The following is a 144,179-nucleotide window of genomic DNA, read 5'->3' as shown; positions in this document are numbered from 1 at the left end:
ACCCTGAGTACTGAGCACCCAGCACCCTGAGCACTGAGCACCCAGCACCCTGAGTACTGAGCACCCAGCACCCTTAGCACTGAGCACCCAGCACGCTGAGTACTGAGCACACAGCACCCCGAGCACTGAGCACCCAGCACCCCGAGAATGAGCACCCAGCACCCCGAGTACTGAGCACCGAGCACCCTGAGCACTGAGTACCCAGCACGCTGAGCACTGAGCACCCAGCACCCTGAGTACTGAGCACCCAGCACCCTGAGTACTGAGCCCCCAGCACCCTGAGCACTGAGCACCCAGCACCCCGAGTACTGAGCACCCAGCACCCTGAGCACTGAGCCCCCAGCACCTTGAGTACTGAGCACCCAGCACCCTGAGTACTGAACACCCAGCACACTGAGCACTGAGCACTGAGCACCCTGAGCCCTGAGTACTGAGCACCGAGCACCCCGAGAACTCAGCACCCAGCACCCGGCGTACTGAGCACCCAGCACCCTGAGTACTGAGCACCCAGCACCCCGAGCACTGAGCACCCAGCACCCTGAGCACTGAGCACCCAGCACCCTGAGTACTGAGCACTGAGCACCCAGCACCCCGAGCACTGGGCACCCAGCACCCTGAGTACTAAGCACCCAGCACCCTGAGCACTGAACACACAGCACCCTGAGCACTGAACACAGAGCACCCTGAGTACTGAGCACATCGAGCACTGAGCACCCAGCACCCAGCGTACTGAGCACCGAGCACCCCGAGCACTGAGCACCCAGCACCCTGAGTACTGAGCACCCAGCACCCCGAGCACTGAGCACGCAGCACCCTGAGTACTGAGCACCCAGCGTACTGAGCACCGAGCACCAAGCACCCTGAGTACTGAGCACCCAGCAATCTGAGAACTGAGCACCCAGCACCCTGAGCACTGAGCACCCAGCACCCCGAGCACTGAGCACCCAGCACCCCGAGCACTGAGCCTGAGCACCCTGAGTACTGAGCACTGAGCACCCTGAGTACTGAGCACCGAGCACCCTGAGTACTGAGCACCCAGCACCCCGAGCACTGAGCACCGAGCACCCTGAGTAGTGAGCACCCAGCACCCTGAGCACTGAGCACCCAGCACAACGAGTACTGAGCACCCAGCACCCGGATTACTGAGCACCAAGCACCCTGAGCACTGAGCACCCAGCACCCCGAGCCCTGAGCACCCAGCACCCTGAGTACTACGCACCCAGCACCCTGAGTACTGAGCACCCTGCACCCTGAGTACTGAGCACCCAGCACACTGAGTACTGATCACCCAGCGTACTGAGCACCGAGCACCCCGAGCACTGAGCACCCAGCACCCTGAGTACTGAGCACCCTGCACCCTGAGTACTGAGCACCCAGCACACTGAGTACTGAGCACCCAGCGTACTGAGCACCGAGCACCCTGAGCACTGAGCACCCAGCACCCTGAGTACTGAGCACCCAGCACCCTGAGCAATGAGCACCCTGAGTACTGAGCACCCAGCACCTTGAGCACTGAGCACCGAGCACCCCGAGCACTGAGCACCCAGCACCCGGAGTACTGAGCACCCAGCACCCTGCGTACTAAGCACCGAGCACCCTGAGTACTGAGCACCCAGCACTCTGAGCACTGAACACACAGCACCCTGAGTACTGAGCACCTCGAGCACTGAACACCCAGCACCCTGAGTACTGAGCACCGAGCACCCCGAGCACTGAGCACCCAGCACCCCGAGCACTGAGCACCCAGCACCCCGAGCACTGAGCACCCAGCACCCTGAGTTCTGAGCACCCAGCACCCTGAGTACTGAGCACCCTGCACCCTGAGCACTGAGTACCCAGCACACTGAGCACTGAGAACCCAGCACCCTGAGCACTGAGCACACAGCACCCTGAGCACTGAGCACCCAGCACCCTGAGTACTGAGCACTGAGCACCCAGCACCCTGAGTACTGAGAACCCAGCACCCCGAGTACTGAGCACCCAGCACCCTGAGTACTGAGCACCCAGCACCCTGAGCACTGAGCACCCAGCACCCCGAGCACTGAGCAACCAGCACCCTGAGTACTGAGCACCCAGCACCCTGAGCACTGAGCACCCAGCACCCTGAGCACTGAGCACCCAGCACCCTGAGCACTGAGCACCCAGCACCCTGAGTAGTGAGCAACCAACGTACTGAGCACCGAGCACCCCGAGCACTGAGCACCCAGCACCCTGAGTACTGAGCACCGATCACCCCGAGCACTGAGCACCCAGCACCCTGAGTACTGAGCTCCGAGCACCCCGAGCACTGAGCACCCAGCGCCCTGAGCACTGAGCACCCAGCACCCTGAGCACTGAGCACCCAGCACCCTGAGTACTGAGCACCCAGCACCCTGAGTACTGAACACCCAGCACCCTGAGCACTGAGCACTGAGCACCCTGAGCACTGAGTACTGAGCAACCTGAGCACTGAGCACCCAGCACCCCGAGTACTGAGCACCCAGCACCCCGAGCACTGAGCACCCAGCGCCCTGAACACTGAGCACCCAGCACCCTGAGCACTGAGCACTGAGCACCCTGAGCACTGAGCACCCAGCACACCGAGTACTGAGCACTGAGCACCCTGAGTACTGAGCACCAAGCACCCTAAGTACTGAGCACTGAGCACCCTGAGTACTGAGCACCCAGCACCCTGAGCACTGAGTACCCAGCACCCTGAGTACTCAGCACTGAGAACCCTGAGTACTGAGCACCGAGCACCCTGAGTACTGAGCACCCAGCAAGCTGATCACTGAGCACCCAGCACCCTGAGCACTGAGCACTGAGCACACAGCACCCTGAGCACTCAGCACCCAGCACCCCGAGCACTGAACACTCAGCACCCCGAGCACAGAGCACCCAGCACCCTGAGCACTGAGCACCCTGTGGACTGAACACCCAGCACCCTGAGCACTGAGCACCCAGCACCCTGAGTACTGAGCACCGATCACCCTGAGCACTGAGCACCCAGCACCCCGAGCACTGAGCACCCAGCACCCTGAGTACTGAGCTCCCAGCACCCCGAGCACTAAGCACCCAGTACCCTGAGTACTGAGCACCCTGAGTATTGAGCACCGATCACCCTGAGGACTGAGCTCCCAGCACCCTGAGTACTGAGCACCCAGCACCCTGAGCACTGAGCACCCAGCACCCTGAGTACTGATCACCCAGCACCCTGAGCACTGAGCACACAGCACCCTGAGTACTGAGCACCCAGCACCCTGAGCACTTAGCACCCAGCACCCTGAGTACTGAGCACCCAGCACCCTGAGCACTGAGCACCCAGCACCCCGAGAATGAGCACCCAGCACCCCGAGTACTGAGCACCGAGCACCCTGAGCACTGAGTACCCAGCACCCTGAGCACTGAACACCCAGCAGCCTGAGTACTGAGCACCCAGCACCCTGAGTACTGAGCACCCAGCACCCTGAGCACTGAGCACCGATCACCCCGAGTACTGAGCACCCAGCCCCCTGAGTACTGAGCAGCCAGCACCCCGAGTACTGAGCACCGAGCACCCTGAGCACTGAGTACCCAGCACCCTGAGCACTGAACACCCAGCACCCTGAACACTGAACATACAGCACCCTGAGTACTGAGCACCTCGAGCACTGAGCACCCAGCACCCTGAGTACTGAGCACCGAGCACCCCGAGCACTGAGCACCCAGCACCCCGAGCACTGAGCACCCAGCACCCTGAGCACTGAGCACCCAGCACCCTTAGTACTGAGCACCCAGTACCCTGAGCACTGAGCACCCAGCACCCTGAGCACTGAGTACTGAGCACCGATCACATCGAGCACTGAGCACCCAGCACCCAGAGTACTGAGCACCCAGCACCCTGAGTACTAAGCACCGAGCACCCTGAGTACTGAGCACCCAGCACCCTGAACACTGAACATACAGCACCCTGAGTACTGAGCACCTCGAGCACTGAGCACCCAGCACCCTGAGTACTGAGCACCGAGCACCCCGAGCACTGAGCACCCAGCACCCCGAGCACTGAGCACCCAGCACCCCGAGCACTGAGCACCCACCACCCTGAGCACTGAGCACCCAGCACCCTGAGCACTGAGCACCCAGCACCCTGAGCACTGAGCACCCAGCACCCTGAGCACTGAGCACCCAGCACCCTGAGTACTGAGCACTGAGCACCTAGCACCCCGAGTATTGAGCACCCAGCACCCTGAGTACTGAGCACTGAGAACCCAGCACCCCGAGCACTGAGCACCCAGCACCCTGAGCACTGAGCAGCCAGCACCCGAGTACTAAGCAACCAGCACCCTGAGTACTGAGGACCCAACACCCTGAGTACTGAGCACTGAGCACCCAGCACCCAGCACCCCGAGCACTGAGCACCCAGCACCCTGAGCACTGAGCACCCAGCACCCTGAGTACTGAGCACCCAGCACCCTGAGCACTGAGCACCCAGCACCCTGAGCACTGAGCACCCAGCACCCTGAGCACTGAGCACACAGCACCCTGAGTACTGAGCACCCAGGACCCTGAGTACTGAGCACTGAGCACCCAGCACACCGAGCACTGAGCACCCAGCACCCTGAGTACTGAGCACTGAGCACCCAGCACCCTGAGTACTGAGCAATGAGCACCCAGCACCCCGAGCACTGAGCACCCAGCACCCTGAGCACTGAGCACCCAGCACCCGAGTACTGAGCACCCAGCACAATGAGTACTGAGCACCCAGCACCCTGAATACTGAGCACCCAGCACCCCGAGTACTGAGCACCCAGCACCCTGAGTACTGAGCACCCAGCACCCTGAGCACTGAGCACCCAGCACCCCGAGCACTGAGCACCCAGCACCCTGAGTACTGAGCACCCAGCACCCTGAGCACTGAGCACCCAGCACCCTGAGCACTGAGCACCCAGCACCCTGAGCACTGAGCACCCAGCACCCTGAATAGTGAGCACCCAACGTACTGAGCACCGAGCACCCTGAGCACTGAGCACCCAGCACCCTGAGCACTGAGCACCCAGCACCCTGAGCACTGAGCACCCAGCACCCAAGTACTGAGCACCCAGCACCATGAGTACTGAGCACCCAGCACCCTGAGTACTGAGCACCGAGCACCCTGAGCACTGTGCACACAGCACCCTGAGCACTGAGCACCCAGGACCCTGAGCACTGAGGACCCAGCAGCCTGAGTAGTGAGCACCCAACGTACTGAGCACCGAGCACCCTGAGCACTGAGCACCCAGCACCCCGAGTACTGAGCACCCAGCACCCCGAGCACTGAGCACCCAGCGCCCTGAACACTGAGCACCCAGCACCCTGAGCACTGAGCACTGAGCACCCTGAGCACTGAGCACCCAGCACACCGAGTACTGAGCACTGAGCACCCTGAGTACTGAGCACCAAGCACCCTGAGCACTGAGTACCCAGCACCCTGAGTACTGAGCACTGAGAACCCTGAGTACTGAGCACCGAGCACCCTGAGTACTGAGCACCCAGCACGCTGATCACTGAGCACCCAGCACCCTGAGCACTGAGCACTGAGCACACAGCACCCAGAGCACTGAGCACCCAGCACCCCGAGCACTGAACACCCAGCACCCCGAGCACTGAGCACCCAGCACCCTGAGCACTGAGCACCCTGTGGACTGAACACCCAGCACCCTGAGCACTGAGCACCCAGCACCCTGAGTACTGAGCACCGATCACCCTGAGCACTGAGCACCCAGCACCCCGAGCACTGAGCACCCAGCACCCTGAGTACTGAGCTCCCAGCACCCCGAGCACTAAGCACCCAGTACCCTGAGTACTGAGCACCCTGAGTATTGAGCACCGATCACCCTGAGCACTGAGCTCCCAGCACCCTGAGTACTGAGCACCCAGCACCCTGAGCACTGAGCACCCAGCACCCTGAGTACTGATCACCCAGCACCCTGAGCACTGAGCACACAGCACCCTGAGTACTGAGCACCCAGCACCCTGAGCACTGAGCACCCAGCACCCTGAGTACTGAGCACCCAGCACCCTGAGCACTGAGCACCCAGCACCCCGAGAATGAGCACCCAGCACCCCGAGTACTGAGCACCGAGCACCCTGAGCACTGAGTACCCAGCACCCTGAGCACTGAACACCCAGCAGCCTGAGTACTGAGCACCCAGCACCCTGAGTACTGAGCACCCAGCACCCTGAGCACTGAGCACCGATCACCCCGAGTACTGAGCACCCAGCCCCCTGAGTACTGAGCAGCCAGCACCCCGAGTACTGAGCACCGAGCACCCTGAGCACTGAGTACCCAGCACCCTGAGCACTGAACACCCAGCACCCTGAACACTGAACATACAGCACCCTGAGTACTGAGCACCTCGAGCACTGAGCACCCAGCACCCTGAGTACTGAGCACCGAGCACCCCGAGCACTGAGCACCCAGCACCCCGAGCACTGAGCACCCAGCACCCTGACCACTGAGCACCCAGCACCCTTAGTACTGAGCACCCAGTACCCTGAGCACTGAGCACCCAGCACCCAGAGTACTGAGCACCCAGCACCCTGAGTACTAAGCACCGAGCACCCTGAGTACTGAGCACCCAGCACCCTGAACACTGAACATACAGCACCCTGAGTACTGAGCACCTCGAGCACTGAGCACCCAGCACCCTGAGTACTGAGCACCGAGCACCCCGAGCACTGAGCACCCAGCACCCCGAGCACTGAGCACCCAGCACCCCGAGCACTGAGCACCCACCACCCTGAGCACTGAGCACCCAGCACCCTGAGCACTGAGCACCCAGCACCCTGAGCACTGAGCACCCAGCACCCTGAGTACTGAGCACTGAGCACCTAGCACCCCGAGTATTGAGCACCCAGCACCCTGAGTACTGAGCACTGAGCACCCAGCACCCCGAGCACTGAGCACCCAGCACCCTGAGCACTGAGCAGCCAGCACCCGAGTACTAAGCAACCAGCACCCTGAGTACTGAGGACCCAACACCCTGAGTACTGAGCACTGAGCACCCAGCACCCAGCACCCCGAGCACTGAGCACCAAGCACCCTGAGCACTGAGCACCCAGCACCCTGAGCACTGAGCACCCAGCACCCTGAGCACTGAGCACACAGCACCCTGAGTACTGAGCACCCAGGACCCTGAGTACTGAGCACTGAGCACCCAGCACCCCGAGCACTGAGCACCCAGCACCCTGAGTACTGAGCACTGAGCACCCAGCACCCTGAGTACTGAGCACTGAGCACCCAGCACCCCGAGCACTGAGCACCCAGCACCCTGAGCACTGAGCACACAGCACCCGAGTACTGAGCACCCAGCACAATGAGTACTGAGCACCCAGCACCCTGAATACTGAGCACCCAGCACCCCGAGTACTGAGCACCCAGCACACTGAGTACTGAGCACCCAGCATCCTGAGCACTGAGCACCCAGCACCCCGAGCACTGAGCACCCAGCACCCTGAGTACTGAGCACCCAGCACCCTGAGCACTGAGCACCCAGCACCCTGAGCACTGAGCACCCAGCACCCTGAGCACTGAGCACCCAGCACCCTGAATAGTGAGCACCCAACGTACTGAGCACCGAGCACCCTGAGCACTGAGCACCCAGCACCCTGAGCACTGAGCACCCAGCACCCTGAGCACTGAGCACCCAGCACCCAAGTACTGAGCACCCAGCACCCTGAGTACTGAGCACCCAGCACCCTGAGTACTGAGCACCGAGCACCCTGAGCACTGAGCACACAGCACCCTGAGCACTGAGCACCCAGGACCCTGAGCACTGAGGACCCAGCAGCCTGAGTAGTGAGCACCCAACGTACTGAGCACCGAGCACCCTGAGCACTGAGCACCCAGCACCCCGAGTACTGAGCACCCAGCACCCCGAGCACTGAGCACCCAGCGCCCTGAACACTGAGCACCCAGCACCCTGAGCACTGAGCACCCTGAGCACTGAGCACCCAGCACACCGAGTACTGAGCACTGAGCACCCTGAGTACTGAGCACCAAGCACCCTAAGTACTGAGCACTGAGCACCCTGAGTACTGAGCACCCAGCACCCTGAGCACTGAGTACCCAGCACCCTGAGTACTGAGCACTGAGAACCCTGAGTACTGAGCACCGAGCACCCTGAGTACTGAGCACCAAGCACCCCGAGTACTGAGCACCGAGCACCCTGAGCACTGAGTACCCAGCACCCTGAGCACTGAACACCCAGCAGCCTGAGTACTGAGCACCCAGCACCCTGAGTACTGAGCACCCAGCACCCTGAGCACTGAGCACCGATCACCCCGAGTACTGAGCACCCAGCCCCCTGAGTACTGAGCAGCCAGCACCCCGAGTACTGAGCACCGAGCACCCTGAGCACTGAGTACCCAGCACCCTGAGCACTGAACACCCAGCACCCTGAACACTGAACATACAGCACCCTGAGTACTGAGCACCTCGAGCACTGAGCACCCAGCACCCTGAGTACTGAGCACCGAGCACCCCGAGCACTGAGCACCCAGCACCCCGAGCACTGAGCACCCAGCACCCTGAGCACTGAGCACCCAGCACCCTTAGTACTGAGCACCCAGTACCCTGAGCACTGAGCACCCAGCACCCTGAGCACTGAGTACTGAGCACCGATCACATCGAGCACTGAGCACCCAGCACCCAGAGTACTGAGCACCCAGCACCCTGAGTACTAAGCACCGAGCACCCTGAGTACTGAGCACCCAGCACCCTGAACACTGAACATACAGCACCCTGAGTACTGAGCACCTCGAGCACTGAGCACCCAGCACCCTGAGTACTGAGCACCGAGCACCCCGAGCACTGAGCACCCAGCACCCCGAGCACTGAGCACCCAGCACCCCGAGCACTGAGCACCCACCACCCTGAGCACTGAGCACCCAGCACCCTGAGCACTGAGCACCCAGCACCCTGAGCACTGAGCACCCAGCACCCTGAGCACTGAGCACCCAGCACCCTGAGTACTGAGCACTGAGCACCTAGCACCCCGAGTATTGAGCACCCAGCACCCTGAGTACTGAGCACTGAGCACCCAGCACCCCGAGCACTGAGCACCCAGCACCCTGAGCACTGAGCAGCCAGCACCCGAGTACTAAGCAACCAGCACCCTGAGTACTGAGGACCCAACACCCTGAGTACTGAGCACTGAGCACCCAGCACCCAGCACCCCGAGCACTGAGCACCCAGCACCCTGAGCACTGAGCACCCAGCACCCTGAGTACTGAGCACCCAGCACCCTGAGCACTGAGCACCCAGCACCCTGAGCACTGAGCACCCAGCACCCTGAGCACTGAGCACACAGCACCCTGAGTACTGAGCACCCAGGACCCTGAGTACTGAGCACTGAGCACCCAGCACCCCGAGCACTGAGCACCCAGCACCCTGAGTACTGAGCACTGAGCACCCAGCACCCTGAGTACTGAGCACTGAGCACCCAGCACCCCGAGCACTGAGCACCCAGCACCCTGAGCACTGAGCACCCAGCACCCGAGTACTGAGCACCCAGCACAATGAGTACTGAGCACCCAGCACCCTGAATACTGAGCACCCAGCACCCCGAGTACTGAGCACCCAGCACCCTGAGTACTGAGCACCCAGCACCCTGAGCACTGAGCACCCAGCACCCCGAGCACTGAGCACCCAGCACCCTGAGTACTGAGCACCCAGCACCCTGAGCACTGAGCACCCAGCACCCTGAGCACTGAGCACCCAGCACCCTGAGCACTGAGCACCCAGCACCCTGAATAGTGAGCACCCAACGTACTGAGCACCGAGCACCCTGAGCACTGAGCACCCAGCACCCTGAGCACTGAGCACCCAGCACCCTGAGCACTGAGCACCCAGCACCCAAGTACTGAGCACCCAGCACCATGAGTACTGAGCACCCAGCACCCTGAGTACTGAGCACCGAGCACCCTGAGCACTGAGCACACAGCACCCTGAGCACTGAGCACCCAGGACCCTGAGCACTGAGGACCCAGCAGCCTGAGTAGTGAGCACCCAACGTACTGAGCACCGAGCACCCTGAGCACTGAGCACCCAGCACCCCGAGTACTGAGCACCCAGCACCCCGAGCACTGAGCACCCAGCGCCCTGAACACTGAGCACCCAGCACCCTGAGCACTGAGCACTGAGCACCCTGTGCACTGAGCACCCAGCACACCGAGTACTGAGCACTGAGCACCCTGAGTACTGAGCACCAAGCACCCTAAGTACTGAGCACTGAGCACCCTGAGTACTGAGCACCCAGCACCCTGAGCACTGAGTACCCAGCACCCTGAGTACTGAGCACTGAGAACCCTGAGTACTGAGCACCGAGCACCCTGAGTACTGAGCACCCAGCACGCTGATCACTGAGCACCCAGCACCCTGAGCACTGAGCACTGAGCGCACAGCACCCAGAGCACTGAGCACCCAGCACCCCGAGCACTGAACACCCAGCACCCCGAGCACTGAGCACCCAGCACCCTGAGCACTGAGCACCCTGTGGACTGAACACCCAGCACCCTGAGCACTGAGCACCCAGCACCCTGAGTACTGAGCACCGATCACCCTGAGCACTGAGCACCCAGCACCCCGAGCACTGAGCACCCAGCACCCTGAGTACTGAGCTCCCAGCACCCCGAGCACTAAGCACCCAGTACCCTGAGTACTGAGCACCCTGAGTATTGAGCACCGATCACCCTGAGCACTGAGCTCCCAGCACCCTGAGTACTGAGCACCCAGCACCCTGAGCACTGAGCACCCAGCACCCTGAGTACTGATCACCCAGCACCCTGAGCACTGAGCACACAGCACCCTGAGTACTGAGCACCCAGCACCCTGAGCACTGAGCACCCAGCACCCTGAGGACTGAGCACCCAGCACCCTGAGCACTGAGCACCCAGCACCCCGAGAATGAGCACCCAGCACCCCGAGTACTGAGCACCGAGCACCCTGAGCACTGAGTACCCAGCACCCTGAGCACTGAACACCCAGCAGCCTGAGTACTGAGCACCCAGCACCCTGAGTACTGAGCACCCAGCACCCTGAGCACTGAGCACCGATCACCCCGAGTACTGAGCACCCAGCCCCCTGAGTACTGAGCAGCCAGCACCCCGAGTACTGAGCACCGAGCACCCTGAGCACTGAGTACCCAGCACCCTGAGCACTGAACACCCAGCACCCTGAACACTGAACATACAGCACCCTGAGTACTGAGCACCTCGAGCACTGAGCACCCAGCACCCTGAGTACTGAGCACCGAGCACCCCGAGCACTGAGCACCCAGCACCCCGAGCACTGAGCACCCAGCACCCTGACCACTGAGCACCCAGCACCCTTAGTACTGAGCACCCAGTACCCTGAGCACTGAGCACCCAGCACCCAGAGTACTGAGCACCCAGCACCCTGAGTACTAAGCACCGAGCACCCTGAGTACTGAGCACCCAGCACCCTGAACACTGAACATACAGCACCCTGAGTACTGAGCACCTCGAGCACTGAGCACCCAGCACCCTGAGTACTGAGCACCGAGCACCCCGAGCACTGAGCACCCAGCACCCCGAGCACTGAGCACCCAGCACCCCGAGCACTGAGCACCCACCACCCTGAGCACTGAGCACCCAGCACCCTGAGCACTGAGCACCCAGCACCCTGAGCACTGAGCACCCAGCACCCTGAGTACTGAGCACTGAGCACCTAGCACCCCGAGTATTGAGCACCCAGCACCCTGAGTACTGAGCACTGAGCACCCAGCACCCCGAGCACTGAGCACCCAGCACCCTGAGCACTGAGCAGCCAGCACCCGAGTACTAAGCAACCAGCACCCTGAGTACTGAGCACCCAGGACCCTGAGTACTGAGCACTGAGCACCCAGCACCCCGAGCACTGAGCACCCAGCACCCTGAGTACTGAGCACTGAGCACCCAGCACCCTGAGTACTGAGCACTGAGCACCCAGCACCCCGAGCACTGAGCACCCAGCACCCTGAGCACTGAGCACCCAGCACCCGAGTACTGAGCACCCAGCACAATGAGTACTGAGCACCCAGCACCCTGAATACTGAGCACCCAGCACCCCGAGTACTGAGCACCCAGCACCCTGAGTACTGAGCACCCAGCACCCTGAGCACTGAGCACCCAGCACCCCGAGCACTGAGCACCCAGCACCCTGAGTACTGAGCACCCAGCACCCTGAGCACTGAGCACCCAGCACCCTGAGCACTGAACACCCAGCACCCTGAGCACTGAGCACCCAGCACCCTGAATAGTGAGCACCCAACGTACTGAGCACCAAGCACCCTGAGCACTGAGCACCCAGCACCCTGAGCACTGAGCACCCAGCACCCTGAGCACTGAGCACCCAGCACCCAAGTACTGAGCACCCAGCACCCTGAGTACTGAGCACCCAGCACCCTGAGTACTGAGCACCGAGCACCCTGAGCACTGAGCACACAGCACCCTGAGCACTGAGCACCCAGGACCCTGAGCACTGAGGACCCAGCAGCCTGAGTAGTGAGCACCCAACGTACTGAGCACCGAGCACCCTGAGCACTGAGCACCCAGCACCCCGAGTACTGAGCACCCAGCACCCCGAGCACTGAGCACCCAGCGCCCTGAACACTGAGCACCCAGCACCCTGAGCACTGAGCACCCTGAGCACTGAGCACCCAGCACACCGAGTACTGAGCACTGAGCACCCTGAGTACTGAGCACCAAGCACCCTAAGTACTGAGCACTGAGCACCCTGAGTACTGAGCACCCAGCACCCTGAGCACTGAGTACCCAGCACCCTGAGTACTGAGCACTGAGAACCCTGAGTACTGAGCACCGAGCACCCTGAGTACTGAGCACCCAGCACGCTGATCACTGAGCACCCAGCACCCTGAGCACTGAGCACTGAGCACACAGCACCCTGAGCACTGAGCACGCAGCACCCCGAGCACTGAACACCCAGCACCCCGAGCACTGAGCACCCAGCACCCTGAGCACTGAGCACCCTGTGGACTGATCACCCAGCACCCTGAGCACTGAGCACCCAGCACCCTGAGTACTGAGCACCGATCACCCTGAGCACTGAGCACCCAGCACCCCGAGCACTGAGCACCCAGCACCCTGAGTACTGAGCTCCCAGCACCCCGAGCACTAAGCACCCAGTACCCTGAGTACTGAGCACCCTGAGTATTGAGCACCGATCACCCTGAGGACTGAGCTCCCAGCACCCTGAGTACTGAGCACCCAGCACCCTGAGCACTGAGCACCCAGCACCCTGAGTACTGATCACCCAGCACCCTGAGCACTGAGCACACAGCACCCTGAGTACTGAGCACCCAGCACCCTGAGCACTGAGCACCCAGCACCCTGAGTACTGAGCACCCAGCACCCTGAGCACTGAGCACCCAGCACCCCGAGAATGAGCACCCAGCACCCCGAGTACTGAGCACCGAGCACCCTGAGCACTGAGTACCCAGCACCCTGAGCACTGAACACCCAGCAGCCTGAGTACTGAGCACCCAGCACCCTGAGTACTGAGCACCCAGCACCCTGAGCACTGAGCACCGATCAGCCCGAGTACTGAGCACCCAGCCCCCTGAGTACTGAGCAGCCAGCACCCCGAGTACTGAGCACCGAGCACCCTGAGCACTGAGTACCCAGCACCCTGAGCACTGAACACCCAGCACCCTGAACACTGAACATAGAGCACCCTGAGTACTGAGCACCTCGAGCACTGAGCACCCAGCACCCTGAGTACTGAGCACCGAGCACCCCGAGCACTGAGCACCCAGCACCCCGAGCACTGAGCACCCAGCACCCTGAGCACTGAGCACCCAGCACCCTTTGTACTGAGCACCCAGTACCCTGAGCACTGAGCACCCAGCACCCTGAGCACTGAGTACTGAGCACCGATCACATCGAGCACTGAGCACCCAGCACCCAGAGTACTGAGAACCCAGCACCCTGAGTAGTAAGCACAGAGCACCCTGAGTACTGAGCACCCAGCACCCTGAACACTGAACATACAGCACCCTGAGTACTGAGCACCTCGAGCACTGAGCACCCAGCACCCTGAGTACTGAGCACCGAGCACCCCGAGCACTGAGCACCCAGCACCCCGAGCACTGAGCACCCAGCACCCCGAGCACTGAGCACCCACCACCCTGAGCACTGAGCGCCCAGCACCCTGAGCACTGAGCACCCAGCACCCTGAGCACTGAGCACCCAGCACCCTGAGCACTGAGCACCCAGCACCCTGAGTACTGAGCACTGAGCACCCAGCACCCCGAGCACTGAGCACCCAGCACCCTGAGCACTGAGCAGCCAGCACCCGAGTACTAAGCAACCAGCACCCTGAGTACTGAGGACCCAACACCCTGAGTACTGAGCACTGAGCACCCAGCACCCAGAACCCCGAGCACTGAGCACCCAGCACCCTGAGCACTGAGCACCCAGCACCCTGAGTACTGAGCACCCAGCACCCTGAGCACTGAGCACCCAGCACCCTGAGCACTGAGCACCCAGCACCCTGAGCACTGAGCACACAGCACCCTGAGTACTGAGCACCCAGGACCCTGAGTACTGAGCACTGAGCACCCAGCACCCCGAGCACTGAGCACCCAGCACCCTGAGTACTGAGCACTGAGCACCCAGCACCCTGAGTACTGAGCACTGAGCACCCAGCACCCCGAGCACTGAGCACCCAGCACCCTGAGCACTGAGCACCCAGCACCCGAGTACTGAGCACCCAGCACAATGAGTACTGAGCACCCAGCACCCTGAATACTGAGCACCCAGCACCCCGAGTACTGAGCACCCAGCACCCTGAGTACTGAGCACCCAGCACCCTGAGCACTGAGCACCCAGCACCCCGAGCACTGAGCACCCAGCACCCTGAGTACTGAGCACCCAGCACCCTGAGCACTGAGCACCCAGCACCCTGAGCACTGAGCACCCAGCACCCTGAGCACTGAGCATCCAGCACCCTGAATAGTGAGCACCCAACGTACTGAGCAACGAGCACCCTGAGCACTGAGCACCCAGCACCCTGAGCACTGAGCACCCAGCACCCAAGTACTGAGCACCCAGCACCCTGAGTACTGAGCACCCAGCACCCTGAGTACTGAGCACCGAGCACCCTGAGCACTGAGCACACAGCACCCTGAGCACTGAGCACCCAGGACCCTGAGCACTGAGGACCCAGCAGCCTGAGTAGTGAGCACCCAACGTACTGAGCACCGAGCACCCCGAGCACTGAGCACCCAGCGCCCCGAGCACTGAGCACCCAGCACCCTGAGCACTGAGCACCCAGCACCCTGAGTACTGAGCACCCAGCACCCTGAGTACTGAGCTCCCAGCACCCCGAGCACTGAGCATCCAGTACCCTGAGTACTGAGCAACCTGAGTACTGAGCACCGATCACCCTGAGCACTGAGCTCCCAGCACCCTGTGTACTGAGCACCCAGCACCCTGAGCACTGTGCGCCCAGCACCCTGAGTACTGATCACCCAGCACCCTGAGCACTGAGCACCCAGCAAACTGAGTACTGAGCACCCAGCACCCTGAGCACTGAGCACCCAGCACCCCGAGTACTGAGCACCGAGCACCCTGAGCACTGAGTACCCAGCACCCTGAGCACTGAGCACCCAGCACCCTGAGTACTGAGCACCCAGCACACTGAGTACTGAGCACCCTGCACCCTGAGCAATGAGCACCGAGCACCCCGAGTACTGAGCACCCAGCACCCTGAGTACTGAGCACCCAGCACCCTGAGTACTGAACACCCAGCACCCTGAGCACTGAGCACCCAGCACTCTGAGTACTGAGCACCCAGCACCCTGAGTACTGAACACCCAGCACCCTGAGCACTGAGCACTGAGCACCCTGAGCACTGAGTACTGAGCACTGAGCAACCTGAGCACTGAGCACCAAGCACCCCGAGTACTGAGCACCCAGCACCCCGAGCACTGAGCACCCAGCGCCCTGACCACTGAGCACCCAGCAGCCCGAGCACTGAGCACTGAGCACCCTGAGCACTGAGCACCCAGCACACCGAGTACTGAGCACTGAGCACCCTGAGTACTGAGCACCAAGCACCCTAAGTACTGAGCACTGAGCACCCTGAGTACTGAGCACCCAGCACCCTGAGGACTGAGTACCCAGCACCCTGAGTACTGAGCACCGAGAACCCTGAGTACTGAGCACCGAGCACCCTGAGTACTGAGCACCCAGCACCCTGATCACTGAGCACCCAGCACCCTGAGCACTGAGCACCCAGCACCTTGAGTACTGAGCACCGAGCACCCCGAGCACTGAGCACCCAGCACCCTGAGCACTGAGCACCCGGCAACCTGAGCACTGAGCACCCAGCACCCTGAGCACTGAGCACCCAGCACCCCGAGCACTGATCACCCAGCACCCTGAGTACTGAGCACCCAGCACCCTGAGCACTGAGCACCCAGCACCCTGAGTACTGAGCACCCAGCACCCTGAGTACTGAGCAACCAGCACCCTGAGCACTGAGCACACAGCACCCTGAGCACTGAGCACCCAGCACCCCGAGCACTGAACACCCAGCACCCCGAGCACTGAGCACCCAGCACCCTGAGCACTGAGCACCCTGTGGACTGAACACCCAGCACCCTGAGCACTGAGCACCCAGCACCCTGAGCACTGAGCACCCAGCACCCTGAGCACTGAGCACCCAGCACCCCGAGCACTGAGCACCCAGCACCCTGAGAACTGAGCTCCCAGCACCCCGAGCACTGAGCACCCAGTAACCTGAGTACTGAGCACCCTGAGTATTGAGCACCGATCACCCTGAGCACTGAGCTCCCAGCACCCTGAGTACTGAGCACCCAGCACCTTGAGCACTGAGCACCCAGCACCCTGAGTACTGAGCACCCAGCACCCTGAGCACTGAGCACCCAGCACCCTGAGTACTGAGCACCCAGCACCACGAGCACTGAGCACCCAGCACCCTGAGTACTGCGCAAGCAGCACCCCGAGCACTGAGCACCCAACACCCAAAGAATGAGCACCCAGCACGCCGAGTACTGAGCACCGAGCACCCTGAGCACTGAGTACCCAGCACCATGAGCACTGAGCACCCAGCACCCTGAGTACTGAGCACCCAGCACACTGAGTACTGAGCACCCAGCACCCTGAGCAATGAGCACCGAGCACCCCGAGTACTGAGGACCCAGCACCCTGAGTACTGAGCACCCAGCACACTGAGTACTGAACACCCAGCACCCTGAGCACTGAGCACCCAGCACTCTGAGTACTGAGCACCCAGCACCCTGAGTACTGAACGCCCAGCACCCTGAGCACTGAGCACTGATCACCCTGAGCACTGAGTACTGAGCACTGAGCAACCTGAGCACTGAGCACCCAGCACCCCGAGTACTGAGCACCCAGCACCCCGAGCACTGAGCACCCAGCGCCCTGACCACTGAGCACCCATCAGCCCGAGCACTGAGCACTGAGCACCCTGAGCACTGAGCACCCAGCACACCGAGTACTGAGCACTGAGCACCCTGAGTACTGAGCACCAAGCACCCTAAGTACTGAGCACTGAGCACCCTGAGTACTGAGCACCCAGCACCCTGAGCACTGAGCACCCAGCACCCTGAGCACTGAGCACACAGCACCCTGAGCACTGAGCACCCAGCACCCCGAGCACTGAGCACCCAGCACCCCGAGCACTGAGCAACCAGCGCCCTGACCACTGAGCACCCAGCAGCCCGAGCACTGAGCACTGAGCACCCTGAGCACTGAGCACCCAGCACACCGAGTACTGAGCACTGAGCACCCTGAGTACTGAGCACCAAGCACCCTAAGTACTGAGCACTGAGCACCCTGAGTACTGAGCACCCAGCACCCTGAGCACTGAGTACCCAGCACCCTGAGTACTGAGCACTGAGAACCCTGAGTACTGAGCACCAAGTACCCTGAGTACTGAGCACCAAGCACCCTGATCACTGAGCACCCAGCACCCTGAGCACTGAGTACCCAGCACCTTGAGTACTGAGCACCGAGCACCCCGAGCACTGAGCACCCAGCACCCTGAGTACTGAGCACCCAGCAACCTGAGCACTGAGCACCCAGCACCCTGAGCACTGAGCACCCAGCACCAGGAGCACTGATCACCCAGCACCCTGAGTACTGAGCACCCAGCACCCTGAGCACTGAGCACCCAGCACCCTGAGTACTGAGCACCCAGCACCCTGAGTACTGAGCAACCAGCACCCTGAGCACTGAGCACTGAGCACACAGCACCCTGAGCACTGAGCACCCAGCACCCCGAGCACTGAACACCCAGCACCCCGAGCACTGAGCACCCAGCACCCTGAGCACTGAGCACCCTGTGGACTGAACACCCAGCACCCTGAGCACTGAGCACCCAGCACCCTGAGTACTGAGCACCGATCACCCTGAGCACTGAGCACCCAGCACCCCGAGCACTGAGCACCCAGCACCCTGAGAACTGTGCTCCCAGCACCCCGAGCACTGAGCACCCAGTACCCTGAGTACTGAGCACCCTGAGTATTGAGCACCGATCACCCTGAGCACTGAGCTCCCAGCACCCTGAGTACTGAGCACCCAGCACCCTGAGCACTGAGCACCCAGCACCCTGAATACTGAGCACCCAGCACCCTGAGCACTGAGCACCCAGCACCCTTAGTACTGAGCACCCAGCACCCTGAGCACTGAGCACCCAGCACCCAGAGTACTGAGCACCCGGCACCCTGAGCACTGAGCACCCAGCACCCCGAGAATGAGCACCCAGCACCCCGAGTACTGAGCACCGAGCACCCTGAGCACTGAGTACCCAGCACACTGAGCACTGAACACCCAGCACCCTGAGTACTGAGCACCCAGCACCCTGCGTACTGAGCACCCAGCACCCTGAGCACTGAGCACCGATCACCCCGAGTACTGAGCACCCAGCATCCTGAGTACTGAGCACCCAGCACCCTGAGTACTGAACACCCAGCACCCTGAGCACTGAGCACTGAGCACCCTGAGCACTGAGTACTGAGCACCGAGCACCCCGAGCACTAAGCACCCAGCACCCAGAGTACTGAGCACCCAGCACCCTGAGTACTAAGCACCGAGCACCCTGAGTACTGAGCACCCAGCACCCTGAACACTGAACATACAGCACCCTGAGTACTGAGCACCTCGAGCACTGAGCACCCAGCACCCTGAGTACTGAGCACCGAGCACCCCGAGCAATGAGCACCCAGCACCCCGAGCACTGAGCACCCAGCACCCCGAGCACTGAGCACCCAGCACCCTGAGCACTGAGCACCCAGCACCCTGAGTACTGAGCACCCAGTACCCTGAGCACTGAGTACCCAGCACCCTGAGCACTGAGCACCCAGCACCCTGAGCAATGAGCACCCAGCACCCTGAGCACTGAGCACCCAGCACCCTGAGTACTGAGCACTGAGCACCTAGCACCCCGAGTACTGAGCACCCAGCACCCTGAGTACTGAGCACTGAGCAACCAGCACCCCGAGCACTGAGCACCCAGCACCCTGAGCACTGAGCACCCAGCACCCGAGTACTAAGCAACCAGCACCCTGAGTACTGAGCACCCAGCACCCTGAGTACTGAGCACCAAGCACCCCGAGTACTGAGGACATAACACCCTGAGTTCTGAGCACCCAGCACCCTGAGCCCTGAGCACCCAGCACCCCGAGCACTGAGCACCCAGCACCCTGAGTACTGAGCACCCAGCACCCTGAGCACTGAGCACCCAGCACCCTGAGCACTGAGCACCCAGCACCCTGAGCACTGAGCACACAGCACCCTGAGTACTGAGCACCCAGGACCCTGAGTACTGAGCACTGAGCACGCAGCACCCCGAGCACTGAGCACCCAGCACCCTGAGTACTGAGCACTGAGCACCCAGCACCCCGAGCACTGAGCACCCAGGACCCTGAGCACTGAGCACCCAGCACCCGAGTACTGAGCACCCAGCACAATGAGTACTGAGCACCCAGCACCCTGAATACTGAGCACGCAGCACCCCGAGTACTGAGCACCCAGCACCCTGAGTACTGAGCACCCAGCACCCTGAGCACTGAGCACCCAGCACCCCGAGCACTGAGCACCCAGCACCCTGCGTACTGAGCACCCAGCACCCAGAGCACTGAGCACCCAGCACCCTGAGCACTGAGCACCCAGCTCCCTGAGCACTGAGCACCCAGCACCCTGAGTAGTGAGCACCCAACGTACTGAGCACCGAGCACCCCGAGCACTGAGCACCCAGCACCCTGAGCACTGAGCACCCAGCACCCTGAGCACTGAGCACCGATCACCCCGAGCACTGAGCACCCAGCACCCTGAGTACTGAGCTCCGAGCACCCCGAGCACTGAGCACCCAGCGCCCCGAGCACTGAGCACCCAGCACCGTGAGCACTGAGCACCCAGCACCCTGAGTACTGAGCACCCAGCACCCTGAGTACTGAACACCCTGCACCCTGAGCACTGAGCACTGAGCACCCTGAGCACTGAGTACTGAGCACTGAGCAACCTGAGCACTGAGCACCCAGCACCCCGAGTACTGAGCACACAGCACCCCGAGCACTGAGCACACAGCGCCCTGAGCACTGAGCACCCAGCACCCCGAGCACTGAGCACTGAGCACCCTGAGCACTGAGCACCCTGAGTACTGAGCACCAAGCACCCTAAGTACTGAGCACTGAGCACCCTGAGTACTGAGCACCCAGCACCCTGAGCACTGAGCACCCAGCACCCTGAGCACTGAGCACACAGCACCCTGAGCACTGTGCACCCAGCACCCCGAGCACTGAGCACCCAGCACCCCGAGCACTGAGCAACCAGCGCCCTGACCACTGAGCACCCAGCAGCCCGAGCACTGAGCACCCTGAGCACTGAGCACCCAGCACACCGAGTACTGAGCACTGAGCACCCTGAGTACTGAGCACCAAGCACCCTAAGTACTGAGCACTGAGCACCCTGAGTACTGAGCACCCAGCACCCCGAGCACTGAGCACCCAGCACCCTGAGCACTGAGCACCCTGTGGACTGAACACCCAGCACCCTGAGCACTGAGCACCCAGCACCCTGAGTACTGAGCACCGATCACCCTGAGCACTGAGCACCCAGCACCCCGAGCACTGAGCACCCAGCACCCTGAGAACTGTGCTCCCAGCACCCCGAGCACTGAGCACCCAGTACCCTGAGTACTGAGCACCCTGAGTATTGAGCACCGATCACCCTGAGCACTGAGCTCCCAGCACCCTGAGTACTGAGCACCCAGCATCCTGAGCACTGAGCACCCAGCACCCTGAATACTGAGCACCCAGCACCCTGAGCACTGAGCACCCAGCACCCTTAGTACTGAGCACCCAGCACCCTGAGCACTGAGCACCCAGCACCCTGAGTACTGAGCACCCTGCACCCTGAGCACTGAGTACCCAGCACACTGAGCACTGAACACCCAGCACCCTGAGTACTGAGCACCCAGCACCCTGAGTACTGAGCACCCAGCACCCTGAGTACTAAGCACCGAGCACCCTGAGTACTGAGCACCCAGCACCCTGAACACTGAACATACAGCACCCTGAGTACTGAGCACCTCGAGCACTGAGCACCCAGCACCCTGAGTACTGAGCACCGAGCACCCCGAGCAATGAGCACCCAGCACCCCGAGCAATGAGCACCCAGCACCCCGAGCACTGAGCACCCAGCACCCTGAGCACTGAGCACCCAGCACCCTGAGTACTGAGCACCCAGTACCCTGAGCACTGAGTACCCAGCACCCTGAGCACTGAGCACCCAGCACCCTGAGCAATGAGCACCCAGCACCCTGAGCACTGAGCACCCAGCACCCTGAGTACTGAGCACTGAGCACCTAGCACCCCGAGTACTGAGCACCCAGCACCCTGAGTACTGAGCACTGAGCAACCAGCACCCCGAGCACTGAGCACCCAGCACCCTGAGCACTGAGCACCCAGCACCCGAGTACTAAGCAACCAGCACCCTGAGTACTGAGCACCCAGCACCCTGAGTACTGAGCACCCAGCACCCCGAGTACTGAGGACATAACACCCTGAGTTCTGAGCACCCAGCACCCTGAGCACTGAGCACCCAGCACCCCGAGCACTGAGCACCCAGCACCCTGAGTACTGAGCACCCAGCACCCTGAGCACTGAGCACCCAGCACCCTGAGCACTGAGCACCCAGCACCCTGAGCACTGAGCACACAGCACCCTGAGTACTGAGCACCCAGGACCCTGAGTACTGAGCACTGAGCACGCAGCACCCCGAGCACTGAGCACCCAGCACCCTGAGTACTGAGCACTGAGCACCCAGCACCCCAAGCACTGAGCACCCAGGACCCTGAGCACTGAGCACCCAGCACCCGAGTACTGAGCACCCAGCACAATGAGTACTGAGCACCCAGCACCCTGAATACTGAGCACGCAGCACCCCGAGTACTGAGCACCCAGCACCCCGAGCACTGAGCACCCAGCACCCTGAGTACTGAGCACCCAGCACCCAGAGCACTGAGCACCCAGCACCCCGAGCACTGAGCACCCAGCACCCTGAGTACTGAGCACCCAGCACCCAGAGCACTGAGCACCCAGCACCCTGAGCACTGAGCACCCAGCTCCCTGAGCACTGAGCACCCAGCACCCTGAGTAGTGAGCACCCAACGTACTGAGCACCGAGCACCCCGAGCACTGAGCACCCAGCACCCTGAGCACTGAGCACCCAGCACCCTGAGCACTGAGCACCGATCACCCTGAGCACTGAGCACCCAGCACCCTGAGTACTGAGCTCCGAGCACCCCGAGCACTGAGCACCCAGCGCCCCGAGCACTGAGCACCCAGCACCCTGAGCACTGAGCACCCAGCACCCTGAGTACTGAGCACCCAGCACCCTGAGTACTGAACACCCAGCACCCTGAGCACTGAGCACTGAGCACCCTGAGCACTGAGTACTGAGCACTGAGCAACCTGAGCACTGAGCACCCAGCACCCCGAGTACTGAGCACACAGCACCCCGAGCACTGAGCACACAGCGCCCTGAGCACTGAGCACCCAGCACCCCGAGCACTGAGCACTGAGCACCCTGAGCACTGAGCAACCTGAGTACTGAGCACCAAGCACCCTAAGTACTGAGCACTGAGCACCCTGAGTACTGAGCACCCAGCACCCTGAGCACTGAGTACCCAGCACCCTGAGTACTGAGCACCGAGAACCCTGAGTACTGAGTACCGAGCACCCTGAGTACTGAGCACCCAGCACCCTGATCACTGAGCACCCAGCACCCTGAGCACTGAGCATCCAGCACCGTGAGTACTGAGCACCGAGCAACCCGAGCACTGAGCACCCAGCACCCTGAGTACTGAGCACCCAGCACCCTGATCACTGAGCACCCAGCACCCTGAGCACTGAGCACCCAGCACCCCGAGCACTGATCACCCAGCACCCTGAGTACTGAGCACCCAGCACCCTGAGCACTGAGCACCCAGAACCCTGAGTACTGAGCACCCAGCACCCTGAGTACTGAGCAACCAGCACCCTGAGCACTGAGCACTGAGCACCCAGCACCCTGAGCACTGAGCACTGAACACCCAGCACCCCGAGAACTGAGCACCCAGCACCCCGAGCACTGAGCACCCAGCACCCTGAGCACTGAGCACCCTGTGGACTGAACACCCAGCACCCTGAGCACTGAGCACCCAGCACCCTCAGTATTGAGCACCGATCACCCTGAGCACTGAGCACCCAGCACTCCGAGCACTGAGCACCCAGCACCCTGAGTACTGAGCTCCCACCACCCCGAGCAATGAGCACCGAGTACCCTGAGTACTGAGCACACTGAGTACTGAGCACCAATCACCCTGAGCACTGAGCTCCCAGCACCCTGTGTACTGAGCACCCAGCACCCTGAGCACTGTGCGCCCAGCACCCTGAGTACTGAGCACCCAGCACCCTGAGCACTGAGCACCCAGCACCCTGAGTACTGAGCACCCAGCACCCTGAGCACTGAGCACCCAGCAGCCTGAGCAATGAGCACCGAGCACCCCGAGTACTGAGCACCCAGCACCCTGAGTACTGAGCACCGAGCACCCTGAGCACTGAGTACCCAGCACCCTGAGCACTGAGCACCCAGCACCCTGAGTACTGAGCACCGAGCACCCCGAGTACTGAGCACCCAGCACCCTGAGTACTGAGCACCCAGCACCCTGAGTACTGAACACCCAGAACCCTGAGCACTGAGCACTGAGCACCCTGAGCACTGAGTACTGAGCACCGAGCACCCCGAGCACTGAGCACCCAGCACCCGGAGTACTGAGCACCCAGCACCCTGAGTACTAAGCACCGAGCACCCTGAGTACTGAGCACCCAGCAACCTGAATACTGAACATACAGCACCCTGAGTACTGAGCACCTCGAGCACTGAGCACCCAGCACCCTGAGTACTGAGCACCGAGCACCCCGAGCACTGAGCACCCAGCACCCCGAGCACTGAGCACCCAGCACCCCGAGCACTGAGCACCCAGCACCGTGAGCACTGAGCACCCAGCACCCTGAGTACTGAGCACCCAGCACCCTGAGCACTGAGTACACAGCACCCTGAGCACTGAGCACCCAGCACCCTGAGCACTGAGCACCCAGCACCCTGAGCACTGAGCACCCAGCACCCTGAGTACTGAGCACTGAGCATCCAGCACCCCGAGTACTAAGCACCCAGCACCCTGAGTACTGAGCACTGAGCACCCAGCACCCCGAGCACTGAGCACCCAGCACCCTGAGCACTGAGCACCCAGCACCCGAGTACTGAGCACCCAGCACCCTGAGTACTGAGCACCCAGCACCCTGAGTACTGAGCAAAAAGCACCCTGAGTACTGGGCAACCAACACCCTGAGTACTGAGCACCCAGCACCCTGAGCACTGAGCACCCAGCACCCCGAGCACTGAGCACCCAGCACCCTGAGTACTGAGCACCCAGCACCCTGAGCACTGAGCACCCAGCACCCTGAGCACTGAGCACCCAGCACCCTGAGCACTGAGCACTCAGCACCCTGAGTAGTGAGCACCCAACATACTGAGCATCGAGCACCCTGAGCACTGAGCACCCAGCACCCTGAGTACTGAGAACCGAGCACCCCGAGCACTGAGCACCCAGCACCCTGAGTACTGAGCACCCAGCACCCTGAGCACTGAGCACCCAGCACCTTGAGCACTGAGCACCCAGCACCCTGAGCACTGAGCACGCACCACCCTGAGTAGTGAGCACCCAACATACTGAGCATCGAGCACCCTGAGCACTGAGCACCCAGCACCCTGAGTACTGAGAACCGAGCACCCCGAGCACTGAGCACCCAGCACCCCGAGCACTGAGCACCCAGCACCCTGTGCACTGAGCACCCAGCACCCTGAGTACTGAGCACCCAGTACCCTGAGCACTGAGCACCCAGCACCCTGAGTACTGAGCACTGAGCACCCAGCACCCCGAGCACTGAGCACCCAGCACCCTGAGCACTGAGCACCCAGCACCCGAGTACTAAGCAACCAGCACCCTGAGTACTGAGCACCCAGCACCCCGAGTACTGAGGACACAACACCCTGAGTACTGAGCACCCAGTACCCTGAGCACTGAGCACCCAGCACCCCGAGCACTGAGCACCCAGCACCCTGAGTACTGAGCACCCAGCACCCTGAGCACTGAGCACCCAGCACCCTGAGCACTGAGCACCCAGCACCCTGAGCACTGAGCACACAGCACCCTGAGTACTGAGCACCCAGGACCCTGAGTACTGAGCACTGAGCACGCAGCACCCCGAGCACTGAGCACCCAGCACCCTGAGTACTGAGCACTGAGCACCCAGCACCCCGAGCACTGAGCACCCAGCACCCTGAGCACTGAGCACCCAGCACCCGAGTACTGAGCACCCAGCACAATGAGTACTGAGCACCCAGCACCCTGAATACTGAGCACCCAGCACCCCGAGTACTGAGCACCCAGCACCCTGAGTACTGAGCACCCAGCACCCTGAGCACTGAGCACCCAGCACCCGAGTACTAAGCAACCAGCACCCTGAGTACTGAGCACCCAGCACCCTGAGTACTGAGCACCCAGCACCCCGAGTACTGAGGACACAACACCCTGAGTACTGAGCACCCAGCACCCTGAGCACTGAGCACCCAGCAGCCCGACCACTGAGCACCCAGCACCCTGAGTACTGAGCACCCAGCACCCTGAGCACTGAGCACCCAGCACCCTGAGCACTGAGCACCCAGCACCCTGAGCACTGAGCACACAGCACCCTGAGTACTGAGCACCCAGCACAATGAGTACTGAGCACCCAGCACCCTGAATACTGAGCACGCAGCACCCCGAGTACTGAGAACCCAGCACCCTGAGTACTGAGGACTGAGCACGCAGCACCCCGAGCACTGAGAACCCAGCACCCTGAGTACTGAGCACTGAGCACCCAGCACCCCGAGCACTGAGCACCCAGCACCCTGAGCACTGAGCACCCAGCACCCGAGTACTGAGCACCCAGCACAATGAGTACTGAGCACCCAGCACCCTGAATACTGAGCACGCAGCACCCCGAGTACTGAGCACCCAGCACCCTGAGTACTGAGCACCCAGCACCCTGAGCACTGGGCACCCAGCACCCCGAGCACTGAGCACCCAGCACCCTGAGTACTGAGCACCTAGCACCCAGAGCACTGAGCACCCAGCACCCTGAGCACTGAGCACCCAGCACCCTGAGCACTGAGCACCCAGCACCCTGAGTAGTGAGCACCCAACGTACTGAGCACCGAGCACCCCGAGCACTGAGCACCCAGCACCCTGAGCACTGAGCACCCAGCACCCTGAGCACTGAGCACCCAGCACCCGAGTACTGAGCACCCAGCACCCTGAATACTGAGCACCCAGCACCCTGAGTACTGAGCACCCAGCACCCTGAGCACTGAGCACCCAGCACCCTGAGCACTGAGCACCCAGCACCCTGAGCACTGAGCACCCAGCACCCTGAGTAGTGAGCACCCAACGTACTGAGCACCGAGCACCCCGAGCACTGAGCACCCAGCACCCTGAGTACTGAGCACCGAGCACCCCGAGCACTGAGCACTCAGCGCCCCGAGCACTGAGCACCCAGCACCCTGAGCACTGAGCACCCAGCACCCTGAGTACTGAGCACCTAGCACCCTGAGTACTGAACACCCAGCACCCTGAGCACTGAGCACTGAGCACCCTGAGCACTGAGTACGGAGCACTGAGCAACCTGAGCACTGAGCACCCAGCACCCCGAGTACTGAGCACACAGCACCCCGAGCACTGAGCACCCAGCGCCCTGAGCACTGAGCACCCAGCACCCCGAGCACTGAGCACTGAGCACCCTGAGCACTGAGCACCCAGCACACCGAGTACTGAGCACTGAGCACCCTGAGTACTGAGCACCAAGCACCCTAAGTACTTAGCACTGAGCACCCTGAATACTGAGCACCCAGCACCCTGAGCACTGAGTACCCAGCACCCTGAGTACTGAGCACCGAGAACCCTGAGTACTGAGCACCGAGCACCCTGAGTACTGAGCACCCAGCACCCTGATCACTGAGCACCCAGCACCCTGAGCACTGAGCACCCAGCACCTTGAGTACTGAGCACCGAGCAACCCGAGCACTGAGCACCCAGCACCCTGAGTACTGAGCACCCAGCACCCTGAGCACTGAGCACCCAGCACCCTGAGCACTGAGCACAAAGCACCCCGAGCACTGATCACCAAGCACCCTGAGTACTGAGCACCCAGCACCCTGAGCACTGAGCACCCAGAACCCTGAGTACTGAGCACCCAGCACCCTGAGTACTGAGCACCCAGCACCCTGAGTACTGAGCACCCAGCAACCTGAGCACTGAGCACCCAGCACCCTGAGCACTGAGCACCCCGCACCCCGAGCACTGATCACCCAGCACCCTGAGTACTGAGCACCCAGCACCCTGAGCACTGAGCACCCAGCACCCTGAGTACTGAGCACCCAGCACCCTGAGTACTGAGCAACCAGCACCCTGAGCACTGAGCACTGAGCACACAGCACCCTGAGCACTGAGCACCCAGCACCCCGAGCACTGAACACCCAGCACCCCGAGCACTGAGCACCCAGCACCCTGAGCACTGAGCACCCAGCACCCGAGTACTAAGCAACCAGCACCCTGAGTACTGAGCACCCAGCACCCTGAGTACTGAGCACCCAGCACCCCGAGTACTGAGGACACAACACCCTGAGTACTGAGCACCCAGCACCCTGAGCACTGAGCACCCAGCACCCCGACCACTGAGCACCCAGCACCCTGAGTACTGAGCACCCAGCACCCTGAGCACTGAGCACCCAGCACCCTGAGCACTGAGCACCCAGCACCCTGAGCACTGAGCACACAGCACCCTGAGTACTGAGCACCCAGCACAATGAGTACTGAGCACCCAGCACCCTGAATACTGAGCACGCAGCACCCCGAGTACTGAGAACCCAGCACCCTGAGTACTGAGGACTGAGCACGCAGCACCCCGAGCACTGAGAACCCAGCACCCTGAGTACTGAGCACTGAGCACCCAGCACCCCGAGCACTGAGCACCCAGCACCCTGAGCACTGAGCACCCAGCACCCGAGTACTGAGCACCCAGCACAATGAGTACTGAGCACCCAGCACCCTGAATACTGAGCACGCAGCACCCCGAGTACTGATCACCCAGCACCCTGAGTACTGAGCACCCAGCACCCTGAGCACTGGGCACCCAGCACCCCGAGCACTGAGCACCCAGCACCCTGAGTACTGAGCACCTAGCACCCAGAGCACTGAGCACCCAGCACCCTGAGCACTGAGCACCCAGCACCCTGAGCACTGAGCACCCAGCACCCTGAGTAGTGAGCACCCAACGTACTGAGCACCGAGCACCCCGAGCACTGAGCACCCAGCACCCTGAGCACTGAGCACCCAGCACCCTGAGCACTGAGCACCCAGCACCCGAGTACTGAGCACCCAGCACCCTGAATACTGAGCACCCAGCACCCTGAGTACTGAGCACCCAGCACCCTGAGCACTGAGCACCCAGCACCCTGAGCACTGAGCACCCAGCACCCTGAGCACTGAGCACCCAGCACCCTGAGTAGTGAGCACCCAACGTACTGAGCACCGAGCACCCCGAGCACTGAGCACCCAGCACCCTGAGTACTGAGCACCGAGCACCCCGAGCACTGAGCACTCAGCGCCCCGAGCACTGAGCACCCAGCACCCTGAGCACTGAGCACCCAGCACCCTGAGTACTGAGCACCTAGCACCCTGAGTACTGAACACCCAGCACCCTGAGCACTGAGCACTGAGCACCCTGAGCACTGAGTACGGAGCACTGAGCAACCTGAGCACTGAGCACCCAGCACCCCGAGTACTGAGCACACAGCACCCCGAGCACTGAGCACCCAGCGCCCTGAGCACTGAGCACCCAGCACCCCGAGCACTGAGCACTGAGCACCCTGAGCACTGAGCACCCAGCACACCGAGTACTGAGCACTGAGCACCCTGAGTACTGAGCACCAAGCACCCTAAGTACTTAGCACTGAGCACCCTGAATACTGAGCACCCAGCACCCTGAGCACTGAGTACCCAGCACCCTGAGTACTGAGCACCGAGAACCCTGAGTACTGAGCACCGAGCACCCTGAGTACTGAGCACCCAGCACCCTGATCACTGAGCACCCAGCACCCTGAGCACTGAGCACCCAGCACCTTGAGTACTGAGCACCGAGCAACCCGAGCACTGAGCACCCAGCACCCTGAGTACTGAGCACCCAGCACCCTGAGCACTGAGCACCCAGCACCCTGAGCACTGAGCACAAAGCACCCCGAGCACTGATCACCCAGCACCCTGAGTACTGAGCACCCAGCACCCTGAGCACTGAGCACCCAGAACCCTGAGTACTGAGCACCCAGCACCCTGAGTACTGAGCACCCAGCACCCTGAGTACTGAGCACCCAGCAACCTGAGCACTGAGCACCCAGCACCCTGAGCACTGAGCACCCCGCACCCCGAGCACTGATCACCCAGCACCCTGAGTACTGAGCACCCAGCACCCTGAGCACTGAGCACCCAGCACCCTGAGTACTGAGCACCCAGCACCCTGAGTACTGAGCAACCAGCACCCTGAGCACTGAGCACTGAGCACACAGCACCCTGAGCACTGAGCACCCAGCACCCCGAGCACTGAACACCCAGCACCCCGAGCACTGAGCACCCAGCACCCTGAGCACTGAGCACCCTGTGGACTGAACACCCAGCACACTGAGCACTGAGCACCCAGCACCCTGAGTACTGAGCACTGATCACCCTGAGCACTGAGCACCCAGCACCCCGAGCACTGAGCACCCAGCACCCTGAGAACTGAGCTCCCAGCACCCCGAGCACTGAGCACCCAGTAACCTGAGTACTGAGCACCCTGAGTATTGAGCACCGATCACCCTGAGCACTGAGCTCCCAGCACCCTGAGTACTGAGCACCCAGCACCCTGAGCACTGAGCACCCAGCACCCTGAGTACTGAGCACCCAGCACCCTGAGCACTGAGCACCCAGCACCCTGAGTACTGAGCACCCAGCACCACGAGCACTGAGCACCCAGCACCCTGAGTACTGCGCAAGCAGCACCCCGAGCACTGAGCACCCAACACCCCAAGAATGAGCACCCAGCACACCGAGTACTGAGCACCGAGCACCCTGAGCACTGAGTACCCAGCACCCTGAGCACTGAGCACCCAGCACCCTGAGTACTGAGCACCCAGCACACTGAGTACTGAGCACCCAGCACCCTGAGCAATGAGCACCGAGCACCCCGAGTACTGAGCACCCAGCACCCTGAGTACTGAGCACCCAGCACACTGAGTACTGAACACCCAGCACCCTGAGCACTGAGCACCCAGCACTCTGAGTACTGAGCACCCAGCACCCTGAGTACTGAACGCCCAGCACCCTGAGCACTGAGCACTGAGCACCCTGAGCACTGAGTACTGAGCACTGAGCAACCTGAGCACTGAGCACCCAGCACCCCGAGTACTGAGCACCTAGCACCCCGAGCACTGAGCACCCAGCGCCCTGACCACTGAGCACCCAGCAGCCCGAGCACTGAGCACTGAGCACCCTGAGCACTGAGCACCCAGCACACCGAGTACTGAGCACTGAGCACCCTGAGTACTGAGCACCAAGCACCATAAGTACTGAGCACTGAGCACCCTGAGTACTGAGCACCCAGCACCCTGAGCACTGAGCACCCAGCACCCTGAGCACTGAGCACACAGCACCCTGAGCACTGAGCACCCAGCACCCCGAGCACTGAGCACCCAGCACCCCGAGCACTGAGCAACCAGCGCCCTGACCACTGAGCACCCAGCAGCCCGAGCACTGAACACTGAGCACCCTGAGCACTGAGCACCCAGCACACCGAGTACTGAGCACTGAGCACCCTGAGTACTGAGCACCAAGCACCCTAAGTACTGAGCACTGAGCACCCTGAGTACTGAGCACCCAGCACCCTGAGCACTGAGTACCCAGCACCCTGAGTACTGAGCACTGAGAACCCTGAGTACTGAGCACCGAGCACCCTGAGTACTGAGCACCAAGCACCCTGATCACTGAGCACCCAGCACCCTGAGCACTGAGCACCCAGCACCTTGAGTACTGAGCACCGAGCACCCCGAGCACTGAGCACCCAGCACCCTGAGTACTGAGCACCCAGCAACCTGAGCACTGAGCACCCAGCACCCTGAGCACTGAGCACCCAGCACCCCGAGCACTGATCACGCAGCACCCTGAGTACTGAGCACCCAGCACCCTGAGCACTGAGCACCCAGCACCCTGAGTACTGAGCACCCAGCACCCTGAGTACTGAGCAACCAGCACCCTGAGCACTGAGCACTGAGCACACAGCACCCTGAGCACTGAGCACCCAGCACCCCGAGCACTGAACACCCAGCACCCCGAGCACTGAGCACCCAGCACCCTGAGCACTGAGCACCCTGTGGACTGAACACCCAGCACCCTGAGCACTGAGCACCCAGCACCCTGAGTACTGAGCACCGATCACCCTGAGCACTGAGCACCCAGCACCCCGAGCACTGAGCACCCAGCACCCTGAGAACTGTGCTCCCAGCACCCCGAGCACTGAGCACCCAGTACCCTGAGTACTGAGCACCCTGAGTATTGAGCACCGATCACCCTGAGCACTGAGCTCCCAGCACCCTGAATACTGAGCACCCAGCACCCTGAGCACTGAGCACCCAGCACCCTTAGTACTGAGCACCCAGCACCCTGAGCACTGAGCACCCAGCACCCTGAGTACTGAGCACCCTGCACCCTGAGCACTGAGCACCCAGCACCCCGAGAATGAGCACCCAGCACCCCGAGTACTGAGCACCGAGCACCCTGAGCACTGAGTACCCAGCACACTGAGCACTGAACACCCAGCACCCTGAGTACTGAGCACCCAGCACCCTGAGTACTGAGCACCCAGCACCCTGAGTCCTAAGCACCGAGCACCCTGAGTACTGAGCACCCAGCACCCTGAACACTGAACATACAGCACCCTGAGTACTGAGCACCTCGAGCACTGAGCACCCAGCACCCTGAGTACTGAGCACCGAGCACCCCGAGCAATGAGCACCCAGCACCCCGAGCACTGAGCACCCAGCACCCCGAGCACTGAGCACCCAGCACCCTGAGCACTGAGCACCCAGCACCCTGAGTACTGAGCACCCAGTACCCTGAGCACTGAGTACCCAGCACCCTGAGCACTGAGCACCCAGCACCCTGAGCACTGAGCACCCAGCACCCTGAGTACTGAGCACTGAGCACCTAGCACCCCGAGTACTGAGCACCCAGCACCCTGAGTACTGAGCACTGAGCAACCAGCACCCCGAGCACTGAGCACCCAGCACCCTGAGCACTGAGCACCCAGCACCCGAGTACTAAGCAACCAGCACCCTGAGTACTGAGCACCCAGCACCCTGAGTACTGAGCACCCAGCACCCCGAGTACTGAGGACATAACACCCTGAGTTCTGAGCACCCAGCACCCTGAGCACTGAGCACCCAGCACCCCGAGCACTGAGTACCCAGCACCCTGAGTACTGAGCACCCAGCACCCTGAGCACTGAGCACCCAGCACCCTGAGCACTGAGCACCCAGCACCCTGAGCACTGAGCACACAGCACCCTGAGTACTGAGCACCCAGGACCCTGAGTACTGAGCACTGAGCACGCAGCACCCCGAGCACTGAGCACCCAGCACCCTGAGTACTGAGCACTGAGCACCCAGCACCCCAAGCACTGAGCACCCAGGACCCTGAGCACTGAGCACCCAGCACCCGAGTACTGAGCACCCAGCACAATGAGTACTGAGCACCCAGCACCCTGAATACTGAGCACGCAGCACCCCGAGTACTGAGCACACAGCACCCTGAGTACTGAGCACCCAGCACCCTGAGCACTGAGCACGCAGCACCCCGAGCACTGAGCACCCAGCACCCTGAGTACTGAGCACCCAGCACCCAGAGCACTGAGCACCCAGCACCCTGAGTACTGAGCACCGAGAACCCTGAGTACTGAGTACTGAGCACCCTGAGTACTGAGCACCCAGCACCCTCAGTATTGAGCACCGATCACCCTGAGCACTGAGCACCCAGCACCCCGAGCACTGAGCACCCAGCACCCTGAGTACTGAGCTCCCACCACCCCGAGCAATGAGCACCCAGTACCCTGAGTACTGAGCACACTGAGTACTGAGCACCAATCACCCTGAGCACTGAGCTCCCAGCACCCTGTGTACTGAGCACCCAGCACCCTGAGCACTGTGCGCCCAGCACCCTGAGTACTGAGCACCCAGCACCCTGAGCACTGAGCACCCAGCACCCTGAGTACTGAGCACCCAGCACCCTGAGCACTGAGCACCCAGCACCCTGAGTACTGAGCACCCAGCAGCCTGAGCAATGAGCACCGAGCACCCCGAGTACTGAGCACCCAGCACCCTGAGTACTGAGCACTGAGCACCCTGAGCACTGAGTACCCAGCACCCTGAGCACTGAGCACCCAGCACCCTGAGTACTGAGCACCGAGCACCCCGAGTACTGAGCACCCAGCACCCTGAGTACTGAGCACCCAGCACCCTGAGTACTGAACACCCAGCACCCTGAGCACTGAGCACTGAGCACCCTGAGCACTGAGTACTGAGCACCGAGCACCCCGAGCACTGAGCACCCAGCACCCGGAGTACTGAGCACCCAGCACCCTGAGTACTAAGCACCGAGCACCCTGAGTACTGAGCACCCAGCAACCTGAACACTGAACATACAGCACCCTGAGTACTGAGCACCTCGAGCACTGAGCACCCAGCACCCTGAGTACTGAGCACCGAGCACCCCGAGCACTGAGCACCCAGCACCCCGAGCACTGAGCACCCAGCACCCCGAGCACTGAGCACCCAGCACCGTGAGCACTGAGCACCCAGCACCCTGAGTACTGAGCACCCAGCACCCTGAGCACTGAGTACACAGCACCCTGAGCACTGAGCACCCAGCACCCTGAGCACTGAGCACCCAGCACCCTGAGCACTAAGCACCCAGCACCCTGAGTACTGAGCACTGAGCATCCAGCACCCCGAGTACTAAGCACCCAGCACCCTGAGTACTGAGCACTGAGCACCCAGCACCCCGAGCACTGAGCACCCAGCACCCTGAGCACTGAGCACCCAGCACCCGAGTACTGAGCACCCAGCACCCTGAGTACTGAGCACCCAGCACCCTGAGTACTGAGCAAAAAGCACCCTGAGTACTGGGCAACCAACACCCTGAGTACTGAGCACCCAGCACCGTGAGCACTGAGCACCCAGCACCCCGAGCACTGAGCACCCAGCACCCTGAGTACTGAGCACCCAGCACCCTGAGCACTGAGCACCCAGCACCCTGAGCACTGAGCACCCAGCACCCTGAGCACTGAGCACTCAGCACCCTGAGTAGTGAGCACCCAACATACTGAGCATCGAGCACCCTGAGCACTGAGCACCCAGCACCCTGAGTACTGAGAACCGAGCACCCCGAGCACTGAGCACCCAGCACCCTGAGTACTGAGCACCCAGCACCCTGAGCACTGAGCACCCAGCACCTTGAGCACTGAGCACCCAGCACCCTGAGCACTGAGCACGCACCACCCTGAGTAGTGAGCACCCAACATACTGAGCATCGAGCACCCTGAGCACTGAGCACCCAGCACCCTGAGTACTGAGAACCGAGCACCCCGAGCACTGAGCACCCAGCACCCCGAGCACTGAGCACCCAGCACCCTGAGCACTGAGCACCCAGCACCCTGAGTACTGAGCACCCAGTACCCTGAGCACTGAGTACCCAGCACCCTGAGCACTGAGCACCCAGCACCCTGAGCACTGAGCACCCAGCACCCTGAGCACTGAGCACCCAGCACCCTGAGTACTGATCACTGAGCACCTAGCACCCCGAGTACTGAGCACCCAGCACCCTGAGTACTGAGCACTGAGCACCCAGCACCCCGAGCACTGAGCACCCAGCACCCTGAGCACTGAGCACCCAGCACCCGAGTACTAAGCAACCAGCACCCTGAGTACTGAGCACCCAGCACCCCGAGTACTGAGGACACAACACCCTGAGTACTGAGCACCCAGCACCCTGAGCACTGAGCACCCAGCACCCCGAGCACTGAGCACCCAGCACCCTGAGTACTGAGCACCCAGCACCCTGAGCACTGAGCACCCAGCACCCTGAGCACTGAGCACCCAGCACCCTGAGCACTGAGCACACAGCACCCTGAGTACTGAGCACCCAGGACCCTGAGTACTGAGCACTGAGCACGCAGCACCCTGAGCACTGAGCACCCAGCACCCTGAGTACTGAGCACTGAGCACCCAGCACCCCGAGCACTGAGCACCCAGCACCCTGAGCACTGAGCACCCAGCACCCGAGTACTGAGCACCCAGCACAATGAGTACTGAGCACCCAGCACACTGAATACTGAGCACCCAGCACCCCGAGTACTGAGCACCCAGCACCCTGAGTACTGAGCACCCAGCACCCTGAGCACTGAGCACCCAGCACCCGAGTACTAAGCAACCAGCACCCTGAGTACTGAGCACCCAGCACCCTGAGTACTGAGCACCCAGCACCCCGAGTACTGAGGACACAACACCCTGAGTACTGAGCACCCAGCACCCTGAGCACTGAGCACCCAGCACCCCGACCACTGAGCACCCAGCACCCTGAGTACTGAGCACCCAACACCCTGAGCACTGAGCACCCAGCACCCTGAGCACTGAGCACCCAGCACCCTGAGCACTGAGCACACAGCACCCTGAGTACTGAGCACCCAGCACAATGAGTACTGAGCACCCAGCACCCTGAATACTGAGCACGCAGCACCCCGAGTACTGAGAACCCAGCACCCTGAGTACTGAGGACTGAGCACGCAGCACCCCGAGCACTGAGAACCCAGCACCCTGAGTACTGAGCACTGAGCACCCAGCACCCCGAGCACTGAGCACCCAGCACCCTGAGCACTGAGCACCCAGCACCCGAGTACTGAGCACCCAGCACAATGAGTACTGAGCACCCAGCACCCTGAATACTGAGCACGCAGCACCCCGAGTACTGAGCACCCAGCACCCTGAGTACTGAGCACCCAGCACCCTGAGCACTGGGCACCCAGCACCCCGAGCACTGAGCACCCAGCACCCTGAGTACTGAGCACCTAGCACCCAGAGCACTGAGCACCCAGCACCCTGAGCACTGAGCACCCAGCACCCTGAGCACTGAGCACCCAGCACCCTGAGTAGTGAGCACCCAACGTACTGAGCACCGAGCACCCCGAGCACTGAGCACCCAGCACCCTGAGCACTGAGCACCCAGCACCCTGAGCACTGAGCACCCAGCACCCGAGTACTGAGCACCCAGCACCCTGAATACTGAGCACCCAGCACCCTGAGTACTGAGCACCCAGCACCCTGAGCACTGAGCACCCAGCACCCTGAGCACTGAGCACCCAGCACCCTGAGCACTGAGCACCCAGCACCCTGAGTAGTGAGCACCCAACGTACTGAGCACCGAGCACCCCGAGCACTGAGCACCCAGCACCCTGAGTACTGAGCACCGAGCACCCCGAGCACTGAGCACTCAGCGCCCCGAGCACTGAGCACCCAGCACCCTGAGCACTGAGAACCCAGCACCCTGAGTACTGAGCACCTAGCACCCTGAGTAATGAACACCCAGCACCCTGAGCACTGAGCACTGAGCACCCTGAGCACTGAGTACGGAGCACTGAGCAACCTGAGCACTGAGCACCCAGCACCCCGAGTACTGAGCACACAGCACCCCGAGCACTGAGCACCCAGCGCCCTGAGCACTGAGCACCCAGCACCCCGAGCACTGAGCACTGAGCACCCTGAGCACTGAGCACCCAGCACACCGAGTACTGAGCACTGAGCACCCTGAGTACTGAGCACCAAGCACCCTAAGTACTGAGCACTGAGCACCCTGAATACTGAGCACCCAGCACCCTGAGCACTGAGTACCCAGCACCCTGAGTACTGAGCACCGAGAACCCTGAGTACTGAGCACCGAGCACCCTGAGTACTGAGCACCCAGCACCCTGATCACTGAGCACCCAGCACCCTGAGCACTGAGCACCCAGCACCTTGAGTACTGAGCACCGAGCAACCCGAGCACTGAGCACCCAGCACCCTGAGTACTGAGCACCCAGCACCCTGAGTACTGAGCAACCAGCACCCTGAGCACTGAGCACTGAGCACACAGCACCCTGAGCACTGAGCACCCAGCACCCCGAGCACTGAACACCCAGCACCCCGAGCACTGAGCACCCAGCACCCTGAGCACTGAGCACCCTGTGGACTGAACACCCAGCACCCTGAGCACTGAGCACCCAGCACCCTGAGTACTGAGCACCGATCACCCTGAGCACTGAGCACCCAGCACCCCGAGCACTGAGCACCCAGCACCCTGAGAACTGTGCTCCCAGCACCCCGAGCACTGAGCACCCAGTACCCTGAGTACTGAGCACCCTGAGTATTGAGCACCGATCACCCTGAGCACTGAGCTCCCAGCACCCTGAGTACTGAGCACCCAGCATCCTGAGCACTGAGCACCCAGCACCCTGAATACTGAGCACCCAGCACCCTGAGCACTGAGCACCCAGCACCCTTAGTACTGAGCACCCAGCACCCTGAGCACTGAGCACCCAGCACCCTGAGTACTGAGCACCCTGCACCCTGAGCACTGAGCACCCAGCACCCCGAGAATGAGCACCCAGCACCCCGAGTACTGAGCACCGAGCACCCTGAGCACTGAGTACCCAGCACACTGAGCACTGAACACCCAGCACCCTGAGTACTGAGCACCCAGCACCCTGAGTACTGAGCACCCAGCACCCTGAGTACTAAGCACCGAGCACCCTTTGTACTGAGCACCCAGCACCCTGAACACTGAACATACAGCACCCTGAGTACTGAGCACCTCGAGCACTGAGCACCCAGCACCCTGAGTACTGAGCACCGAGCACCCCGAGCAATGAGCACCCAGCACCCCGAGCACTGAGCACCCAGCACCCCGAGCACTGAGCACCCAGCACCCTGAGCACTGAGCACCCAGTACCCTGAGCACTGAGTACCCAGCACCCTGAGCACTGAGCACCCAGCACCCTGAGCAATGAGCACCCAGCACCCTGAGCACTGAGCACCCAGCACCCTGAGTACTGAGCACTGAGCACCTAGCACCCCGAGTACTGAGCACCCAGCACCCTGAGTACTGAGCACTGAGCAACCAGCACCCCGAGCACTGAGCACCCAGCACCCTGAGCACTGAGCACCCAGCACCCGAGTACTAAGCAACCAGCACCCTGAGTACTGAGCACCCAGCACCCTGAGTACTGAGCACCCAGCACCCCGAGTACTGAGGACATAACACCCTGAGTTCTGAGCACCCAGCACCCTGAGCACTGAGCACCCAGCACCCCGAGCACTGAGCACCCAGCACCCTGAGTACTGAGCACCCAGCACCCTGAGCACTGAGCACCCAGCACCCTGAGCACTGAGCACCCAGCACCCTGAGCACTGAGCACACAGCACCCTGAGTACTGAGCACCCAGGACCCTGAGTACTGAGCACTGAGCACGCAGCACCCCGAGCACTGAGCACCCAGCACCCTGAGTACTGAGCACTGAGCACCCAGCACCCCAAGCACTGAGCACCCAGGACCCTGAGCACTGAGCACCCAGCACCCGAGTACTGAGCACCCAGCACAATGAGTACTGAGCACCCAGCACCCTGAATACTGAGCACGCAGCACCCCGAGTACTGAGCACACAGCACCCTGAGTACTGAGCACCCAGCACCCTGAGCACTGAGCACCCAGCACCCCGAGCACTGAGCAGCCAGCACCCTGAGTACTGAGCACCCAGCACCCAGAGCACTGAGCACCCAGCACCCTGAGCACTGAGCACCCAGCTCCCTGAGCACTGAGCACCCAGCACCCTGAGTAGTGAGCACCCAACGTACTGAGCACCGAGCACCCCGAGCACTGAGCACCCAGCACCCTGAGCACTGAGCACCCAGCACCCTGAGCACTGAGCACCGATCACCCCGAGCACTGAGCACCCAGCACCCTGAGTACTGAGCTCCGAGCACCCCGAGCACTGAGCACCCAGCGCCCCGAGCACTGAGCACCCAGCACCCTGAGCACTGAGCACCCAGCACCCTGAGTACTGAGCACCCAGCACCCTGAGTACTGAACACCCAGCACCCTGAGCACTGAGCACTGAGCACCCTGAGCACTGAGTACTGAGCACTGAGCAACCTGAGCACTGAGCACCCAGCACCCCGAGTACTGAGCACACAGCACCCCGAGCACTGAGCACACAGCGCCCTGAGCACTGAGCACCCAGCACCCCGAGCACTGAGCACTGAGCACCCTGAGCACTGAGCAACCTGAGTACTGAGCACCAAGCACCCTAAGTACTGAGCACTGAGCACCCTGAGTACTGAGCACCCAGCACCCTGAGCACTGAGTACCCAGCACCCTGAGTACTGAGCACCGAGAACCCTGAGTACTGAGTACCGAGCACCCTGAGTACTGAGCACCCAGCACCCTGATCACTGAGCACCCAGCACCCTGAGCACTGAGCATCCAGCACCGTGAGTACTGAGCACCGAGCAACCCGAGCACTGAGCACCCAGCACCCTGAGTACTGAGCACCCAGCACCCTGAGCACTGAGCACCCAGCACCCTGAGCACTGAGCACCCAGCACCCCGAGCACTGATCACCCAGCACCCTGAGTACTGAGCACCCAGCACCCTGAGCACTGAGCACCCAGAACCCTGAGTACTGAGCACCCAGCACCCTGAGTACTGAGCAACCAGCACCCTGAGCACTGAGCACTGAGCACCCAGCACCCTGAGCACTGAACACTGAACACCCAGCACCCCGAGAACTGAGCACCCAGCACCCCGAGCACTGAGCACCCAGCACCCTGAGCACTGAGCACCCTGTGGACTGAACACCCAGCACCCTGAGCACTGAGCACCCAGCACCCTCAGTATTGAGCACCGATCACCCTGAGCACTGAGCACCCAGCACCCCGAGCACTGAGCACCCAGCACCCTGAGTACTGAGCTCCCACCACCCCGAGCAATGAGCACCCAGTACCCTGAGTACTGAGCACACTGAGTACTGAGCACCAATCACCCTGAGCACTGAGCTCCCAGCACCCTGTGTACTGAGAACCCAGCACCCTGAGCACTGAGCACCCAGCACCCTGAGCACTGAGCACCCAGCACCCGAGTACTGAGCACCCAGCACCCTGAATACTGAGCACCCAGCACCCTGAGTACTGAGCACCCAGCACCCTGAGCACTGAGCACCCAGCACCCTGAGCACTGAGCACCCAGCACCCTGAGCACTGAGCACCCAGCACCCTGAGTAGTGAGCACCCAACGTACTGAGCACCGAGCACCCCGAGCACTGAGCACCCAGCACCCTGAGTACTGAGCACCGAGCACCCCGAGCACTGAGCACTCAGCGCCCCGAGCACTGAGCACCCAGCACCCTGAGCACTGAGAACCCAGCACCCTGAGTACTGAGCACCTAGCACCCTGAGTACTGAACACCCAGCACCCTGAGCACTGAGCACTGAGCACCCTGAGCACTGAGTACGGAGCACTGAGCAACCTGAGCACTGAGCACCCAGCACCCCGAGTACTGAGCACACAGCACCCCGAGCACTGAGCACCCAGCGCCCTGAGCACTGAGCACCCAGCACCCCGAGCACTGAGCACTGAGCACCCTGAGCACTGAGCACCCAGCACACCGAGTACTGAGCACTGAGCACCCTGAGTACTGAGCACCAAGCACCCTGAGTACTGAGCACCCATCACCCTGATCACTGAGCACCCAGCACCCTGAGCACTGAGCACCCAGCACCTTGAGTACTGAGCACCGAGCAACCCGAGCACTGAGCACCCAGCACCCTGAGTACTGAGCACCCAGCACCCTGAGTACTGAGCAACCAGCACCCTGAGCACTGAGCACTGAGCACCAGCACCCTGAGCACTGAGCACCCAGCACCCCGAGCACTGAACACCCAGCACCCCGAGCACTGAGCACCCAGCACCCTGAGCACTGAGCACCCTGTGGACTGAACACCCAGCACCCTGAGCACTGAGCACCCAGCACCCTGAGTACTGAGCACCGATCACCCTGAGCACTGAGCACCCAGCACCCCGAGCACTGAGCACCCAGCACCCTGAGAACTGTGCTCCCAGCACCCCGAGCACTGAGCACCCAGTACCCTGAGTACTGAGCACCCTGAGTATTGAGCACCGATCACCCTGAGCACTGAGCTCCCAGCACCCTGAGTACTGAGCACCCAGCATCCTGAGCACTGAGCACCCAGCACCCTGAATACTGAGCACCCAGCACCCTGAGCACTGAGCACCCAGCACCCTTAGTACTGAGCACCCAGCACCCTGAGCACTGAGCACCCAGCACCCTGAGTACTGAGCACCCTGCACCCTGAGCACTGAGCACCCAGCACCCCGAGAATGAGCACCCAGCACCCCGAGTACTGAGCACCGAGCACCCTGAGCACTGAGTACCCAGCACACTGAGCACTGAACACCCAGCACCCTGAGTACTGAGCACCCAGCACCCTGAGTACTGAGCACCCAGCACCCTGAGTACTAAGCACCGAGCACCCTGAGTACTGAGCACCCAGCACCCTGAACACTGAACATACAGCACCCTGAGTACTGAGCACCTCGAGCACTGAGCACCCAGCACCCTGAGTACTGAGCACCGAGCACCCCGAGCAATGAGCACCCAGCACCCCGAGCACTGAGCACCCAGCACACCGAGCACTGAGCACCCAGCACCCTGAGCACTGAGCACCCAGTACCCTGAGCACTGAGTACCCAGCACCCTGAGCACTGAGCACCCAGCACCCTGAGCAATGAGCACCCAGCACCCTGAGCACTGAGCACCCAGCACCCTGAGTACTGAGCACTGAGCACCTAGCACCCCGAGTACTGAGCACCCAGCACCCTGAGTACTGAGCACTGAGCAACCAGCACCCCGAGCACTGAGCACCCAGCACCCTGAGCACTGAGCACCCAGCACCCGAGTACTAAGCAACCAGCACCCTGAGTACTGAGCACCCAGCACCCTGAGTACTGAGCACCCAGCACCCCGAGTACTGAGGACATAACACCCTGAGTTCTGAGCACCCAGCACCCTGAGCACTGAGCACCCAGCACCCCGAGCACTGAGCACCCAGCACCCTGAGTACTGAGCACCCAGCACCCTGAGCACTGAGCACCCAGCACCCTGAGCACTGAGCACCCAGCACCCTGAGCACTGAGCACACAGCACCCTGAGTACTGAGCACCCAGGACCCTGAGTACTGAGCACTGAGCACGCAGCACCCCGAGCACTGAGCACCCAGCACCCTGAGTACTGAGCACTGAGCACCCAGCACCCCAAGCACTGAGCACCCAGGACCCTGAGCACTGAGCACCCAGCACCCGAGTACTGAGCACCCAGCACAATGAGTACTGAGCACCCAGCACCCTGAATACTGAGCACGCAGCACCCCGAGTACTGAGCACCCAGCACCCTGAGTACTGAGCACCCAGCACCCTGAGCACTGAGAACCCAGCACCCCGAGCACTGAGCACCCAGCACCCTGAGTACTGAGCACCCAGCACCCAGAGCACTGAGCACCCAGCACCCTGAGCACTGAGCACCCAGCTCCCTGAGCACTGAGCACCCAGCACCCTGAGTAGTGAGCACCCAACGTACTGAGCACCGAGCACCCCGAGCACTGAGCACCCAGCACCCTGAGCACTGAGCACCCAGCACCCTGAGCACTGAGCACCGATCACCCCGAGCACTGAGCACCCAGCACCCTGAGTACTGAGCTCCGAGCACCCCGAGCACTGAGCACCCAGCGCCCCGAGCACTGAGCACCCAGCACCCTGAGCACTGAGCACCCAGCACCCTGAGTACTGAGCACCCAGCACCCTGAGTACTGAACACCCAGCACCCTGAGCACTGAGCACTGAGCACCCTGAGCACTGAGTACTGAGCACTGAGCAACCTGAGCACTGAGCACCCAGCACCCCGAGTACTGAGCACACAGCACCCCGAGCACTGAGCACACAGCGCCCTGAGCACTGAGCACCCAGCACCCCGAGCACTGAGCACTGAGCACCCTGAGCACTGAGCAACCTGAGTACTGAGCACCAAGCACCCTAAGTACTGAGCACTGAGCACCCTGAGTACTGAGCACCCAGCACCCTGAGCACTGAGTACCCAGCACCCTGAGTACTGAGCACCGAGAACCCTGAGTACTGAGTACCGAGCACCCTGAGTACTGAGCACCCAGCACCCTGATCACTGAGCACCCAGCACCCTGAGCACTGAGCATCCAGCACCGTGAGTACTGAGCACCGAGCAACCCGAGCACTGAGCACCCAGCACCCTGAGTACTGAGCACCCAGCACCCTGAGCACTGAGCACCCAGCACCCTGAGCACTGAGCACCCAGCACCCCGAGCACTGATCACCCAGCACCCTGAGTACTGAGCACCCAGCACCCTGAGCACTGAGCACCCAGAACCCTGAGTACTGAGCACCCAGCACCCTGAGTACTGAGCAACCAGCACCCTGAGCACTGAGCACTGAGCACCCAGCACCCTGAGCACTGAGCACTGAACACCCAGCACCCCGAGAACTGAGCACCCAGCACCCCGAGCACTGAGCACCCAGCACCCTGAGCACTGGGCACCCTGTGGACTGAACACCCAGCACCCTGAGCACTGAGCACCCAGCACCCTCAGTATTGAGCACCGATCACCCTGAGCACTGAGCACCCAGCACCCCGAGCACTGAGCACCCAGCACCCTGAGTACTGAGCTCCCACCACCCCGAGCAATGAGCACCCAGTACCCTGAGTACTGAGCACACTGAGTACTGAGCACCAATCACCCTGAGCACTGAGCTCCCAGCACCCTGTGTACTGAGCACCCAGCACCCTGAGCACTGTGCGCCCAGCACCCTGAGTACTGAGCACCCAGCACCCTGAGCACTGAGCACCCAGCACCCTGAGTACTGAGCACCTCGAGCACTGAGCACCCAGCACCCTGAGTACTGAGCACCGAGCACCCCGAACACTGAGCACCCAGCACCCCGAGCACTGAGCACCCAGCACCCCGAGCACTGAGCACCCAGCACCGTGAGCACTGAGCACCCAGCACCCTGAGTACTGAGCACCCAGCACCCTGAGCACTGAGTACACAGCACCCTGAGCACTGAGCACCCAGCACCCTGAGCACTGAGCACCCAGCACCCTGAGCACTGAGCACCCAGCACCCTGAGTACTGAGCACTGAGCATCCAGCACCCCGAGTACTAAGCACCCAGCACCCTGAGTACTGAGCACTGAGCACCCAGCACCCCGAGCACTGAGCACCCAGCACCCTGAGCACTGAGCACCCAGCATCCGAGTACTGAGCACCCAGCACCCTGAGTACTGAGCACCCAGCACCCTGAGTACTGAGCAAAAAGCACCCTGAGTACTGGGCAACCAACACCCTGAGTACTGAGCACCCAGCACCCTGAGCACTGAGCACCCAGCACCCCGAGCACTGAGCACCCAGCACCCTGAGTACTGAGCACCCAGCACCCTGAGCACTGAGCACCCAGCACCCTGAGCACTGAGCACCCAGCACCCTGAGCACTGAGCACTCAGCACCCTGAGTAGTGAGCACCCAACATACTGAGCATCGAGCACCCTGAGCACTGAGCACCCAGCACCCTGAGTACTGAGAACCGAGCACCCCGAGCACTGAGCACCCAGCACCCTGAGTACTGAGCACCCAGCACCCTGAGCACTGAGCACCCAGCACCCGAGTACTAAGCAACCAGCACCCTGAGTACTGAGCACCCAGCACCCTGAGTACTGAGCACCCAGCACCCCGAGTACTGAGGACATAACACCCTGAGTTCTGAGCACCCAGCACCCTGAGCACTGAGCACCCAGCACCCCGAGCACTGAGCACCCAGCACCCTGAGTACTGAGCACCCAGCACCCTGAGCACTGAGCACCCAGCACCCTGAGCACTGAGCACCCAGCACCCTGAGCACTGAGCACACAGCACCCTGAGTACTGAGCACCCAGGACCCTGAGTACTGAGCACTGAGCACGCAGCACCCCGAGCACTGAGCACCCAGCACCCTGAGTACTGAGCACTGAGCACCCAGCACCCCAAGCACTGAGCACCCAGGACCCTGAGCACTGAGCACCCAGCACCCGAGTACTGAGCACCCAGCACAATGAGTACTGAGCACCCAGCACCCTGAATACTGAGCACGCAGCACCCCGAGTACTGAGCACACAGCACCCTGAGTACTGAGCACCCAGCACCCTGAGCACTGAGCACCCAGCACCCCGAGCACTGAGCACCCAGCACCCTGAGTACTGAGCACCCAGCACCCAGAGCACTGAGCACCCAGCACCCTGAGCACTGAGCACCCAGCTCCCTGAGCACTGAGCACCCAGCACCCTGAGTAGTGAGCACCCAACGTACTGAGCACCGAGCACCCCGAGCACTGAGCACCCAGCACCCTGAGCACTGAGCACCCAGCACCCTGAGCACTGAGCACCGATCACCCCGAGCACTGAGCACCCAGCACCCTGAGTACTGAGCTCCGAGCACCCCGAGCACTGAGCACCCAGCGCCCCGAGCACTGAGCACCCAGCACCCTGAGCACTGAGCACCCAGCACCCTGAGTACTGAGCACCCAGCACCCTGAGTACTGAACACCCAGCACCCTGAGCACTGAGCACTGAGCACCCTGAGCACTGAGTACTGAGCACTGAGCAACCTGAGCACTGAGCACCCAGCACCCCGAGTACTGAGCACACAGCACCCCGAGCACTGAGCACACAGCGCCCTGAGCACTGAGCACCCAGCACCCCGAGCACTGAGCACTGAGCACCCTGAGCACTGAGCAACCTGAGTACTGAGCACCAAGCACCCTAAGTACTGAGCACTGAGCACCCTGAGTACTGAGCACCCAGCACCCTGAGCACTGAGTACCCAGCACCCTGAGTACTGAGCACCGAGAACCCTGAGTACTGAGTACCGAGCACCCTGAGTACTGAGCACCCAGCACCCTGATCACTGAGCACCCAGCACCCTGAGCACTGAGCATCCAGCACCGTGAGTACTGAGCACCGAGCAACCCGAGCACTGAGCACCCAGCACCCTGAGTACTGAGCACCCAGCACCCTGAGCACTGAGCACCCAGCACCCTGAGCACTGAGCACCCAGCACCCCGAGCACTGATCACCCAGCACCCTGAGTACTGAGCACCCAGCACCCTGAGCACTGAGCACCCAGAACCCTGAGTACTGAGCACCCAGCACCCTGAGTACTGAGCAACCAGCACCCTGAGCACTGAGCACTGAGCACCCAGCACCCTGAGCACTGAGCACTGAACACCCAGCACCCCGAGAACTGAGCACCCAGCACCCCGAGCACTGAGCACCCAGCACCCTGAGCACTGAGCACCCTGTGGACTGAACACCCAGCACCCTGAGCACTGAGCACCCAGCACCCTCAGTATTGAGCACCGATCACCCTGAGCACTGAGCACCCAGCACCCCGAGCACTGAGCACCCAGCACCCTGAGTACTGAGCTCCCACCACCCCGAGCAATGAGCACCCAGTACCCTGAGTACTGAGCACACTGAGTACTGAGCACCAATCACCCTGAGCACTGAGCTCCCAGCACCCTGTGTACTGAGCACCCAGCACCCTGAGCACTGTGCGCCCAGCACCCTGAGTACTGAGCACCCAGCACCCTGAGCACTGAGCACCCAGCACCCTGAGTACTGAGCACCTCGAGCACTGAGCACCCAGCACCCTGAGTACTGAGCACCGAGCACCCCGAGCACTGAGCACCCAGCACCCCGAGCACTGAGCACCCAGCACCCCGAGCACTGAGCACCCAGCACCGTGAGCACTGAGCACCCAGCACCCTGAGTACTGAGCACCCAGCACCCTGAGCACTGAGTACACAGCACCCTGAGCACTGAGCACCCAGCACCCTGAGCACTGAGCACCCAGCACCCTGAGCACTGAGCACCCAGCACCCTGAGTACTGAGCACTGAGCATCCAGCACCCCGAGTACTAAGCACCCAGCACCCTGAGTACTGAGCACTGAGCACCCAGCACCCCGAGCACTGAGCACCCAGCACCCTGAGCACTGAGCACCCAGCACCCGAGTACTGAGCACCCAGCACCCTGAGTACTGAGCACCCAGCACCCTGAGTACTGAGCAAAAAGCACCCTGAGTACTGGGCAACCAACACCCTGAGTACTGAGCACCCAGCACCCTGAGCACTGAGCACCCAGCACCCCGAGCACTGAGCACCCAGCACCCTGAGTACTGAGCACCCAGCACCCTGAGCACTGAGCACCCAGCACCCTGAGCACTGAGCACCCAGCACGCTGAGCACTGAGCACTCAGCACCCTGAGTAGTGAGCACCCAACATACTGAGCATCGAGCACCCTGAGCACTGAGCACCCAGCACCCTGAGTACTGAGAACCGAGCACCCCGAGCACTGAGCACCCAGCACCCTGAGTACTGAGCACCCAGCACCCTGAGCACTGAGCACCCAGCACCTTGAGCACTGAGCACCCAGCACCCTGAGCACTGAGCACGCACCACCCTGAGTAGTGAGCACCCAACATACTGAGCATCGAGCACCCTGAGCACTGAGCACCCAGCACCCTGAGTACTGAGAACCGAGCACCCCGAGCACTGAGCACCCAGCACCCCGAGCACTGAGCACCCAGCACCCTGAGCACTGAGCACCCAGCACCCTGAGTACTGAGCACCCAGTACCCTGAGCACTGAGTACCCAGCACCCTGAGCACTGAGCACCCAGCACCCTGAGCACTGAGCACCCAGCACCCTGAGCACTGAGCACCCAGCACCCTGAGTACTGATCACTGAGCACCTAGCACCCCGAGTACTGAGCACCCAGCACCCTGAGTACTGAGCACTGAGCACCCAGCACCCCGAGCACTGAGCACCCAGCACCCTGAGCACTGAGCACCCAGCACCGGAGTACTAAGCAACCAGCACCCTGAGTACTGAGCACCCAGCACCCCGAGTACTGAGGACACAACACCCTGAGTACTGAGCACCCAGCACCCTGAGCACTGAGCACCCAGCACCCCGAGCACTGAGCACCCAGCACCCTGAGTACTGAGCACCCAGCACCCTGAGCACTGAGCACCCAGCACCCTGAGCACTGAGCACCCAGCACCCTGAGCACTGAGCACACAGCACCCTGAGTACTGAGCACCCAGGACCCTGAGTACTGAGCACTGAGCACGCAGCACCCCGAGCACTGAGCACCCAGCACCCTGAGTACTGAGCACTGAGCACCCAGCACCCCGAGCACTGAGCACCCAGCACCCTGAGCACTGAGCACCCAGCACCCGAGTACTGAGCACCCAGCACAATGAGTACTGAGCACCCAGCACCCTGAATACTGAGCACCCAGCACCCCGAGTACTGAGCACCCAGCACCCTGAGTACTGAGCACCCAGCACCCTGAGCACTGAGCACCCAGCACCCGAGTACTAAGCAACCAGCACCCTGAGTACTGAGCACCCAGCACCCTGAGTACTGAGCACCCAGCACCCCGAGTACTGAGGACACAACACCCTGAGTACTGAGCACCCAGCACCCTGAGCACTGAGCACCCAGCACCCCGACCACTGAGCACCCAGCACCCTGAGTACTGAGCACCCAGCACCCTGAGCACTGAGCACCCAGCACCCTGAGCACTGAGCACCCAGCACCCTGAGCACTGAGCACACAGCACCCTGAGTACTGAGCACCCAGCACAATGAGTACTGAGCACCCAGCACCCTGAATACTGAGCACGCAGCACCCCGAGTACTGAGAACCCAGCACCCTGAGTACTGAGGACTGAGCACGCAGCACCCCGAGCACTGAGAACCCAGCACCCTGAGTACTGAGCACTGAGCACCCAGCACCCCGAGCACTGAGCACCCAGCACCCTGAGAACTGAGCACCCAGCACCCGAGTACTGAGCACCCAGCACAATGAGTACTGAGCACCCAGCACCCTAAATACTGAGCACGCAGCACCCCGAGTACTGAGCACCCAGCACCCTGAGTACTGAGCACCCAGCACCCTGAGCACTGGGCACCCAGCACCCCGAGCACTGAGCACCCAGCACCCTGAGTACTGAGCACCTAGCACCCAGAGCACCGAGCACCCAGCACCCTGAGCACTGAGCACCCAGCACCCTGAGCACTGAGCACCCAGCACCCTGAGTAGTGAGCACCCAACGTACTGAGCACCGAGCACCCCGAGCACTGAGCACCCAGCACCCTGAGCACTGAGCACCCAGCACCCTGAGCACTGAGCACCCAGCACCCGAGTACTGAGCACCCAGCACCCTGAATACTGAGCACCCAGCACCCTGAGTACTGAGCACCCAGCACCCTGAGCACTGAGCACCCAGCACCCTGAGCACTGAGCACCCAGCACCCTGAGCACTGAGCACCCAGCACCCTGAGTAGTGAGCACCCAACGTACTGAGCACCGAGCACCCTGAGCACTGAGCACTGAGCACCCTGAGCACTGAGTACGGAGCACTGAGCAACCTGAGCACTGAGCACCCAGCACCCCGAGTACTGAGCACACAGCACCCCGAGCACTGAGCACCCAGCGCCCTGAGCACTGAGCACCCAGCACCCCGAGCACTGAGCACTGAGCACCCTGAGCACTGAGCACCCAGCACACCGAGTACTGAGCACTGAGCACCCTGAGTACTGAGCACCAAGCACCCTAAGTACTGAGCACTGAGCACCCTGAATACTGAGCACCCAGCACCCTGAGCACTGAGTACCCAGCACCCTGAGTACTGAGCACCGAGAACCCTGAGTACTGAGCAGCCGAGCACCCTGAGTACTGAGCACCCAGCACCCTGATCACTGAGCACCCAGCCCCCCGAGCACTGAGCACCCAGCACCTTGAGTACTGAGCACCGAGCAACCCGAGCACTGAGCACCCAGCACCCTGAGTACTGAGCACCCAGCACCCTGAGCACTGAGCACCCAGCACCCTGAGCACTGAGCACAAAGCACCCCGAGCACTGATCACCCAGCACCCTGAGTACTGAGCACCCAGCACCCTGAGCACTGAGCACCCAGAACCCTGAGTACTGAGCACCCAGCACCCTGAGTACTGAGCAACCAGCACCCTGAGCACTGAGCACTGAGCACCCAGCACCCTGAGCACTGAGCACTGAACACCCAGCACCCCGAGCACTGAGCACCCAGCACCCCGAGCACTGAGCACCCAGCACCCTGAGCACTGAGCAAACTGTGGACTGAACACCCAGAACCCTGAGCACTGAGCACCCAGCACCCTCAGTACTGAGCACCGATCACCCTGAGCACTGAGCACCCAGCACCCCGAGCACTGAGCACCCAGCACCCTGAGTACTGAGCTCCCAGCACCCCGAGCAATGAGCACCCAGTACCCTGAGTACTGAGCACCCTGAGTACTGAGCACCAATCACCCTGAGCACTGAGCTCCCAGCACCCTGAGTACTGAGCACCCAGCACCCTGAGCACTGAGCACCCAGCACCCTGAGTACTGCGCAAGCAGCACCCCGAGCACTGAGCACCCAGCACCCCAAGAATGAGCACCCAGCACCCCGAGTACTGAGCACCGAGCACCCTGAGCACTGAGTACCCAGCACCCTGAGCACTGAGCACCCAGCACCCTGAGTACTGTGCACCCAGCACCCTGAGTACTGAGCACCCAGCAGCCTGAGCAATGAGCACCGAGCACCCCGAGTACTGAGCACCCAGCACCCTGAGTACTGAGCACCCAGCACCCTGAGTACTGAACACCCAGCACCCTGAGCACTGAGCACTGAGCACCATGACCACTGAGTACTGAGCACCGAGCACCCCGAGCACTGAGCACCCAGCACCCGGAGTACTGAGCACCCAGCACCCTGAGTACTAAGCACCGAGCACCCTGAGTACTGAGCACCCAGCACCCTGAACACTGAACATACAGCACCCTGAGTACTGAGCACCTCGAGCACTGAGCACACAGCACCCTGAGTACTGAGCACAGAGCACCCCGAGCACTGAGCACCCAGCACCCCGAGCACAGAGCACCCAGCACCCCGAGCACTGAGCACCCAGCACCGTGAGCACTGAGCACCCAGCACCCTGAGTACTGAGCACCCAGCACCCTGAGCACTGAGTACCCAGCACCCTGAGCACTGAGCACCCAGCACCCTGAGCACTGAGCACCCAGCACCCTGAGCACTGAGCACCCAGCACCCTGAGTACTGAGCACTGAGCATCCAGCACCCCGAGTACTAAGCACCCAGCACCCTGAGTACTGAGCACTGAGCACCCAGCACCCCGAGCACTGAGCACCCAGCACCCTGAGCACTGAGCTCCCAGCACCCGAGTACTGAGCACCCAGCACCCTGAGTACTGAGCACCCAGCACCCTGAGTACTGAGAACCGAGCACACCAAGTACTGAGCACCCAGCACCCTGAGCACTGAGCACCCAGCACCCTGAGTACTGAGAACCGAGCACCCCGAGCACTGAGCACCCAGCACCCCGAGCACTGAGCACCCAGCACCCCGAGCACTGAGCACCCAGCACCCTGAGCACTGAGCACCAAGCACCCTGAGTACTGAGCACTGAGCACTTAGCACCCCGAGTACTGAGCACCCAGCACCCTGAGTACTGAGCACTGAGCACCCAGCACCCCGAGCACTGAGCACCCAGCACCCTGAGAACTGAGCACCCAGCACCCGAGTACTAAGCAACCAGCACCCTGAGTACTGAGCACCCAGCACCGCGAGTACTGAGGACACAACACCCTGAGTACTGAGCACCCAGCACCCTGAGCACTGAGCACCCAGCACCCGGAGCACTGAGCACCCAGCACCCTGAGTACTGAGCACCCAGCACCCTGAGCACTGAGCACCCAGCACCCTGAGCACTGAGCACCCAGCACCCTGAGCACTGAGCACACAGCACCCTGAGTATTGAGCACCCAGGACCCTGAGTACTGAGCACTGAGCACGCAGCACCCCGAGCACTGAGCACCCAGCACCCTGAGTACTGAGCACTGAGCACCCAGCACCCCGAGCACTGAGCACCCAGCAACCTGAGCACTGAACACCCAGCACCCGAGTACTGAGCACCCAGCACCCTGAGTACTGAGCACCCAGCACCCTGAGCACTGAGCACCCAGCACCCCGAGCACTGAGCACCCAGCACCCTGAGTACTGAGCACCCAGCACCCTGAGCACTGAGCACCCAGCACCCTGAGTAGTGAGCACCCAACGTACTGAGCACCGAGCACCCTGAGCACTGAGCACCCAGGACCCTGAGCACTGAGCACCCAGCACCCTGAGCACTGAGCACCCAGCACCCTGAGCACTGAGCACCCAGCACCCTGAGCACTGAGTACCCAGCACGCTGAGTAGTGAGCACCCAACGTACTGAGCACCGAGCACCCCGAGCACTGAGCACCCAGCACCCTGAGTACTGAGCACCGATCACCCCGAGCACTGAGCACCCAGCACCCTGAGTACTGAGCTCCGAGCACCCCGAGCACTGAGCACCCAGCGCCCCGAGCACTGAGCACCCAGCACCCTGAGCACTGAGCACCCAGCACCCTGAGTACTGAGCACCCAGCACCCTGAGTACTGAACACCCAGCACCCTGAGCACTGAGCACCCAGCACCCTGAGCACTGAGTACCCAGCACCCTGAGTAGTGAGCACCCAACGTACTGAGCACCCAGCACCCTGAGTACTGAGCACCCAGCACCCTGAGTACTGAACACCCAGCACCCTGAGCACTGAGCACCCAGCACCCTGAGCACTGAGTACCCAGCACCCTGAGTAGTGAGCACCCAACGTACTGAGCACCCAGCACCCTGAGTACTGAGCACCCAGCACCCTGAGTACTGAGCACCCAGCACCCTGAGCACTGAGCACCCAGCACCCTGAGCACTGAGCACCCAGCACCCTGAGCACTGAGTACCCAGCACCCTGAGTAGTGAGCACCCAACGTACTGAGCACCGAGCACCCCGAGCACTGAGCACCCAGCACCCTGAGTACTGAGCACCGATCACCCCGAGCACTGAGCACCCAGCACCCTGAGTACTGAGCTCCGAGCACCCCGAGCACTGAGCACCCAGCGCCCCGAGCACTGAGCACCCAGCACCCTGAGCACTGAGCACCCAGCACCCTGAGTACTGAGCACCCAGCACCCTGAGCACTGAGCACTGAGCACCCTGAGGACTGAGTACTGAGCACTGAGCAACCTGAGCACTGAGCACCCAGCACCCCGAGTACTGAGCACACAGCACCCCGAGCACTGAGCACCCAGCGCCCTGAGCACTGAGCGCCCAGCACTCCGAGCACTGAGCACTGAGCAGGCTGAGCACTGAGCACCCAGCACACCGAGTACTGAGCACTGAGCACCCTGAGTACTGAGCACCCAGCACCCTGAGCACTGAGTACCCAGCACCCTGAGTACTGAGCACTGAGAACCCTGAGTACTGAGCACCGAGCACCCTGAGTACTGAGCACCCAGCACCCTGATCACTGAGCACCCAGCACCCTGAGCACTGAGCACCCAGCACCTTGAGTACTGAGCACCGAGCAACCCGAGCACTGAGCACCCAGCACCCTGAGTACTGAGCACCCAGCACCCTGAGCACTGAGCACCCAGCACACTGAGCACTGAGCACCCAGCACCCCGAGCACTGATCACCCAGCACCCTGAGTACTGAGCACCCAGCAACCTGAGCACTGAGCACCCAGCACCCTGAGTACTGAGCATCCAGCACCCTGAGTACTGAGCAACCAGCACCCTGAGCACTGAGCACCCTGTGGACTGAACACCCAGCACCCTGAGTACTGAGCACTGAGAACCCTGAGTACTGAGCACCGAGCACCCTGAGTACTGAGCACCCAGCACCCTGAGTACTGAGCACCCAGCAACCTGAGCACTGAGCATCCAGCACCCCGAGCACTGAGCACCAAGCACCCCGAGCACTGAGCACCCAGCACCCTGAGCACTGAGCACCCTGTGGACTGAACACCCAGCACCCTGAGCACTGAGCACCCATCACCCTCAGTACTGAGCACCGATCACCCTGAGCACTGAGCACCCAGCACCCCGAGCACTGAGCACCCAGCACCCTGAGTACTGAGCTCCCAGCACCCCGAGCACTGAGCACCTAGTACCCTGAGTACTGAGCACACTGAGTACTGAGCACCGATCACCCTGAGCACTGAGCTCCCAGCACCCTGTGTACTGAGCACCCAGCACCCTGAGCACTGTGCGCCCAGCACCCTGAGTACTGAGCACCCAGCACCCTGAGCACTGAGCACCCAGCACCCTGAGTACTGAGCACCCAGCACCCTGAGCACTGAGCACCCAGCACCCTGAGTACTGCGCAAGCAGCACCGCGAGCACTGAGCACCCAGCACCCCAAGAATGAGCACCCAGCACCCCGAGTACTGAGCACCGAGCACACTGAGCACTGAGTACCCAGCACCCTGAGCAATGAGCACCCAGCACCCTGAGTACTGAGCACCCAGCACCCTGAGTACTGAGCACCCAGCACCCTGAGCAATGAGCACCGAGCACCCCGAGTACTGAGCACCCAGCACCCTGAGTACTGAGCACCCAGCACCCTGAGTACTGAACACCCAGCACCCTGAGCACTGAGCACTGAGCACCCTGAGCACTGAGTACTGAGCACCGAGCACCCCGAGCACTGAGCACCCAGCACCCGGAGTACTGAGCACCCAGCACCCTGAGTACTAAGCACCGAGCACCCTGAGTACTGAGCACCCAGCACCCTGAACACTGAACATACAGCACCCTGAGTACTGAGCACCTCGAGCACTGAGCACCCAGCACCCGGAGTACTGAGCACCGAGCACCCCGAGCACTGAGCACCCAGCACCCCGAGCACTGAGCACCCAGCACCCCGAGCACTGAGCACCCAGCACCGTGAGCACTGAGCACCCAGCACCCTGAGTACTGAGCACCCAGCACCCTGAGCACTGAGTACCCAGCACCCTGAGAACTGAGCACCCAGCACCCTGAGCACTGAGCACCCAGCACCCTGAGCACTGAGCACCCAGCACCCTGAGTACTGAGCACTGAGCATCCAGCACCCCGAGTACTAAGCACCCAGCACCCTGAGTACTGAGCACTGAGCACCCAGCACCCCGAGCACTGAGCACCCAGCACCCTGAGCACTGAGCACCCAGCACCCTGAGCACTGAGCACCCAGCACCCTGAGTACTGAGCACCCAGCACCCTGAGTACTGAGCACAAAGCACCCCGAGTACTGGGCAACCAACACCCTGAGTACTGAGCACCCAGCACCCTGAGCACTGAGCACCCAGCACCCCGAGCACTGAGCACCCAGCACCCTGAGTACTGAGCACCCAGCACCCTGAGCACTGAGCACCCAGCACCCTGAGCATTGAGCACCCAGCACCCGAGTACTGAGCACCCAGCACCCTGAATACTGAGCACCCAGCACCCTGAGTACTGAGCACCGAGAACCCTGAGTACTGAGCACCGAGCACCCTGAGTACTGAGCACCCAGCACCCTGAACACTGAGCACCCAGCACCCTGAGCACTGAGCACCCAGCACCTTGAGTACTGAGCACCGAGCAACCCGAGCACTGAGCACCCAGCACCCTGAGTACTGAGCACCCAGCACCCTGAGCACTGAGCACCCAGCACCCTGAGCACTGAGCACCCAGCACCCCTAGCACTGATCACCCAGAACCCTGAGTACTGAGCACCCAGCACCCTGAACACTGAGCACCCAGCACCCTGAGTACTGAGCACCCAGCACCCTGAGTACTGAGCAACCAGCACCCTGAGCACTGAGCACTGAGCACCCAGCACCCCGAGCACTGAGCACTGAACACCCAGCACCCCGAGCACTGAGCACCCAGCACCCCGAGCACTGAGCACCCAGCACCCCGAGCACTGAGCACCCAGCACCCTGAGCACTGAGCACCCAGCACCCTCAGTACTGAGCACCGATCACCCTGAGCACTGAGCACCCAGCACCCCGAGCACTGAGCACCCAGCACCCTGAGTACTGAGCTCCCAGCACCCCGAGCACTGAGCACCCAGTACCCTGAGTACTGAGCACCCTGAGTACTGAGCACCGATCACCCTGAGCACTGAGCTCCCAGCACCCTGTGTACTGAGCACCCAGCACCCTGAGCACTGTGCGCCCAGCACCCTGAGTACTGAGCACCCAGCACCCTTAGCACTGAGCACACAGCACCCTGAGTACTGAGCACCCAGCACCCTGAGCACTGAGCACCCAGCACCCTGAGTACTGCGCAAGCAGCACCCCGAGCACTGAGCACCCAGCACCCCAAGAATGAGCACCCAGCACCCCGAGTACTGAGCACCGAGCACCCTGAGCACTGAGCACCCAGCACCCTCAGTACTGAGCACCCAGCACCCTGAGTACTGAGCACCCAGCACCCTGAGTACTGAGCACCCAGCACCCTGAGTACTGAACACCCAGCACCCTGAGCACTGAGCACTGAGCACCCTGAGCACTGAGTACTGAGCACCGAGCACCCCGAGCACTGAGCACCCAGCACCCGGAGTACTGCGCACCCAGCACCCTGAGTACTAACCACCGAGCACCCTGAGTACTGAGCACTCAGCACACTGAACAATGAACATACAGCACCCTGAGTACTGAGCACCTCGAGCACTGAGCACCCAGCACCCCGAGCACTGAGCACCCAGCGCCCTGAGCACTGAGCGCCCAGCACCCCAAGCACTGAGCACTGAGCAGGCTGAGCACTGAGCACCCAGCACACCGAGTACTGAGCACTGAGCACCCTGAGTACTGAGCACCCAGCACCCTGAGCACTGAGCACCCAGCATCCTGAGTACTGAGCATCCAGCACCCTGAGTACTGAGCAACCAGCACCCTGAGCACTGAGCACTGAACACCCAGCACCCCGAGCACTGAGCACCAAGCACCCCGAGCACTGAGCACCCAGCACCCTGAGCACTGAGCACCCTGTGGACTGAACACCCAGCACACTGAGCACTGAGCACCCAGCACCCTCAGTACTGAGCACCGATCACCCTGAGCACTGAGCACCCAGCACCCCGAGCACTGAGCACCCAGCACCCTGAGTACTGAGCTCCCAGCACCCCGAGCACCGAGCACCCAGTACCCTGAGTACTGAGCACACTGAGTACTGAGCACCGATCACCGTGAGCACTGAGCTCCCAGCACCCTGTGTACTGAGCACCCAGCACCCTGAGCACTGTGCGCCCAGCACCCTGAGTACTGAGCACCCAGCACCCTGAGCACTGAGCACCCAGCACCCTGAGTACTGAGCACCCAGCACCCTGAGCACTGAGCACCCAGCACCCTGAGTACTGCGCAAGCAGCACCCCGAGCACTGAGCACCCAGCACCCCAAGAATGAGCACCCAGCACCCCGAGTACTGAGCACCGAGCACCCTGAGCACTGAGCACCCAGCACCCTGAGTACTGAGCACTGAGCATCCAGCACCCCGAGTACTAAGCACCCAGCACCCTGAGTACTGAGCACTGAGCACCCAGCACCCCGAGCACTGAGCACCCAGCACCCGAGTACTAAGCAACCAGCACCCTGAGTACTGAGCACCCAGCACCCTGAGTACTGAGCACCCAGCACCCCGAGTACTGAGGACACAACACCCTGAGTACTGAGCACCCAGCACCCTGAGCACTGAGCACCCAGCACCCGAGTACTAAGCAACCAGCACCCTGAGTACTGAGCACCCAGCACCCTGAGTACTGAGCACCCAGCACCCCGAGTACTGAGGACACAACACCCTGAGTACTGAGCACCCAGGACCCTGAGTACTGAGCACTGAGCACGCAGCACCCCGAGCACTGAGCACCCAGCACCCTGAGCACTGAGCACCCAGCACCCTCAGTACTGAGCACCGAGCACCCTGAGTACTGAGCACCCAGCACCCTGAGTACTGAGCACCCAGCACCCTGAGTACTGAGCACCGAGCACCCCGAGTACTGAGCACCCAGCACCCTGAGCACTGAGCACCCAGCACCCTGAGCACTGAGCACCCAGCACCCGAGTACTGAGCACCCAGCACAATGAGTACTGAGCACCCAGCACCCTGAATACTGAGCACCCAGCACGCCGAGTACTGAGCACCCAGCACCCTGAGTACTGAGCACCCAGCACCCTGAGCACTGAGCACCCAGCACCCCGAGCACTGAGCACCCAGCACCCTGAGTACTGAGCACCCAGCACCCTGAGCACTGAGCACCCAGCACCCTGAGCACTGAGCACCCAGCACCCTGAGCACTGAGCACCCAGCACCCTGAGTAGTGAGCACCCAATGTACTGAGCACCGAGCACACTGAGCACTGAGCACCCAGCACCCTGAGCACTGAGCACCCAGCACCCTGAGCACTGAGCACCCAGCACCCGACTACTGAGCACCCAGCACCCTGAGTACTGAGCACCCAGCACCCTGAGTACTGAGCACCCAGCACCCTGAGCACTGAGCACCCAGCACCCTGAGCACTGAGCACCCAGCACCCTGAGCACTGAGCACCCAGCACCCTGAGTAGTGAGCACCCAACGTACTGAGCACCGAGCACCCCGAGCACTGAGCACCCAGCACCCTGAGTACTGAGCACCGATCACCCCGAGCACTGAGCACCCAGCACCCTGAGTACTGAGCTCCGAGCACCCCGAGCACTGAGCACCCAGCGCCCCGAGCACTGAGAACCCAGCAACCTGAGCACTGAGCACCCAGCACCCTGAGTACTGAGCACCCAGCACCCTGAGTACTGAACACCCAGCACCCTGAGCACTGAGCACTGAGCACCCTGAGCACTGAGTACTGAGCACTGAGCAACCTGAACACTGAGCACCCAGCACCCCGAGTACTGAGCACAGAGCACCCCGAGCACTGAGCACCCAGCGCCCTGAGCACTGAGCGCCCAGCACCGCAAGCACTGAGCACTGAGCACCCTGAGCACTGAGCACCCAGCACACCGAGTACTGAGCACTGAGCACCCTGAGTACTGAGCACCAAGCACCCTAAGTACTGAGCACTGAGCACCCTGAGTACTGAGCACCCAGCACCCTGAGCACTGAGTACCCAGCACCCTGAGTACTGAGCACTGAGAACCCTGAGTACTGAGCACCGAGCACCCTGAGTACTGAGCACCCAGCACCCTGATCACTGAGCACCCAGCACCCTGAGCACTGAGCAACCAGCACCTTGAGTACTGAGCACCGAGCAACCCGAGCACTGAGCACCCAGCACCCTGAGTACTGAGCACCCAGCACCCTGAGCACTGAGCACCCAGCACACTCAGCACTGAGCACCCAGCACCCCGAGCACTGATCACCCAGCACCCTGAGTACTGAGCACCCAGCACCCTGAGCACTGAGCACCCAGCATCCTGAGTACTGAGCATCCAGCACCCTGAGTACTGAGCAACCAGCACCCTGAGCACTGAGCACTGAACACCCAGCACCCCGAGCACTGAGCACCAAGCACCCCGAGCACTGAGCACCCAGCACCCTGAGCACTGAGCACCCTGTGGACTGAACACCCAGCACCCTGAGCACTGAGCACCCAGCACCCTCAGTACTGAGCACCGATCACCCTGAGCACTGAGCACCCAGCACCCCGAGCACTGAGCACCCAGCACCCTGAGTACTGAGCTCCCAGCACCCCGAGCACCGAGCACCCAGTACCCTGAGTACTGAGCACACTGAGTACTGAGCACCGATCACCGTGAGCATTGAGCTCCCAGCACCCTGTGTACTGAGCACCCAGCACCCTGAGCACTGTGCGCCCAGCACCCTGAGTACTGAGCACCCAGCACCCTGAGCACTGAGCACCCAGCACCCTGAGTACTGAGCACCCAGCACCCTGAGCACTGAGCACCCAGCACCCTGAGTACTGCGCAAGCAGCACCCCGAGCACTGAGCACCCAGCACCCCAAGAATGAGCACCCAGCACCCCGAGTACTGAGCACCGAGCAACCTGAGCACTGAGCACCCAGCACCCTGAGTACTGAGCACTGAGCATCCAGCACCCCGAGTACTAAGCACCCAGCACCCTGAGTACTGAGCACTGAGCACCCAGCACCCCGAGCACTGAGCACCCAGCACCCTGAGCACTGAGAACCCATCACCCGAGTACTGAGCACCCAGCACCCCGAGCACTGAGCACCCAGCACCCTGAGTACTGAGCACCCAGCACCCTGAGCACTGAGCACCCAGCACCCTGAGCACTGAGCACCCAGCACCCTGAGCACTGAGCACACAGCACCCTGAGTACTGAGCACCCAGGACCCTGAGTACTGAGCACTGAGCACGCAGCACCGCGAGCACTGAGCACCCAGCACCCTGAGCACTGAGCACCCAGCACCCTCAGTACTGAGCACCGAGCACCCTGAGTACTGAGCACCCAGCACCCTGAGTACTGAGCACCCAGCACCCTGAGTACTGAGCACCGAGCACCCCGAGTACTGAGCACCCAGCACCCTGAGCACTGAGCACCCAGCACCCTGAGCACTGAGCACCCAGCACCCGAGTACTGAGCACCCAGCACAATGAGTACTGAGCACCCAGCACCCTGAATACTGAGCACCCAGCACCCCGAGTACTGAGCACCCAGCACCCTGAGTACTGAGCACCCAGCACCCTGAGCACTGAGCACCCAGCACCCCGAGCACTGAGCACCCAGCACCCTGAGTACTGAGCACCCAGCACCCTGAGCACTGAGCACCCAGCACCCTGAGCACTGAGCACCCAGCACCCTGAGCACTGAGCACCCAGCACCCTGAGTAGTGAGCACCCAACGTACTGAGCACCGAGCACACTGAGCACTGAGCACCCAGCACCCTGAGCACTGAGCACCCAGCACCCTGAGCACTGAGCACCCAGCACCCGAGTACTGAGCACCCAGCACCCTGAGTACTGAGCACCCAGCACCCTGAGTACTGAGCACCCAGCACCCTGAGCACTGAGCACCCAGCACCCTGAGCACTGAGCACCCAGCACCCTGAGCACTGAGCACCCAGCACCCTGAGTAGTGAGCACCCAACGTACTGAGCACCGAGCACCCAGAGCACTGAGCACCCAGCACCCTGAGTACTGAGCACCGATCACCCCGAGCACTGAGCACCCAGCACCCTGAGTACTGAGCTCCGAGCACCCCGAGCACTGAGCACCCAGGGCCCCGAGCACTGAGAACCCAGCACCCTGAGCACTGAGCACCCAGCACCCTGAGTACTGAGCACCCAGCACCCTGAGTACTGAACACCCAGCACCCTGAGCACTGAGCACTGAGCACCCTGAGCACTGAGTACTGAGCACTGAGCAACCTGAACACTGAGCACCCAGCACCCCGAGTACTGAGCACACAGCACCCCGAGCACTGAGCACCCAGCGCCCTGAGCACTGAGCGCCCAGCACCCCAAGCACTGAGCACTGAGCAGGCTGAGCACTGAGCACCCAGCACACCGAGTACTGAGCACTGAGCACCCTGAGTACTGAGCACCCAGCACCCTGAGCACTGAGCACCCAGCATCCTGAGTACTGAGCATCCAGCACCCTGAGTACTGAGCAACCAGCACCCTGAGCACTGAGCACTGAACACCCAGCACCCCGAGCACTGAGCACCAAGCACCCCGAGCACTGAGCACCCAGCACCCTGAGCACTGAGCACCCTGTGGACTGAACACCCAGCACACTGAGCACTGAGCACCCAGCACCCTCAGTACTGAGCACCGATCACCCTGAGCACTGAGCACCCAGCACCCCGAGCACTGAGCACCCAGCACCCTGAGTACTGAGCTCCCAGCACCCCGAGCACCGAGCACCCAGTACCCTGAGTACTGAGCACACTGAGTACTGAGCACCGATCACCGTGAGCACTGAGCTCCCAGCACCCTGTGTACTGAGCACCCAGCACCCTGAGCACTGTGCGCCCAGCACCCTGAGTACTGAGCACCCAGCACCCTGAGCACTGAGCACCCAGCACCCTGAGTACTGAGCACCCAGCACCCTGAGCACTGAGCACCCAGCACCCTGAGTACTGCGCAAGCAGCACCCCGAGCACTGAGCACCCAGCACCCCAAGAATGAGCACCCAGCACCCCGAGTACTGAGCACCGAGCACCCTGAGCACTGAGCACCCAGCACCCTGAGTACTGAGCACTGAGCATCCAGCACCCCGAGTACTAAGCACCCAGCACCCTGAGTACTGAGCACTGAGCACCCAGCACCCCGAGCACTGAGCACCCAGCACCCTGAGCACTGAGAACCCATCACCCGAGTACTGAGCACCCAGCACCCTGAGTACTGAGCACCCAGCACCCTGAGCACTGAGCACCCAGCACCCCGAGCACTGAGCACCCAGCACCCTGAGTACTGAGCACCCAGCACCCTGAGCACTGAGCACCCAGCACCCTGAGCACTGAGCACCCAGCACCCTGAGCACTGAGCACGCAGCACCCTGAGTAGTGAGCACCCAACATACTGAGCATCCAGCACCCTGAGTACTGAGCAACCAGCACCCTGAGCACTGAGCACTGAACACCCAGCACCGCGAGCACTGAGCACCAAGCACCCCGAGCACTGAGCACCCAGCACCCTGAGCACTGAGCACCCTGTGGACTGAACACCCAGCACCCTGAGCACTGAGCACCCAGCACCCTCAGTACTGAGCACCGATCACCCTGAGCACTGAGCACCCAGCACCCCGAGCACTGAGCACCCAGCACCCTGAGTACTGAGCTCCCAGCACCCCGAGCACCGAGCACCCAGTACCCTGAGTACTGAGCACACTGAGTACTGAGCACCGATCACCGTGAGCACTGAGCTCCCAGCACCCTGTGTACTGAGCACCCAGCACCCTGAGCACTGTGCGCCCAGCACCCTGAGTACTGAGCACCCAGCACCCTGAGCACTGAGCACCCAGCACCCTGAGTACTGAGCACCCAGCACCCTGAGCACTGAGCACCCAGCACCCTGAGTACTGCGCAAGCAGCACCCCGAGCACTGAGCACCCAGCACCCCAAGAATGAGCACCCAGCACCCCGAGTACTGAGCACCGAGCACCCTGAGCACTGAGCACCCAGCACCCTGAGTACTGAGCACTGAGCATCCAGCACCCCGAGTACTAAGCACCCAGCACCCTGAGTACTGAGCACTGAGCACCCAGCACCCCGAGCACTGAGCACCCAGCACCCTGAGTACTGAGCACCCAGCACCCTGAGTACTGAGCACAAAGCACCCCGAGTACTGGGCAACCAACACCCTGAGTACTGAGCACCCAGCACCCTGAGCACTGAGCACCCAGCACCCCGAGCACTGAGCACCCAGCACCCTGAGTACTGAGCACCCAGCACCCTGAGCACTGAGCACCCAGCACCCTGAGCACTGAGCACCCAGCACCCTGAGCACTGAGCACGCAGCACCCTGAGTAGTTAGCACCCAACATACTGAGCATCAAGCACCCTGTGCACTGAGCACCCAGCACCCTGAGCACTGAGCACCCAGAGCACTGAGCACCCAGCACCCTGAGTACTGAGCACCGATCACCCCGAGCACTGAGCACCCAGCACCCTGAGCACTGAGCACCCAGCACCCTGAGCACTGAGCACCCAGCACCCTGAGCACTGAGCACCCAGCACCCTGAGCACTGAGCACGCAGCACCCTGAGTAGTGAGCACCCAACGTACTGAGCACCGAGCACCCAGAGCACTGAGCACCCAGCACCCTGAGTACTGAGCACCGATCACCCCGAGCACTGAGCACCCAGCACCCTGAGTACTGAGCTCCGAGCACCCCGAGCACTGAGCACCCAGGGCCCCGAGCACTGAGAACCCAGCACCCTGAGCACTGAGCACCCAGCACCCTGAGTACTGAGCACCCAGCACCCTGAGTACTGAACACCCAGCACCCTGAGCACTGAGCACTGAGCACCCTGAGCACTGAGTACTGAGCACTGAGCAACCTGAACACTGAGCACCCAGCACCCCGAGTACTGAGCACACAGCACCCCGAGCACTGAGCACCCAGCGCCCTGAGCACTGAGCGCCCAGCACCCCAAGCACTGAGCACTGAGCAGGCTGAGCACTGAGCACCCAGCACACCGAGTACTGAGCACTGAGCACCCTGAGTACTGAGCACCAAGCACCCTAAGTACTGAGCACTGAGCACCCTGAGTACTGAGCACCCAGCACCCTGAGCACTGAGTACCCAGCACCCTGAGTACTGAGCACTGAGAACCCTGAGTACTGAGCACCGAGCACCCTGAGTACTGAGCACCCAGCACCCTGATCACTGAGCACCCAGCACCCTGAGCACTGAGCACCCAGCCACTTGAGTACTGAGCACCGAGCAACCCGAGCACTGAGCACCCAGCACCCTGAGTACTGAGCACCCAGCACCCTGAGCACTGAGCACCCAGCACACTCAGCACTGAGCACCCAGCACCCCGAGCACTGATCACCCAGCACCCTGAGTACTGAGCACCCAGCACCCTGAGCACTGAGCACCCAGCATCCTGAGTACTGAGCATCCAGCACCCTGAGTACTGAGCAACCAGCACCCTGAGCACTGAGCACTGAACACCCAGCACCCCGAGCACTGAGCACCAAGCACCCCTAGCACTGAGCACCCAGCACCCTGAGCACTGAGCACCCTGTGGACTGAACACCCAGCACACTGAGCACTGAGCACCCAGCACCCTCAGTACTGAGCACCGATCACCCTGAGCACTGAGCACCCAGCACCCCGAGCACTGAGCACCCAGCACCCTGAGTACTGAGCTCCCAGCACCCCGAGCACCGAGCACCCAGTACCCTGAGTACTGAGCACACTGAGTACTGAGCACCGATCACCGTGAGCACTGAGCTCCCAGCACCCTGTGTACTGAGCACCCAGCACCCTGAGCACTGTGCGCCCAGCACCCTGAGTACTGAGCACCCAGCACCCTGAGCACTGAGCACCCAGCACCCTGAGTACTGAGCACCCAGCACCCTGAGCACTGAGCACCCAGCACCCTGAGTACTGCGCAAGCAGCACCCCGAGCACTGAGCACCCAGCACCCCAAGAATGAGCACCCAGCACCCCGAGTACTGAGCACCGAGCACCCTGAGCACTGAGCACCCAGCACCCTGAGTACTGAGCACTGAGCATCCAGCACCCCGAGTACTAAGCACCCAGCACCCTGAGTACTGAGCACTGAGCACCCAGCACCCCGAGCACTGAGCACCCAGCACCCTGAGCACTGAGAACCCATCACCCGAGTACTGAGCACCCAGCACCCTGAGTACTGAGCACCCAGCACCCTGAGCACTGAGCACCCAGCACCCCGAGCACTGAGCACCCAGCACCCTGAGTACTGAGCACCCAGCACCCTGAGCACTGAGCACCCAGCACCCTGAGCACTGAGCACCCAGCACCCTGAGCACTGAGCACGCAGCACCCTGAGTAGTGAGCACCCAACATACTGAGCATCCAGCACCCTGAGTACTGAGCAACCAGCACCCTGAGCACTGAGCACTGAACACCCAGCACCGCGAGCACTGAGCACCAAGCACCCCGAGCACTGAGCACCCAGCACCCTGAGCACTGAGCACCCTGTGGACTGAACACCCAGCACCCTGAGCACTGAGCACCCAGCACCCTCAGTACTGAGCACCGATCACCCTGAGCACTGAGCACCCAGCACCCCGAGCACTGAGCACCCAGCACCCTGAGTACTGAGCTCCCAGCACCCCGAGCACCGAGCACCCAGTACCCTGAGTACTGAGCACACTGAGTACTGAGCACCGATCACCGTGAGCACTGAGCTCCCAGCACCCTGTGTACTGAGCACCCAGCACCCTGAGCACTGTGCGCCCAGCACCCTGAGTACTGAGCACCCAGCACCCTGAGCACTGAGCACCCAGCACCCTGAGTACTGAGCACCCAGCACCCTGAGCACTGAGCACCCAGCACCCTGAGTACTGCGCAAGCAGCACCCCGAGCACTGAGCACCCAGCACCCCAAGAATGAGCACCCAGCACCCCGAGTACTGAGCACCGAGCACCCTGAGCACTGAGCACCCAGCACCCTGAGTACTGAGCACTGAGCATCCAGCACCCCGAGTACTAAGCACCCAGCACCCTGAGTACTGAGCACTGAGCACCCAGCACCCCGAGCACTGAGCACCCAGCACCCTGAGTACTGAGCACCCAGCACCCTGAGTACTGAGCACAAAGCACCCCGAGTACTGGGCAACCAACACCCTGAGTATTGAGCACCCAGCACCCTGAGCACTGAGCACCCAGCACCCCGAGCACTGAGCACCCAGCACCCTGAGTACTGAGCACCCAGCACCCTGAGCACTGAGCACCCAGCACCCTGAGCACTGAGCACCCAGCACCCTGAGCACTGAGCACGCAGCACCCTGAGTAGTTAGCACCCAACATACTGAGCATCGAGCACCCTGTGCACTGAGCACCCAGCACCCTGAGTACTGAGAACCGAGCACCCCGAGCACTGAGCACCCAGCACCCTGAGTACTGAGCTCCGAGCACCCCGAGCACTGAGCACCCAGCGCCCCGAGCACCGAGCACCCTGAGCACTGAGCACCCAGCACCCTGAGTACTGAGCACCCAGCACCCTGAGCAATGAACACCCTGAGGACTGATCACCCAGCACCCTGAGCACTGAGCACACAGCACCCTGAGCACTGAGCACCCAGCACCCTGAGTACTGAGCACTGAGCACGCAGCACTCCGAGCACTGAGCACCCAGCACACTGAGTACTGAGCACTGAGCACCCAGCACCCCGAGCACTGAGCACCCAGCACCCTGAGCACTGAGCACCCAGCACCCTGAGTACTGAGCACCCAGCACCCTGAGTACTGAGCACACAGCACCCCGAGTACTGAGCACCCAGCACCCTGAGTACTGAGCACCCAGCACCCTGAGCACTGAGCACCCAGCACTCCGAGCACTGAGCACCAGCACCCTGAGTACTGAGCACCCAGCACCCTGAGCACTGAGCACCCAGCACCCTGAGCACTGAGCACCCAGCACCCTGAGCACTGAGCACCCAGCACCCGAGTACTGAGCACCCAGCACCCTGAGTACTGAGCACCCAACACCCTGAGTACTGAGCACAAAGCACCCCGAGTACTGGGCAACCAACACCCTGAGTACTGAGCACCCAGCACCCTGAGCACTGAGCACCCAGCACCCCGAGCACTCAGCACCCAGCACCCTGAGTACTGAGCACCCAGCAACCTGAGCACTGAGCACCCAGCACCCTGAGCACTGAGCACCCAGCACCCTGAGCACTGAGCACGCAGCACCCTGAGTAGTGAGCACCCAACGTACTGAGCATCGAGCACCCTGAGCACTGAGCACCCAGCACCCTGAGTACTGAGAACCGAGCACCCTGAGTACTGAGCACTGAGAACCCTGAGTACTGAGCACCGAGCACCCTGAGTACTGAGCACCCAGCACCCTGATCACTGAGCACCCAGCACCCTGAGCACTGAGCACCCAGCCACTTGAGTACTGAGCACCGAGCAACCCGAGCACTGAGCACCCAGCACCCTGAGTACTGAGCACCCAGCACCCTGAGCACTGAGCACCCAGCACACTCAGCACTGAGCACCCAGCACCCCGAGCACTGATCACCCAGCACCCTGAGTACTGAGCACCCAGCACCCTGAGCACTGAGCACCCAGCATCCTGAGTACTGAGCATCCAGCACCCTGAGTACTGAGCAACCAGCACCCTGAGCACTGAGCACTGAACACCCAGCACCCCGAGCACTGAGCACCAAGCACCCCGAGCACTGAGCACCCAGCACCCTGAGCACTGAGCACCCTGTGGACTGAACACCCAGCACCCTGAGCACTGAGCACCCAGCACCCTCAGTACTGAGCACCCAGCACCCTGAGCACTGTGCGCCCAGCACCCTGAGTACTGAGCACCCAGCACCCTGAGCACTGAGCACCCAGCACCCTGAGTACTGAGCACCCAGCACCCTGAGCACTGAGCACCCAGCACCCTGAGTACTGCGCAAGCAGCACCCCGAGCACTGAGCACCCAGCACCCCAAGAATGAGCACCCAGCACCCCGAGTACTGAGCACCGAGCACCCTGAGCACTGAGCACCCAGCACCCTGAGTACTGAGCACTGAGCATCCAGCACCCCGAGTACTAAGCACCCAGCACCCTGAGTACTGAGCACTGAGCACCCAGCACCCCGAGCACTGAGCACCCAGCACCCTGAGCACTGAGAACCCATCACCCGAGTACTGAGCACCCAGCACCCTGAGTACTGAGCACCCAGCACCCTGAGCACTGAGCACCCAGCACCCCGAGCACTGAGCACCCAGCACCCTGAGTACTGAGCACCCAGCACCCTGAGCACTGAGCACCCAGCACCCTGAGCACTGAGCACCCAGCACCCTGAGCACTGAGCACGCAGCACCCTGAGTAGTGAGCACCCAACATACTGAGCATCCAGCACCCTGAGTACTGAGCACCCAGCACCCTGAGCACTGAGCACCCACCACCCTGAGTACTGCGCAAGCAGCACCCCGAGCACTGAGCACCCAGCACCCCAAGAATGAGCACCCAGCACCCCGAGTACTGAGCACCGAGCACCCTGAGCACTGAGCACCCAGCACCCTGAGTACTGAGCACTGAGCATCCAGCACCCCGAGTACTAAGCACCCAGCACCCTGAGTACTGAGCACTGAGCACCCAGCACCCCGAGCACTGAGCACCCAGCACCCTGAGTACTGAGCACCCAGCACCCTGAGTACTGAGCACAAAGCACCCCGAGTACTGGGCAACCAACACCCTGAGTACTGAGCACCCAGCACCCTGAGCACTGAGCACCCAGCACCCCGAGCACTGAGCACCCAGCACCCTGAGTACTGAGCACCCAGCACCCTGAGCACGGAGCACCCAGCACCCTGAGCACTGAGCACCCAGCACCCTGAGCACTGAGCACGCAGCACCCTGAGTAGTTAGCACCCAACATACTGAGCATCAAGCACCCTGTGCACTGAGCACCCAGCACCCTGAGTACTGAGAACCGAGCACCCCGAGCACTGAGCACCCAGCACCCTGAGTACTGAGCTCCGAGCACCCCGAGCACTGAGCACCCAGCGCCCCGAGCACCGAGCACCCTGAGCACTGAGCACCCAGCACCCTGAGTACTGAGCACCCAGCACCCTGAGCAATGAACACCCTGAGGACTGAGCACCCAGCACCCTGAGCACTGAGCACACAGCACCCTGAGCACTGAGCACCCAGCACCCTGAGTACTGAGCACTGAGCACGCAGCACTCCGAGCACTGAGCACCCAGCACACTGAGTACTGAGCACTGAGCACCCAGCACCCCGAGCACTGAGCACCCAGCACCCTGAGCACTGAGCACCCAGCACCCTGAGTACTGAGCACACAGCACCCCGAGTACTGAGCACCCAGCACCCTGAGTACTGAGCACCCAGCACCCTGAGCACTGAGCACCCAGCACTCCGAGCACTGAGCACCCAGCACCCTGAGCACTGAGCACCCAGCACCCTGAGCACTGAGCACCCAGCACCCTGAGCACTGAGCACCCAGCACCCTGAGCACTGAGCACCCAGCACCCGAGTACTGAGCACCCAGCACCCTGAGTACTGAGCACCCAGCACCCTGAGTACTGAGCACAAAGCACCCGAGTACTGGGCAACCAACACCCTGAGTACTGAGCACCCAGCACCCTGAGCACTGAGCACCCAGCACCCCGAGCACTCAGCACCCAGCACCCTGAGTACTGAGCACCCAGCAACCTGAGCACTGAGCACCCAGCACCCTGAGCACTGAGCACCCAGCACCCTGAGCACTGAGCACGCAGCACCCTGAGTAGTGAGCACCCAACGTACTGAGCATCGAGCACCCTGAGCACTGAGCACCCAGCACCCTGAGTACTGAGAACCGAGCACCCTGAGCACTGAGCACCCAGCACCCTGAGTACTGAGCTCCGAGCACCCCGAGCACTGAGCACCCAGCGCCCCGAGCACCGAGCACCCTGAGCACTGAGCACCCAGCACCCTGAGTACTGAGCACCCAGCACCCTGAGCACTGAACACCCTGAGGACTGAGCACCCAGCACCCTGAGCACTGAGCACACAGCACCCTGAGCACTGAGCACCCAGTACCCTGAGTACTGAGCACCCAGCACCCTGAGCACTGAGCACCCAGCACCCTGAGTACTGCGCAAGCAGCACCCCGAGCACTGAGCACCCAGCACCCCAAGAATGAGCACCCAGCACCCCGAGTACTGAGCACCGAGCACCCTGAGCACTGAGTACCCAGCACCCTGAGCACTGAGCACCCAGCACCCTGAGTACTGAGCACCCAGCACCCTGAGTACTGAGAACCCAGCACCCTGATTAATGAGCACCGAGCACCCCGAGTACTGAGCACCCAGCACCCTGAGTACTGAGCACCCAGCACCCTGAGTACTGAACACCCAGCACCCTGAGCACTGAGCACTGAGCACCCTGAGCACTGAGTACTGAGCACCGAGCACCCCGAGCACTGAGCACCCAGCACCCGGAGTACTGAGCACCCAGCACCCTGAGTACTAAGCACCGAGCACCCTAAGTACTGAGCACCCAGCACCCTGAACACTGAACATACAGCACCCTGAGTACTGAGCACCTCGAGCACTGAGCACCCAGCACCCTGAGTACTGAGCACCGAGCACCCCGAGCACTGAGCACCCAGCACCCCGAGCACTGAGCACCCAGCACCCCGAGCACTGAGCACCCAGCACCGTGAGCACTCAGCACCCAGCACCCTGAGTACTGAGCACCCAGCACCCTGAGCACTGAGTACCCAGCACCCTGAGCACTGAGCACCCAGCACCCTGAGCACTGAGCACACAGCACCCTGAGCACTGAGCACCCAGCACCCTGAGTACTGACCACTGAGCATTCAGCACCCCGAGTACTAAGCACCCAGCACCCTGAGTACTGAGCAATGAGCACCCAGCACCCCGAGCACTGAGCACCCAGCACCCTGATTAATGAGCACCGAGCACCCCGAGTACTGAGCACCCAGCACCCTGAGCACTGAGCACCCAGCACCCGAGTACTGAGCACGCAGCACCCTGAATACTGGGCAACCAACACCCTGAGTACTGAGCACCCAGCACCCTGAGCACTGAGCACCCAGCACCCCGAGCACTCAGCACCCAGCACCCTGAGTACTGAGCACCCAGCACCCTGAGCACTGAGCACCCAGCACCCTGAGCATTGAGCACCCAGCACCCTGAGCACTGAGCACGCAGCACCCTGAGTAGTGAGCACCCAACGTACTGAGCATCGAGCACCCTGAGCACTGAGCACCCAGCACCCTGAGTACTGAGAACCGAGCACCCCGAGCACTGAGCACCCAGCACCCTGAGTACTGAGCTCCGAGCACCCCGAGCACTGAGCACCCAGCGCCCCGAGCACCGAGCACCCTGAGCACTGAGCACCCAGCATCCTGAGCACTGAGCACACAGCACCCTGAGCACTGAGCACCCAGCACCCTGAGTACTGAGCACCCAGCACCCTGAGCACTGAGCACCCAGCACCCTGAGTACTGCGCAAGAATCACCCCGAGCACTGAGCACCCAGCACCCCAAGAATGAGCACCCAGCACCCCGAGTACTGAGCACCGAGCACCCTGAGCACTGAGTACCCAGCACCCTGAGCACTGAGCACCCAGCACCCTGAGTACTGAGCACTGAGCACGCAGCAACCCGAGCACTGAGCACCCAGCACCCTGAGTACTGAGCACTGAGCACCCAGCACCCCGAGCACTGAGCACCCAGCACCCTGAGCACTGAGCACCCAGCACCCGAGTACTGAGCACCCAGCACCCTGAGTACTGAGCACCCAGCACCCTGAGTACTGAGCACACAGCACCCCGAGTACTGAGCACCCAGCACCCTGAGTACTGAGCACCCAGCACCCTGAGCACTGAGCACCCAGCACCCCGAGCACTGAGCACCCAGCACCCTGAGTACTGAGCACCCAGCACCCTGAGCACTGAGCACCCAGCACCCTGAGCACTGAGCACCCAGCACCCTGAGCACTGAGCACCCAGCACCCTGAGTAGTGAGCACCCAACGTACTGAGCACCGAGCACCCCGAGCACTGAGCACCCAGCACGCTGAGCACTGAGCACCCAGCACCCTGAGCACTGAGCACCCAGCACCCGAGTACTGAGCACCCAGCACCCTGAGTACTGAGCACCCAGCACCCTGAGTACTGAGCACCCAGCACCCTGAGCACTGAGCACTGAACACCCTGAGCACTGAGCACCCAGCACACCGAGTACTGAGCACTGAGCACCCTGAGTACTGAGCACCAAGCACCCTAAGTACTGAGCACTGAGCACCCTCAGTACTGAGCACCCAGCACCCTGAGTACTGAGCACTGAGAACCCTGAGTACTGAGCACCGAGCACCCTGAGTACTGAGCACCCAGCACGCTGATCACTGAGCACCCAGGACCCTGAGCACTGAGCACCCAGCACCTTGAGTACTGAGCACCGAGCAACCCGAGCACTGAGCACACAGCACCCTGAGTACTGAGCACCCAGCACCCTGAGCACTGAGCACCCAGCACCCTGAGCACTGAGCACCCAGCACCCCGAGCACTGATCACCAAGCACCCTGAGTACTGAGCACCCAGCACCCTGAGCACTGAGCACCCAGCACCCTGAGTACTGAGCACCCAGCACCCTGAGTACTGAGCAACCAGCACCCTGAGCACTGAGCACTGAGCACCCAGCACCCTGAGCACTGAGCACTGAACACCCAGCACCCCGAGCACTGAGCACCCAGCACCCCGAGCACTGAGCACCCAGCACCCTGAGCACTGAGCAACCTGTGGACTGAACACCCAGCACCCTGAGCACTGAGCACCCAGCACCCTGAGTACTGAGCACCGATCACCCTGAGCACTGAGCACCCAGCACCCCGAGCACTGAGCACCCAGCACCCTGTGTACTGAGCTCCCAGCACCCCGAGCACTGAGCACCCAGTACCCTGAGTACTGAGCACCCTGAGTACTGAGCACCGATCACCCTGAGCACTGAGCTCCCAACACCCTGAGTACTGAGCACCCAGCACCCTGAGCACTGTGCGCCCAGCACCCTGAGTACTGAGCACCCAGAACCCTGAGCACTGAGCACCCAGCACCCTGAGTACTGAGCACCCAGCACCCTGAGCACTGAGCACCCAGCACCCTGAGTACTGCGCACCCAGCACCCCGAGCACTGAGCACCCAGCACCCTGAGTACTGAGCACCCAGCACCCTGAGTACTGAGCACCCAGCACCCTGAGCAAAGAGCACCGAGCACCCCGAGTACTGAGCACCCAGCACCCTGAGTACTGAGCACCCAGCACCCTGAGTACTGAACACCCAGCACCCTGAGCACTGAGCACTGAGCACCCTGAGCACTGAGTACTGAGCACCGAGCACCCCGAGCACTGAGCACCCAGCACCCGGAGTACTGAGCACCCAGCACCCTGAGTACTAAGCACCGAGCAGCCTGAGTACTGAGCACACAGCACCCTGAGCACTGAGCACCCAGCACCCTGAGTACTGAGCACCTCGAGCACTGAGCACCCAGCACACTGAGTACTGAGCACCGAGCACATCGAGCACTGAGCACCCAGCACCCTGAGCACTGAGCACCCAGCACCCCGAGCACTGAGCACCCAGCACCCTGAGCACTGAGCACCCAGCACCCTGAGCACTGAGCACCCAGCACCCTGAGCACTGAGCACCCAGCACCCGAGTACTGAGCACTGAGCACCCAGCACACTGAGTACTGAGCACCGAGCACATCGAGCACTGAGCACCCAGCACCCTGAGCACTGAGTACCCAGCACCCTGAGCACTGAGCACCCAGCACCCTGAGCACTGAGCACCCAGCACCCTGAGCACTGAGCACCCAGCACCCTGAGTACTGAGCACTGAGCACCCAGCACCCTGAGTACTAAGCACCCAGCAGGCTGAGTACTGAGCACTGAGCACCCAGCACCCTGAGCACTGAGCACCCAGCACCCTGAGCACTGAGCACCCAGCACCCGAGTACTGAGCACCCAGCACCCTGAGTACTGAGCACCCAGCACCCTGAGTACTGAGCACAAAGCACCCCGAGTACTGGGCAACCAACACCCTCAGTACTGAGCACCCAGCACCCTGAGCACTGAGCACCCAGCACCCCGAGCACTGAGCACCCAGCACCCTGAGCACTGAGCACCCAGCACCCTGAGCACTGAGCACGCAGCACCCTGAGTAGTGAGCACCCAACGTACTGAGCATCGAGCACCCTGAGCACTGAGCACCCAGCACCCTGAGTACTGAGAACCGAGCACCCCGAGCACTGAGCACCCAGCAAACTGAGTTCTGAGCTCCGAGCACCCCGAGCACTGAGCACCCAGCGCCCCGAGCACCGAGCACCCTGAGCACTGAGCACCCAGCACCCTGAGTACTGAGCACCCAGAACCCTGAGCACTGAACACCCTGAGGACTGAGCACCCAGCACCCTGAGCACTGAGCATACCGCACCCTGAGCACTGAGCACCCAGCACCCTGAGTACTGAGCACTGAGCACGCAGCAACCCGAGCATTGAGCACCCAGCACCCTGAGTACTGAGCACTGAGCACCCAGCACCCCGAGCACTGAGCACCCAGCACCCTGAGCACTGTGCACCCAGCACCCGAGTACTGAGCACGCAGCACCCCAAGAATGATCACCCAGCACCCCGAGTACTGAGCACCGAGCACCCTGAGCACTGAGTACCCAGCACCCTGAGCACTGAGCACCCAGCACCCTGAGTACTGAGCACCCAGCACCCTGAGCAAAGAGCACCGAGCACCCCGAGTACTGAGCACCCAGCACCCTGAGTACTGAGCACCCAGCACCCTGAGTACTGAACACCCAGCACCCTGAGCACTGAGCACTGAGCACCCTGAGCACTGAGTACTGAGCACCGAGCCCCCCGAGCACTGAGCACCCAGCACCCGGAGTACTGAGCACCCAGCACCCTGAGTACTAAGCACCGAGCACCCTGAGAACTGAGCACCCAGCACCCTGAGCACTGAGCACCCAGCACCCTGAGTACTGAGCACCTCGAGCACTGAGCACCCAGCACACTGAGTACTGAGCACCGAGCACATCGAGCACTGAGCACCCAGCACCCTGAGCACTGAGCACCCAGCACCCCGAGCACTGAGCACCCAGCACCCTGAGCACTGAGCACCCAGCACCCTGAGTACTGAGCACCCAGCACCCTGAGCACTGAGTACCCAGCACCCTGAGCACTGAGCACCCAGCACCCTGAGCACTGAGCACCCAGCACCCTGAGCACTGAGCACCCAGCACCCTGAGTACTGAGCACTGAGCACCCAGCACCCCGAGTACTAAGCACCCAGCACCCTGAGTACTGAGCACTGAGCACCCAGCACCCTGAGCACTGAGCACCCAGCACCCTGAGCACCCAGCACCCGAGTACTGAGCACCCAGCACCCTGAGTACTGAGCACCCAGCACCCTGAGTACTGAGCACAAAGCACCCCGAGTACTGGGCAACCAACACCCTGAGTACTGAGCACCCAGCGCCCTGAGCACTGAGCACCCAGCACCCCGAGCACTGAGCACCCAACACCCTGAGCACTGAGCACCCAGCACCCTGAGTACTGCGCTCCCAGCACCCCGATCACTGAGCACCCAGCACCCCAAGAATGAGCACCCAGCACCCCGAGTACTGAGCACCGAGCACCCTGAGCACTGAGTACCCAGCACCCTGAGCACTGAGCACCCAGCACCCTGAGTACTGAGCACCCAGCACCCTGAGCAAAGAGCACCGAGCACCCCGAGTACTGAGCACCCAGCACCCTGAGTACTGAGCACCCAGCACCCTGAGTACTGAACACCCAGCACCCTGAGCACTGAGCACTGAGCACCCTGAGCACTGAGTACTGAGCACCGAGCCCCCCGAGCACTGAGCACCCAGCACCCTGAGTAGTGAGCACCCAACGTACTGAGCACCGAGCACCCTGAGTAGTGAGCACCCAACGTACTGAGGGCCGAGCAACCCGAGCACTGAGCACCCAGCACCCTGAGCACTGAGCACCCAGCACCCTGAGCACTGAGCACCCAGCACCCGAGTACTGAGCACCCAGCACCCTGAGTACTGAGCACCCAGCACCCTGAGTACTGAGCACCCAGCACCCCGAGTACTGAGCAGCCAGCGCCCTGAGCACTGAGCACCCAGCACCCCGAGCACTGAGCACTGAGCACCCTGAGCACTGAGCACCCAGCACACCGAGTACTGAGCACTGAGCACCCTGAGTACTGAGCACCAAGCACCCTAAGTACTGAGCACTGAGCACCCTCAGTACTGAGCACCCAGCACCCTGAGCACTTCGTACCCAGCACCCTGAGTACTGAGCACTGAGAACCCTGAGTACTGAGCACCGAGCACCCTGAGTACTGAGCACCCAGCACCCTGAGCACTGAGCACTGAACACCCAGCACCCCGAGCACTGAGCACCCAGTACCCCGAGCACTGAGCACCTAGCACCCTGAGCACTGAGCACCCTGTGGACTGAACACCCAGCACCCTGAGCACTGAGCACCCAGCACCCTGAGTACTGAGCACCGATCACCCTGAGCACTGAGCACCCAGCACCCCGAGCACTGAGCACCCAGCACCCTGAGTACTGAGCTCCCAGCACCCCGAGCACTGAGCACCCAGTACCCTGAGTACTGAGCACCCTGAGTACTGAGCACCGATCACCCTGAGCACTGAGCTCCCAACACCCTGAGTACTGAGCACCCAGCACCCTGAGCACTGTGCGCCCAGCACCCTGTGTACTGAGCACCCAGCACCCTGAGCACTGAGCACCCAGCACCCTGAGTACTGAGCACCCAGCACCCTGAGCACTGAGCACCCAGCACCCTGAGTACTGCGCACCCAGCACCCCGAGCACTGAGCACCCAGCACCCCAAGAATGAGCACCCAGCACCCCGAGTACTGAGCACCGAGCACCCTGAGCACTGAGTACCCAGCACCCTGAGCACTGAGCACCCAGCACCCTGAGTACTGAGCACCCAGCACCCTGAGCAAAGAGCACCGAGCACCCCGAGTACTGAGCACCCAGCACCCTGAGTACTGAGCACCCAGCACCCTGAGTACTGAACACCCAGCACCCTGAGCACTGAGCACTGAGCACCCTGAGCACTGAGTACTGAGCACCGAGCCCCCCGAGCACTGAGCACCCAGCACCCGGAGTACTGAGCACCCAGCACCCTGAGTACTAAGCACCGAGCACCCTGAGAACTGAGCACCCAGCACCCTGAGCACTGAGCACCCAGCACCCTGAGTACTGAGCACCTCGAGCACTGAGCACCCAGCACACTGAGTACTGAGCACCGAGCACATCGAGCACTGAGCACCCAGCACCCTGAGCACTGAGCACCCAGCACCCCGAGCACTGAGCACCCAGCACCCTGAGCACTGAGCACCCAGCACCCTGAGTACTGAGCACCCAGCACCCTGAGCACTGAGTACCCAGCACCCTGAGCACTGAGCACCCAGCACCCTGAGCACTGAGCACCCAGCACCCTGAGCACTGAGCACCCAGCACCCTGAGTACTGAGCACTGAGCACCCAGCACCCCGAGTACTAAGCACCCAGCACCCTGAGTACTGAGCACTGAGCACCCAGCACCCTGAGCACTGAGCACCCAGCACCCTGAGCACCCAGCACCCGAGTACTGAGCACCCAGCACCCTGAGTACTGAGCACCCAGCACCCTGAGTACTGAGCACAAAGCACCCCGAGTACTGGGCAACCAACACCCTGAGTACTGAGCACCCAGCGCCCTGAGCACTGAGCACCCAGCACCCCGAGCACTGAGCACCCAACACCCTGAGCACTGAGCACCCAGCACCCTGAGTACTGCGCTCCCAGCACCCCGATCACTGAGCACCCAGCACCCCAAGAATGAGCACCCAGCACCCCGAGTACTGAGCACCGAGCACCCTGAGCACTGAGTACCCAGCACCCTGAGCACTGAGCACCCAGCACCCTGAGTACTGAGCACCCAGCACCCTGAGCAAAGAGCACCGAGCACCCCGAGTACTGAGCACCCAGCACCCTGAGTACTGAGCACCCAGCACCCTGAGTACTGAACACCCAGCACCCTGAGCACTGAGCACTGAGCACCCTGAGCACTGAGTACTGAGCACCGAGCCCCCCGAGCACTGAGCACCCAGCACCCGGAGTACTGAGCACCCAGCACCCTGAGTACTAAGCACCGAGCACCCTGAGAACTGAGCACCCAGCACCCTGAGCACTGAGCACCCAGCACCCTGAGTACTGAGCACCTCGAGCACTGAGCACCCAGCACACTGAGTACTGAGCACCGAGCACATCGAGCACTGAGCACCCAGCACCCTGAGCACTGAGCACCCAGCACCCCGAGCACTGAGCACCCAGCACCCTGAGCACTGAGCACCCAGCACCCTGAGTACTGAGCACCCAGCACCCTGAGCACTGAGTACCCAGCACCCTGAGCACTGAGCACCCAGCACCCTGAGCACTGAGCACCCAGCACCCTGAGCACTGAGCTCCCAGCACCCTGAGTACTGAGCACTGAGCACCCAGCACCCCGAGTACTAAGCACCCAGCACCCTGAGTACTGAGCACTGAGCACCCAGCACCCTGAGCACTGAGCACCCAGCACCCTGAGCACTGAGCACCCAGCACCCGAGTACTGAGCACCCAGCACCCTGAGTACTGAGCACCCAGCACCCTGAGTACTGAGCACAAAGCACCCCGAGTACTGGGCAACCAACACCCTGAGTACTGAGCACCCAGCGCCCTGAGCACTGAGCACCCAGCACCCCGAGCACTGAGCACCCAACACCCTGAGTACTGAGCACCCAGCACCCTGAGCACTGAGCACCCAGCACCCTGAGCACTGAGCACCCAGCACCCTGAGCACTGAGCACGCAGCACCCTGAGTAGTGAGCACCCAACGTACTGAGCATCGAGCACCCTGAGCACTGAGCACCCAGCACCCTGAGTACTGAGAACCGAGCACCCCGAGCACTGAGCACCCAGCACCCTGAGTACTGAGCTCCGAGTACCCCGAGCACTGAGCACCCAGCGCCCCGAGCACCGAGCACCCTGAGCACTGAGCACCCAGCACCCTGAGTACTGAGCTCACAGCACCCTGAGCAATGAACACCCTGAGGACTGAGCACCCAGCACCCTGAGCACTGAGCACACAGCACCCTGAGCACTGAGCACCCAGCACCCTGAGTACTGAGCACTGAGCACGCAGCACCCCGAGCACTGAGCACCCAGCACCCTGAGTAATGAGCACTGAGCACCCAGCACCCCGAGCACTGAGCACCCAGCACCCTGAGCACTGAGCACCCAGCACCCTGAGCACTGAGCACCCAGCATCCGAGTACTGAGCACCCAGCACCCTGAGTACTGAGCACCCAGCACCCTGAGTACTGAGCACCCAGCACACCGAGTACTGGGCAACCAACACCCTGAGTACTGAGCACCCAGCACCCTGAGCACTGAGCACCCAGCACCCCGAGCACTCAGCACCCAGCACCCTGAGTACTGAGCACCCAGCACCCTGAGCACTGAGCACCCAGCACCCTGAGCACTGAGCACCCAGCACCCTGAGCACTGAGCACGCAGCACCCTGAGTAGTGAGCACCCAACGTACTGAGCATCGAGCACCCTGAGCACTGAGCACCCAGCACCCTGAGTACTGAGAACCGAGCACCCCGAGCACTGAGCACCCAGCACCCTGAGTACTGAGCTCCGAGTACCCCGAGCGCTGAGCACCCAGCGCCCCGAGCACCGAGCACCCTGAGCACTGAGCGCCCAGCACCCTGAGTACTGAGCACCCAGCACCCTGAGCAATGAACACCCTGAGGACTGAGCACCCAGCACCCTGAGCACTGAGCACCCAGCACCCGAGTACTGAGCACCCAGCACCCTGAGTACTGAGCACCCAGCACCCTGAGTACTGAGCACAAAGCACCCCGAGTACTGGGCAACCAACACCCTGAGTACTGAGCACCCAGCACCCTGAGCACTGAGCACCCAGCACCCCGAGCACTCAGCACCCAGCACCCTGAGTACTGAGCACCCAGCACTCTGAGCACTGAGCACCCAGCACCCTGAGCACTGAGCAGCCAGCACCCTGAGCACTGAGCACGCTGCACCCTGACTAGTGAGCACCGATCGTACTGAGCATCGAGCACCCTGAGCACTGAGCACCCAGCACCCTGAGTACTGAGAACCGAGCACCCCGAGCACTGAGCACCCAGCACCCTGAGTACTGAGCTCCGAGCACCCCGAGCACTGAGCACCCAGCGCCCCGAGCACCGAGCACCCTGAGTACTGAGCACCGAGCACCCTGAGTACTGAGCACCCAGCACCCTGATCAATGAGCACCCAGCACCCTGAGCACTGAGCACCCAGCACCTTGAGTACTGAGCACCGAGCAACCCGAGCACTGAGCACCCAGCACCCTGAGTACTGAGCACCCAGCACGCTGAGCACTGAGCACCCAGCACCCTGAGCACTGAGCACCCAGCACCCTGAGTACTGAGCACCCAGCAACCTGAGCACTGAGCACCCAGCACCTTGAGTACTGAGCAACCAGCACCCTGAGCACTGAGCACGGGGCACCCAGCACCCTGAGCACTGAGCACTGAACACCCAGCACCCCGAGCACTGAGCACCCAGCACCCCGAGCACTGAGCACCCAGCACCCTGAGCACTGAGCACCCTGTGGACTGAACACCCAGCACCCTGAGCACTGAGCACCCAGCACCCTCAGTACTGAGCACCGATCACCCTGAGCACTGAGCACCCAGCACCCCGAGCACTGAGCACCCAGGACCCTGAGTACTGAGCTCCCAGCACCCCGAGCACTGAGCACCCAGTACCCTGAGTACTGAGCACCCTGAGTACTGAGCACCGATCACCCTGAGCACTGAGCTCCCAGCACCCTGTGTACTGAGCACCCAGCACCCTGAGCACTGTGCGCCCAGCACCCTGAGTACTGAGCACCCAGCACCCTGAGCACTGAGCACCCAGCACTCTGAGTACTGAGCACCCAGCACCCTGAGCACTGAGCACCCAGCACCCTGAGTACTGCGCAAGCAGCACCCCGAGCACTGAGCACCCAGCACCAAAAGAATGAGCACCAAGCTCCCCGAGTACTGAGCACCGAGCACCCTGAGCACTGAGTACCCAGCACCCTGAGCACTGAGCACCCAGCACCCTGAGTACTGAGCACCCAGCACCCTGAGTACTGAGCACCCAGCACCCTGAGCAATGAGCACCGAGCACCCCGAGTACTGAGCACCCAGCACCCTGAGTACTGAGCACCCAGCACCCTGAGTACTGAACACCCAGCACCCTGAGCACTGAGCACTGAGCACCCTGAGCACTGAGTACTGAGCACCGAGCACCCCGAGCACTGAGCACCCAGCACCCGGAGTACTGAGCACCCAGCACCCTGAGTACTAAGCACCGAGCACCCTGAGTACTGAGCACCCAGCACCCTGAACACTGAACATACAGCACACTGAGTACTGAGCACCTCGAGCACTGAGCACCCAGCACACTGAGTACTGAGCACCGAGCACCCCGAGTACTGAGCACCCAGCACCCCGAGCACTGAGCACCCAGCACCCCGAGCACAGAGCACCCAGCACCGTGAGCACTCAGCACCCAGCACCCTGAGTACTGAGCAGCCAGCACCCTGAGCACTGAGTACCCAGCACCCTGAGCACTGAGCACCCAGCACCCTGAGCACTGAGCACCCAGCACCCTGAGCACTGAGCACCCAGCACCCTGAGTACTGAGCACTGAGCATCCAGCACCCCGAGTACTAAGCACCCAGCACCCTGAGTACTGAGCACTGAGCACCCAGCACCCCGAGCACTGAGCACCCAGCACCCTGAGCACTGAACACCCAGCACCCGAGCACTGAGCACCCAGCACCCTGAGTACTGAGCACCCAGCACCCTGAGTACTGAGCACAAAGCACCCCGAGTACTGGGCAACCAACACCCTGAGTACTGAGCACCCAGCACCCTGAGCACTGAGCACCCAGCACACCGAGCACTGAGCACCCAGCACCCTGAGTACTGAGCACCCAGCACCCTGAGCACTAAGCACCCAGCACCCTGAGCACTGAGCACCCAGCACCCTGAGCACTGAACACGCAGCACCCTGAGTAGTGAGCACCCAACGTACTGAGCATCGAGCACCCTGAGCACTGAGCACCCAGCACCCTGAGTACTGAGAACCGAGCACCCCGAGCACTGAGCACCCAGCACCCTGAGTACTGAGCTCCGAGCACCCCGAGCACTGAGCACCCAGCGCCCCGAGCACCGAGCACCCTGAGCACTGAGCACCCAGCACCCTGAGTACTGAGCACCCAGCACCCTGAGCAATGAACACCCTGAGGACTGAGCACCCAGCACCCTGAGCACTGAGCACACAGCACCCTGAGCACTGAGCACCCAGCACCCTGAGTACTGAGCTCTGAGCACGCAGCACCCCGAGCACTGAGCACCCAGCACCCTGAGTACTGAGCACTGAGCACCCAGCACCCCGAGCACTGAGCACCCAGCACCCTGAGACCTGAGCACCCAGCACCCTGAGTACTGAGCACACAGCACCCTGAGCACTGAGCACCCAGCACCCTGAGCACTGAGCACCCAGCACCCTGAGTACTGAGCACTGAGCACCCAGCACCCCGAGCACTGAGCACCCAGCACCCTGAGCACTGAGCACCCAGCACCCTGAGTACTGAGCACCCAGCACCCTGAGTACTGAGCTCACAGCACCCCGAGTACTGAGCACCCAGCACCCTGAGTACTGAGCACCCAGCACCCTGAGCACTGAGCACCCAGCACCCCGAGCACTGAGCACCCAGCACCCTGAGTACTGAGCACCCAGCACCCTGAGCACTGAGCACCCAGCACCCTGAGCACTGAGCACTGAGCACCCTGAGCACTGAGTACTGAGCACCGAGCACCCCGAGCACTGAGCACCCAGCACCCGGAGTACTGAGCACCCAGCACCCTGAGTACTAAGCACCGAGCACCCTGAGTACTGAGCACCCAGCACCCTGAGCACTGAGCACCCAGCACCCTGAGTACTGAGCACCTCGAACACTGAGCACCCAGCACACTGAGTACTGAGCACCGAGCACATCGAGCACTGAGCACCCAGCACCCTGAGCACTGAGCACCCAGCACCCCGAGCACTGAGCACCCAGCACACTGAGCACTGAGCACCCAGCACCCTGAGTACTGAGTACCCAGCACCCTGAGCACTGAGCACCCAGCACCCTGAGCACTGAGCACCCAGCACCCTGAGCACTGAGCACCCAGCACCCTGAGCACTGAGCACCCAGCACCCTGAGTACTGAGCACTGAGCACCCAGCACCCCGAGTACTAAGCACCCAGCACCCTGAGTACTGAGCACTGAGCACCCAGCACCCTGAGCACTGAGCACCCAGCACCCTGAGCACTGAGCACCCAGCACCCGAGTACTGAGCACCCAGCACCCTGAGTACTGAGCACCCAGCACCCTGAGTACTGAGCACAAAGCACCCCGAGTACTGGGCAACCAACACCCTGAGTACTGATCACCCAGCACCCTGAGCACTGAGCACCCAGCACCCCGAGCACTGAGCACCCAACACCCTGAGTACTGAGCACCCAGCACCCTGAGCACTGAGCACCCAGCACCCCGAGCACTCAGCACCCAGCACCCTGAGTACTGAGCACCCAGCACCCTGAGCACTGAGCACCCAGCACCCTGAGCATTGAGCACCCAGCACCCTGAGCACTGAGCACGCAGCACCCTGAGTAGTGAGCACCCAACGTACTGAGCATCGAGCACCCTGAGCACTGAGCACCCAGCACCCTGAGTACTGAGAACCGAGCACCCCGAGCACTGAGCACCCAGCACCCTGAGTACTGAGCTCCGAGCACCCCGAGCACTGAGCACCCAGCGCCCCGAGCACCGAGCACCCTGAGCACTGAGCACCCAGCATCCTGAGTACTGAGCACCCAGCACCCTGAGCACTGAACACCCTGAGGACTGAGCACCCAGCACCCTGAGCACTGAGCACACAGCACCCTGAGCACTGAGCACCCAGCACCCTGAGTACTGAGCACCCAGCACCCTGAGCACTGAGCACCCAGCACCCTGAGTACTGCGCAAGAATCACCCCGAGCACTGAGCACCCAGCACCCCAAGAATGAGCACCCAGCACCCCGAGTACTGAGCACCGAGCACCCTGAGCACTGAGTACCCAGCACCCTGAGCACTGAGCACCCAGCACCCTGAGTACTGAGCACTGAGCACGCAGCAACCCGAGCACTGAGCACCCAGCACCCTGAGTACTGAGCACTGAGCACCCAGCACCCCGAGCACTGAGCACCCAGCACCCTGAGCACTGAGCACCCAGCACCCGAGTACTGAGCACCCAGCACCCTGAGTACTGAGCACCCAGCACCCTGAGTACTGAGCACACAGCACCCCGAGTACTGAGCACCCAGCACCCTGAGTACTGAGCACCCAGCACCCTGAGCACTGAGCACCCAGCACCCCGAGCACTGAGCACCCAGCACCCTGAGTACTGAGCACCCAGCACCCTGAGCACTGAGCACCCAGCACCCTGAGCACTGAGCACCCAGCACCCTGAGCACTGAGCACCCAGCACCCTGAGTAGTGAGAACCCAACGTACTGAGCACCGAGCACCCCGAGCACTGAGCACCCAGCACGCTGAGCACTGAGCACCCAGCACCCTGAGCACTGAGCACCCAGCACCCGAGTACTGAGCACCCAGCACCCTGAGTACTGAGCACCCAGCACCCTGAGTACTGAGCACCCAGCACCCTGAGCACTGAGCACTGAACACCCTGAGCACTGAGCACCCAGCACACCGAGTACTGAGCACTGAGCACCCTGAGTACTGAGCACCAAGCACCCTAAGTACTGAGCACTGAGCACCCTCAGTACTGAGCACCCAGCACCCTGAGTACTGAGCACTGAGAACCCTGAGTACTGAGCACCGAGCACCCTGAGTACTGAGCACCCAGCACGCTGATCACTGAGCACCCAGGACCCTGAGCACTGAGCACCCAGCACCTTGAGTACTGAGCACCGAGCAACCCGAGCACTGAGCACACAGCACCCTGAGTACTGAGCACCCAGCACCCTGAGCACTGAGCACCCAGCACCCTGAGCACTGAGCACCCAGCACCCCGAGCACTGATCACCAAGCACCCTGAGTACTGAGCACCCAGCACCCTGAGCACTGAGCACCCAGCACCCTGAGTACTGAGCACCCAGCACCCTGAGTACTGAGCAACCAGCACCCTGAGCACTGAGCACTGAGCACCCAGCACCCTGAGCACTGAGCACTGAACACCCAGCACCCCGAGCACTGAGCACCCAGCACCCCGAGCACTGAGCACCCAGCACCCTGAGCACTGAGCAACCTGTGGACTGAACACCCAGCACCCTGAGCACTGAGCACCCAGCACCCTGAGTACTGAGCACCGATCACCCTGAGCACTGAGCACCCAGCACCCCGAGCACTGAGCACCCAGCACCCTGTGTACTGAGCTCCCAGCACCCCGAGCACTGAGCACCCAGTACCCTGAGTACTGAGCACCCTGAGTACTGAGCACCGATCACCCTGAGCACTGAGCTCCCAACACCCTGAGTACTGAGCACCCAGCACCCTGAGCACTGTGCGCCCAGCACCCTGAGTACTGAGCACCCAGAACCCTGAGCACTGAGCACCCAGCACCCTGAGTACTGAGCACCCAGCACCCTGAGCACTGAGCACCCAGCACCCTGAGTACTGCGCACCCAGCACCCCGAGCACTGAGCACCCAGCACCCTGAGTACTGAGCACCCAGCACCCTGAGTACTGAGCACCCAGCACCCTGAGCAAAGAGCACCGAGCACCCCGAGTACTGAGCACCCAGCACCCTGAGTACTGAGCACCCAGCACCCTGAGTACTGAACACCCAGCACCCTGAGCACTGAGCACTGAGCACCCTGAGCACTGAGTACTGAGCACCGAGCACCCCGAGCACTGAGCACCCAGCACCCGGAGTACTGAGCACCCAGCACCCTGAGTACTAAGCACCGAGCAGCCTGAGTACTGAGCACACAGCACCCTGAGCACTGAGCACCCAGCACCCTGAGTACTGAGCACCTCGAGCACTGAGCACCCAGCACACTGAGTACTGAGCACCGAGCACATCGAGCACTGAGCACCCAGCACCCTGAGCACTGAGCACCCAGCACCCCGAGCACTGAGCACCCAGCACCCTGAGCACTGAGCACCCAGCACCCTGAGCACTGAGCACCCAGCACCCTGAGCACTGAGCACCCAGCACCCGAGTACTGAGCACTGAGCACCCAGCACACTGAGTACTGAGCACCGAGCACATCGAGCACTGAGCACCCAGCACCCTGAGCACTGAGTACCCAGCACCCTGAGCACTGAGCACCCAGCACCCTGAGCACTGAGCACCCAGCACCCTGAGCACTGAGCACCCAGCACCCTGAGTACTGAGCACTGAGCACCCAGCACCCTGAGTACTAAGCACCCAGCAGGCTGAGTACTGAGCACTGAGCACCCAGCACCCTGAGCACTGAGCACCCAGCACCCTGAGCACTGAGCACCCAGCACCCGAGTACTGAGCACCCAGCACCCTGAGTACTGAGCACCCAGCACCCTGAGTACTGAGCACAAAGCACCCCGAGTACTGGGCAACCAACACCCTCAGTACTGAGCACCCAGCACCCTGAGCACTGAGCACCCAGCACCCCGAGCACTGAGCACCGATCACCCTGAGCACTGAGCACCCAGCACCCTGAGCACTGAGCACGCAGCACCCTGAGTAGTGAGCACCCAACGTACTGAGCATCGAGCACCCTGAGCACTGAGCACCCAGCACCCTGAGTACTGAGAACCGAGCACCCCGAGCACTGAGCACCCAGCAAACTGAGTTCTGAGCTCCGAGCACCCCGAGCACTGAGCACCCAGCGCCCCGAGCACCGAGCACCCTGAGCACTGAGCACCCAGCACCCTGAGTACTGAGCACCCAGAACCCTGAGCACTGAACACCCTGAGGACTGAGCACCCAGCACCCTGAGCACTGAGCATACCGCACCCTGAGCACTGAGCACCCAGCACCCTGAGTACTGAGCACTGAGCACGCAGCAACCCGAGCATTGAGCACCCAGCACCCTGAGTACTGAGCACTGAGCACCCAGCACCCCGAGCACTGAGCACCCAGCACCCTGAGCACTGTGCACCCAGCACCCGAGTACTGAGCACGCAGCACCCCAAGAATGATCACCCAGCACCCCGAGTACTGAGCACCGAGCACCCTGAGCACTGAGTACCCAGCACCCTGAGCACTGAGCACCCAGCACCCTGAGTACTGAGCACCCAGCACCCTGAGCAAAGAGCACCGAGCACCCCGAGTACTGAGCACCCAGCACCCTGAGTACTGAGCACCCAGCACCCTGAGTACTGAACACCCAGCACCCTGAGCACTGAGCACTGAGCACCCTGAGCACTGAGTACTGAGCACCGAGCCCCCCGAGCACTGAGCACCCAGCACCCGGAGTACTGAGCACCCAGCACCCTGAGTACTAAGCACCGAGCACCCTGAGAACTGAGCACCCAGCACCCTGAGCACTGAGCACCCAGCACCCTGAGTACTGAGCACCTCGAGCACTGAGCACCCAGCACACTGAGTACTGAGCACCGAGCACATCGAGCACTGAGCACCCAGCACCCTGAGCACTGAGCACCCAGCACCCCGAGCACTGAGCACCCAGCACCCTGAGCACTGAGCACCCAGCACCCTGAGTACTGAGCACCCAGCACCCTGAGCACTGAGTACCCAGCACCCTGAGCACTGAGCACCCAGCACCCTGAGCACTGAGCACCCAGCACCCTGAGCACTGAGCACCCAGCACCCTGAGTACTGAGCACTGAGCACCCAGCACCCCGAGTACTAAGCACCCAGCACCCTGAGTACTGAGCACTGAGCACCCAGCACCCTGAGCACTGAGCACCCAGCACCCTGAGCACCCAGCACCCGAGTACTGAGCACCCAGCACCCTGAGTACTGAGCACCCAGCACCCTGAGTACTGAGCACAAAGCACCCCGAGTACTGGGCAACCAACACCCTGAGTACTGAGCACCCAGCGCCCTGAGCACTGAGCACCCAGCACCCCGAGCACTGAGCACCCAACACCCTGAGCACTGAGCACCCAGCACCCTGAGTACTGCGCTCCCAGCACCCCGATCACTGAGCACCCAGCACCCCAAGAATGAGCACCCAGCACCCCGAGTACTGAGCACCGAGCACCCTGAGCACTGAGTACCCAGCACCCTGAGCACTGAGCACCCAGCACCCTGAGTACTGAGCACCCAGCACCCTGAGCAAAGAGCACCGAGCACCCCGAGTACTGAGCACCCAGCACCCTGAGTACTGAGCACCCAGCACCCTGAGTACTGAACACCCAGCACCCTGAGCACTGAGCACTGAGCACCCTGAGCACTGAGTACTGAGCACCGAGCCCCCCGAGCACTGAGCACCCAGCACCCTGAGTAGTGAGCACCCAACGTACTGAGCACCGAGCACCCTGAGTAGTGAGCACCCAACGTACTGAGGGCCGAGCACCCCGAGCACTGAGCACCCAGCACCCTGAGCACTGAGCACCCAGCACCCTGAGCACTGAGCACCCAGCACCCGAGTACTGAGCACCCAGCACCCTGAGTACTGAGCACCCAGCACCCTGAGTACTGAGCACCCAGCACCCCGAGTACTGAGCAGCCAGCGCCCTGAGCACTGAGCACCCAGCACCCCGAGCACTGAGCACTGAGCACCCTGAGCACTGAGCACCCAGCACACCGAGTACTGAGCACTGAGCACCCTGAGTACTGAGCACCAAGCACCCTAAGTACTGAGCACTGAGCACCCTCAGTACTGAGCACCCAGCACCCTGAGCACTTCGTACCCAGCACCCTGAGTACTGAGCACTGAGAACCCTGAGTACTGAGCACCGAGCACCCTGAGTACTGAGCACCCAGCACCCTGAGCACTGAGCACTGAACACCCAGCACCCCGAGCACTGAGCACCCAGTACCCCGAGCACTGAGCACCTAGCACCCTGAGCACTGAGCACCCTGTGGACTGAACACCCAGCACCCTGAGCACTGAGCACCCAGCACCCTGAGTACTGAGCACCGATCACCCTGAGCACTGAGCACCCAGCACCCCGAGCACTGAGCACCCAGCACCCTGAGTACTGAGCTCCCAGCACCCCGAGCACTGAGCACCCAGTACCCTGAGTACTGAGCACCCTGAGTACTGAGCACCGATCACCCTGAGCACTGAGCTCCCTACACCCTGAGTACTGAGCACCCAGCACCCTGAGCACTGTGCGCCCAGCACCCTGTGTACTGAGCACCCAGCACCCTGAGCACTGAGCACCCAGCACCCTGAGTACTGAGCACCCAGCACCCTGAGCACTGAGCACCCAGCACCCTGAGTACTGCGCACCCAGCACCCCGAGCACTGAGCACCCAGCACCCCAAGAATGAGCACCCAGCACCCCGAGTACTGAGCACCGAGCACCCTGAGCACTGAGTACCCAGCACCCTGAGCACTGAGCACCCAGCACCCTGAGTACTGAGCACCCAGCACCCTGAGCAAAGAGCACCGAGCACCCCGAGTACTGAGCACCCAGCACCCTGAGTACTGAGCACCCAGCACCCTGAGTACTGAACACCCAGCACCCTGAGCACTGAGCACTGAGCACCCTGAGCACTGAGTACTGAGCACCGAGCCCCCCGAGCACTGAGCACCCAGCACCCGGAGTACTGAGCACCCAGCACCCTGAGTACTAAGCACCGAGCACCCTGAGAACTGAGCACCCAGCACCCTGAGCACTGAGCACCCAGCACCCTGAGTACTGAGCACCTCGAGCACTGAGCACCCAGCACACTGAGTACTGAGCACCGAGCACATCGAGCACTGAGCACCCAGCACCCTGAGCACTGAGCACCCAGCACCCCGAGCACTGAGCACCCAGCACCCTGAGCACTGAGCACCCAGCACCCTGAGTACTGAGCACCCAGCACCCTGAGCACTGAGTACCCAGCACCCTGAGCACTGAGCACCCAGCACCCTGAGCACTGAGCACCCAGCACCCTGAGCACTGAGCACCCAGCACCCTGAGTACTGAGCACTGAGCACCCAGCACCCCGAGTACTAAGCACCCAGCACCCTGAGTACTGAGCACTGAGCACCCAGCACCCTGAGCACTGAGCACCCAGCACCCTGAGCACCCAGCACCCGAGTACTGAGCACCCAGCACCCTGAGTACTGAGCACCCAGCACCCTGAGTACTGAGCACAAAGCACCCCGAGTACTGGGCAACCAACACCCTGAGTACTGAGCACCCAGCGCCCTGAGCACTGAGCACCCAGCACCCCGAGCACTGAGCACCCAACACCCTGAGCACTGAGCACCCAGCACCCTGAGTACTGCACTCCCAGCACCCCGATCACTGAGCACCCAGCACCCCAAGAATGAGCACCCAGCACCCCGAGTACTGAGCACCGAGCACCCTGAGCACTGAGTACCCAGCACCCTGAGCACTGAGCACCCAGCACCCTGAGTACTGAGCACCCAGCACCCTGAGCAAAGAGCACCGAGCACCCCGAGTACTGAGCACCCAGCACCCTGAGTACTGAGCACCCAGCACCCTGAGTACTGAACACCCAGCACCCTGAGCACTGAGCACTGAGCACCCTGAGCACTGAGTACTGAGCACCGAGCCCCCCGAGCACTGAGCACCCAGCACCCGGAGTACTGAGCACCCAGCACCCTGAGTACTAAGCACCGAGCACCCTGAGAACTGAGCACCCAGCACCCTGAGCACTGAGCACCCAGCACCCTGAGTACTGAGCACCTCGAGCACTGAGCACCCAGCACACTGAGTACTGAGCACCGAGCACATCGAGCACTGAGCACCCAGCACCCTGAGCACTGAGCACCCAGCACCCCGAGCACTGAGCACCCAGCACCCTGAGCACTGAGCACCCAGCACCCTGAGTACTGAGCACCCAGCACCCTGAGCACTGAGTACCCAGCACCCTGAGCACTGAGCACCCAGCACCCTGAGCACTGAGCACCCAGCACCCTGAGCACTGAGCACCCAGCACCCTGAGTACTGAGCACTGAGCACCCAGCACCCCGAGTACTAAGCACCCAGCACCCTGAGTACTGAGCACTGAGCACCCAGCACCCTGAGCACTGAGCACCCAGCACCCTGAGCACTGAGCACCCAGCACCCGAGTACTGAGCACCCAGCACCCTGAGTACTGAGCACCCAGCACCCTGAGTACTGAGCACAAAGCACCCCGAGTACTGGGCAACCAACACCCTGAGTACTGAGCACCCAGCGCCCTGAGCACTGAGCACCCAGCATCCCGAGCACTGAGCACCCAACACCCTGAGTACTGAGCACCCAGCACCCTGAGCACTGAGCACCCAGCACCCTGAGCACTGAGCACCCAGCACCCTGAGCACTGAGCACGCAGCACCCTGAGTAGTGAGCACCCAACGTACTGAGCATCGAGCACCCTGAGCACTGAGCACCCAGCACCCTGAGTACTGAGAACCGAGCACCCCGAGCACTGAGCACCCAGCACCCTGAGTACTGAGCTCCGAGTACCCCGAGCACTGAGCACCCAGCGCCCCGAGCACCGAGCACCCTGAGCACTGAGCACCCAGCACCCTGAGTACTGAGCTCACAGCACCCTGAGCAATGAACACCCTGAGGACTGAGCACCCAGCACCCTGAGCACTGAGCACACAGCACCCTGAGCACTGAGCACCCAGCACCCTGAGTACTGAGCACTGAGCACGCAGCACCCCGAGCACTGAGCACCCAGCACCCTGAGTAATGAGCACTGAGCACCCAGCACCCCGAGCACTGAGCACCCAGCACCCTGAGCACTGAGCACCCAGCACCCTGAGCACTGAGCACCCAGCATCCGAGTACTGAGCACCCAGCACCCTGAGTACTGAGCACCCAGCACCCTGAGTACTGAGCACCCAGCACACCGAGTACTGGGCAACCAACACCCTGAGTACTGAGCACCCAGCACCCTGAGCACTGAGCACCCAGCACCCCGAGCACTCAGCACCCAGCACCCTGAGTACTGAGCACCCAGCACCCTGAGCACTGAGCACCCAGCACCCTGAGCACTGAGCACCCAGCACCCTGAGCACTGAGCACGCAGCACCCTGAGTAGTGAGCACCCAACGTACTGAGCATCGAGCACCCTGAGCACTGAGCACCCAGCACCCTGAGTACTGAGAACCGAGCACCCCGAGCACTGAGCACCCAGCACCCTGAGTACTGAGCTCCGAGTACCCCGAGCGCTGAGCACCCAGCGCCCCGAGCACCGAGCACCCTGAGCACTGAGCGCCCAGCACCCTGAGTACTGAGCACCCAGCACCCTGAGCAATGAACACCCTGAGGACTGAGCACCCAGCACCCTGAGCACTGAGCACCCAGCACCCGAGTACTGAGCACCCAGCACCCTGAGTACTGAGCACCCAGCACCCTGAGTACTGAGCACAAAGCACCCCGAGTACTGGGCAACCAACACCCTGAGTACTGAGCACCCAGCACCCTGAGCACTGAGCACCCAGCACCCCGAGCACTCAGCACCCAGCACCCTGAGTACTGAGCACCCAGCACTCTGAGCACTGAGCACCCAGCACCCTGAGCACTGAGCAGCCAGCACCCTGAGCACTGAGCACGCTGCAACCTGACTAGTGAGCACCGAACGTACTGAGCATCGAGCACCCTGAGCACTGAGCACCCAGCACCCTGAGTACTGAGAACCGAGCACCCCGAGCACTGAGCACCCAGCACCCTGAGTACTGAGCTCCGAGCACCCCGAGCACTGAGCACCCAGCGCCCCGAGCACCGAGCACCCTGAGTACTGAGCACCGAGCACCCTGAGTACTGAGCACCCAGCACCCTGATCAATGAGCACCCAGCACCCTGAGCACTGAGCACCCAGCACCTTGAGTACTGAGCACCGAGCAACCCGAGCACTGAGCACCCAGCACCCTGAGTACTGAGCACCCAGCACGCTGAGCACTGAGCACCCAGCACCCTGAGCACTGAGCACCCAGCACCCTGAGTACTGAGCACCCAGCAACCTGAGCACTGAGCACCCAGCACCTTGAGTACTGAGCAACCAGCACCCTGAGCACTGAGCACGGGGCACCCAGCACCCTGAGCACTGAGCACTGAACACCCAGCACCCCGAGCACTGAGCACCCAGCACCCCGAGCACTGAGCACCCAGCACCCTGAGCACTGAGCACCCTGTGGACTGAACACCCAGCACCCTGAGCACTGAGCACCCAGCACCCTCAGTACTGAGCACCGATCACCCTGAGCACTGAGCACCCAGCACCCCGAGCACTGAGCACCCAGGACCCTGAGTACTGAGCTCCCAGCACCCCGAGCACTGAGCACCCAGTACCCTGAGTACTGAGCACCCTGAGTACTGAGCACCGATCACCCTGAGCACTGAGCTCCCAGCACCCTGTGTACTGAGCACCCAGCACCCTGAGCACTGTGCGCCCAGCACCCTGAGTACTGAGCACCCAGCACCCTGAGCACTGAGCACCCAGCACTCTGAGTACTGAGCACCCAGCACCCTGAGCACTGAGCACCCAGCACCCTGAGTACTGCGCAAGCAGCACCCCGAGCACTGAGCACCCAGCACCAAAAGAATGAGCACCAAGCTCCCCGAGTACTGAGCACCGAGCACCCTGAGCACTGAGTACCCAGCACCCTGAGCACTGAGCACCCAGCACCCTGAGTACTGAGCACCCAGCACCCTGAGTACTGAGCACCCAGCACCCTGAGCAATGAGCACCGAGCACCCCGAGTACTGAGCACCCAGCACCCTGAGTACTGAGCACCCAGCACCCTGAGTACTGAACACCCAGCACCCTGAGCACTGAGCACTGAGCACCCTGAGCACTGAGTACTGAGCACCGAGCACCCCGAGCACTGAGCACCCAGCACCCGGAGTACTGAGCACCCAGCACCCTGAGTACTAAGCACCGAGCACCCTGAGTACTGAGCACCCAGCACCCTGAACACTGAACATACAGCACACTGAGTACTGAGCACCTCGAGCACTGAGCACCCAGCACACTGAGTACTGAGCACCGAGCACCCCGAGTACTGAGCACCCAGCACCCCGAGCACTGAGCACCCAGCACCCCGAGCACAGAGCACCCAGCACCGTGAGCACTCAGCACCCAGCACCCTGAGTACTGAGCAGCCAGCACCCTGAGCACTGAGTACCCAGCACCCTGAGCACTGAGCACCCAGCACCCTGAGCACTGAGCACCCAGCACCCTGAGCACTGAGCACCCAGCACCCTGAGTACTGAGCACTGAGCATCCAGCACCCCGAGTACTAAGCACCCAGCACCCTGAGTACTGAGCACTGAGCACCCAGCACCCCGAGCACTGAGCACCCAGCACCCTGAGCACTGAACACCCAGCACCCGAGCACTGAGCACCCAGCACCCTGAGTACTGAGCACCCAGCACCCTGAGTACTGAGCACAAAGCACCCCGAGTACTGGGCAACCAACACCCTGAGTACTGAGCACCCAGCACCCTGAGCACTGAGCACCCAGCACACCGAGCACTGAGCACCCAGCACCCTGAGTACTGAGCACCCAGCACCCTGAGCACTAAGCACCCAGCACCCTGAGCACTGAGCACCCAGCACCCTGAGCACTGAACACGCAGCACCCTGAGTAGTGAGCACCCAACGTACTGAGCATCGAGCACCCTGAGCACTGAGCACCCAGCACCCTGAGTACTGAGAACCGAGCACCCCGAGCACTGAGCACCCAGCACCCTGAGTACTGAGCTCCGAGCACCCCGAGCAATGAGCACCCAGCGCCCCGAGCACCGAGCACCCTGAGCACTGAGCACCCAGCACCCTGAGTACTGAGCACCCAGCACCCTGAGCAATGAACACCCTGAGGACTGAGCACCCAGCACCCTGAGCACTGAGCACACAGCACCCTGAGCACTGAGCACCCAGCACCCTGAGTACTGAGCTCTGAGCACGCAGCACCCCGAGCACTGAGCACCCAGCACCCTGAGTACTGAGCACTGAGCACCCAGCACCCCGAGCACTGAGCACCCAGCACCCTGAGACCTGAGCACCCAGCACCCTGAGTACTGAGCACACAGCACCCTGAGCACTGAGCACCCAGCACCCTGAGCACTGAGCACCCAGCACCCTGAGTACTGAGCACTGAGCACCCAGCACCCCGAGCACTGAGCACCCAGCACCCTGAGCACTGAGCACCCAGCACCCTGAGTACTGAGCACCCAGCACCCTGAGTACTGAGCTCACAGCACCCCGAGTACTGAGCACCCAGCACCCTGAGTACTGAGCACCCAGCACCCTGAGCACTGAGCACCCAGCACCCCGAGCACTGAGCACCCAGCACCCTGAGTACTGAGCACCCAGCACCCTGAGCACTGAGCACCCAGCACCCTGAGCACTGAGCACTGAGCACCCTGAGCACTGAGTACTGAGCACCGAGCACCCCGAGCACTGAGCACCCAGCACCCGGAGTACTGAGCACCCAGCACCCTGAGTACTAAGCACCGAGCACCCTGAGTACTGAGCACCCAGCACCCTGAGCACTGAGCACCCAGCACCCTGAGTACTGAGCACCTCGAGCACTGAGCACCCAGCACACTGAGTACTGAGCACCGAGCACATCGAGCACTGAGCACCCAGCACCCTGAGCACTGAGCACCCAGCACCCCGAGCACTGAGCACCCAGCACACTGAGCACTGAGCACCCAGCACCCTGAGTACTGAGTACCCAGCACCCTGAGCACTGAGCACCCAGCACCCTGAGCACTGAGCACCCAGCACCCTGAGCACTGAGCACCCAGCACCCTGAGCACTGAGCACCCAGCACCCTGAGTACTGAGCACTGAGCACCCAGCACCCCGAGTACTAAGCACCCAGCACCCTGAGTACTGAGCACTGAGCACCCAGCACCCTGAGCACTGAGCACCCAGCACCCTGAGCACTGAGCACCCAGCACCCGAGTACTGAGCACCCAGCACCCTGAGTACTGAGCACCCAGCACCCTGAGTACTGAGCACAAAGCACCCCGAGTACTGGGCAACCAACACCCTGAGTACTGATCACCCAGCACCCTGAGCACTGAGCACCCAGCACCCCGAGCACTGAGCACCCAACACCCTGAGTACTGAGCACCCAGCACCCTGAGCACTGAGCACCCAGCACCCTGAGCACTGAGCACCCAGCACCCTGAGCACTGAGCACGCAGCACCCTGAGTAGTGAGCACCCAACGTACTGAGCATCGAGCACCCTGAGCACTGAGCACCCAGCACCCTGAGTACTGAGAACCGAGCACCCCGAGCACTGAGCACCCAGCACCATGAGTACTGAGCTCCGAGCACCCCGAGCACTGAGCACCCAGCGCCCCGAGCACCGAGCACCCTGAGCACTGAGCACCCAGCACCCTGAGTACTGAGCACCCAGCACCCTGAGCAATGAACACCCTGAGGACTGAGCACCCAGCACCCTGAGCACTGAGCACACAGCACCCTGAGCACTGAGCACCCAGCACCCTGAGTACTGAGCACTGAGCACGCAGCACCCCGAGCACTGAGCACCCAGCACCCTGAGTAATGAGCACTGAGCACCCAGCACCCTGAGCACTGAGCACGCAGCACCCCGACTAGTGAGCACCCAACGTACTGAGCATCGAGCACCCTGAGCACTGAGCACCCAGCACCCTGAGTACTGAGAACCGAGCACCCCGAGCAATGAGCACCCAGCACCCTGAGTACTGAGCTCCGAGCACCCCGAGCACTGAGCACCCAGCGCCCCGAGCACCGAGCACCCTGAGTACTGAGCACCGAGCACCCTGAGTACTGAGCACCCAGCACCCTGATCAATGAGAACCCAGCACCCTGAGCACTGAGCACCCAGCACCCTGAGCACTGAGCACCCAGCACCCGAGTAGTGAGCACCCAGCACCCTGAGTACTGAGCACCCAGCACCCTGAGTACTGAGCACAAAGCACCCCGAGTACTGGGCAACCAACACCCTGAGTACTGAGCACCCAGCACCCTGAGCACTGAGCACCCAGCAACCCGAGCACTCAGCACCCAGCACCCTGAGTACTGAGCACCCAGCACCCTGAGCACTGAGCACCCAGCACCCTGAGCACTGAGCACCCAGCACCCTGAGCACTGAGCACGCAGCACCCTGAGTAGTGAGCACCCAACGTACTGAGCATCGAGCACCCTGAGCACTGAGCACCCAGCACCCTGAGTACTGAGAACCGAGCACCCCGAGCACTGAGCACCCAGCACCCTGAGTACTGAGCTCCGAGTACCCCGAGCACTGAGCACCCAGCGCCCCGAGCACCGAGCACCCTGAGCACTGAGCGCCCAGCACCCTGAGTACTGAGCACCCAGCACCCTGAGCAATGAACACCCTGAGGACTGAGCACCCAGCACCCTGAGCACTGAGCACCCAGCACCCGAGTACTGAGCACCCACCACCCTGAGTACTGAGCACCCAGCACCCTGAGTACTGAGCACAAAGCACCCCGAGTACTGGGCAACCAACACCCTGAGCACTGAGCACCCAGCACCCCGAGCACTCAGCACCCAGCACCCTGAGTACTGAGCACCCAGCACCCTGAGCACTGAGCACCCAGCACCCTGAGCACTGAGCACCCAGCACCCTGAGCACTGAGCACGCAGCACCCCGACTAGTGAGCACCCAACGTACTGAGCATCGAGCACCCTGAGCACTGAGCACCCAGCACCCTGAGTACTGAGAACCGAGCACCCCGAGCACTGAGCACCCAGCACCCTGAGTACTGAGCTCCGAGCACCCCGAGCACTGAGCACTCAGCGCCCCGAGCACCGAGCACCCTGAGTACTGAGCACCGAGCACCCTGAGTACTGAGCACCCAGCACCCTGATCAATGAGCACCCAGCACCCTGAGCACTGAGCACCCAGCACCTTGAGTACTGAGCACCGAGCAACCCGAGCACTGAGCACCCAGCACCCTGAGTACTGAGCACCCAGCACGCTGTGCACTGAGCACCCAGCACCCTGAGCACTGAGCACCCAGCACCCTGAGTACTGAGCACCCAGCACCCTGAGCACTGAGCACCCAGCACCCTGAGTACTGAGCACCCAGCACCCTGAGTACTGAGCAACCAGCACCCTGAGCACTGAGCACTGGGCACCCAGCACCCTGAGCACTGAGCACTGAACACCCAGCACCCCGAGCACTGAGCACCCTGCACCCCGAGCACTGAGCACCCAGCACCCTGAGCACTGAGCACCCTGTGGACTGAACACCCAGCACCCTGAGCACTGAGCACCCAGCACCCTCAGTACTGAGCACCGATCACCCTGAGCACTGAGCACCCAGCACCCCGAGCACTGAGCACCCAGCACCCTGAGTACTGAGCTCCCAGCACCCCGAGCACTGAGCACCCAGTACCCTGAGTACTGAGCACCCTGAGTACTGAGCACCGATCACCCTGAGCACTGAGCTCCCAGCACCCTGTGTACTGAGCACCCAGCACCCTGAGCACTGTGCGCCCAGCACCCTGAGTACTGAGCACCCAGCACCCTGAGCACTGAGCACCCAGCACTCTGAGTACTGAGCACCCAGCACCCTGAGCACTGAGCACCCAGCACCCTGAGTTCTGCGCAAGCAGCACCCCGAGCACTGAGCACCCAGCACCCCAAGAATGAGCACCCAGCTCCCCGAGTACTGAGCACCGAGCACCCTGAGCACTGAGTACCCAGCACCCTGAGCACTGAGCACCCAGCACCCTGAGTACTGAGCACCCAGCACCCTGAGTACTGAGCACCCAGCACCCTGAGCAATGAGCACCGAGCACCCCGAGTACTGAGCACCCAGCACCCTGAGTACTGAGCACCCAGCACCCTGAGTACTGAACACCCAGCACCCTGAGCACTGAGCACTGAGCACCCAGCACCCGGAGTACTGAGCACCCAGCACCCTGAGTACTAAGCACCGAGCACCCTGAGTACTGAGCACCCAGCACCCTGAACACTGAACATACAGCACCCTGAGTACTGAGCACCTCGAGCACTGAGCACCCAGCACCCCGAGCACTGAGCACCCAGCACCCCGAGCACTGCGCACCCAGCACCGTGAGCACTCAGCACCCAGCACCCTGAGTACTGAGCACCCAGCACCCTGAGCACTGAGTACCCAGCACCCTGAGCACTGAGCACCCAGCACCCTGAGCACTGAGCACCCAGCACCCTGAGTACTGAGCACTGAGCATCCAGCACCCCGAGTACTAAGCACCCAGCACCCTGAGTACTGAGCACTGAGCACCCAGCACCCCGAGCACTGAGCACCCAGCACCCTGAGCACTGAGCACCCAGCACCCGAGTACTGAGCACCCAGCACCCTGAGTACTGAGCACCCAGCACCCTGAGTACTGAGCACAAAGCACCCCGAGTACTGGGCAACCAACACCCTGAGTACTGAGCACCCAGCACCCTGAGCACTGAGCACCCAGCACCCCGAGCACTGAGCACCCAGCACCCTGAGTACTGAGCACCCAGGACCCTGAGCACTGAGCACCCAGCACCCTGAGCACTGAGCACCCAGCACCCTGAGCACTGAACACGCAGCACCCTGAGTAGTGAGCACCCAACGTACTGAGCATCGAGCACCCTGAGCACTGAGCACCCAGCACCCTGAGTACTGAGAACCGAGCACCCCGAGCACTGAGCACCCAGCACCCTGAGTACTGAGCTCCGAGCACCCCGAGCACTGAGCACCCAGCGCCCCGAGCACCGAGCACCCTGAGCACTGAGCACCCAGCACCCTGAGTACTGAGCACCCAGCACCCTGAGCAATGAACACCCTGAGGACTGAGCAGCCAGCACCCTGAGCACTGAGCACACAGCACCCTGAGCACTGAGCACCCAGCACCCTGAGTACTGAGCTCTGAGCACGCAGCACCCCGAGCACTGAGCACCCAGCACCCTGAGTACTGAGCACTGAGCACCCAGCACCCCGAGCACTGAGCACCCAGCACCCTGAGCACTGAGCACCCAGCACCCTGAGTACTGAGCACACAGCACCCCGAGCACTGAGCAACCAGCACCCTGAGTACTGAGCACTGAGCACCCAGCACCCAGAGCACTGAGCACTCAGCACCCTGTGTACTGAGCACTGAGCACCCAGCACCCTGAGCACTGAGCACCCTGAGTACTGAGCACCCAGCACCCTGAGCACTGAGCACCCAGCACCCCGAGCACTGAGCACCCAGCACCCTGAGCACTGAGCACCCTGAGCACTGAGCACTGAGCACCCAGCACCCTGAGTACTGAGCACCCAACACTCTGAGCACTGAGCACCCAGCACGCTGAGTACTGAGCCCTGAGCACCCAGCACCCTGAGTACTGAGCACCCAGCACCCCGAGCACTGAGCACCCAGCAACCTGTGTACTGAGCATCGAGCACCCCGAGCACTGAGCAACCAGCACCCTGAGTACTGAGCACCCAGCACCCTGAGCACTGAGCACCCAGCACCCTGAGCACTGAGCACCCAGCACCCAGAGCACTGAGCACTGAGCACCCTGAGTACTGAGCACTGAGCACCCTGTGCACTGAGCACTGAGCACCCTGAGTACTGAGCACTGAGCACCCTGAGCACTGAGCACCCAGCACCCCGAGCACTGAGCACCCAGCACCCCGAGCACTGAGCACCCAGCACCCCGAGCACTGAGCACCCAGCACCCCGAGCACTGAGCACCCAGCACCCTGAGCACTGAGCACCCAGCACCCCGAGCACCGAGCACCCTGAGTACTAAGCACCGAGCACCCTGAGCACTGAGCATCCAGCACCCTGAGCACTGAGCACCCAGCACCCTGAGTACTGAGCACCCAGCACCCCGAGCACTGAGCACCCAGCACCCTGAGTACTGAGCACCCAGCACCCTGATCACTGAGCATCGAGCACCCTGATCACTGAGCACCCAGCAACCTGAGGACTGAGCACCCAGCAACCCGAGCACTGAGCTCCCAGCACCCTGAGCACTGAGCACCCTGAGTACTGAGCACTGAGCACCCTGAGTACTGAGCACTGAGCACCCTGAATACTGAGCACCCAGCACCCTGAGTACTGAGCACACAGCACCCTGAGAACTGAGCACCGAGCACCCTGAGCACTGAGCACGCAGCACCCTGAGCACTGAGCACCCAGCACCCCGAGCAGTGAGCACCCAGCACCCTGAGCCCTGAGCACCGTGAGTACTGAGCACTGAGCACCCTGAATACTGAGCACCCAGCACCCTGAGTACTGAGCACCCAGCACCCTGAGTACTGAGCACCCAGCACCCTGAGCAATGAGCACCCTGAGTACTGAGCACCCAGCACCCTGAGCAATGAGCACCCAGCACCCTGAGTACTGAGCAACCAGCACCCTGAGCACTGAGCACCCAGCACCCTGAGTACTGAGCATCCAGCACCCTGAGCACTGAGCACCCAGCTCCCTGAGTACTGAGCACTGAGCACCCAGCACCCCGAGCACTGAGCACCCAGCATCCTGTGTACTGAGCACTGAGTACCCAGCACCCCGAGCACTGAGCACCCAGCACCCTGAGCACTGAGCACCCTGAGTACTGAGCACTGAGCACCCTGCACCCTGAGTTTTGAGCACCCAGCACCCTGAGCACTGAGCACCCTGATTACTGAGCACCGAGCACCCTGACCACTGAGCACCCAGCACGCTGAGTACTGAGCACTGAGCACCCTGAGCACTGAGCACCCAGCACCCTGAGTACTGAGCACCGAGCACCCTGAGTACTGAGCACCCAGCACTCTGAGCACTGAGCACCCAGCACCCTGAGCACTGAGCACTGAGCACCCCGAGTACTGAGCCCCGAGCACCCCGAGCACTGAGCACCCAGCACCCTGAGTACTGAGCACCCAGCACCCTGAGCACTGAGCACCCAGCACCCTGAGTCCTGAGCACCGAGCACCCTGAGTACTGAGCACGCAGGACCCTGAGTACTGAGCACCCAGCACCCTGAGTAGTGAGCACCCAGCATACTGAGCACCGAGCACGCAGCACCCTGAGTACTGAGCACCCAGCACCCTAAGCACTGAGCACCCAGCACCCTGAGTACTGAGCACTGAGCACCCCGAGTACTGAGCACCGAGCACCCCGAGCACTGAGCACCCAGCACCCCGAGCACTGAGCACCCTGAGTACTGAGCACCCAGCACCCTGAGCACTGAGCACCCAGCACCCTGAGCACTGAGCACCCAGCACCCTGAGCACTGAGCACCCTGCACCCTGAGTACTGGGCACCGAGCACCCCGAGCACTGATCACCCAGCACCCTGAGCACTGAGCACCCTTAGTACTGAGCACTGAGCACCCTGAGTACTGAGCACTGAGCACCCTGAGTACTGAGCACCCAGCACCCTGAGTACTGAGCACCCAGCACTCTGAGCAATGATCACCCTGAGTACTGAGCACCCAGCACCTTTCGCACTGAGCACCGAGCACGCCGTGCACTGGGCACCCAGCACCCGGAGTACTGAGCACCCAGCACCCTGAGTACTAAGCACCGAGCACCCTGAGTACTGAGCACCCAGCACCCTGAGCACTGAACACACAGCACCCTGAGTACTGAGCACCCCGAGCACTGAGCACCCAGCACCCTGAGTACTGAGCACCAAGCACCCCGAGCACTGAGCACCCAGCACCCCGAGCACTGAGCACCCAGCACCCCGAGCACTGAGCACCCAGCAAACTGAGTACTGAGCACCCAGCACCCTGAGTACTGAGCACCCAGCACCCCGAGCACTGAGCACCCAGCACCCTGAGTACTGAGCACCCAGCACGCTGAGCACTGAGCACCAAGCACCCCGAGCACTGAGCACCAAGCACCCTGAGTACTGAGCACTGAGCACCCAGCACCCCGAGCACTGAGCACTCAGCACCCTGAGTACTGAGCACTGAGCACCCAGCACCCCGAGCACTGAGCACCCAGCACCCTGAGCACTGAGCACCCAGCACCCGAGTACTGAGCACCCAGCACAATGAGTACTGAGCACCCAGCTCCCTGAGTACTGAGCACCCAGCACCCCGAGTACTGAGCACCCAGCACCCTGAGTACTGAGCACTCAGCACCATGAGCACTGAGGACGCAGCACCCTGAGTACTGAGCACCGAGCACCCTGAGTACTGAGCACCCAGCACCCTGACTACTGAGCACCCAGCACACTGAGTACTGAGCACCCAGCACCCTGAGCACTGATCACCCAGCACCCTGAGTACTGAGCACCGAGTACCCTGAGTACTGAGCACCAAGCACCCCGAGCACTGAGCACTCAGCACCCTGAGTACTGAGCACTGAGCACCCAGCACCCCGAGCACTGAGCACCCAGCACCCTGTGTACTGAGCACTGAGTACCCAGTACCCCGAACAATGAGAACCAGCACCCTGAGCAGTGAGCACCCAACACCGTGAGTACTGATCACACAGCACCCGAGCACTGAGCAACCAGCACCCTGAGCACTGAGCACCCAGCACGCTGAGTACTGAGCACCCAGCACCCCGAGTACTGAGCACCCAGCACCCTGAGCACTGTGCAACCGGCACCCTGAGCACTGAGCACCGAGAACCCTGAGTACTGAGCACAGAGCACCCTGAGTACTGAGCACCCAGCACCCTGAGCACTGAGCACCCAGTACCCTGAGCACTGAGCACCCAGCACCCTGAGTACTGAGCACCCAGCACCCCGAGTACTGAGCACCCAGCACCCTGAGTACTGAGCACTCAGCACCCTGAGCACTGAGGACCCAGCACCCTGAGTACTGAGCACCGAGCACCCTGAGTACTGAGCACCCAGCACCCTGAGTAGTGAGCACCCAGCACACTGAGTACTGAGCACCCAGCACCCTGAGCACTGATCACCCAGCACCCTGAGTACTGAGCACCGAGTACCCTGAGTACTGAGCACCCAGCACCCCGAGCACTGAGCACTCAGCACCCTGAGTACTGAGCACTGAGCACCCAGCACCCCGAGCACTGAGCACCCAGCACCCTGTGTACTGAGCACTGAGTACCCAGTACCCCGAGCACTGAGAACCAGCACCCTGAGCAGTGAGCACCCAGCACCGCGAGTACTGAGCACACAGCACCCCGAGCACTGAGCAACCAGCACCCTGAGCACTGAGCACCCAGCACGCTGAGTACTGAGCACCCAGCACCCCGAGTACTGAGCACCCAGCACCCTGAGCACTGCACCCAGCACCCTGAGCACTGAGCACCGAGAACCCTGAGTACTGAGCACGGAGCACCCTGAGTACTGAGCGCCCAGCACCCTGAGCACTGAGCACCCAGCACCCTGAGTACTGAGCATCCAGCACCCTGAGCACTGAGCAGCCAGCACCCTGAGTACTGAGCATCCAGCACCCTGAGCACTGAGCAGCCAGCACCCTGAGTACTGAGCACTGAGCACCCAGCACCCAGAGCACTGAGCACTCAGCACCCTGTGTACTGAGCACTGAGCACCCAGCACCCTGAGCACTGAGCACCCTGAGTACTGAGCACCCAGTACCCTGAGCACTGAGCACCCAGCACCCCGAGCACTGAGCACCCAGCACCCTGAGCACTGAGCACTGAGCACCCTGAGTACTGAGCACTGAGCACCCTGAGCACTGAGCACCGAGCACCCTGAGTACTGAGCACTGAGCACCCTGAGCACTGAGCACCCAGCACCCTGAGTACTGAGCACCCAGCACCCTGAGCACTGAGCACCCAGCACGCTGAGTACTGAGCACTGAGCACCGTGAGTACTGAGTACCGAGCACCCTGAGTACTGAGCACCCAGCACCCTGAGCACTGAGCACCCAGCACAACGAGTACTGAGCACCCAGCACCCTGATTACTGAGCACCAAGCACCCCGCGCACTGAGCACCCAGCACCCTGAGCACTGAGCACCCAGCACCCTGAGCACTGAGCACCCAGCACCCGGAGTACTGAGCACCCAGCACCGTGAGTACTGAACACCCAGCACCCTGAGCACTGAGCACTGAGCACCCAGCACCCTGAGCACTAAGCACTGAGCACCCAGCACCCTGAGCACTGAGCACCCAGCACCCCGAGCACTGAGCACCCAGCACCCTGAGCACCCAGCACCCTGAGCACTGAGCACCCTGAGCACTGAGCACTGAGCACCCAGCACCCTGAGTACTGAGCACCCAACACTCTGAGCACTGAGCACCCAGCACGCTGAGTACTGAGCCCTGAGCACCCAGCACCCTGAGTACTGAGCACCCAGCACCCCGAGCACTGAGCACCCAGCAACCTGTGTACTGAGCATCGAGCACCCCGAGCACTGAGCAACCAGCACCCTGAGTACTGAGCACCCAGCACCCTGAGCACTGAGCACCCAGCACCCTGAGCACTGAGCACCCAGCACCCAGAGCACTGAGCACTGAGCACCCTGAGTACTGAGCACTGAGCACCCTTAGCACTGAGCACTGAGCACCCTGAGTACTGAGCACTGAGCACCCTGAGCACTGAGCACCCAGCACCCCGAGCACTGAGCACCCAGCACCCCGAGCACTGAGCACCCAGCACCCCGAGCACAGAGCACCCAGCACCCCGAGCACTGAGCACCCAGCACCCTGAGCACTGAGCACCCAGCACCCCGATCACCGAGCACCCTGAGTACTAAGCACCGAGCACCCTGAGCACTGAGCATCCAGCACCCTGAGCACTGAGCACCCAGCACCCTGAGTACTGAGCACCCAGCACCCCGAGCACTGAGCACCCAGCACCCTGAGTACTGAGCACCCAGCACCCTGATCACTGAGCATCGAGCACCCTGATCACTGAGCACCCAGCAACCTGAGGACTGAGCACCCAGCAACCCGAGCACTGAGCTCCCAGCACCCTGAGCACTGAGCACCCTGAGTACTGAGCACTGAGCACCCTGAGTACTGAGCACTGAGCACCCTGAATACTGAGCACCCAGCACCCTGAGTACTGAGCACCCAGCACCCTGAGAACTGAGCACCGAGCACCCTGAGCACTGAGCACGCAGCACCCTGAGCACTGAGCACCCAGCACCCCGAGCAGTGAGCACCCAGCACCCTGAGCCCTGAGCACCGTGAGTACTGAACAGTGAGAACCCTGAGTACTGAGCATCCAGCACCCTGAGTACTGAGCACCCAGCACCCTGAGTACTGAGCACCCAGCACCCTGAGCAATGAGCACCCAGCACCCTGAGTACTGAGCAACCAGCACCCTGAGCACTGAGCACCCAGCACCCTGAGTACTGAGCATCCAGCACCCTGAGCACTGAGCACCCAGCTCCCTGAGTACTGAGCACTGAGCACCCAGCACCCCGAGCACTGAGCACCCAGCACCCTGTGTACTGAGCACTGAGTACCCAGCACCCCGAGCACTGAGCACCCAGCACCCTGAGCACTGAGCACCCTGAGTACTGAGCACTGAGCACCCTGCACCCTGAGTACTGAGCACCCAGCACCCTGAGCACTGAGCACCCTGAGTACTGAGCACCGAGCACCCTGACCACTGAGCACCCAGCACGCTGAGTACTGAGCACTGAGCACCCTGAGCACTGAGCACCCAGCACCCTGAGTACTGAGCACCGAGCACCCTGAGTACTGAGCATCCAGCACTCTGAGCACTGAGCACCCAGCACCCTGAGCACTGAGCACTGAGCACCCCGAGTACTGAGCACCGAGCACCCCGAGCACTGAGCACCCAGCACCCTGAGTACTGAGCACCCAGCACCCTGAGCACTGAGCACCCAGCACCCTGAGTCCTGAGCACCGAGCACCCTGAGTACTGAGCACGCAGGACCCTGAGTACTGAGCACCCAGCACCCTGAGTAGTGAGCACCCAGCATACTGAGCACCGAGCACGCAGCACCCTGAGTACTGAGCACCCAGCACCCTGAGCACTGAGCACCCAGCACCCTGAGTACTGAGCACTGAGCACCCCGAGTACTGAGCACCGAGCACCCCGAGCACTGAGCACCCAGCACCCCGAGCACTGAGCACCCTGAGTACTGAGCACCCAGCACCCTGAGCACTGAGCACCCAGCACCCTGAGCACTGAGCACCCAGCACCGTGAGCACTGAGCACCCTGCAGCCTGAGTACTGGGCACCGAGCACCCCGAGCACTGATCACCCAGCACCCTGAGCACTGAGCACCCTTAGTACTGAGCACTGAGCACCCTGAGTACTGAGCACTGAGCACCCTGAGTACTGAGCACCCAGCACCCTGAGTACTGAGCACCCAGCACTCTGAGCAATGATCACCCTGAGTACTGAGCACCCAGCACCTTGAGCACTGAGCACCGAGCACGCCGTGCACTGGGCACCCAGCACCCGGAGTACTGAGCACCCAGCACCCTGAGTACTAAGCACCGAGCACCCTGAGTACTGAGCACCCAGCACCCTGAGCACTGAACACATAGCACCCTGAGTACTGAGCACCCCGAGCACTGAGCACCCAGCACCCTGAGTACTGAGCACCAAGCACCCCGAGCACTGAGCACCCAGCACCTCGAGCACTGAGCACCCAGCACCCCGAGCACTGAGCACCCAGCAACCTGAGTACTGAGCACCCAGCACCCTGAGTACTGAGCACCCAGCACCCCGAGCACTGAGCACCCAGCACCCTGAGCACTGAGCACCCAGCACGCTGAGCACTGAGCACCAAGCACCCCGAGCACTGAGCACCAAGCACCCTGAGTACTGAGCACTGAGCACCCAGCACCCCGAGCACTGAGCACCCAGCACCCTGTGTACTGAGCACTGAGTACCCAGTACCCCGAGCACTGAGAACCAGCACCCTGAGCAGTGAGCACCCAGCACCGCGAGTACTGAGCACACAGCACCCCGAGCACTGAGCAACCAGCACCCTGAGCACTGAGCACCCAGCACGCTGAGTACTGAGCACCCAGCACCCCGAGTACTGAGCACCCAGCACCCTGAGCACTGCACCCAGCACCCTGAGCACTGAGCACCGAGAACCCTGAGTACTGAGCACGGAGCACCCTGAGTACTGAGCGCCCAGCACCCTGAGCACTGAGCACCCAGCACCCTGAGTACTGAGCATCCAGCACCCTGAGCACTGAGCAGCCAGCACCCTGAGTACTGAGCATCCAGCACCCTGAGCACTGAGCAGCCAGCACCCTGAGTACTGAGCACTGAGCACCCAGCACCCAGAGCACTGAGCACTCAGCACCCTGTGTACTGAGCACTGAGCACCCAGCACCCTGAGCACTGAGCACCCTGAGTACTGAGCACCCAGTACCCTGAGCACTGAGCACCCAGCACCCCGAGCACTGAGCACCCAGCACCCTGAGCACTGAGCACTGAGCACCCTGAGTACTGAGCACTGAGCACCCTGAGCACTGAGCACCGAGCACCCTGAGTACTGAGCACTGAGCACCCTGAGCACTGAGCACCCAGCACCCTGAGTACTGAGCACCCAGCACCCTGAGCACTGAGCACCCAGCACGCTGAGTACTGAGCACTGAGCACCGTGAGTACTGAGTACCGAGCACCCTGAGTACTGAGCACCCAGCACCCTGAGCACTGAGCACCCAGCACAACGAGTACTGAGCACCCAGCACCCTGATTACTGAGCACCAAGCACCCCGAGCACTGAGCACCGAGCACCCCGAGCACTGAGCACCCAGCACCCCAAGCACTGAGCACCCAGCACCCTGAGTACTAAGCACCCAGCACCCTGAGTACTGAGCACCCAGCACCCTGAGCACTGAGCACCCAGCACCCTGAGTACTGAGCACTCAGCACCCTGAGCACTGAGCACCCAGCACCCTGAGTACTGAGCACCCAGTACCCTGAGTACTGAACACCCAGCACCCCGCGCACTGAGCACCCAGCACCCTGAGCACTGAGCAACGAGCACCCTGAGTACTGAGCACCCAGCACCCTGAGTACTGAGCACCCAGCACCCTGAGCACTGAGCACCCAGCACCCTGAGCACTGAGCACCCAGCACCCGGAGTACTGAGCACCCAGCACCGTGAGTACTGAACACCCAGCACCCTGAGCACTGAGCACTGAGCACCCAGCACCCTGAGCACTAAGCACTGAGCACCCAGCACCCTGAGCACTGAGCACCCAGCACCCCGAGCACTGAGCACCCAGCACCCTGAGCACCCAGCACCCTGAGCACTGAGCACCCTGAGCACTGAGCACTGAGCACCCAGCACCCTGAGTACTGAGCACCCAACACTCTGAGCACTGAGCACCCAGCACGCTGAGTACTGAGCCCTGAGCACCCAGCACCCTGAGTACTGAGCACCCAGCACGCCGAGCACTGAGCACCCAGCAACCTGTGTACTGAGCATCGAGCACCCCGAGCACTGAGCAACCAGCACCCTGAGTACTGAGCACCCAGCACCCTGAGCACTGAGCACCCAGCACCCTGAGCACTGAGCACCCAGCACCCAGAGCACTGAGCACTGAGCACCCTGAGTACTGAGCACTGAGCACCCTGAGCACTGAGCACTGAGCACCCTGAGTACTGAGCACTGAGCACCCTGAGCACTGAGCACCCAGCACCCCGAGCACTGAGCACCCAGCACCCCGAGCACTGAGCACCCAGCACCCCGAGCACAGAGCACCCAGCACCCCGAGCACTGAGCACCCAGCACCCTGAGCACTGAGCACCCAGCACCCCGAGCACCGAGCACCCTGAGTACTAAGCACCGAGCACCCTGAGCACTGAGCATCCAGCACCCTGAGCACTGAGCACCCAGCACCCTGAGTACTGAGCACCCAGCACCCCGAGCACTGAGCACCCAGCACCCTGAGTACTGAGCACCCAGCACCCTGATCACTGAGCATCGAGCACCCTGATCACTGAGCACCCAGCAACCTGAGGACTGAGCACCCAGCAACCCGAGCACTGAGCTCCCAGCACCCTGAGCACTGAGCACCCTGAGTACTGAGCACTGAGCACCCTGAGTACTGAGCACTGAGCACCCTGAATACTGAGCACCCAGCACCCTGAGTACTGAGCACCCAGCACCCTGAGAACTGAGCACCGAGCACCCTGAGCACTGAGCACGCAGCACCCTGAGCACTGAGCACCCAGCACCCCGAGCAGTGAGCACCCAGCACCCTGAGCCCTGAGCACCGTGAGTACTGAACACTGAGAACCCTGAGTACTGAGCATCCAGCACCCTGAGTACTGAGCACCCAGCACCCTGAGTACTGAGCACCCAGCACCCTGAGCAATGAGCACCCAGCACCCTGAGTACTGAGCAACCAGCACCCTGAGCACTGAGCACCCAGCACCCTGAGTACTGAGCATCCAGCACCCTGAGCACTGAGCACCCAGCTCCCTGAGTACTGAGCACTGAGCACCCAGCACCCCGAGCACTGAGCACCCAGCACCCTGTGTACTGAGCACTGAGTACCCAGCACCCCGAGCACTGAGCACCCAGCACCCTGAGCACTGAGCACCCTGAGTACTGAGCACTGAGCACCCTGCACCCTGAGTACTGAGCACCCAGCACCCTGAGCACTGAGCACCCTGAGTACTGAGCACCGAGCACCCTGACCACTGAGCACCCAGCACGCTGAGTAATGAGCACTGAGCACCCTGAGCACTGAGCACCCAGCACCCTGAGTACTGAGCACCGAGCACCCTGAGTACTGAGCACCCAGCACTCTGAGCACTGAGCACCCAGCACCCTGAGCACTGAGCACTGAGCACCCCGAGTACTGAGCACCGAGCACCCCGAGCACTGAGCACCCAGCACCCTGAGTACTGAGCACCCAGCACCCTGAGCACTGAGCACCCAGCACCCTGAGTCCTGAGCACCGAGCACCCTGAGTACTGAGCACGCAGGACCCTGAGTACTGAGCACCCAGCACCCTGAGTAGTGAGCACCCAGCATACTGAGCACCGAGCACGCAGCACCCTGAGTACTGAGCACCCAGCACCCTGAGCACTGAGCACCCAGCACCCTGAGTACTGAGCACTGAGCACCCCGAGTACTGAGCACCGAGCACCCCGAGCACTGAGCACCCAGCACCCCGAGCACTGAGCACCCTGAGTACTGAGCACCCAGCACCCTGAGCACTGAGCACCCAGCACCCTGAGCACTGAGCACCCAGCACCGTGAGCACTGAGCACCCTGCACCCTGAGTACTGGGCACCGAGCACCCCGAGCACTGATCACCCAGCACCCTGAGCACTGAGCACCCTTAGTACTGAGCACTGAGCACCCTGAGTACTGAGCACTGAGCACCCTGAGTACTGAGCACCCAGCACCCTGAGTACTGAGCACCCAGCACTCTGAGCAATGATCACCCTGAGTACTGAGCACCCAGCACCTTGAGCACTGAGCACCGAGCACCCTGAGTACTGAGCACCCAGCAACCTGAGTACTGAGCACCCAGCACCCTGAGTACTGAGCACTCAGCACCCTGAGTACTGAGCACCCAGCACCCTGAGCACTGAGCACCCAGCACCCCGAGTACTGAGCACCCTGCACACAGAGTACTGAGCAACGAGCACCCCGAGCAATGAGCACCCAGCACCCTGAGTACTGAGCACCCAGCACCCTGAGTACTGAGCACTGAGCACCCTGAGTACTGAGCACCCAGCACCCCGAGCACTGAGCACCCAGCAACCTGAGTACTGAGAACAGATCACCCTGAGTACTGAGCACCCAGCACCCTGAGTACTGAGTCCCCAGCACCCTGAGTACTGAGCACCCAGCACCCCGAGCACTGAGCACCCAGCACCCCGAGAATGAGCACCCAGCACCCTGAGTACTGAGAACCGAGCACCCGGAGTACTGAGCACCCAGCACCCTGAGTACTGAGCCCCCAGCACCCTGAGTACTGAGCACCCAGCAACCCGAGCACTGAGCACCCAGCACCCTGAGAATGAGCACCCAGCACCATGAGTACTGAGCACCCAGCACCATGAGTACTGAGCACTAAGCACCCAGAGCACTGAGAACCCAGCACCCCGAGCACGGAGCACCCAGGACCCCGAGCACTGAGAACTGAGCACCCAGCACCCTGAGTACTGAGCACCAAGCTCCCCGAGCACTGAGCACACTGAGTACTGAGCACCCAGCACCCCGATCACTGAGCACCCAGCACCCTGAGCACTGAGTACCCAGCACCCTGAGAACTGAGCACCCAGCACCCTGAGTACTGAGCACCCAGCACGCTGAGTATTGAGCACCCAGCACCCCGAGCACTGAGCACCCAGCACCCTGAGTACTGAGCACTGAGCACCCAGCACCCTGAGCACTGAGCACCCAGCACCCTGTGTACTGAGCACTGAGCACCCTGAGTACTAAGCACCCAGCACCCTGAGTACTGAGCACCCAGGACCCTGAGCACTGAGCACCGAGCAGCCCGAGCACTGAGCACCCAGCACCCTGAGCACTCAGCACCCAGCACCCCGAGCACTGAGCACCCAGCACCCTGAGCACGGAGCACCCCGACTACTGAGCACCCAGCACCCTGAGCACTGAGCAACCAGCACCCTGAGCACAGAGCACCCAGCACCCTGAGCACTGAGCACCCAGCACCCCGAGCACGGAGCACCCAGCACCCTGAGTACTGAGCACCCAACACCCAGAGTACTGAGCACCCCGCACCCTGAGCACTGAGCACCCAGCACCCAGAGTACTGAGCACCCAGCACCCTGAGTACTGAACACCCAGCACCCTGAGCACTGAGCACTGAGCACCCTGAGCACTGAGTACTGAGCACTGAGCACCCTGAGCACTGAGCACCCAGCACCCCGAGTACTGAGCACCCAGCACCCCGAGCACTGAGCACCCAGCGCCCCGAGCCATGAGCACCCAGCACCCCGAGCACTGAGAACTGAGCACCCTGAGCACTGAGCACCCAGCACCCCGAGTACTGAGCACTGAGCACCCTGAGTACTGAGCAACAAGCACCACGAGTACTGAGCACTGAGCACCCTGAGTACTGAGCACGCAGCACGCTGAGAACTGAGCACCCAGCACCCTGAGTACTGAGCACTGAGAACCCTGAGTACTGAGCACCGAGCACCCTGAGTACTGAGCACAGAGCACCCAGCACCCTGAGCACTGACCACTGAGCACCCAACACCCAGAGTACTGATCACCCAGCACCCTGAGAACTGAGCACCCAGCACCCTGAGTACTGAGCACCCAGCACCCTGAGTACTGAGCACCCAGCTGCCTGAGCACTGAGCACTGAGCACCCAGCACCTTGAGCACTGAGCACTGAGCACCCAGCACCCCGAGCACTGAGCACCCAGCACCCCGAGCACTGAGCACCCAGCGCCCTGAGCACTGAGCACCCAGCACACTGAGCACTGAGCACCCAGCCCCCTGAGTACTGAGCACCCAGCACCATGAGTACTGAGCGCCCAGTACCCTGAGTACTGAGCACTCAGCACCCTGAGTACTGAGCACCGAGCACCCCGAGCACTGAGCACCAAGCACCCTGAGCACTGAGCACCCTGAGGACTGAGCACCCAGCACCCTGAGCACTGAGCACCCAGCACCCTGAGTACTGAGCACCGATCACCCTGAGCACTGAGCACCCAGAACCCCGAGCACTGAGCACCCAGCACCCTGAGTACTGAGCACCCAGCACCCTGAGCACTGAGCACCCAGCACCCTGAGTACTGAGCACCCTGAGTACTGAGCACCGATCACCCTGAGCACTGAGCACCCAGCACCCTGAGTACTGAGCACCCAGCACCCTGAGCACTGAGCACCCAGCACCCTGAGCACTGAGCACCCAGCACCCTGAGTACTGAGCACCCAGCACCCTGAGCACGGAGCACCCAGGACCCCGAGCACTGAGTACTGAGCACCCAGCACCCTGAGTACTGAGCACCGAGCTCCCCGAGCACTGAGCACCCAGCACCCTGAGCACTGAGCACCCAGCACCCTGAGCACTGAGCACCCAGCACCCTGAGTACTGAGCACCCAGCACGCAGAGTACTGAGCACTCAGCACCCTGAGCACTGAGCACCCAGCACCCTGAGTACTGAGCACTGAGCACCCAGCACCCCGAGCACTGAGCACCCAGCACCCCGAGCACTGAGCATGGAGCACCCTGAGGACTGAGCACCCCGCACCCTGAGCACTGAGCATGGAGCACCCCGAGGACTGAGCACCCCGCACCCTGAGCACTGAGGACCCAGCACCTTGAGTACTGAGCACCGAGCACCCCGAGCACTGAGCACCCAGCACCCTGAGTACTGAGCACACAGCACCCTGAGCACTGAGCACCCAGCACCCTGAGCACTGAGCACCCAGCACCCCGAGCACTGAGCACCCAGCACCCTGAGTACTGAGCATCCAACACCCAGAGTACTGAGCACCCAGCAGCCTGAGAACTGAGCACCCAGCACTCTGAGTACTGAGCACCCAGCACCCTGAGTACTGAGCACCCAGCACCCTGAGCACTGAGCACTGAGCACCCAGCACCCTGAGCACTGAGCACTGACCACCCAGCACCCCGAGAACTGAGCACCCAGCACCCCGAGCACTGAGCACCCAGCACCCTGAGCACTGAGCACCCAGCACCCTGAGCACTGAGCACCCAGCCCCCTGAGTACTGAGCACCCAGCACCATGAGTACTGAGCACCCAGCACCCTGAGTACTGAGCACTCAGCACCCTGAGTACTGAGCACCGAGCACCCCGAGCACTGAGCTCCCTGCACCCTGAGCACTGAGCACCCTGAGGACTGAGCACCCAGCAACCTGAGCACTGAGCACCCAGCACCCTGAGTACTGAGCACCGATCACCCTGAGCACTGAGCACCCAGCACCCCGAGCACTGAGCACCCAGCACCCTGAGTACTGAGCACCCAGCACCCTGAGCACTGAGCACCCAGCACCCTGAGTACTGAGCACCCTGAGTACTGAGCAACGATCACCCTGAGCACTGAGCACCCAGCACCCTGAGTACTGAGCACCCAGCACCCTTAGCACTGAGCACCCAGCACCCTGAGCACTGAGCACCCAGCACCCTGAGTTATGAGCACCCAGAACCCTGAGTACTGAGTATAAAGCACCCTGAGCACTGAGCACCCAGCACCCTGAGTACTGAGCACCGAGCACCCTGAGTACTGAGCACCCAGCACCCTGAGTACTGAGCACCCAGAACCCTGAGCACTGAGCACCCAGCACCCTGAGTACTGAGCACCCAGCACCCTGAGTACTGAGCACCCAGCACCCTGAGTACTGAGCACCCAGCACCCTGAGCTCTGAGCACCCAGCACCCTGAGTACTGAGCACCGAGCACCCCGAGCACTGAGCAACCAGCACCCTGAGTACTGAGCACTGAGCACCCTGAGTACTAAGCACCGAACACCCTGAGTACTGAGCACCCAGCACCATGAGGACTGAGCACCCAGCACCCTGAGCACTGAGCACCCAACACCCTGAGTAATGAGCACCCAGCACCCTGAGTACTGAGCACCCAGCACCCTGAGCACTGAGCACCCAGCACCCCGAGCACTGAGCATCCAGCACCCCGAGCACTGAGCACCCAGCACCCCGAGCACTGAGCACCCAGCACCCCGAGCACTGAGCACCCAGCACCCTGAGCACTGAGCACCCAGCACCCTGAGCACTGAGCACCCAGCACACTGAGTACTGAGTACTCAGCACCCTGAGCACTGAGCACCCAGCACCCTGAGTACTGATCACCGAGCACCCCGAGCACTGAGCACCCAGCACCCTGAGTACTGAGCACCCAGCACCCTGAGTACTGAGCACCCAGCACCCTGAGTACTGAGCACCCAGCACCCTGAGCACTGAGCACAAAGCACGCTGAGTACTGAGCACTGAGCACCCTGAGTACTGAGCACCGAGGACCCTGAGCACTGAGCACCCAGCACGCTGAGTACTGAGCACTGAGCACCCTGAGTACTGAGCACCTAGCACCCTGAGTACTGAGCACCCAGCACCCTGAGCACTGAGCAGCCAGCACCCTCAGCACTGAGCACCCACCACCCCGAGCACTGAGCACCCAGCACCCTGAGCACTGAGCACCCAGCACCCCGAGTACTGAGCACCCAGCACCCCGAGTACTGAGCACCCAGCACCCTGAGTACTGAGCACCCAGCACCCTGAGCACTGAGCACCCAGCACCCTGAGTACTGAGCACCGAGCACCCCGAGCACTGAGCAACCAGCACCCTGAGTACTGAGCACTGAGCACCCTGAGTACTAAGCACCGAACACCCTGAGTACTGAGCACCCAGCACCCTGAGGACTGAGCACCCAGCACCCTGAGCACTGAGCACCCAGCACCCTGAGTAATGAGCACCCAGCACCCTGAGTACTGAGCACCCAGCACCCTGAGCACTGAGCACCCAGCACCCTGAGCACTGAGCATCCAGCACCCCGAGCACTGAGCACCCAGCACCCCGAGCACTGAGCACCCAGCACCCCGAGCACTGAGCACCCAGCACCCTGAGCACTGAGCACCCAGCACCCTGAGCACTGAGCACGGAGCACCCTGAGTACTGAGTACTCAGCACCCTGAGCACTGAGCACCCAGCACCCTGAGTACTGATCACCGAGCACCCCGAGCACTGAGCACCCAGCACCCTGAGTACTGAGCACCCAGCACCCTGAGTACTGAGCACCCAGCACCCTGCGTACTGAGCACCCAGCACCCTGAGCACTGAGCACAAAGCACGCTGAGTACTGAGCACTGAGCACCCTGAGTACTGAGCACCGAGGACCCTGAGCACTGAGCACCCAGCACGCTGAGTATTGAGCACTGAGCACCCTGAGTACAGAGCACCTAGCACCCTGAGTACTGAGCACCCAGCACCCTGAGCACTGAGCAGCCAGCACCCTCAGCACTGAGCACCCACCACCCCGAGCACTGAGCACCCAGCACCCTGAGCACTGAGCACCCAGCACCCCGAGTACTGAGCACCCAGCACCCCGAGTACTGAGCACCGAGCACCCCGAGCACTGAGCACCCAGCACCCTGAGTACTGAGCACCCAGTACCCTGAGTACTGAGCTCCCCGAGTACTGAGCACCCAGCACCCCGAGCACTGAGCACCCAGCACCCTGAGTACTGAGAACATATCACCCTGAGTACTGAGCACCCAGCACCCTGAGTACTGAGCCCCCAGCACCCTGAGTACTGAGAACCCAGCACCCCGAGCACTGAGCACCCAGCACCCCGAGAATGAGCATCCAGCACCCTGAGTACTGAGAACAGAGCACCCTGAGTACTGAGCACCCAGCACCCTGAGTACTGAGCCCCCAGCACCCTGAGTACTGAGCACCCAGCACCCCGAGCACTGAGCACCCAGCACCCCGAGAATGAGCACCCAGCACCCTGAGTACTGAGCACCCAGCACCCCGAGCACGGAGCACCCAGGACCCCGAGCACTGAGTACTGAGCACCCAGCACCCTGAGTACTGAGCACCGAGCTCCCCGAGCACTGAGCACCCAGCACCCTGAGCACTGAGCACCCAGCACCCTGAGCACTGAGCACCCAGCACCCTGAGTACTGAGCACCCAGCACGCTGAGTACTGAGCACTCAGCACCCTGAGCACTGAGCATCCAGCACCCTGAGTACTGAGCACTGAGCACCCAGCACCCCGAGCACTGAGCACCCAGCACCCTGTGTACTGAGCACTGAGCACCCTGATTACTAAGCACCCAGCACCCTGAGTACTGAGCACCCAGGACCCTGAGCACTGAGCACCGAGCACCCCGAGCACTGAGCACCCAGCACCCTGAGCACTCAGCACCCATCACCCCGATCACTGAGCACCCAGCACCCTGAGCACTGAGCACCCAGCACCCTGAGCACTGAGCACCCAGCACCCAGAGCACTGAGAGCCCAGCACCCTGAGCACTGAGCACCCAGCACCCAGAGTACTGAGCACCCAGCACCCTGAGTACTGAGCACCCTGAGTACTGAGCACCGATCACCCTGAGCACTGAGCACCCATCACCCTGAGTACTGAGCACCCAGCACCCTGAGCACTGAGCACCCAGCACCCTGAGCATTGAGCACCCAGCACCCTGAGTACTGAGCAACCAGAACCCTGAGTACTGAGTACAAAGCACCCTGAGCACTGAGCACCCAGCACCCTGAGTACTGAGCACGGAGCACCCTGAGTACTGAGCACCCAGCACCCTGAGTACTGAGCACCCAGCACCCTGAGCACTGAGCACCCAGCACCCTGAGTACTGAGCACCCAGCACACTGAGTACTGAGCACTGATCACCCTGAGCACTGAGCACCCAGCACCCCGAGCACTGAGCACCCAGCACCCTGAGTACTGAGCACCTAGCACCCTGAGCACTGAGCACCGAGCACCCTGAGTACTGAACACCCAGCACCCTGAGCACTGAGCACTGAGCACCCAGCACCCTTAGCACTGAGCACTGAGCACCCAGCACCCCGAGCACTGAGCACCCAGCACCCTGAGCACCCAGCACCCTGAGCACTGAGCACCCTGAGCACTGAGCACCCTGAGCACTGAGCACTGAGCACCCAGCTCCCTGAGTACTGAGCACCCAACACTCTGAGCACTGAGCACCCAGCACGCTGAGTACTGAGCACTGAGCACACAGCACCCTGAGCACTGAGCACCCAGCACCCTGAGCACTGAGCACTGAGCACCCAGCACCCCGAGCACTGAGCACCCAGCACCCTGAGCACCCAGCACCCTGTGCACTGAGCACCCTGAGTACTGAGCACCCAGCACCCTGAGCACTGAGCACACAGCACCCTGAGTACTGAGCACCCTGAGTACTGAGCACCGATCACCCTGAGCACTGAGCACCCAGCACCCTGAGTACTGAGCACACAGCACCCTGAGCACTGAGCACCCAGCACCCTGAGCACTGAGCACCCAGCACCCTGAGTACTGAGCACCCAGAACCCTGAGTACTGAGTACAAAGGACCCTGAGCACTGAGCACCCAGCACCCTGAGTACTGAGCACCGAGCACCCTGAGTACTGAGCACCCAACACCCTGAGTACTGAGCACCCAGCACCCTGAGCACTGAGCACCCAGCACCCTGAGTACTGAGCACCCAGCACCCTGAGTACTGAGCACCCAGCACCCTGAGTACGGAGCACCCAGCACCCTGAGTACTGAGCACCCAGCACGTTGAGTACTGAGCACCGAGCACCCCGAGCACTGAGCAACCAGCACCCTGAGTACTGAGCACTGAGCACCCTGAGTACTAAGCACCGAACACCCTGAGTACTGAGCACCCAGCACCCTGAGGACTGAGCACCCAGCACCCTGAGCACTGAGCACCCAGCACCCTGAGTAATGAGCACCCAGCACCCTGAGTACTGAGCACCCAGCACCCTGAGCACTGAGCACCCAGCACCCCGAGCACTGAGCACCCAGCACCCTGAGTACTGAGTACTCAGCACCCTGAGCACTGAGCACCCAGCACCCTGAGTACTGATCACCGAGCACCCCGAGCACTGAGCACCCAGCACCCTGAGCACTGAGCACCCAGCACCCTGAGTAATGAGCACCCAGCACCCTGAGTACTGATCACCGAGCACCCCGAGCACTGAGCACCCAGCACCCTGAGTACTGAGCACCCAGCACCCTGAATACTGAGCACCCAGCACCCTGAGTACTGAGCACCCAGCACCCTGAGCACTGAGCACAAAGCACGCTGAGTACTGAGCACTGAACACCCTGAGTACTGAGCACCGAGGACCCTGAGCACTGAGCACCCAGCACGCTGAGTACTGAGCACTGAGCACCCTGAGTACTGAGCACCTAGCACCCTGAGTACTGAGCACCCAGCACCCTGAGCACTGAGCAGCCAGCACCCTCAGCACTGAGCACCCAGCACCCCGAGCACTGAGCACCCAGCACCCTGAGCACTGAGCACCCAGCACCCCGAGTACTGAGCACCGAGCACCCCGAGCTCTGAGCACCCAGCACCCTGAGTACTGAGCACCCAGTACCCTGAGTACTGAGCACCCCGAGGACTGAGCACCCAGCACCCCGAGCACTGAGCACCCAGCACCCTGAGTACTGAGAACAGATCACCCCGAGCACGGAGCACCCAGGACCCCGAGCACTGAGTACTGAGCACCCAGCACCCTGAGTACTGAGCACCGAGCTCCCCGAGCACTGAGCACCCAGCACCCTGAGCACTGAGCACCCAGCACCCTGAGCACTGAACACCCAGCACCCTGAGTACTGAGCACTGAGCACCCAGCACCCCGAGCACTGAGCACCCAGCACCCTGTGTACTGAACACTGAGCACCCTGATTACTAAGCACCCAGCACCCTGAGTACTGAGCACCCAGGACCCTGAGCACTGAGCACCGAGCACCCCGAGCACTGAGCACTCAGCACCCTGAGCACTCAGCACCCATCACCCCGATCACTGAGCACCCAGCACCCTGAGCACTGAGCACCCAGCACCCTGAGCAGTGAGCACCCAGCACCCAGAGCACTGAGCACCCAGCACCCTGAGCACTGAGCACCCAGCACCCTGAGTACTGAGCACCCAGCACCCTGAGTACTGAGCACCCAGCACCCTGAGTACTGAGCACCGAGCACCCTGAGTACTGAGCACCGAGCACCCTGAGTACTGAGCACCCAGCACCCTGAGCACTGAGCACCCAGCACCCTGAGTACTGAGCACCCAGCACCCTGAGTACTGAGCACCCAGCACCCCGAGCACTGAGCACCCAGCACCCTGAGTACTGAGCACCTAGCACCCTGAGCACTGAGCACCGAGCACCCTGAGTACTGAACACCCAGCACCCTGAGCACTGAGCACTGAGCACCCAGCACCCTGAGCACTGAGAACTGAGCACCCAGCACCCCGAGCACTGAGCACCCAGCACCCTGAGCACCCAGCACCCTGAGCACTGAGCACCCTGAGCACTGAGCACCCTCAGCACTGAGCACTGAGCACCCAGCACGCTGAGTACTGAGCACTGAGCACACAGCACCCTGAGTACTGAGCACCCAGCACCCCGAGCACTGAGCACCCAGCGCCCCGAGCACTGAGCACCCAGCACCCTGAGCACTGAGCACACTGAGCACTGAGCACCGAGCACCCCGAGTACTGAGCACTGAGCAACCTGAGTACTGAGCACCCAACACCCAGAGTACTGATCACCCAGCACCCTGAGAACTGAGCACCCAGCACCCTGAGTACTGAGCACCCAGCACCCTGAGTACTGAGCACCCAGCACCCTGAGCACTGAGCACTGAGCACCCAGCACCTTGAGCACTGAGCACTGACCACCCAGCACCCCGAGCACTGAGCACCCAGCACCCCGAGCACTGAGCACCCAGCGCCCTGAGCACTGCGCACCCAGCACACTGAGCACTGAGCACCCAGCCCCCTGAGTACTGAGCACCCAGCACCATGAGTACTGAGCACCCAGCACCCTGAGCACTGAGCACCCTGAGGACTGAGCACCCAGCACCCTGAGCACTGAGCACCCAGCACCCTGAGTACTGAGCACCAATCACCCTGAGCACTGAGCAGCCAGCAGCCCGAGCACTGAGCACCCAGCACCCTGAGCACTGAGCACCCAGCACCCTGAGCACTGAGCACCCAGCACCCTGAGTACTGAGCACCCAGCACCCTGAGTACTGAGTACCCTGAGTACTGAGCACCGATCACCCTGAGCACTGAGCACCCAGCACCCTGAGTACTGAGTACCCTGAGTACTGAGCACCCAGCACCCTGAGCACTGAGCACCCAGCATCCTGAGTACTGAGCACCCTGAGTACTGAGCACCGATCACCCTGAGCACTGAGCACCCAGCACCCTGAGTACTGAGCACCCAGCACCCTGAGCACTGAGCACCCAGCACCCTGAGCACTGAGCACCCAGCACCCTGAGTACTGAGCACCCAGCACCCTGAGTACTGAGTACCCAGCACCCTGAGCACTGAGGACCCAGCACCCTGAGTACTGAGCACCGAGCACCCTGAGTACTGAGCACCCAGCACCCTGAGTACTGAGCACCCAGCACCCAGAGCACTGAGCACACAGCACCCCGAGCACGGAGCACCCAGGACCCCGAGCACTGAGTACTGAGCACCCAGCACCCTGAGTACTGAGCACCGAGCTAACCGAGCACTGAGCACCCTGAGTACTCAGCACCCAGCACCCCGATCACTGAGCACCCAGCACCCTGAGCACTGAGCACCCAGCACCCTGAGCACTGAGCACCCAGCACCCTGAGTACTGAGCACCCAGCACGCTGAGTACTGAGCACCCAGCACCCTGAGCACTGAGCACCCAGCACCCTGAGTACTGAGCACTGAGCACCCAGCACCCCGAGCACTGAGCACCCAGCACCCTGAGTACTGAGTACTCAGCACCCTGAGCACTGAGCACCCAGCACCCTGAGTACTGATCACCGAGCACCCCGAGCACTGAGCACCCAGCACCCTGAGCACTGAGCACCCAGCACCCTGAGTAATGAGCACCCAGCACCCTGAGTACTGATCACCGAGCACCCCGAGCACTGAGCACCCAGCACCCTGAGTACTGAGCACCCAGCACCCTGAGTACTGAGCACCCAGCACCCTGAGCACTGAGCACAAAGCACGCTGAGTACTGAGCACTGAACACCCTGAGTACTGAGCACCGAGGACCCTGAGCACTGAGCACCCAGCACGCTGAGTACTGAGCACTGAGCACCCTGAGTACTGAGCACCTAGCACCCTGAGTACTGAGCAGCCAGCACCCTGAGCACTGAGCAGCCAGCACCCTCAGCACTGAGCACCCAGCACCCCGAGCACTGAGCACCCAGCACCCTGAGCACTGAGCACCCAGCACCCCGAGTACTGAGCACCGAGCACCCCGAGCTCTGAGCACCCAGCACCCTGAGTACTGAGCACCCAGTACCCTGAGTACTGAGCACCCCGAGGACTGAGCACCCAGCACCCCGAGCACTGAGCACCCAGCACCCTGAGTACTGAGAACAGATCACCCCGAGCACGGAGCACCCAGGACCCCGAGCACTGAGTACTGAGCACCCTCAGCACTGAGCACCCAGCACCCCGAGCACTGAGCACCCAGCACCCTGAGTACTGAGCACCTAGCACCCTGAGCACTGAGCACCGAGCACCCTGAGTACTGAACACCCAGCACCCTGAGCACAGAGCACTGAGCACCCAGCACCCTGAGCACTGAGAACTGAGCACCCAGCACCCCGAGCACTGAGCACCCAGCACCCTGAGCACCCAGCACCCTGAGCACTGAGCACCCTGAGCACTGAGCACCCTCAGCACTGAGCACTGAGCACCCAGCACGCTGAGTACAGAGCACTGAGCACACAGCACCCTGAGTACTGAGCACCCAGCACCCCGAGCACTGAGCACCCAGCGCCCCGAGCACTGAGCACCCAGCACCCTGAGCACTGAGCACACTGAGCACTGAGCACCGAGCACCCCGAGTACTGAGCACTGAGCAACCTGAGTACTGAGCACCCAACACCCAGAGTACTGATCACCCAGCACCCTGAGAACTGAGCACCCAGCACCCTGAGTACTGAGCACCCAGCACCCTGAGTACTGAGCACCCAGCACCCTGAGCACTGAGCACTGAGCACCCAGCACCTTGAGCACTGAGCACTGACCACCCAGCACCCCGAGCACTGAGCACCCAGCACCCCGAGCACTGAGCACCCAGCGCCCTGAGCACTGAGCACCCAGCACACTGAGCGCTGAGCACCCAGCCCCCTGAGTACTGAGCACCCAGCACCATGAGTACTGAGCACCCAGCACCCTGAGCACTGAGCACCCTGAGGACTGAGCACCCAGCACCCTGAGCACTGAGCACCCAGCACCCTGAGTACTGAGCACCGATCACCCTGAGCACTGAGCACCCAGCACCCCGAGCACTGAGCACCCAGCACCCTGAGCACTGAGCACCCAGCACCCTGAGCACTGAGCACCCAGCACCCTGAGTACTGAGCACCCAGCACCCTGAGTACTGAGTACCCTGAGTACTGAGCACCGATCACCCTGAGCACTGAGCACCCAGCACCCTGAGTACTGAGTACCCTGAGTACTGAGCACCCAGCACCCTGAGCACTGAGCACCCAGCATCCTGAGTACTGAGCACCCTGAGTACTGAGCACCGATCACCCTGAGCACTGAGCACCCAGCACCCTGAGTACTGAGCACCCAGCACCCTGAGCACTGAGCACCCAGCACCCTGAGTACTGAGCACTGAGCACCCAGCACCCCGAGCACTGAGCACCCAGCACCCTGAGTACTGAGTACTCAGCACCCTGAGCACTGAGCACCCAGCACCCTGAGTACTGATCACCGAGCACCCCGAGCACTGAGCACCCAGCACCCTGAGCACTGAGCACCCAGCACCCTGAGTAATGAGCACCCAGCACCCTGAGTACTGATCACCGAGCACCCCGAGCACTGAGCACCCAGCACCCTGAGTACTGAGCACCCAGCACCCTGAATACTGAGCACCCAGCACCCTGAGTACTGAGCACCCAGCACCCTGAGCACTGAGCACAAAGCACGCTGAGTACTGAGCACTGAACACCCTGAGTACTGAGCACCGAGGACCCTGAGCACTGAGCACCCAGCACGCTGAGTACTGAGCACTGAGCACCCTGAGTACTGAGCACCTAGCACCCTGAGTACTGAGCAGCCAGCACCCTGAGCACTGAGCAGCCAGCACCCTCAGCACTGAGCACCCAGCACCCCGAGCACTGAGCACCCAGCACCCTGAGCACTGAGCACCCAGCACCCCGAGTACTGAGCACCGAGCACCCCGAGCTCTGAGCACCCAGCACCCTGAGTACTGAGCACCCAGTACCCTGAGTACTGAGCACCCCGAGGACTGAGCACCCAGCACCCCGAGCACTGAGCACCCAGCACCCTGAGTACTGAGAACAGATCACCCCGAGCACGGAGCACCCAGGACCCCGAGCACTGAGTACTGAGCACCCAGCACCCTGAGTACTGAGCACCGAGCTCTCCGAGCACTGAGCACCCAGCACCCTGAGCACTGAGCATACAGCACCCTGAGCACTGAACACCCAGCACCCTGAGTACTGAGCACTGAGCACCCAGCACCCCGAGCACTGAGCACCCAGCACCCTGTGTACTGAGCACTGAGCACCCTGATTACTAAGCACCCAGCACCCTGAGTACTGAGCACCCAGGACCCTGAGCACTGAGCACCGAGCACCCCGAGCACTGAGCACTCAGCACCCTGAGCACTCAGCACCCATCACCCCGATCACTGAGCACCCAGCACCCTGAGCACTGAGCACCCAGCACCCTGAGCAGTGAGCACCCAGCACCCAGAGCACTGAGCACCCAGCACCCTGAGCACTGAGCACCCAGCACCCTGAGTACTGAGCACTCAGCACCCTGAGTACTGAGCACCCAGCACCCTGAGTACTGAGCACCGAGCACCCTGAGTACTGAGCACCGAGCACCCTGAGTACTGAGCACCCAGCACCCTGAGCACTGAGCACCCAGCACCCTGAGTACTGAGCACCCTGCACCCTGAGTACTGAGCACCCAGCACCCCGAGCACTGAGCACCCAGCACCCTGAGTACTGAGCACCTAGCACCCTGAGCACTGAGCACCGAGCACCCTGAGTACTGAACACCCAGCACCCTGAGCACAGAGCACTGAGCACCCAGCACCCTGAGCACTGAGAACTGAGCACCCAGCACCCCGAGCACTGAGCACCCAGCACCCTGAGCACCCAGCACCCTGAGCACTGAGCACCCTGAGCACTGAGCACCCTCAGCACTGAGCACTGAGCACCCAGCACGCTGAGTACAGAGCACTGAGCACACAGCACCCTGAGTACTGAGCACCCAGCACCCCGAGCACTGAGCACCCAGCGCCCCGAGCACTGAGCACCCAGCACCCTGAGCACTGAGCACACTGAGCACTGAGCACCGAGCACCCCGAGTACTGAGCACTGAGCAACCTGAGTACTGAGCACCCAACACCCAGAGTACTGATCACCCAGCACCCTGAGAACTGAGCACCCAGCACCCTGAGTACTGAGCACCCAGCACCCTGAGTACTGAGCACCCAGCACCCTGAGCACTGAGCACTGAGCACCCAGCACCTTGAGCACTGAGCACTGACCACCCAGCACCCCGAGCACTGAGCACCCAGCACCCCGAGCACTGAGCACCCAGCGCCCTGAGCACTGAGCACCCAGCACACTGAGCGCTGAGCACCCAGCCCCCTGAGTACTGAGCACCCAGCACCATGAGTACTGAGCACCCAGCACCCTGAGCACTGAGCACCCTGAGGACTGAGCACCCAGCACCCTGAGCACTGAGCACCCAGCACCCTGAGTACTGAGCACCGATCACCCTGAGCACTGAGCACCCAGCACCCCGAGCACTGAGCACCCAGCACCCTGAGCACTGAGCACCCAGCACCCTGAGCACTGAGCACCCAGCACCCTGAGTACTGAGCACCCAGCACCCTGAGTACTGAGTACCCTGAGTACTGAGCACCGATCACCCTGAGCACTGAGCACCCAGCACCCTGAGTACTGAGTACCCTGAGTACTGAGCACCCAGCACCCTGAGCACTGAGCACCCAGCATCCTGAGTACTGAGCACCCTGAGTACTGAGCACCGATCACCCTGAGCACTGAGCACCCAGCACCCTGAGTACTGAGCACCCAGCACCCTGAGCACTGAGCACCCAGCACCCTGAGTACTGAGCACTGAGCACCCAGCACCCCGAGCACTGAGCACCCAGCACCCTGAGTACTGAGTACTCAGCACCCTGAGCACTGAGCACCCAGCACCCTGAGTACTGATCACCGAGCACCCCGAGCACTGAGCACCCAGCACCCTGAGCACTGAGCACCCAGCACCCTGAGTAATGAGCACCCAGCACCCTGAGTACTGATCACCGAGCACCCCGAGCACTGAGCACCCAGCACCCTGAGTACTGAGCACCCAGCACCCTGAATACTGAGCACCCAGCACCCTGAGTACTGAGCACCCAGCACCCTGAGCACTGAGCACAAAGCACGCTGAGTACTGAGCACTGAACACCCTGAGTACTGAGCACCCAGCACGCTGAGTACTGAGCACTGAGCACCCTGAGTACTGAGCACCTAGCACCCTGAGTACTGAGCAGCCAGCACCCTGAGCACTGAGCAGCCAGCACCCTCAGCACTGAGCACCCAGCACCCCGAGCACTGAGCACCCAGCACCCTGAGCACTGAGCACCCAGCACCCCGAGTACTGAGCACCGAGCACCCCGAGCTCTGAGCACCCAGCACCCTGAGTACTGAGCACCCAGTACCCTGAGTACTGAGCACCACGAGGACTGAGCACCCAGCACCCCGAGCACTGAGCACCCAGCACCCTGAGTACTGAGAACAGATCACCCCGAGCACGGAGCACCCAGGACCCCGAGCACTGAGTACTGAGCACCCAGCACCCTGAGTACTGAGCACCGAGCTCCCCGAGCACTGAGCACCCAGCACCCTGAGCACTGAGCACCCAGCACCCTGAGCACTGAACACCCAGCACCCTGAGTACTGAGCACTGAGCACCCAGCACCCCGAGCACTGAGCACCCAGCACCCTGTGTACTGAGCACTGAGCACCCTGATTACTAAGCACCCAGCACCCTGAGTACTGAGCACCCAGGACCCTGAGCACTGAGCACCGAGCACCCCGAGCACTGAGCACTCAGCACCCTGAGCACTCAGCACCCATCACCCCGATCACTGAGCACCCAGCACCCTGAGCACTGAGCACCCAGCACCCTGAGCAGTGAGCACCCAGCACCCAGAGCACTGAGCACCCAGCACCCTGAGCACTGAGCACCCAGCACCGTGAGTACTGAGCACTCAGCACCCTGAGTACTGAGCACCCAGCACCCTGAGTACTGAGCACCGAGCACCCTGAGTACTGAGCACCGAGCACCCTGAGTACTGAGCACCCAGCACCCTGAGCACTGAGCACCCAGCACCCTGAGTACTGAGCACCCTGCACCCTGAGTACTGAGCACCCAGCACCCCGAGCACTGAGCACCCAGCACCCTGAGTACTGAGCACCTAGCACCCTGAGCACTGAGCACCGAGCACCCTGAGTACTGAACACCCAGCACCCTGAGCACAGAGCACTGAGCACCCAGCACCCTGAGCACTGAGAAATGAGCACCCAGCACCCCGAGCACTGAGCACCCAGCACCCTGAGCACCCAGCACCCTGAGCACTGAGCACCCTGAGCACTGAGCACCCTCAGCACTGAGCACTGAGCACCCAGCACGCTGAGTACAGAGCACTGAGCACACAGCACCCTGAGTACTGAGCACCCAGCACCCCGAGCACTGAGCACCCAGCGCCCCGAGCACTGAGCACCCAGCACCCTGAGCACTGAGCACACTGAGCACTGAGCACCGAGCACCCCGAGTACTGAGCACTGAGCAACCTGAGTACTGAGCACCCAACACCCAGAGTACTGATCACCCAGCACCCTGAGAACTGAGCACCCAGCACCCTGAGTACTGAGCACCCAGCACCCTGAGTACTGAGCACCCAGCACCCTGAGCACTGAGCACTGAGCACCCAGCACCTTGAGCACTGAGCACTGACCACCCAGCACCCCGAGCACTGAGCACCCAGCACCCCGAGCACTGAGCACCCAGCGCCCTGAGCACTGAGCACCCAGCACACTGAGCGCTGAGCACCCAGCCCCCTGAGTACTGAGCACCCAGCACCATGAGTACTGAGCACCCAGCACCCTGAGCACTGAGCACCCTGAGGACTGAGCACCCAGCACCCTGAGCACTGAGCACCCAGCACCCTGAGTACTGAGCACCGATCACCCTGAGCACTGAGCACCCAGCACCCCGAGCACTGAGCACCCAGCACCCTGAGCACTGAGCACCCAGCACCCTGAGCACTGAGCACCCAGCACCCTGAGTACTGAGCACCCAGCACCCTGAGTACTGAGTACCCTGAGTACTGAGCACCGATCACCCTGAGCACTGAGCACCCAGCACCCTGAGTACTGAGTACCCTGAGTACTGAGCACCCAGCACCCTGAGCACTGAGCACCCAGCATCCTGAGTACTGAGCACCCTGAGTACTGAGCACCGATCACCCTGAGCACTGAGCACCCAGCACCCTGAGTACTGAGCACCCAGCACCCTGAGCACTGAGCACCCAGCACCCTGAGTACTGAGCACCGAGCTAACCGAGCACTGAGCACCCTGAGTACTCAGCACCCAGCACCCCGATCACTGAGCACCCAGCACCCTCAGCACTGAGCACCCAGCACCCTGAGCACTGAGCACCCAGCACCCTGAGTACTGAGCACCCAGCACGCTGAGTACTGAGCACCCAGCACCCTGAGCACTGAGCACCCAGCACCCTGAGTACTGAGCACTGAGCACCCAGCACCCCGAGCACTGAGCACCCAGCACCCTGTGTACTGAGCACTGAGCAACCTGAGTACTAATCACCCAGCACCCTGAGTACTGAGCACCCAGCACCCTGAGCACTGAGCACCGAGCACCCCGAGCACTGAGCACCCAGCACCCTGAGCACTCAGCACCCAGCACCCCGAGCACTGAGCACCCAGCACCCTGAGCACTGAGCACCCAGCACCATGAGCACGGAGAACCCCGAGTACTGAGCACCCAGCACCCTGAGCACTGAGCACCCAGCACCTTGAGTACTGAGCACCGAGCACCTCGAGCACTAAGCACCCAGCACCCTGAGTACTGACCACCCAGCACCCTGAGCACTGAGCACCCAGAACCCTGAGCACTGAGCACCCAGCACCCTGAGCACGGAGCACCCAGCACCCTGAGTACTGAGCACCCAACACCCAGACTACTGAGCTCCCAGCACCCTGAGCACTGAGCACCCAGCACCCTGAGTACTGAGCACCCAGCACCCTGAGTACTGAACACCCAGCACCCTGAGCACTGAGCACTGAGCACCCTGAGCACTGAGTACTGAGCACTGAGCACCCTGAGCACTGAGCACCCAGCACCCTGAGTACTGAGCACCCAGCACCACGAGCACTGAGCACCCAGCGCCCCGAGCACTGAGCACCCAGCACCCCGAGCACTGAGCACTGAGCACCCTGAGCACTGAGCACCCAGCACCCCGAGTACTGAGCACTGAGCACCCTGAGTACTGAGCACCAAGCACCCCGAGTACTGAGCACTGAGCACCCTGAGTACTGAGCACCCAGCACCCTGAGCACTGAGCACCCAGCACCCTGAGTACTGAGCACTGAAAACACTGAGTACTGAGCACCGAGCACCCTGAGTACTGAGCACCCAGCACCCTGATCACTGAGCACGGAGCACCCCGAGGACTGAGCACCCAGCACCCTGAGCACTGAGCACACAGCACCTTGAGTACTGAGCACCGAGCACAACGAGCACTGAGAACCCAGCACCCTGAGTACTGAGCACCCAGCACCCTGAGCACTGAGCACCCAGCTCCCTGAGCACTGAGCACGCAGCACCCCAAGCACTGAGCACCCAGCACCCTGAGTACTGAGCACAGAGCACCCTGAGCACTGAGCACCCAGCACCCTGAGTACTGAGCACCCAGCACCCTGAGTACTGAGCAACCAGCACCCTGAGCACTGAGCACTGAGCACCCAGCACCCTGAGGACTGAGAACTGAGCACCCAGCACCACAGCCCTGAGCACCCAGCACCCCGAGCAATGAGCACCCAGCACCCCGAGCACTGAGCACCCAGCACCCTGAGTACTGAGCAACCAGCAACCTGAGTACTGAGCACCCAGCAACCTGAGTACTGAGCACTCAGCACCCTGAGTACTGAGCACCGAGCACACCGAGCAATGAGCACCCAGCACCCTGAGCACTGAGCACCGATCACTCTGAGCAGTGAGCACCCAGCACCCCGAGCACTGAGCACCCAGCACCCTGAGTACTGAGCACCCAGCACCCCGAGTACTGAGCACCCAGCACCCTGAGTACTGAGCACCCAGCACCCCGAGCACTGAGCACCCAGCACCCTGAGTACTGAGCACCCTGAGTACTGAGCACTGAGCACAGAGCATCCTGAGTACTGAGCACCCTGTGGACTGAGCACCCAGCACCCAGAGCGCTGAGAACCCAGCACCCTGAGTACTGAGCACTGATCACCCTGAGCACTGAGCACCCAGCACCCCGAGCACTGAGCACCCAGCACCCTGAGTACTGAGCACCCAGCACCCTGAGCACTGAGCACCGAGCACCATGAGTACTGAACACCCAGCACCCTGAGCACTCAGCACTGAGCACCCAGCACCCTGAGCACTGAGCAATGAGCACCCAGCACCCCGAGCACTGAGCACCCAGCACCCTGAGCACCCAGCACCCTGAGCACTGAGCACCCTGAGCACTGAGCACCCTGAGCACTGAGCACTGAGCACCCAGCACCCTGAGTACTGAGCACCCAACACTCTGAGCACTGAGCACCCAGCACGCTGAGTACTGAGCACTGAGCACAAAGCACCCTGAGTACTGAGCACCCAGCACCCCGAGCACTGAGCACCCAGCGCCCCGAGCACTGAGCACCCAGCACCCCGAGCACTGAGCACTGAGCACACTGAGCACTGAGCACCCAGCACCCCGAGTACTGAGCACTGAGCGCCCTGAGTACTGAGCACCCAGCACCCCGAGTACTGAGCACTGAGCACCCTGAGTACTGAGCACCCAGCACCCTGAGCACTGAGAACCCTGAGTACTGAGCACCGAGCACCCTGAGTACTGAGCACCCAGCCCCCTGAGCACTGAGCACGGAGCACCCCGAGGACTGAGCACCCCGCACCCTGAGCACTGAGCACCCAGCACCTTGAGTACTGAGCACCGAGCACCCCGAGCACTGAGCACCCAGCACCCTGAGTACTGAGCACCCAACACCCAGAGTACTGAGCACCCAGCACCCTGAGCACTCAGCACTGAGCACCCAGCACCCTGAGCACTGAGCAATGAGCACCCAGCACCCCGAGCACTGAGCACCCAGCACCCTGAGCACCCAGCACCCTGAGCACTGAGCACCCTGAGCACTGAGCACCCTGAGCACTGAGCACTGAGCACCCAGCACCCTGAGTACTGAGCACCCAACACTCTGAGCACTGAGCACCCAGCACGCTGAGTACTGAGCACTGAGCACAAAGCACCCTGAGTACTGAGCACCCAGCACCCCGAGCACTGAGCACCCAGCGCCCCGAGCACTGAGCACCCAGCACCCCGAGCACTGAGCACTGAGCACACTGAGCACTGAGCACCCAGCACCCCGAGTACTGAGCACTGAGCGCCCTGAGTACTGAGCACCCAGCACCCCGAGTACTGAGCACTGAGCACCCTGAGTACTGAGCACCCAGCACCCTGAGCACTGAGAACCCTGAGTACTGAGCACCGAGCACCCTGAGTACTGAGCACCCAGCCCCCTGAGCACTGAGCACGGAGCACCCCGAGGACTGAGCACCCCGCACCCTGAGCACTGAGCACCCAGCACCTTGAGTACTGAGCACCGAGCACCCCGAGCACTGAGCACCCAGCACCCTGAGTACTGAGCACCCAACACCCAGAGTACTGAGCACCCAGCACCCTGATCACTGAGCACCCAACACTCTGAGCACTGAGCATCCAGCACGCTGAGTACTGAGCACTGAGCACACAGCACCCTGAGCACTGAGCACCCAGCACCCTGAGCACTGAGCACTGAGCACCCAGCACCCCGAGCACTGAGCACACAGCACCCTGACCACCCAGCACCCTGAGCACTGAGCACCCTGAGTACTGAGCACCCAGCACCCTGAGCACTGAACACACAGCACCCTGAGTACTGAGCACCGATCACCCTGAGCACTGAGCACCCAGCACCCTGAGTACTGAGCACACAGCACCCTGAGCACTGAGGACCCAGCACCCTGAGCACTGAGCACCCAGCACCCTGAGTACTGAGCACCCAGAACCCTGAGTACTGAGCACCCAGCACCCTGAGCACTGAGCACCCAGCCCCCTGAGTACTGAGCACCCAGCACCATGAGTACTGAGCACCCAGCACCCTGAGTACTGAGCACCCAGCACCCCGAGCACTGAGCACCCAGCACCCCGAGCACTGAGCACCCAGCGCCCTGAGCACTGAGCACCCAGCACCCTGAGCACTGAGCACCCAGCCCCCTGAGTACTGAGCACCCAGCACCATGAGTACTGAGCACCCAGCACCCTGAGTACTGAGCACCGAGCACCCCGAGCACTGAGCACCCAGCACCCTGAGCACTGAGCACCCTGAGGACTGAGCACCCAGCACATTGAGCACCGAGCACCCCGAGCACTGAGCACCCAGCACCCTGAGCACTGAGCACCCTGAGCACTGAGCACCCAGCACACCGAGCACTGAGCACCCAGCACCCTGAGTACTGAGCACCCAGCACCCTGAGCACTGAGCACCCAGCACCCTGAGTACTGAGCACCCTGAGTACTGATCACCGATCACCCTGAGCACTGAGCACCCAGCACCCTGAGTACTGAGCACCCAGCACCCTGAGCACTGAGCACCCAGCACCCTGAGCACTGAGCACCCAGCACCCTGAGTACTGAGCACCCAGAACCCTGAGTACTGAGTACAAAGCACCCTGAGCACTGAGCACCCAGCACCCTGAGTACTGAGCACCGAGCACACTAAGTACTGAGCACCAAGCACCCTGAGTACTGAGCACCCAGCACCCTGAGCACTGAGCACCCAGCACCCTGAGTACTGAGCACCCAGCACCCTGAGTACTGAGCACGCAGCGCCCTGAGTACTGAGCACCCAGCACCCTGAGTACTGAGCACCCAGCACCCTGAGTACTGAGCACCGAGCACCCCGAGCACTGAGCAACCAGCACCCTGAGTACTGAGCACTGAGCACCCTGAGTACTGAACACCGAACACGATGAGTACTGAGCACCCAGCACCCTGAGGACTGAGCACCCAGCACCCTGAACACTGAGCACCCAGCACCCTGAGTACTGAGCCCCCAGCACCCTGAGTACTGAGCACCCAGCACCCTGAGCACTGAGCACCCAGCACCCCGAGCACTGAGCACCCAGCACCCCGAGCACTGAGCACCCAGCACCCCGAGTACTGAGCACCCAGCACCCTGAGCACTGAGCACCCAGCACCCTGAGCACTGAGCACCCAGCACCCTGAGTACTGAGTACTCAGCACCCTGAGCACTGAGCACCCAGCACCCTGAGTACTGATCACCGAGCACCCCGAGCACTGAGCACCCAGCACCCTGAGTACAGAGCACCCAGCACCCTGAGTACTGAGCACCCAGCACCCTGAGTACTGAGCACCCAGCACCCTGAGCACTGAGCACAAAGCACGCTGAGTACTGAGCACTGAGCCCCCTGAGTACTGAGCACCGAGGACCCTGAGCACTGAGCACCCAGCACGCTGAGTACTGAGCACTGAGCACCCTGAGTACTGAGCACCTAGCACCCTGAGTACTGAGCACCCAGCACCCTGAGCACTGAGCAGCCAGCACCCTCAGCACTGAGCACCCAGCACCCTGAGCACTGAGCACCCAGTACCCCGAGTACTGAGCACCCAGCACCCCGAGTACTGAGCACCGAGCACCCCGAGCACTGAGCACCCAGCACCCTGAGTACTGAGCACCCAGTACCCTGAGTACTGAGCACCCCGAGTACTGAGCACCCAGCACCCCGAGCACTGAGCACCCAGCACCCTGAGTACTGAGAACAGATCACCCTGAGTACTGAGCACCCAGCACCCTGAGTACTGAGAACCGAGCACCCTGAGTACTGAGCACCCAGCACCCTGAGTACTGAGCCCCCAGCACCCTGAGCACTGAGCACCCAGCACACCGAGCACTGAGCACCCAGCACCCCGAGAATGAGCACCCAGCACCCTGAGTACTGAGCACCCAGCACCCCGAGCACGGAGCACCCAGGACCCCGAGCACTGAGTACTGAGCACCCAGCACCCTGAGTACTGAGCACCGAGCTCCCCGAGCACTGAGCACCCAGCACCCTGAGCACTGAGAACCCAGCACCCTGAGCACTGAGCACCCAGCACCCTGAGCACTGAGCACCCAGCACCCTGAGCACTGAGCACCCAGCACCCAGAGCACTGAGCACCCAGCACCCTGAGCACTGAGCACCCAGCACCCTGAGTACTGAGCACCCAGCACCCTGAGTACTGAGCACCCTGAGTACTGAGCACCGATCACCCTGAGCACTGAGCACCCAGCACCCTGAGTACTGAGCACCCAGCACCCTGAGCACTGAGCACCCAGCACCCTGAGCATTGAGCACCCAGCACCCTGAGTACTGAGCACCCAGAACCCTGAGTACTGAGTACAAAGCACCCTGAGCACTGAGCACCCAGCACCCTGAGTACTGAGCACGGAGCACCCTGAGTACTGAGCACCCAGCACCCTGAGTACTGAGCACCCAGCACCCTGAGCACTGAGCACGCAGCACCCTGAGTACTGAGCACCCAGCACCCTGAGTACTGAGCACTGATCACCCTGAGCACTGAGCACCCAGCACCCCGAGCACTGAGCACCCAGCACCCTGAGTACTGAGCACCTAGCACCCTGAGCACTGAGCACCGAGCACCCTGAGTACTGAACACCCAGCACCCTGAGCACTGAGCACTGAGCACCCAGCACCCTGAGCACTGAGCACTGAGCACCCAGCACCCCGAGCACTGAGCACCCAGCACCCTGAGCACCCAGCACCCTGAGCACTGAGCACCCTGAGCACTGAGCACCCTGAGCACTGAGCACTGAGCACCCAGCACCCTGAGTACTGAGCACCCAACACTCTGAGCACTGAGCATCCAGCACGCTGAGTACTGAGCACTGAGCACACAGCACCCTGAGCACTGAGCACCCAGCACCATGAGCACTGAGCACTGAGCACCCAGCACCCCGAGCACTGAGCACACAGCACCCTGACCACCCAGCACCCTGAGCACTGAGCACCCTGAGTACTGAGCACCCAGCACCCTGAGCACTGAGCACACAGCACCCTGAGTACTGAGCACCCTGAGTACTGAGCACCGATCACCCTGAGCACTGAGCACCCAGCACCCTGAGTACTGAGCACACAGCACCCTGAGCACTGAGCACCCAGCACCCTGAGCACTGAGCACCCAGCACCCTGAGTACTGAGCACCCAGAAACCTGAGTACTGAGTACAAAGCACCCTGAGCACTGTGCACCCAGCACCCTGAGTACTGAGCACCGAGCACCCTGAGTACTGTGCACCCAGCACCCTGAGTACTGAGCACCCAGCACCCTGAGCACTGAGCACCCAGCACCCTGAGTACTGAGCACCCAGCACCCTGAGTACTGAGCACCCAGCACCCTGAGTACTGAGCACCGAGCACCCCGAGCACTGAGCAACCAGCACCCTGAGTACTGAGCACTGAGCACCCTGAGTACTAAGCACCGAACACCCTGAGTACTGAGCACCCAGCACCCTGAGGACTGAGCACCCACCACCCTGAGCACTGAGCACCCAGCACCCTGAGTAATGAGCACCCAGCACCCTGAGTACTGAGCACCCAGCACCCTGAGCACTGAGCACCCAGCACCCCGAGCACTGAGCACCCAGCACCCCGAGCACTGAGCACCAAGCACCCTGAGCACTGAGCACCCAGCACCCTGAGCACTGAGCACCCAGCACCCTGAGTACTGAGTACTCAGCACCCTGAGCACTGAGCACCCAGCACCCTGAGTACTGATCACCGAGCACCCCGAGCACTGAGCACCCAGCACCCTGAGTACTGAGCACCCAGCACCCTGAATACTGTGCACCCAGCACCCTGAGTACTGAGCACCCAGCACCCTGAGCACTGAGCACAAAGCACGCTGAGTACTGAGCACTGAACACCCTGAGTACTGAGCACCGAGGACCCTGAGCACTGAGCAACCAGCACGCTGAGTACTGAGCACTGAGCACCCTGAGTACTGAGCACCTAGCACCCCAAGCTCTGAGCACCCAGCACCCTGAGTACTGAGCACCCAGTACCCTGAGTACTGAGCACCCCGAGTACTGAGCACCCAGCACCCCGAGCACTGAGCACCCAGCACCCTGAGTACTGAGAACAGATCACCCCGAGCACGGAGCACCCAGGACCCCGAGCACTGAGTACTGAGCACCCAGCACCCTGAGTACTGAGCACCGAGCTCCCCGAGCACTGAGCACCCAGCACCCTGAGCACTGAGCACCCAGCACCCTGAGCACTGAACACCCAGCACCCTGAGTACTGAGCACCCAGCACGCTGAGTACTGAGCACTCAGCACCCTGAGCACTGAGCACCCAGCACCCTGAGTACTGAGCACTGAGCACCCAGCACCCCGAGCACTGAGCACCCAGCACCCTGTGTACTGAGCACTGAGCACCCTGATTACTAAGCACCCAGCACCCTGAGTACTGAGCACCCAGGACCCTGAGCACTGAGCACCCAGCTGCCAGAGCACTGAGCACACAGCACCCTGAGCACTGAGAACCCAGCACCCTGAGCACTGAGCACCCAGCTCCCAGAGCACTCAGCACCCATCACCCCGATCACTGAGCACCCAGCACCCTGAGCACTGAGCACCCAGCACCCTGAGCACTGAGCACCCAGCTCCCAGAGCACTGAGCACCCAGCACCCTGAGCACTGAGCACCCAGCACCCTGAGTACTGAGCACCCAGCACCCTGAGTACTGAGCACCCAGCACCCTGAGTACTGAGCACCGAGCACCCTGAGTACTGAGCACCGAGCACCCTGAGTACTGAGCACCCAGCACCCTGAGCACTGAGCACCCAGCACACTGAGTACTGAGCACCCAGCACCCTGAGTACTGAGCACCCAGCACCCCGAGCACTGAGCACCCAGCACCCTGAGTACTGAGCACCTAGCACCCTGAGCACTGAGCACCGAGCACCCTGAGTACTGAACACCCAGCACCCTGAGCACTGAGCACTGAGCACCCAGCACCCTGAGCACTGAGAACTGAGCACCCAGCACCCCGAGCACTGAGCACCCAGCACCCTGAGCACCCAGCACCCTGAGCACTGAGCACCCTGAGCACTGAGCACCCTGAGCACTGAGCACTGAGCTCCCAGCACCCTGAGTACTGAGCACCCAACACTCTGAGCACTGAGCATCCAGCACGCTGAGTACTGAGCACTGAGCACACAGCACCCTGAGTACTGAGTACCCAGCACCCCGAGCACTGAGCACCCAGCGCCCCGAGCACTGAGCACCCAGCACCCTGAGCACTGAGCACTGAGCACACTGAGCACTGAGCACCCAGCACCCCGAGTACTGAGCACTGAGCACCCTGAGTACTGAGCACCCAACACCCAGAGTTCTGATCACCCAGCACCCTGAGAACTGAGCACCCAGCACCCTGAGTACTGAGCACCGAGCACCCTGAGTACTGAGCACCCAGCAACCTGAGCACTGAGCACTGAGCACCCAGCACCTTGAGCACTGAGCACTGACCACCCAGCACCCCGAGCACTGAGCACCCAGCACCCCGAGCACTGAGCACCCAGCGCCCTGAGCACTGAGCACCCAGCACACTGAGCACTGAGCAACCAGCCCCCTGAGTACTGAGCACCCAGCACCATGAGTACTGAGCACCCAGCACCCTGAGCACTGAGCACCCTGAGGACTGAGCACCCAGCACCCTGAGCACTGAGCACCCAGCACCCTGAGTACTGAGCACCGATCACCCTGAGCACTGAGCACCCAGCACCCCGAGCACTGAGCACCCAGCACCCTGAGTACTGAGCACCCAGCACCCTGAGCACTGAGCACCCAGCACCCTGAGTACTGAGCACCCTGAGTACTGAGCACCGATCACCCTGAGCACTGAGCACCGAGCACCCTGAGTACTGAGCACCCAGCTCCCTGAGTACTGAGCACACAGCACCCTGAGCACTGAGCACCCAGCACCCTGAGTACTGAGCACCCAGCACCCTGAGTACTGAGCACCCAGCACCCAGAGTACTGAGCACCCAGCACCCCGAGCACGGAGCACACAGGACCCCGAGCACTGAGTACTGAGCACCCAGCACCCTGAGTACTGAGCACCGAGCTAACCGAGCACTGAGCACCCTGAGTACTGAGCACCCAGCACCCCGATCACTGAGCACCCAGCACCCTGAGCACTGAGCACCCAGCACCCTGAGCACTGAGCACCAAGCACCCTGAGTACTGAGCACCCAGCACGCTGAGTACTGAGCACCCAGCACCCTGAGCACTGAGCACCCAGCACCCTGAGTACTGAGCACTGAGCACCCAGCACCCCGAGCACTGAGCACCCAGCACCCTGTGTACTGAGCACCGAGCACCCCGAGCGCTGAGCACCCAGCACCCTGAGCACTCAGCACCCAGCACCCCGAGCACTGAGCACCCAGCACCCTGAGCACTGAGCACCCAGCACCATGAGCACGGAGCACCCCGAGTACTGAGCACCCAGCACCCTGAGCACTGAGCACCCAGCACCTTGAGTACTGAGCACCGAGCACCTCGAGCACTAAGCACCCAGCACCCTGAGTACTGAGCACCCAGCACCCTGAGCACTGAGCACCCAGAACCCTGAGCACTGAGCACCCAGCACCCTGATCACGGAGCACCCAGCACCCTGAGTACTGAGCACCCAACACCCAGACTACTGAGCTCCCAGCACCCTGAGCACTGAGCACCCAGCACCCTGAGTACTGAGCACCCAGCACCCTGAGTACTGAACACCCAGCACCCTGAGCACTGAGCACTGAGCACCCTGAGCACTGAGTACTGAGCACTGAGCACCCTGAGCACTGAGCACCCAGCACCCCGAGTACTGAGCACCCAGCACCCCGAGCACTGAGCACCCAGCGCCCCGAGCACTGAGCACCCAGCACCCCGAGCACTGAGCACTGAGCACCCTGAGCACTGAGCACCCAGCACCCCGAGTACTGAGCACTGAGCACCCTGAGTACTGAGCACCAAGCACCCCGAGTACTGAGCACTGAGCACCCTGAGTACTGAGCACCCAGCACCCTGAGCACTGTGCACCCAGCACCCTGAGTACTGAGCACTGAAAACCCTGAGTACTGAGCACCCAGCACGCTGAGTACTGAGCACCCAGCACCCTGATCACTGAGCACGGAGCACCCCGAGGACTGAGCACCCAGCACCCTGAGCACTGAGCACCCAGCAACTTGAGTACTGAGCACCGAGCACAACGAGCACTGAGCACCCAGCACCCTGAGTACTGAGCACCCAGCACTCTGAGCACTGAGCACCCAGCTCCCTGAGCACTGAGCACCCAGCACCCCAAGCACTGAGCACCCAGCACCCTGAGTACTGAGTACAGAGCACCCTGAGCACTGAGCACCCAGCACCCTGAGTACTGAGCACCCAGCACCCTGAGTACTGAGCAACCAGCACCCTGAGCACTGAGCACTGAGCACCCAGCACCCTGAGCACTGAGCACTGAGCACCCAGCACCACAGCCCTGAGCACCCAGCACCCCGAGCATTGAGCACCCAGCACCCTGAGCACTGAGCACCCAGCACCCTGAGTACTGAGCAACCAGCAACCTGAGTACTGAGCACCCAGCACCCTGAGTACTGAGCACTCAGCACCCTGAGTACTGAGCACCGAGCACACCGAGCAATGAGCACCCAGCACCCTGAGCACTGAGCACCCGGAGGACTGAGCACCCAGCACTCTGAGCACTGAGCACCGATCACTCTGAGCAGTGAGCACCCAGCACCCCGAGCACTGAGCACCCAGCACCCTGAGTACCGAGCACCCAGCACCCCGAGTACTGAGCACCCAGCACCCTGAGTACTGAGCACCCAGCACCCCGAGCACTGAGCACCCAGCACCCTGAGTACTGAGCACCCTGAGTACTGAGCACTGAGCACAGAGCATCCTGAGTACTGAGCACCCAGCACCCTGAGTACTGAGCACCCAGCACCCTGAGTACTGAGCACCCAGCACCCTGAGCACTGAGCACCGAGCACCCTGAGTACTGAACACCCAGCACCCTGAGCACTCAGCACTGAGCACCCAGCACCCTGAGCACTGAGCCCTGAGCACCCAGCACCCCGAGCACTGAGCACCCAGCACCCTGAGCACCCAGCACCCTGAGCACTGAGCACCCTGAGCACTGAGCACCCTGAGCACTGAGCACTGAGCACCCAGCACCCTGAGTACTGAGCACCCAACACTCTGAGTACTGAGCACCCAGCACCCTGAGTACTGAGCACCCAGCACCCCGAGCACTGAGCACCCAGCACCCTGAGTACTGAGCACCCTGAGTACTGAGCACTGAGCACAGAGCATCCTGAGTACTGAGCACCCAGCACCCTGAGTACTGAGCACCCAGCACCCTGAGTACTGAGCACCCTGAGTACTGAGCACTGAGCACAGAGCATCCTGAGTACTGAGCACCCAGCACCCTGAGTACTGAGCACCCAGCACCCTGAGTACTGAGCACCCAGCACCCTGAGCACTGAGCACCGAGCACCCTGAGTACTGAACACCCAGCACCCTGAGCACTCAGCACTGAGCACCCAGCACCCTGAGCACTGAGCACTGAGCACCCAGCACCCCGAGCACTGAGCACCCAGCACCCTGAGCACCCAGCACCCTGAGCACTGAGCACCCTGAGCACTGAGCACCCTGAGCACTGAGCACTGAGCACCCAGCACCCTGAGTACTGAGCACCCAGCACCCTGAGTACTGAGCACCCAGCACCCCGAGCACTGAGCACCCAGCACCCTGAGCACTGAGCACCCAGCACCCTGAGTACTGAGCAACCAGCAACCTGAGTACTGAGCACCCAGCACCCTGAGTACTGAGCACTCAGCACCCTGAGTACTGAGCACCCAGCACCCTGAGTACTGAGCCCCCAGCACCCTGAGCACTGAGCACTGAGCACCCAGCACCCTGAGAACTGAGCACTGAGCACACAGCACCCTGAGTACTGAGCACCCAGCACCCCGACCACTGAGCACCCAGCGCCCCGAGCACTGAGCACCCAGCACCCCGAGCACTGAGCACCCAGCGCCCCGAGCACTGAGCACCCAGCACCCCGAGCACTGAGCACTGAGCACACTGAGCACTGAGCACCCAGCACCCCGAGTACTGAGCACTGAGCGCCCTGAGTACTGAGCACCCAGCACCCCGAGTACTGAGCACTGAGCACCCTGAGTACTGAGCACCCAGCACCCTGAGCACTGAGAACCCTGAGTACTGAGCACCGAGCACCCTGAGTACTGAGCACCCAGCCCCCTGAGCACTGAGCACGGAGCACCCCGAGGACTGAGCACCACGCACCCTGAGCACTGAGCACCCAGCACCTTGAGTACTGAGCACCGAGCACCCCGAGCACTGAGCACCCAGCACCCTGAGTACTGAGCACCCAACACCCAGAGTACTGAGCACCCAGCACCCTGATCACTGAGCACCCAGCACCCTGAGTACTGAGCACCCAGCACCCTGAGTACTGAGCACCCAGCACCCTGAGCACTGAGCACTGAGCACCCAGCACCCTGAGCACTGAGCACTGACCACCCAGCACCCCGAGCACTGAGCACCCAGCACCCCGAGCACTGAGCACCCAGGGCCCTGAGCACTGAGCACACAGCACACTGAGCACTGAGCACCCAGCCCCCTGAGTACTGAGCACCCAGCACCATGAGTACTGAGCACCCAGCACCCTGAGTACTGAGCACCGAGCACCCCGAGCACTGAGCACCCAGCACCCTGAGCACTGAGCACCCTGAGGACTGAGCACCCAGCACCCTGAGCACCGAGCACCCCGAGCACTGAGCACCCAGCACCCTGAGCACTGAGCACCCTGAGCACTGAGCACCCAGCACACCGAGCACTGAGCACCCAGCACCCTGAGTACTGAGCAAACAGCACCCTGAGCACTGAGCACCCAGCACCCTGAGTACTGAGCACCCTGAGTA

Source organism: Microtus oregoni, unplaced genomic scaffold (genome assembly GCF_018167655.1).
Source record: "Microtus oregoni isolate MIOR12 unplaced genomic scaffold, Mior012 000066F_ref0000041, whole genome shotgun sequence".
NCBI classification, from domain to species: domain Eukaryota; kingdom Metazoa; phylum Chordata; class Mammalia; order Rodentia; family Cricetidae; genus Microtus; species Microtus oregoni.
Note: the sequence above shows the minus strand (reverse complement) of the source record.